Raw genomic sequence first — 141,365 nt, forward strand, 5'->3', positions numbered from 1 at the left:
CATAGTGATGGGCGATATGCAAAGGCGCGTGATCGGGTGGTGGCCGATCAACGAGAGAATGTGCAGGTTGAGGATCAAAGGCCGGTTCTTCAACTTCAGCATAATCAACGTCCATAGCCCACACTCCGGAAGCACTGATGATGATAAGGACGCATTCTACGCGCAGCTGGAACGTGAGTACGACAGCTGCCCAAGCCACGACGTCAAAATCATCATAGGAGATTTGAACGCTCAGGTTGGCCAAGAGGAGGAGTTTAGACCGACTATTGGAAAGTTCAGCGCTCACCGGCTGACGAACGAAAACGGCCTACGACTAATTGATTTTGCCGCCTCCAAGAATATGGCCATTCGCAGCACCTACTTCCAACACAGCCTCCCGTATCGGTACACCTGGAGATCGCCACTGCAGACAGAATCACAAATCGACCACGTTCTGATTGATGGACGGCACTTCTCCGACATTATCGACGTCAGGACATATCGTGGCGCTAACATCGACTCTGACCACTATCTGGTGATGGTTAAACTGCGCCCAAAACTATCCGTCATCAACAATGTTCGGTACCGACGACCGCCGCGGTACGACCTAGAGCGACTGAAGCAACCTGATGTCGCCACTGCATACGCGCAGCATCTCGAGGCAGCGTTGCCGGAAGAGGGTGAGCTCGATGGGGCCCCTCTTGAGGACTGCTGGAATACAGTCAAAGCAGCCATTAACGACGCAGCGGAGAACAACGTCGGGTATATGGGTCGAAGTCGACGGAACGATTGGTTCGACGAAGAGTGCAGACAGATTCTGGAGGAGAAGGACGCAGCGCGGGCGGTCGCGCTGCAGCAAGGTACCCGGCAGAACGTGGAACGTTATAGACGGAAGCGGAGACAGCAGACCCGCCTTTTTCAGGAGAAGAAACGCCGCCTGGAAGAAGCGGAGTGCGAGGAGATGGAACAGCTGTGCCGTTCTCAAGATACACGCAAGTTCTATCAAAAGCTCAACGCATCCCGCAAAGGCTTTGTGCCGCGAGCCGAAATGTGCCGGGATAAGGATGGGAGCATCTTGACGGACGAACGTGTGGTGATCGAAAGGTGGAAGCAGCACTACGAGGAACATCTGAATGGCGCTGAGAGTACAGGCAATGAAAGTCAAGGCAGCGGAGGAGATGACTACGTCAGTTCAGCGGACGATGGAAGCCAACCAGCCCCCACCTTGAGGGAAGTTAAGGATGCCATTCAACAGCTAAAGACCAATAAAGCAGCTGGTAAGGATGGTATCGGAGCTGAGCTCATCAAGATGGGCCCGGAAAAGCTGGCCACTTGCCTGCACAAACTGATAGTCAGAATCTGGGAAACCGAACAGCTACCGGAGGAGTGGAAGGAAGGGGTTATATGCCCCATCTACAAGAAAGGCGACAAACTGGAGTGTGAGAACTTTCGAGCGATCACCATCCTTAATGCCGCCTACAAAGTGATATCCCAGATCATCTTCCGTCGTCTGTCACCATTAGTGAACGAGTTCGTGGGAAGTTATCAAGCCGGCTTCGTTGACGGCCGCTCGACAACGGACCAGATCTTTACTGTACGGCAAATCCTTCAAAAATGCCGTGAATACCAGGTCCCAACGCACCATCTGTTCGTTGATTTCAAGGCGGCATACGACAGTATAGACCGCGTAGAGCTATGGAAAATTATGGACGAGAACAGCTTCCTTGGAAAGCTTACCAGACTGATCAAAGCAACGGTGGATGGTGTGCAAAACTGTGTGAAGATCTCGGGCGAACACTCCAGTTCGTTCGAATCGCGCCGGGGACTAAGACAAGGTGATGGACTTTCGTGCCTGTTGTTCAACATTGCGCTAGAAGGTGTCATGCGGAGAGCCGGGTGTAACAGCCGGGGAACGATTTTCAACAGATCCAGTCAATTTATTTGCTTCGTGGATGACATGGACATTGTCGGCCGAACATTTGCAAAGGTGGCAGAACTGTACACCCGCCTGAAACGTGAAGCAACAAAAGTTGGACTGGTGGTGAATGCGTCAAAGACAAAGTACATGCTTGTGGGTGGAACCGAGCGCGACAGGGTCCGCCTGGGAAGCAGTGTTACGATAGACGGGGATACCTTCGAGGTGGTCGAGGAATCTACCTCGGATCCTTGCTAACGGCTGACAACAACGTTAGTCGTGAAATACGAAGGCGCATCATCTGTGGAAGTCGGGCCTACTACGGGCTCCAGAAGAAACTGCGGTCGAAAAAGATTCGCCACCGCACCAAATGTGTCATGTACAAGACGTTAATAAGACCGGTAGTCCTCTACGGACATGAAACATGGACAATGCTCGAGGAGGACTTGCAAGCACTCGGAGTATTCGAGAGACGGGTGCTTAGGACCATCTTTGGCGGTGTACAAGAAGACGGTGTGTGGCGGCGAAGAATGAACCATGAGCTCGCCCAGCTCTACGGCGAACCCAGTATCCAGAAGGTAGCTAAAGCCGGAAGGGTACGATGGGCAGGGCATGTTGCAAGAATGCCGGACAGCAACCCTGCAAAGATGGTGTTCGCTTCCGATCCGGCAGGTACGAGACGACGTGGAGCGCAGCGAGCGAGATGGGCAGACCAGGTGCAGAACGACTTGGCGAGCGTGGGGCGTATTCGAGGATGGAGAGATGCGGCCTCGAACCGTGTATTGTGGCGTCAAATTGTTGATTCAGTGTTATCTGTATAGATGTAGACTAAATAAATGAAATGAATGACCATTTCCCAGGAGAGATCCGGGAACACTTGAAGGTGGCCAGTTCGATCATAAATGTTATAAACGTCATAAACGTCAAATATCATAAACGATTTTATGTTTCTATTGATTCGATTTTATGAAAGTAGTAAATTTCCAATGGAAAAGGTGTACAGTAATTTTAAACTAAGTGCTACCGTTTCTGAGATATAGCGTATATAAGATAAAATATACAGATTTTTAAAATTTTCATTCATTTTCGAATGTGTTCGATTCTGTTCAACCTAGAATCCCATTTTACAGAATTAGGTATTATTGAGTTATTTTCTCCTGCTCGGGTTGAAAAGCAGCATTCGATAGCACACCTTATATTTCAATGGAAAAATACACCATGAAACACGCTGTTTCGAGGCATATACTTGATTGGATAAATGCTACCGAGAAATAGGAAGCAGAACCATTTGGGCTGCAGCCCCTATTCCCGTACTCAACGTTCATAACTAGGCTCGGCCAACCAGATGGCCTGATTTTTTGTACATCACTTGTATCCTACAGATGCTAGCCATGTACTGAAAACCAAGTAATTCGGTTGTAATGGGCCCGAGTAGAAAACGTTGCGGACGGGAATAGGGATGCTGCCCAAATAATCCGATACCCTATCAGCAATTCATGGAAGCTCATCAATTAATGCAAGACTAAACAAAAAGTGTCCCCATGCAACAGCGAGTTCATCTTTATTTTTCATCGTTAATCGTTGCTGATTTTCTTCGTACAATTGGAGGCTCGAGGCTACCAAATAATTGGCTTCGCGGATGATCCGCCTGTTTCGCTATGAAGCAAGTTTAATTGTGTTTTGTCTAATCCACCCAATGCAAATTGGCGTCAGTTCATTGCTCGATGGAAAGAAAAATATTTTTTTATAAATAGATCTTTCTAACCACTGTTTGTAAGAAGAAGAATTAATTCATGTGGAAAATCCGGAACCAATTTACCCCTAACACATCAGTAGGTACTATATGAAGAATCCGTTACTATTTATACTGAAGGAATTTGGAGATATGAAAGGGAGTATGCGCTGCTTGAAGACGGATATGAAAATATCTCATTCCGTCAAATAACATAAATTTGAAGTAAAGTAAAGTCAAATCTAATAGTAAAAGTATCCACGAATTTGTGCTGCATATGAGATCTGGTGCCGGTTAAAGAGTTTCGCATTACCCATTTATGGTTATTTACATACTCTGTCAATATGGCAGAGTTCTCTGTGCAATGGAATCTGGCGATTAATTTTTAACATAAAGAATGTATTTAGGCTACCCCAGACCTAAGCGATTTCATCGCCGCGATGGCGACAACTAGTCGCCGCGAATCTATCGTTGGGTCTCAGCAGGCAATGTTCTATCTACGCTTCCATACCAACGGCGACTGTCGCGTCGCGTGTATTTGGGGGAGCCTTTACTCCTGCAGAAGTGACCAGAACTTTTTAGCAGATCAAACATCCTAAACATTATTACGTTTACGTTTTACACATTAATCTCTATGTAGTACAATCAGCGCCGTAGCGTGCGGTTGGCCAGGTTGGCCCCCGCCAAGGGCGCCAGCCGTTAGGGGCGCCGAAATCAAAAATGAACAATTTTATGTTACAAAGCCAAATAGTAATAAACCAACTACAAAATCAAAGGTTTTTTTAAGTAATCTTATCTTTCTTCTGTCTCGAATAATTGTATCGAATGGTCTGGTCTTAGTTTTGACCGCCATTTCGATTTCTCTAAGCCGGCCGGCTACAAGGGGCTAAGAAAAAGTCTAAAAATCTCATATTTTAAGAGTTATTTATAAATTGTCGATTGTTCCCATTTTTGGACACAATTGCTGTCACAGGTTCGTTGATCAAATTTTAAAGGACCTTTTGCTTCAATGACATAAACCGGGTTATGGGTAAGGGTAAGGATGGTATAGATTTTACATAAATTTGCTACTTTTCATCTAGAATGTTTATTTTATTTAATCCGATAAATGATAATCATTCACCAAACCAGAAACTCGTAGGTACGAGTTCAATGGGGAAAAGACTTCTTCTTCTTCTTCTTCTTCTTGGCATTACATCCCCACACCTCGCAGCTTAGTGTTCATTAAGCACTTCCACAGTTATTAACCGCGAGGTTTCTAAGCCAGGTTACCATTTTTGCATTCGTATGTCATGAGGCTAGCACGATGATACTTTTATGCCCAGGGAAGTCGAGACAATTTCCAATCCGAAAATTGCCTAGACCGGCACCGGGAATCGAACCCAGCCACCCTCAGCATGGTCTTGCTTTGTAGCCGCGCGTCTTACCGCACGAAAAGGAAAAGGGCAGCCCTTACTTTGCACCGTTCAATGTGGAAAAACGATCCATAAAAAATGAAAAACGATCCATAAATAACATCTGAATGTTCCATAAAATGCTACCATAAATCCATAAAATAGTTCGAGAGATTCCATAAAGAATATTTTTATGATCCATAAGACTTTGAAAAATGATCCATAAAAACTATATATTGATCCACAAATTTGCGCAATTTATATCCTGATGATGATCCATAATTTCAGCCATATGATCCATAATTTTGATAATGTGATCCATAATGCTTGGAAAGAAGGCCGATGAAACTATATTAATTGATCCACACATTTTATAAAATCTATGGATCATTTATCAAAATTTATGGATAATATCACCAAAACTATGGATCATTTGAACAAAGTTATGGATCAAATGGCCAGAATTATGGATCATATGACTAAAATTATGGATTATATTACTGAAATTATGGATCATCATCACGATAAAAAAAATGCGCAAATTTGAAGTTTTATGGATCAAAATATAGTTTTTTATGGATCATTTTCCAAAGATTTATGGATCATTTGTCATATTTTCATGGAAGATATGGAACATATTTCCCAATTAATTGCTAAATTTTAGCTTAGTTATGGATCGAAAAATTATTCTTTATGGAATCTCAATAACTATTTTATGGATTTATGGTAGCATTTAAAGGAACATTCAGATGTTATTTATGGATCGTTTTTCAGTTTTTTATGGATCCGTTTTTATCGTTTATATGCAAAAGTATGTTTTGCCAAGGAAAAGACGAAACTGCTGAATATCCTACGATAGGCAGTGTTAATATACCTTGTTAAAATGACTACATTGGTAATCATTTTTTAAGCCTCTCATAGATTAGCAAATTTTATCCGCAATGCAAACAGCATGTGCTATCAAAGCATTAATATCCTCACTTAACCACATGGCAGTGCTTCCGATGGTGATTCTGAGCACTTGGATCTGAGCAAGTTGGATCGACCCAACAAAGTAAAACATTACCTCTAAACCACTGACAGACCCATTCAAAAGTTTGATTTTTCTTCCTCCGAAATCCAAAAGCGAAAATCATCGTGCATGTGGGTGGACTTTCATATCAAACGAAAGGTTTTGCTTCCTGCTCCTTAGAACAGCTGTGAAAACCACAATAAAAATTTGTTATAATCCTCAAAATTGAATAATCCATAATAGGATGCACCAGTTGTGGCACTATTCTTAATTTTGGTACTTTATTTGGCAAATTCCATTGTATTCTTATGGGATTGGCCAAATTGGGATAAGTAAAAAATTAAGCAAAATCAATTTTTACAATTATGCTTTGCTTGTTTTGGAGGAGATCAAAGGTTTTATCGTATCATATGAATATGCTTTATCGATATGAACTTGGTTTGCTGTGATTTGATTGGCCATTTGGCATATAAAGCACTAGTGCGACAACTGGTGCTATAGCTACGACTGGTACATCTAGCCTATGATTTGTAACGATTTTCAAATCCATTTTCTCCGTGATGTGCTTGCAAGTACATCAGTTCTTCATTGAGAGTAAAAACAGTTTTTATGGACAGTATAACCTAAAAGGAATCATAATAACTTTCAGCTATTTTAATGATATTCCTGTTCTGCCTGTTCTGGATATTTCTACAGATTTAATATGAAGATCCAGAAACGCCTCCGTCTCTGCAAAATTCCTTACATATTTTTCATTATTTTGCAAGTAGTAAAAAAATATAACAAACTTTTCAGGGACATAGGTGAGCCACTTAGGGCAAATAATCTCGCTAATAAAGATGAAAAACTTCAAGGTGAGATTCATAATGTTATTGGAATGCAAAATATTGCACATTTTTCCTTAGTAAGAGAGGGGCGCCCAAAAAATATTTCGCCAAGGGCGCCGGGAATCCACGCTACGGCTCTGAGTACAATAGGTTCAAAACATATTCAAAACAGACATTTAGAACTTCAATTCACACTATTTTGAAAATAATGAATTGGATTGCTCGCTCTTCAAATAGCAAGGAAGGTAAATTATTCAACTTTTTAACAGTTCATAATGTGCATACGCCGTTATAACTGAAATGTTCATATCTGAAACCTGGACTCTCCTGTCGACATTGTCATTAATATACGAATCAAACATAAATTATTTTCTTCATTTGATACCGAATTCTATGACCTTGGGAGTTTTTGTTGCAACAAATTTTGGAAAGTTCTCGTTAATAGCTGCCTAGTTGCCTTTTTAATGAAATGGGCAGCAAAAGATTTTGCTGAGAGCCATGGGCGTAGCCAGGATTTCGAGAAGGGGGAAGGCAACTTTTTTGGTCTTCTAAATCGTAGTTTTATAGTAGTTTTATATAAACACATGAATATTAACACTTGAAACAAAATCCAAACCAAATCGAAACAATAACGATTAAAACAATAATGGATTTAAAAATGCGTGATTTATTGCTCATCAGATATTTTTAAATAAAGTGAGAAACATATTAACGAACTTAGTATTCAGAAAGAATATTAAATCGGCTAAAACAATTATGATACAAATCCTGCATTCTTCTATAAGTTTAAAAAAACTAGAACCATACATCTGAATTTCTAAACAAATCCTCTCTGAAATAATATTTATTATAAAATAGGCAGAAAAATCAATATGCAAGCTTTCTCCAGGAATTCCTTCGACAATTGCTCAATTCTTTAGGAATGCCTCCAGCAACTTCTTCGTCAGTGTCTTCAGGAATTTCACTATAAATTTTGCCGAGAATTGATCCGAAAATTACACCATTATTTACTCCAAGAAAATCTAACTATAAATCGAACTTCTTTATAAGTTCTGCAGAATTCCCTGCAATAATTCAAATAATTTCGTGCCGTTTCCCATTAATTTAGAAGAATAAGAATATTCGGTGGAAATTCCGCAGAATTGCCAGTAAACATTCCTTGAGAATTTCACGAAATTTCTTGTGTAAATTCCCTAAAATTTTCCGTGAATTGTTTCGAATAATTTTTTGTGAAAATTTCAAAGAATTTCTCCAGGCATTCCACCGGAAATTTATACAGAAATTATACCGAAAATGAAATCAACAATGGAATTTCCGGAGGAATTCCTAGATTAATTCGCAATGAAATCCTGAAAGAAATTTCCACAGGGTGATCCTCCAGGAGTTTCTCCGAAAATTCCTCCTGGAATTCTTCAAGGAGTTCCACCGGCATTTCCACCAAGAATTTCTCTAGAATTTCCTTCGAGAATTATTCCGGTAGTTCTATCGGCAGTTCCTCTGGAAATTCTTCCGGGAATTTCGGCAGAATTGTAATTTATTTAGGCTTCTTCAGGAATGTATATATAAATTTTCCACCAGAAGCTCCTCCGAGAATTTCTCTGCGAGCTCCTCAGGGAATTCTCCGGGAGGTCCTCTGATGATGATGATGGTCCAGCTCTAAACCTTAACAAAGTTTTCAGGTAGACGAAATTTGTCTATAAGATGAATTCTCTTGTTTCCGAGAATGCTTCTGGTAGTTTCCCCGGGCTTCCTTTGAAAATTCTCCCGGGAGTTTCTTCGGAAATTCTTCCAGAAAATTCCTTCGAGAGTTCCTCCGGGAATTCCACCAGCAATTCATCCGGGAGTTTCTCCGGAAATTCCTCCAGGAGTTCCACCAAAAGCTGTTTCAGGAAATCATTTAGGCTTTCTTCGGAAAGCCTGCTGGAAATTCCTCCCGATAGTTTCTCTGGGAGCTCATCCGGGAGGTCCTCTAGGAATTCTTCCAAGAGCTCCTCCTGAAATTCCTCCAGGAGTTCTTATGGGAGATCTTACGGGAGCTGCTCCCGCAGTTCCTTCGGGAATTCCTCCGGGAGATCCACCAGCAGTTTCTACGAGAATCCCTCCGGGAGTTTCACCAGCAGTTTCTCCGGGTGTTTCTCTGAAAAGGAACTCCCGGAGGAACTCCCAGAGTAATTTCGGAGGAATTTCCGGAGAAATTATCAGAGGAATTCTCGGAGGAACTGCCGGTGGAACTTCTGGAGGAATTTATTGAAGAACTACAGGAAGAATTTCCGGAGGAAATCTTGGAGGAACTCTCGTAAGAATTCTAGGATGAATTCCCAAAGGAACTTCCGTAAGAATTCCAGGAGGAACACTTGGAAGATTTCTTAAAAAAAACCTCCCGGAGGAATTCCCGTAAGAACTCCCAGAGAAATTCTCCGAGGAACTTCTGGAGGAATTTGTAGATAAATGCCTAAAGAAATGATAAATGAATTCCTGGAAGAAAGCCTGATTGAATTCCCGAAGGAACTACTGGTGGAACTTCAGAGGAACATCCGGTGGAATACCCTAGAGGAAGAGAAAAAATATTTCTGAAGGAACTTCCGAAATCCCATTTCCCGTGAAATTCCTACCAAATATCGTCCAGGAATTCCCTGTGAAGTTTCTGGAGGTATTACCGGAGAATTTCTTGGAAAAACTCCTGGAAGAACTCCCGGATGAACTCCCACAAGCACTTCCGGAGGAATTCCCACATGGAAGTCCTGAAATAATTTTTAGAGAAGTTCCTAAAGGAATTTCCGAAAAAAATATCTGAAGGAATTCCTAGAAAAATACCAGGAGTAATTAATGCAGAAATTCCCAGATGAAATCCTGAAAGTATTCCCGATGAATTGCTGAAGAAAATCCCTCCGGATTGTTCCGAAGAAATTTCTGAAATTTCAAGAGTTCTTGGCAGATATCCGAGTAAATTCCGAGTGATGTCCGGAAGGAATTCTAGTACACTTCCGCGGAAAATCTCCCGGAGAAATTCCTGAAGGAATTCCTGGAGAAGTACCTGAAGAAACTCCCGAAAAAATACCTGTAAGAATTTCTGGGGAAATACTTGGACGAATTCCAGGAGAAATTCATGAAGATATTTCTAGAGGATTTCTTGAAGGATGTTCTGAAGTAATTGCGAAAAGAATTCCAGATTGGAATGCTAGATGATTTCGCTATTGAATGTTTGGAGGTATTCCCGGAAAATTTCCTGGAAGTAATCCCGAAGGAATTAAAGGAAGAGTTCCGAGAGGAATGCCCAGAGAAGTTCCTAGAAGAATTTCCGAAGGAATTCAGAAGTTCCCAGAGGAGCTTCTAGAAGGATTTCAAGGAGAATTTTTGAGCCCGAAATGTTTCGAGTTGTTTTGAACTTTCATATATTATGGATCCTGGATGCCCTAATAAATTTTGGGAATCTTTTGAATTTCAACCACCAATTTTTGTATATGATTGGATCGTAAAGTGCACATGTTTGAGGGAATTCATTTCAGTACCCGTTCAATCTTTCCACAATTTAGGGGGGGCGACGGCCCCCCTGCTCCCCTCTGGCTACGCCCTTGCTGAGAGCTGATCTCCAAATTCTAACTCGCAACAAATCCAAATTTGTCGTAATTGGTGGCTTCAATGCTTCAATTCAATGCTCAAAGCAATTCCAACGGTAAAATTTTATTCGGTATTTTATTATTTTATTATATATTGTTCTGCGGTATATTATACGATTCAATATCCCAATGGACTAACTTGTTTTTCATCCACCTGAATACCTGCAACAATTGATTTGATTTTCAACTGATTCAAGTCAGCTGTGTGCCCAATTGATAATTCATGCTGACTTTGACTCAGATCACCTTCCTGTGACTTTTGAAATCTACCAAGAAGCCATACATAATCCAATCAACTCAACTTTCATTATCATAGAGCTGATTGGGATTTATCAAGAACATATATAGAGAGAAATTTTGATGTTAATATATGGGGCCCCCCTTAGCCGTGCGGTAATATGCACGGCTACAAAGCAAGACCATGCTGAGGGTGGCTGAGTTCGATTCCCAGTGCCGGTCTAGGCAATTTTCGATTTGGAATTTTTCTCGACTTCCCTGGGCATAAAAGTATCATCGTGTTAGCCTCATGATATATTAATTCAGAAATGGTAACTTGGCGTAGAAACCTCGCAGTTAATAAATGTGGAAGTGCTTAATGAACACTAAGCTGCGAGGCGGCAATGTCCTTGTGGGGGATGTAATGCCGATGAAGAAGAAGAAGAAGATTTCTCTGGACACCAAAAGTGTATTGACAATGCTCTTGTATCTTTGACAAATTTGATTGTCGAATGAAAAAATAATAAACTCTACTTATTCAAATTATGGCTTTCTCAGTCTGTTGATTTAGAAACAATTATTTGTATACGTTCCCTACGTTTTGGCCGATTGGTTTTGGCCTTTCTCAAGGGTCGTAAGGTCTATCGTCTATCGTTAGATTCGGTTCTCCATTTCAGTTTCTCGGAGAGTTTTGCAACCATGCCTGCAATTTCGTAGTAATTATGTTTTAATCTATAATGTTTTTACTGATACGACTGACAAAGAAGTTACGACCCTTGAGAAAGGCCAAAACCAATCGGCCGAAACGTCGGGAACATATACAAAAAAATCGTTCCTAAATCAACAGACTGAGAAAGCCAAAATTTGAATAAGTGAAGTAAATCCAGTCGGTAACGCCATTATAAATTCTACTCCATTATTTTTGACAACGTTCTTCAGCTACTGATCCGTCTTAAAAATCCATCTGTGAGACGAAGTTCCTACACCCAAAAATCAAAATTTTATTTAATCTCCTACTCTCTAGATAGGCGTGGTGACCCTACACAACAATACCGTTTGCGGGAAAGCCATCAGAATCCGAGTATCAACCTCCACCTCCATCGAACAATAAAACTGACACAAATTTGCATTGGGTTGATTAGACATAACACAATTAAATTTGCTTTATTGCGAAATAGGCGGATCATCCGCGAAGCCAATTATTTGGTAGCCTCGAGCCTCCAATTGTACGAAGAAAATCAGCAACGATTAACGATGAAAAATAAAGATGAACTCGCTGTTGCATGGGGACACTTTTTGTTTAGTCTTGCACTAATTGATGAGATTCCATGAATTTCTGATAGGGTATCGGACTACTTGGGCAGTATCCCTATTCCTGTCCGCAACGTTTGCTACTCGGGCGCATTACAACCGAATTACTTGATTTTAGGTACATGGATAACATCTGTAGGTTTCAAGTGATGTACAAAAAATCAAGCCATATGGTTGGCGGCCGAGTTATGAACGTTGCGGACGGGAATAGGGGCTGCAACCCAAACGGCCCTGCTTCCTATTTCTCGGTAGCATTTCTCCAATCAAGTACATACCTCGAACGCTGTTTTATCGTGTATTTTTCCATTGAAATATAATGAGTATTTCGAATGCTGCTTTCGGGTTGGAACGAGCAGGAGAAACTATCTCAAGAATATGTAAATCTGTTATAGATTCCCAAGCAAGATTGAAAGCAAATCTATGACTTGTTCGATGTTATGAAATGGGCACTTATAATTACTAATTTATTATTTAATTTATATATTCTTGTTCGATTTACGGTATACATAACAAAACGTATACCAGAAACATGTTTCTGTGACTTCCAATCGAGAACTATTCCTGCTGTCAATGAGAGCAAATCGATAACTAATTTTGATAGTTTTCGATAGCAAAGTTAATGATCTATTTAATGTCTTATCCAGGGATGGAATGCTCCTCAGAGCAAATCAGGAGAAGAAAAAAAAATGCTCACTGCTCTCGACACACGAATCTTTGCTCTTCTCTTTTGTACTTTTGCGTTTCTCTCTTTTTCGGGTTGCTCCGAAATATATTCATTTCTCAATGATAACTAAATGGTTTGACTCAATGAGGTGAGGAAAAAGTTGCTCATTGAGTATCTTTGAGCCTCTTTTCTCGAAGGACGGAATTGGTGGTTGCGAATAAATTTATGATAATTAGTTGGCTAATCTAAAGGGTAGCCAGTAGGTAATTGTATTTATCGTGTTTGTTTAGAAAACAATTCAATCACTGTCATAATGCGGATTAAGGACTGCTTTCGGATATCAACAAAAGAGGTGAAAACCTGTTCGACTATATTGCAAAAAATGATGTAGATATATGTAACAGGGAGAACAAACCCACTTTTTCAAATGTCATCAGGCAAGAAGTTTTTGATTTAACCTTGTGTAGTCATACACTTTCGGAAAAAATAAAAAATTGGCATGTATCAGAAGAAATATCTCTATCTGATCACATGTACATATTATTTGAATGTGAGGCTGGAAATCAACTCATAGAAACCAAAAGAGATCCCAGGAAAACTAACTGGAAATATTATATCTCAAACTTGGCTAGTGAGGCGGAAAACTTAAGCACCTCATTAAATACTAGTCATGGACTTGAAAAAGTTCTAAGCAACTTTCTTGCTTGATACTGAAAGCTTTTCAAGTCAGCTGCGCTGCCAAGAAACGTTCTTCAAATAGAGACGTATCTTGGTGGAATACCAATTTACAAAAGATGCGGAAAAAAACCCGGAAACTCTTTAACCGGGCTAAACGTACACAACAGTGGGAACAATACAAAGAATCCATAACTGCTTACAATAGAGAAATTCGAAGATCTAAAAGGATAAATTGGATACACACTTGTGAAAACATTGAAAGTACTCCAGTAGCTGCTAGATTGCAGAAAGTCCTTGCTAAAGATCACACAAATGGTCTTGGGACCATTAAAAAAGATGACGGGTCTTTTACCAAGACAACTTATGAAACATTAGAAGTAATGATGCAAACACACTTCCCGTGTTCTCAATTCACATGAGGACCAGAATGCATCTGTTATGCAAACTGGTGTTAATGAAGCCAGGCGAGATATTCAACAAACGAATAAAGTCACTGGGATGAATTGCACCAGGAGCAATGCTGGCATTCTGGCCAATGAAATATTCACTGAACAGAAAGTTGAATGGGCGATTGATTCACTTGAACCCTTCAAATCTCCAGGTAGGGATGGAATTTTTCCTGTACTACTACAGAAGGGAAAAGCAATCTTAACACCCGTTCTGACTAAGATGTTCCAATCGAGCTTAATATTAGGCTATATTCCGACTGCATGGCGGGGAGTGCGTGTCACATTTATCCCAAAAGCTAATAAGAAGGATAAATCATCCCCAAAATCCTTCAGACCAATTAGCTTATCGTCCATTATACTAAAAATAATGGAAAAACTAATAGATGAGCACATAAAATCATCTTATTTAACGAATACTCCTCTGAGCAAAAATCAGTTTGCATATCAGGAGGGTAAATCTTCAGTAACAGCGCTTCACAAGTTAGTTACAAAGTTGGAAAGATCTTTTGCAGCAAAAGAAATTTCACTTGCAGCGTTCCTCGACATTGAAGGAGCATTCGATAACACATCTCACAGTTCAATGAAGAATGCTATGTTGAAACGAGGTTTCGATGTATGCATTGTTGACTGGATTGGCGAGATGTTATCAAAACGAGAAATATCGGCAAACCTTGGAAGCTCATCAATTAGTGTGAGAGCAGTAAAAGGGTGCCCTCAAGGAGGCGTACTATCACCTCTATTGTGGTCTTTAATCGTTGACGATCTTCTCAAACAACTGGAGGCTCGAGGCTTCGAGATAATTGGCTTCGCAGATGACATAGTTATATTGGTGAGAGGAAAATATGACTGTGTTATTTCTAATATAATGCAGATTGCCCTAAATTTCATCACATTATGGTGTGAAAACGAAGGATTAAACATAAACCCTTCAAAGGCCACACTAGTGGCGTTTACAAGGAGAAGAAATTATTCTTTACCTACATTAAAACTGAAAGGAGCAGATTTGAAACTTTCAAACTCAGTCAAGCATCTTGGCGTTCGACTTGACAGTAAGCTGAATTGGAACTTACATCTTGAAGAAGCATTAAGCAAAGCTACAAATGCTTTATGGATAAGTAAGGCGACGTTCGGTAAAAAGTGGGGACTTAAGCCAAAAATGATTCAATGGATTTATACGGCGATTGTGAAACCCAGAATATCATATGCCGCATTAGTATGGTGGCCAAAAACAAAAGAAAGGGTGGTACAGAAGAAGTTGGGAAAACTTCAAAGATTAGCTACTCTTTCAATAACTGGTGCGATAAGAAGCACGCCGAACACAGCACTAGACGCTTTGCTCCACGTGCTACCATTGGATCAATTTATTCAATTAGAAGCAGAGAAGAGTGCTTTGAAGATCAAAAGAGATTCAAACCTCTTCGAAGGTGACCTAACAGGACATCTTAGTATTCTAAACAAAATAAGTATCAACTCACTGATCACAAACAACGATGATTGGATGAGAAGAAGATACAACTTTTATCGATGTTTTGATGTAATTAATCTTGAGCGAAGCACATGGACAAATGGTGGACCAAATCTTCGTTCAGGATCGATTGTGTTTTACACCGATGGTTCAAAACTGAACAATCAAGTTGGAGCAGGCGTGACTGGCCCAGGGACGAATATTTCGATTCCCATGGGAAAGTGGCCATCTGTTTTCCAAGCTGAAGTTCAGGCTATTCTTGAATGCTCTAATTTATGCATACGTCGAAATTACAGGCATTCAAATATTTGCATAATGTCTGATAGTCAAGCAGCATTGAATGCTCTGAAATCAGCAAGATGCACATCTAAACTCGTTTGGGAATGTGTTCAGTCACTCCAAACCTTGGGTAGTCGTAACAAAGTGAACCTATATTGGGTTCCTGGTCATTGTGGCATTGAAGGCAATGAACAAGCTGATATGCTGGCAAGACTTGGTTCATCTCGACAATTCATAGGTCCAGAACCTTTTGTGGTGTATCTGCGTGTTCTCTTAGAATGGAACTGAAATCTTGGGAACATTCAAAAATAGAGGACATTTGGAAGAACACCTTGATTGCGAGGCAGTCTAAACGTTTCATCACACCAAACGTATTTATCACTCGCAAAATCTTAGATCTTTCAAAAAAGATCTTAACACATATACAGGTCTTGTAACAGGCCATTGCCCGAGCCGTTATCACTTGAAGCTGCTAGGAAAACTTCAAGATGATGTATGTCGCTTCTGCGGTATACATGTGGAAGACTCGGAACATCTGTTATGCCATTGTCCGGCAATTTTTAGAAAAAGATTACAGTTCTTCAACAGGGGCTGATAGAACCCTCTGAAGTTTGGAGAACAAGTCCCAATTTGGTAGTGCGATTCATCAGAACCATAATACCGTATTGGGAAGACGCTGGTAGTCAAGGTGATGCAATTGCTCTACATAGCAATGATGCGTCAACTTGACAAAGCTATATGAAATGGGGCATATATCACAATAGATCTAACAAATGGTCGCAGTGATTAAAATACCCAACAGGGAAAAAAAAAAGGACTGCTTCATTTTATTTTTACACGTTGAAGACATTCTCTTGAAAGAGCTTAGTATATTTTAATCAAAATTGAAGTAGTCGAACAAATCTTGTATTTATCGGTCAAAATGGTATACACTGGGGTCATGCGGTTTAAGGTCACTCCTGACGGAATCCAAGATTAAAAGTGCTCGCGTTTTCGGGGGCACACCACTCGATTTAGAGGCGGCGCACAACTGTCATTTTTGGTGATTTAGCTTTGCTGCGTCGCAGCATGCGTGTAATAATAAAAATGACAGTTGTGTGTAGCTTCCGTATCGAGTGGTGTGCCCCCGAAAACGCGAGCACTTTCAATCTTGGATTCCGTCAGGAGTGACCTTAATAAGACCGATTTGCAAGATTTCCTCACCAATCGATTCGGCTTGGGCTCCGCTGTGTATTCAAAAAGTTTGCAAATCTGGTGGGGGGAGCTGGAAAACTGTCTAAATACAATATTAGGGCCAGTTGGGAGAAAACCTTAATGCGATCGCACATAAAACGATCTAGAGTGCGGCGCTGCAATGAACACAACAATTGACAGGAATGCAAAATAATACCTACAACCCCGAGCAAGCTCGGGTACGTTCAACTAGTCTCTATATACAAAAATGAGTTTGCATTTCCTTTGAGGCAATATAAATCACGAACGAGTGGACCAATTTACAAGATTCTCTCAGTAATCGATTTGTCTTAGGATCAACTGTATTTGTACATACTAATAGTTGATCAATTTGCTGGGGAAAGTTGGGAAGTTGTCTAAATGCAACGGATTAAGGTGGTTATACAACAAAGCCACAAATCGGCCATCTTGGAAACCACGTGCTTTTTCTAGTGATTTTTCAGGAGCACGAATTGAGAGAACCACAATGCATATGGGGATAAAAACATCCGTAGATCATTTGCTTACTCATGCTAAACAATCGACTTGAATTTCAGCATTGTACGAAAATTATTACGCTAGATTTGAACTTTTGATAGAAGGAGTAGAAAACCGTGTGGTGAATTTCAAACTCACCACATGGCTTGATTGTATAATCACCTTAATAAGTTCTGAAGAAAGCCATCAAACTCGGAACTGAAATCGATCTAGAGTGCGACGCCTCAATCAACTAAATGATTGACAGATCAAAAATAAAACCCGAGAGAGATCGGACAGTTCGTCTAGTATAAGATAATTTCGTCAATAATCTCTTTGCACTTCAAATTGTAATTGCTAACCAGATAAATGTTAAATTGTCTACATCAAGCTGCCTGTTGCTTAGAAGCAGTAAATAATTAATGTAAAGATAGAACGGTGTTCATTTCTACCCGTTCATGGATGCTATACACGGTCCCTATTCTTATGCTGGTCTCATAAAAGTACGAATGTGTAAGACTGTTGTGCGGGTAGCGATGGTATGACAGAAGTGTGCTTTCATTTAACTGTACGTTCAGTTGGAAAGAACAACAAAAATGATGCTCCTCAAAGAGGCTCATTGAGACAAACGGTTTCTCTCAAAGAGAGCCGCTCCTCATTTTTCCCACAACGAAGGGCATCTTTTTTGTATGTTTTGATCATATCCGTGATATGTTGTTGCTCACTTTTGATGAACTTTTTTTTGCTCATTGAGCTCATTGTGCGAGCAAATGCCAAGCCTGGTCTTATCAGAGAATTTAAAAATCCGCAGCAGAATGTTGTATATGTTGTGAGAGGGCAGCATGGGGTACTTCCTGCAGGATACCTGTAAGATTCTTCCTATCATTCAAGCGCCATAGGCAGGTGAGTGTTGGACAACATGTGTTTTTAGTAGGTCGGGAGTGGTGATCCCATTCTCACACTACTTGGCCTCCCCAGGTGTCTGGTTGCAGATTCCCATTACCTTCGTTGAGAAAAAGGTAAACTATCAGAATTCGAAATATGATAGATTACATGTGAGCTGGTATTCCCAAAAACAGCATACTGGGCCCATAATGTATAACTTTTTTATTTCTAATAACCACATAATAACTAATGTGGAAGACGTACAAATAAATAAATAAATAAAAACAAATCGGTGGCGTTAGGCTGAGTTGATTGGTATATAAAACAATCAGGGCCGGATTTTGCTCTGTGGTTGGTTTTGATACATAAGAATTCGTGGGGGATCGGGCCATTCCTCCCCTCTCTCGTTTCCGCCAAATCCAGCCCTGAAAACAATGAATATTCAGTGGTATTGTTCAAAAACTTTTGAAGTTAAATGATATGCTTTCTGCACACTTAGTATACGGGTAAGGAAAAATCCGTTTCTGGGATGTACCTTCTCAAAAGCTATGCTAAAATGGAGTGGGCAGCCTGTACATACGTAACAGTGCGTGTAAGTAACAAATACAGTACGTGGATAAAGAGTTAAATTCAAAGACCAAACATAAAATTGTCATAACCTGACCCGATCTATATTGATATCTTACGGCTTAGTAATCCTATACATCCTGGAATAAATTAGTTAAAATATAGGAACATTACAAATTACGCACTAATCTGTTCTGCACTCGATCCCTTCTCAGTTGAACGAAGTTGCACATCGTGCCTGTTCCGGGCGGTCACACTGAGATATATCAGCATTCCAAAGGTAATCCGATGGACAGCTCATCAGAATCGGGGAAGAGCCAATGCAAATGTAATATTTTCTGCAGTCTTCAATGCTTGGGTGGAAAATTTCTGAGCTTCTGCAATCTATTGGGAAAAAGGAATACATTAGATGCTACTGAATTTAGAATGGAATCGAAGACATACTCGGTAACTTGGAAGGCGTAGTCGTTCCAATTGAAGGCGTAGAAGTCTCTGGTTTGGCCGGATTGGGAAGATTTGAACAGTTGGTGCGTTCCGGGAAGTCGCACTGATTCGTTTCCGAGTTCCAATAGACTCCCTGTCCACAACTGTGTAGAATGAGCATGCCGTAGGCGCAAATGTAGTAACTTTCACATGCCGACGGATGCGGAATAAAGTAGAATCCATCGCTGGCACATTGTGGATATGGGCTGTTTTCTGGGAAACGGGCGGTCGTTGCAGTTGACCGAGTTGGGGCTGCCGTTGAAGTGGTTGTGGTCGTTGTCGTCGTGGTGGGCGGAGTTGTTGTGGTTCTGGTGGTAGTGGCAGGAACTGTGGTGGGAGGCGCGGTCGTGGTTTGCACTGGTTGAGGTACAGTGGGAGCAGGGGTAGGAGCTGACGGTATTTCAACAGTTGTAGCTATGACGGTTGGAGTTTCTCCACACTTCACCAAAGCGGCCCAGTTGCACACTTGATACAATGGGTCAAATACTAATCCAGCTGGACAGTATCTTATATTTTGCACATTATTAGCACATACAATATAAGCATTGCAATCATTTGTCACCGAAAGTTTTTGACCATTCGGCATAGCAAGACATATCTATAATAAATGAATTTCTGAATAATCTCAAAGCTGTACTAAATCAAATACTTACATTATCTGATACAAATCTAGCTGCCGTCATATGCATCAATAGTCCTAAATGGACTATTATTAGGGCTGTAGGGAAGCATTGAAGTTATTATATTTTGAATTATATTACTAATTATGTTACCAATTACCTTTCATCGCAGCCAACAGTTCGATGCTCCTTGCGTCAATTATCAAAAATGGAGTAAAAAACATGCGCCGTGTGTTTATATCTTCACCGCACAATTTGACCTCATGGTAAAGAAAAATTCGCGGTGTTATCGTTAAGTGTCCCAATATCTTAATTGAAATCTGTTGCATTAATGGACTTTCCCGAGTACCAATTTGCCAAACAGCCCGCACTAACCACTGTGGATGAGTCAACTTTTGTTTGCGTTGGTACGACCAAAACATATTTGTCTTTTACTCCTCTATATTCATTAGAGCGGGACGCAATTGCATGTGCGTAATGTATGTAAAGGAATCCACTCATTTTTGCATGGCACAACCGTAAGACAATAGACTCTCCTCCCCCTAAGACTTGGTTAAGTGCATTATAAAATGTAACTAGAAAAAGCACTTTATAAAAGTACAGAAACAACTTTCTGTAGATCCCATTAATTTTAAGTTTTTTGCGTATGTACATATATTCTGAAATTGAGGACCTTACATATTACGATCACCAAACAATTTATTTCGACCAACATATAAAAAATGAACTTCACAACACATACAGAAAGAACCAGAATTCACAATCTTCTAACCTAGATAGGGCACACCACATTCTCTTGTAAATCACACTCTTGTCTTTCTTCATCGAAATATTGACCAGCAGGGCAGAACACGCGATAGCCGATTTCATTGGCACACACGAAGAATGCACCACAATCGGTGGGATCTGCAACGTATCTGCCATTTTCCCCACCAATGCACACATCCGGTCTAGGCGTCGTAGGTATTCCGTGAGGGCAGTAAACGTCCATTGAATGGGCGCAATGCTGGCTTTCCTCGTCAAACCATTGCCCATCAAGGCAGTAGTTAAGAGTCGCAATCTCGTTCTGACAGGTGTAATACGCATTACAAAAGCTGGTTGGATGAAAAGAATGTATTAAGATAACTATAACCATTAAAACATGATTGGCTTGTAACAGTCATGTGAGTTGTCTCACCTGTCGTGAAGAATGCCTTGACCATCAGCCACATCACTGCAAACATCTGGAACAGGTGAGGGATCAGGCGATGGTGTCGCCGCACCACAATACGTTTCGGAGGGATTTACGCAAGTTTGCTGGTCGTAGTCGAACCATAAATCACCCCAACACGACATTGGGAATGGAAAACCGTTCATACATTTGAAGAACCTGTAGCAGAAGTCCGGATCGGAGATTAAACCGAAGTGTGGCTGACCAAGACATCGGTTAGCAGGCGCTGGAGTCGAAGTTGTTGGACCCTCCAGATCACACCCAAACTCATAACGATTTCCACAACGCTGATGTTCTTCCTGAAACATAATGTATGCGTTACAATTTGGGTTTATCATGCAATAGCACTCACATTGAACCAGTGGTATTGTGGGCATGACAGTTTATAAGCGAACTCATCAATGCACTGATAGTAGTACTGACAGTTTTCCGTAGATCTTATGTAACGATAGTTTTCCACACCATCACACATAGGAGAAGGAGTGGGCGGTGGGGCTGTCGGCAACTCAGGAGCCTGGTCAATGTCGCATTCCGATTCCTCCGGTGGAACACACTGTTGCCTTTCGGTAGAAAACCACTTTCCCTCTTCACAGCTGTATCCATAGGCAACACCATCGATGCAGGCGTAGTAATATTCACATGAAATTCTGCTCGCTACATACGATAGATTCGGTGCACCAATGCATACTTCATTATAGTTTCGTTCTTCAGCCAAAGAATATGATGCAAACGCCAGCAGAAGCAAGCCTAACGACTTTAAAACTAAAAATAAAGATCTTTAATATCCGCGCACATTGGCCAATGGTCACAGTTTTACCTTCCATCGTAACAGTTCACTGTATGAAATATTCCACGCGATCGACCCTAAATGGTCTTTTATATTACATCAGACGATTGGTCACTTTCAGTCCAAAAGGTGGTTTATCTAGTCCCATAGGGGCAATTATTTCGGTTTCTACTAATTAGTTCTGTTTGAGTTTACGACTGAAGAGGAACTCTTTACAGTTGATATCAATATTGGGAAGTAGTAAATTTTTATAATGGTCCAATAATAGACTATGCGAGATTATGAAATCTATCCCCGGTGTTGATGAGCATGATGCACGGCATGATGGTCGAACATTTTGTTGGTGTCACGTACAAATTATCGAAACGTTTAATAATCACGTTCTCTGTTTTTAGTCTATTATATAGACGATGAGCGGAACAACTGCGCTCTCACTACTTCGTATCCGTGATGCCGCCTTTATCACTTCAAAAAAGTCTAATATTTGGAAAAAAAAGTCCAACGCATCGACCGATAAGTCCATTTTTATTTCGAAAAAAATAACATATTTCTTAATCAATATATTTTTTGTTAGCATACTGTCGAGTAGAAGTGACTTGTTTGACATATTCTTCATTTTAAAATTTGAATTTTGGATGTTCACTCCCCACAGAATTATGCAACACGTTTTACAAAAAGCGATAAGGGCTCATTCACAAATTACATAACGCAACAAGGGGTGGGTGGGTATACAATATTGCGTTACACAATGTTATGGTTTGCCCAGGGGGTGGGTGGGTTCGTTCAGTTCTGTTACGGGTAACGTTTGATAATTAAATAATATTAAAAACGAAATTACTAATTAAATTCAAAGTTGAAAGCATTATTATGTACTATGCAGAAAATTAAGGTAGAGTTCACTAAAAATACCAATTTATCATTTTTATGAAATTTTGGTAGGACGTTATGCGTCACAGATGGGGGTGGGTGGGTATACAGGAAATGTTACAAACAAGTCACAGAGGGGTGGTGGGGGTTCAAATATGTCTTTTTTTGCGTTATGTAATTTGTGAATGAGCCCTAATTTCATCCGTCTAAGACGAATTAAGGTCACTCCTGACAGAATCCAACTTTCAAAGTACTCCCGTTTTCAAGGGCACACCATTCGATACGGAAGCAACGCACAACTGTCATTTTTATTTTTTCAGCTTTGCTGCGTCGCAGCATGCGTGAAAAAATAAAAATGATAGTTGTGCGTTGCTTCCGTATCAAATGGTGTGCCCTTGAAAACGCGAGTACTTTGAAAATTGGATTCTGTCAGGAGTGACCTTAAGTACTGTCCATTTAATTCCACCAGTTAATTTTCGTTATCTTTGCAGATACGTATTTCGACCACAACTGTGTGGTCGTCTTCAGTGTCTCGTAAGTCGAGTCAAGTACGAGACACTGAAGACGACCACACAGTTGTGGTCGAAAAACGTATCTGCAAAGATAACGAAAATTAACTGGTGGAATTAAATGGACAGTACTTAATTCGTCTTAGACGGTTGAATACATTTCACTAAAAGAGCTTTATATATTTTTCTGATAATTTCATAGCAAAATTATTATTTCCAAACGGATTACTGTCAGCACAATTGAATAACTAACTTGCAACCAGTCATAGTTTTGACACGATAAATGCATTAAGTAGTATTTGTAGTAGAAGTTTGATCGAATTTGGAGTTGGTATTTGCATTCAAATGTTGTTGTTTACTTGTGCCGCCATTTTGGAAACCTATTGTTCCATAATATGGTCATTTGCCATCCATCTGAATTTCAGGGATTCTGTCATAATCTAATACATTTTCACATAGCGGATCGAAAGTTTAGATTCAAGCAATGGTATCCAATTACAAATATTTACAATCGGTAAATTCATTCGCTGAAACGTCGTTACTCGTCCCATAATCTTGAGGTCAGTGTAACTTGTGAAAACATTAACCAACTTAATAAGAATTAGCAAATAAACAGAAAAAAATAAGATTTAGTGAGAAAAAATTTTTTGCACACGTAAAAACAAAATAAGCAATTGAATTATGAAAAATCACTCAGAAAATGGGTACAAAATCAGAAGTAGCAAAACAATAATAGAAGGACAACCAATGTATTGCATTTGCCAGACGAGGCAGCTTTTTATTTCAAACATCTCTTTTGGATTTGGAGATAAAGCGACTTATGTATATTCTTATCTTGAAAAATAAACACGTGAGTGCTCTATCTGTTTTAATCAATGAAAATATTTCATGGTTCTAGCAAACAGATTACATTCCATTCCGCAATTGTAGAGATAAATACTCCAGCTTATCTAATTTAACCTCCCTAAGCTGTATTCGTTAATTAACTTTCAAAAGGTATTACGTATATGAATTAGGTCATTTTCTAAGGAAACACCATTGCACAAAAAGTTTAAATCAAAGTTCATTTTTCGCTTTCACCGTTATCAATACATTTTTGTGCGCGTGTAGCTTCAATGTGTTTTTGACGCAATTTTCATGCAAGGTAATCACCTTGAATTTCCAACGGTATTAAAAATGTTGTAGAAAAATCTTAAACTTATGACAACTCTTTCTGGAGGATCATCATTCATCATACATTTCTGCAATATGTGTGACCATCTCATGCAGGAAATATTGTCCAGTCTTGTGCTAATATGAATACCGTCGTCGGGAGTGACAATTGGTCAAATGGGGGTGAGAATGGGTCACTGTTTCAACTACTAAGAATACTTGTAGAGCAGATTGAATGTATCTGAGGGCAAGAAGACTAAAATATAACAGTTTTTTTTGAACGATTTTGTTCTATAGCCTCCAGACTGCCGGTGAGAGCGATGACCCATTCTCACCCCCTGACCCATTGTCACCCCCGATGGCGGTACATTAAATTTTTTGGTTTGATTCTCCAAGCCTTTCAAACGTTATCATGTATTTATTTATTTATTCGTTTATCGAAATGAAGGAAGTGATTTCGAATAGAAAACAATATTCTAAAGTATCATCATTTCCTGAAAGGTAGAGAAGAACCGCTTTAAGTCAATATATTTGTATCACAGGAAATGTATTCCTATAAGTTGTTATGAATTAAACAATTCGGACCTGTCTTTAATACCACTATTACTGTAACAACGATCGTAGTATTCTGCACGTCACGCTACGATTTAGGAGAAAACACAGCGAATTGGTCAACGATTCTCGCTCATTTGCTCTGCTCTCGGCTGGATGTGACCACTCTTCGACTGTGGGAATCGCACCATAATTCCAAGGACGTGCCTAGATTTGACGAGCTAATCGAGTTCTTATGAGACCACTGCCTTGTGCTGCAATCTATAGCGCCAAATAAGTTGATTGATTCCACTCAGAGACGAGAAAGGACCACAGTTATACACACATCCTCGGAGTCTACAAGAAAGTGTTTGTTTTGTGCAGAGCCGTACCATCTTCCGTTCAAATGTAACAAATTCAAAAGCCTCTCGGTTGCTCAGCGTGTGGAAGAGACCAACCGGAAGCGCTTGTGTCGCAACTGCTTGGCCGCAGGACATTATGCCGAAGGATGTTCCAGAGGTTTCTGTACGAAGTGCAACAGAAAGCATCACACTATGCTGCATTTTGAGAACGCACCATCGAGTTTCCGAGTGACTAAAACATCCGTTCCACAAACGCAAGAGCAATCCCGCGCAGTAGGACAGCCACAGCCATACTCAAGCCAAGCTACATCAAAAAGTCAAACACAAACACACATTCAACCAGCCACACAAACCACAAGCTCCTATCCCGTGATCCAATCAAGCTCTCAGCACATTCCCCCACACCCCAACACAAATCCACACGCCACTGTCACACTAAATAAATGTTGTAAAGCAATCAGAAGCCATGCAAAGTTTCCCTCGACAAATGCTAATGTCAACCACAATTGTTCGAGTACAAGACCGATTCAGCAATATTTCCTATGCTCGTACGCTCCTGGACTCCTGTTCGGAATTCTGCTACATTACGTCAAATTTCTCGAAGAAGCTCAAGCTTCGGGAAACACCAGCGTACCTGAAGGTACAAGGAAGCAGCGTTACATTGTCAAGGATGGTGACTGCAAGAATCCAGCCAAGAATTGCAGCAATTTCAGCATTCGAGGAAGATATACAGTTCTACGTTTTGCCGAAGATCACCCGTGAGTTGCCGATAAGTCCAGTGAAAGTGAGCCGATTGAAGATCCCGACCGATATTGTGCTAGCAGACCCTAGTTTCGGTGAAGCTGGTCCCATCGATATGATTATCGGTGCCGAGTTCTATCTGGACCTTCTTGCTGCGGGAAGTATGAAGCTCTCAGACGATGGTCCAACCCTACAAGAAACAGTCTTTGGCTGGATCGTGTCCGGCCGTACACCTCCAATTCCGGAGAATGTCCCAGAAACATCAACATTCGTTAGTACAACGGTAGATCTACAAGAACTTCTAGCGAGATTCTGGGAACTAGAGACGTGTCACGCCAACAGCACATTGTCCATTGAGGAAAAAGCTTGTGAACAGTTCTTCAACAAAACCACGTCTAGAAACAAAGACGGTAGATTTGTGGTAGCATTGCCTAGGAAGGAACACGTCATGGAGAAGCTGGGAGACTTCAAAAATATTTTCATCAAGAGGTTCTTGAGTCTGGAGCGACGGCTGGATTGCAACTCAGCGCTTAAGGCAATGTACACTGAATTCGATGCATCATGCCGCACGTTGACAGGGCTATCTCTGAACGATGCATTGATGGTGGGGCCGGTTGTTCAGGACCCTCTTCTGGCTATTCTGGTCAGATTCCGCTTTCATCAAATTGCAGCAGTTGCTGACGTCGCAAAAATGTACCGAATGGTACTTACTCAGCCGGGTGACCACCCACTCCACAAAATCGTGTGGAGGGATTCGAAGGAGGAGCCCATCAAAATCTTCGAACCTACCACAGTCACATACGGGACCGCCAGCGCCCCATACTTGGCAACGAGATGCCTGAAGAAGCTTCTTGAAGATTGTGAACAACGCATCCCGTTGCATCTGACATCATCCTGCATGATTTTTATGTTGATGATCTGTTGTCGGGAGCAGACAACATCAAGGAAGCCAAGCTATTAGTGAAGCAAGTGGAAGAAGTGACTAATTCGGAAGGGCCCATTCTCCGAAATGGAACTCGAACTCTCCGGAGTTGCTCCGCAGTATGCCGAAGAAAATGCGAGACGATGGTTCAGTGCTGGACCAATCATCAAGTACGACGGTGAAGACTTTGGGATTGCAATGTAATGTGATCGATTGAGATTGCAATGTAACGTTGGCGCTAGCTTTGGCAAGGCACTATCATCATAAGTTCTATCATGCTGGACAACAGCTACTCATCTCCATACTGCGTGAAAGATTCTGGCCAATGCCAGCAATTTGGTAAGACAGGTCATCCATGGATGCATTCCATGCTTTAAGAGTAAGCCGAAAGTGTTAGAACAATTACTGGCAGATTTCCCAGCAGAGCGGGTCACGCCGTCAGCTCCGTTCCTTAAGGTCGGCGTGGACTATTGCGGTCCTTTTCATGTTAGCTACCCGAACCGGATAGCCAAGCCGGTGAAATGTTATGTCGCAGTATTTGTCTGCCTATCAGTGAAGGCAATACATCTGGAACTTGTGGCTGATCTAACAACACAAGCATTCATTGCGGCACTCAGGCGCTTCGTTTCGCGACGTGGCAGACCGCAACTCATCATGTGCGATAATGCCACAAGCAGACCAGAATTTCGACGATGTGTCGATCAATCAGCTGAAAATGTGGAATCAAGTACAAAGTCTCGTCCAGCAGTTTTGGAAAAAGTATCGGACGCAGTACCTGTCTGATCTACAGAATCGAGTGAAGTGGACGAAATTGAAGAACAATATCGCTCTAGGGACGATGGTCCTTCTCAAAGAAGAAAACGTACCTCCACTGAGGTGGCCACTGGGAAGAGTGGTGAAAGTTTTTTCCGGAACCGACAACATTCGAGTCGTTACGGTCCGCACCCAAAATGGATGCTTCGACAGAGGCATAACGAAGGTCTGTCCCCTACCTGTTGGGGACAATGAGAATTTGCCACTAGATTCCAATTAAAAAGCACTCTTCATGTGCACTCATTTTGATCCACGTATCGCCAACCTCGTGATTTTTGATGAACCCGTCAGTCTGCGATTGATAAAGGGTCAAGTCTCGTCAAGTATCGTCTGTGTGTGTCTGTCCAAGTCCCTTGTCTTGGTAACGGTAAGGCTGAAGCTCTCCAGTCCAGCTTAGGAGAACGCATCTACTACTAATCTCGGTGCATATGGAACCCACTTTAGCCACTTGGTCATTGTTCAGTTAAGCTCTTCATTAATCTCTCCTGTGTATTCGGTAGCACTACAACCGCTATCACCCCATCGTCTGGAGAAAACCTTGGTTCTCCAATCTCCTCGTTCCCCAGTCGGTTGGCAATGAGCCCGGCCAGCTCTTCCGCTAAGCGCTTCGATCGAGGACAAGTCACATTCTGAAGACATCCGACGAACTTCTACCCACCAGGCGCTAGTTGATGAAGAAATCTCAGGCACCCTAACTGCCTGTGTGAGGTAAGTTGTTCCAGTTTCGGAAAAACTACACACAGTATACTACATCCATATTTTCTCGAGGGAATCACCATTCTCAACATCCAAACAACAACACCACGGTGGCGACAAGCTCGGCAACGTCGCCAAAGAGGAAGACGATTCCATCGAAATACGCATATCACCCAACAATGAGACAAGACCATTAAACACAACATCGTTCAAGTCCTAGTGAGGCAGCAGCATCCATTTCATCAATGAACACTTTCCGACCGCATGACAACACGCAACGCATCACCACAAGCAAGCCAACACGTGAGTGCACCCGAAGAATCTCAAAGTCAAATGCAACAGTACCAGTGTTATCGAAAATTCAATAGTTGTTATTAAAAACCCAAAGTAGATAGTCTAGAAGTTAGGAATAGTATTTGCTGGAAACCGCCTAGTTTCAAGGGGGCGGCATGTTCTGTAATCAATCACCCAGTCTAATTGACCCCAATTATTCTCTCATATTCTCAGTTGGACGATCGTGCATGATTGACTCGACGTCCAGTACAGATAGCTCATCAGCGAAAAGCAAACGAAATATACCTTTAGTGTACATCAAAACTCGGTGGAATACAGACTTATTCTTTTCCTCACGCTCAAGTAGAAACAGTGAAGTTCATTACAGTGTCCGAAACAATCACTGACCGCAGTAGTTGAGGGCAAGTGACCAGGTCGATGACCTGTAGTTAAAAGTGGCTCTGGGCTCGTCAAAAGTGTTTTTTACAGTCCACTCGAAGCGAAGACAGCCCGGAACAGATGTTTTCAACAAAAATTCTTAGATCTCAAAATTCGCGTAAAAATAAAATAAAATATCAGTGTGTCACAATAGTGTGTGGAGTGCAACAATAAGTGGAGAACTGTGAAAAGTATCACGAAAAAAAACAAAAAATCATTCGTTTCTGGCAACATTCGATATTGGCAACATAAATGTACGGAACGTGTTACCAAAATCGAATGAGGTCTGTACCTTCGAAAATATTACTTTGTGGCTAAAGTATTTAAATATTCTTCACAGGAATTTGTTAAATAACTTCAGATGTGATTGATAAGTGTGTCCATTCTGAATACAAACTCTTCGCAAAAAAATATGCTTAACATATTTCATTCATTTCATAATCTACATATATTCAATATTTTTATATACTTTTTTGTAATTATTATACTTCATATATTTCACATAATTCCTTTCATGCCTTTTGTAAACATATTTCAAGACAAAATTTTCAAAACGACTTATCTGCTTTTGTAAACAAAGATTCAAACGACGATTTGACGAATCTGATAGCTCTCCCACGCAAACCAACACCACCAATAGGTTCTTCTTCTTCTTCTTCTTATTGGCATTACATCCCCACACTGGGACAGAGCCGCCTCGCAGCTTAGTGTTCGCTAAGCACTTCCACAGTTATTAACTGCGAGGTTTCTAAGCCAGGTTACCATTTTTGCATTCGTATATCATGAGTCTAGCACGATGATACTTTTATGCCCAGGGAAGTCGAGACAATTTCCAATCCGAAAATTGCCTAGACCGGCACCGGGAATCGAACCCAGCCACCCTCAGCATGGTCTTGCTTTGTAGCCGCGCATCTTACCGCATGACTAAGGAGGGCCCCCACCACCAATAGGTAGGTGAAGGTTTCCGCTACCTGTTGAAGGTGTTGGTTTGCGTGGGAGAGCTATCAGATTCGTCAAATCGTCGTTTGTATCTTTGTTTACAATAGCAGATAAGTCGTTTTGAAAATTTTGTCTTGATTTCTTATCGTCATATACTGCAGTACCCACTTGAGTTTATATCCAACGAATGGTAGAAGGGATATTTCAAAAACATTGGGGCCTGTCCCCTCTCAGACCTTGGCCTCAACCGCATGTACTCTGCTTGCGTGTGTTCCGTTTTGCTTTTCATCAACTTGTTGACGCTTACCCGATCAGGAATGCATAACAAAATTATAACTCAATTCTATCAATTGTTGTTATTTAAAACAACGCGTGTTATAATTAGATAATTCTACAAAAATGTGTCTTCGACCAGTTTGATTTCATATCAAAATTATAACAACATTAGTTATGTATATTTTCACAAAATAATTGCCTAAATTTTTTGTAGACATCGGAAAAAATATGAGGTAACCACCGTCAGTATAACTTGAACCCGCTCGATATTAATACAAAGCTGGAACAAAGTTAATTGCCTACATTATGGATAGAAATCCGTCGTAGTAGAATACCCGATTTCTATCCGTGATGTAGGCAATTACATTGAAAGTAGATTTTTGTACAGAAAAATTATATCAACGTTTGTTATAATGTTGATATCAACGTATCAACCTCTGTTCTAAATGCGTTACGGCTAGAGGTATTTTTGATATAATTTTGGTTATTTTAACAACTAACCAGCCTATTTTATAACACATTTTGTTACAATATTTTTCTGAAATAAATAACTCCCCTTGTTATAATTTTGGTATGCTTTATTGATCGGGTAGCGCATATACGCGGCTGATTAAATTTTGTATTCCGGCATTCTCTTGCCTCTCGTGCTTTCGCCTGTGGAGCTAAGAAAAAATAGTGTCCTTCGATTGTATTGCATTGCAAGATGTCCAGAAAAGGGCAAACCAGCTCCCAGAATAATCTGTAGAAGTATTTTCGGCCGAAAGGTAACATGGTTTGAAAATTCGCTTGTCGTAAGACGAGTTTGTACAATCCCATTTAATTCCACCACTTAATTGTACCTTGACAGATACGTATTTCGACCTCAACAGTAAGGTCGCCTTCAGTTTCTCGTACTTGACTCGACTTGTCAAGTACGAAACACTGAAGACGACCTTACTGTTGAGGTCGGAATACGTATCTGTCAAGGTACAATTAAGTGGTGGAATTAAATGGGATTGTACAAACTCGTCTTGTACGATGTTCCAAAGGATTTGGGCAGCCTTCAGTCCGGTCCTTCACAACCACAGATCGAATGCGATCGTTCTCAGCTAAATATTTTGATGCGCATAGCTGGATAGAGTACAGTATTTCCGCTGACAAGATTTTCTGCTATGTCTGTAGAATGTTTTGTACGGGAGTAACGCGCAATCAAAATGAAAAGTTTGTTACATCTGGATTTTCTAAATGGTAAAAGTTGGGAGAATCGATAAAAGAACAAGAGGAGTGCTCTGCTCACGTCCAGTGTTTTGAAAGATCCGTGACATACAATTTGTCGAAATCATCCGATAATTTACGGGAGTTGATAATGGCGAATCATCTCGAGATAGTGGAGCACAACCGAGAATAGATGTTGAAGATTATAAGCGTGATTTTCTGTCTTGCTGGACAAGGTTTGCCCCTGAGAGGTAATCGAGAAGAGATTACTTCTAAAAGCCGTGGAAACTTTCTTGAATTCTGTGAAGTCTTGGGATAATTTGACGAGAAATTTTCCTCCAAATTCGATCGTCATATTAACTACTGCAGTCCTACATTACAAAACGAGATTATTGAAATTGCTAGTGAAATTACTATTTCTGAAATCGTTGAGGAGGTTCAACAATGCGGCTTCTTTGCTCTCATGGTAGATGAGGCAAAAGCTTTGAAGAGGAGCAGTTGTCAGTAGTTATCCGTTACGTGGAAAGCTTAAAAGTGGATGAAAGATTCTTAGGATTCCTTAACTGTTCATCTTCTAGAGATGCAGAGTCACTCAAGGAGTTAAGTATAGGCTTCTTAGATCAGCTAGGAATCAAAGCCGTACCAATGATTGCACAGTGTTATGACGATGCAAATGCCATGTCAGGCTCCCGTGGGGATTTACAAGCCAAAGTGAGAAAAATATATCCCCACGCCGTATACATCCATTGTCTGGTCCATAAGCTAAATTTGGTTGTCGTGGATGCATGCTCGGATTTCAAATCATTCAGCAAGTTTTTTAGTGTGCTGAAGGCATTACATGTGTATTTTTCTAAGCCAGGGAATCACGCCCATTTGAAGGAGATACAAACAATTCTCGGAAGATTTGATAATTTTCCACAAGGTCCTCTCATTGACCAATGTGTGCTAACGAAATACTTGCAAGCGAAAAATGCAACCCTTGGACCGGCTACCGATACTGTTATTGGCACTGTTGCTGTTCTCAAAGCAGATCAAGATCAATTTACCCAATTATGGATTAAATAGAGAAATTTTCGTTGGATCATAATATTGAGCTAAAGCCAGGTAATTTTCTTGTTAAATTATTCATTTTACTAATATACTTACACAAACAAATATGTAATATAATTCTGCATTCCTGTTGATAGGTAACATCGCCAAACAACGTAAGCAGCCACGAAAATAGAATGACTTCGTGGTTGAATCTTCATTAGGTAAGCCTGACTACATTGAGACCGCGAAAGATCTTTTGCCGTGCGAGTTTTGGAAAAACAACGTTTACATCCCGGTAATGGACAGCGTAATTGTTCATTTCGAGGAACGCTTTGACACAGTACCGTTTGCTCGAGCTGTGAATGCTTTTCTGAACCTAGCTGAGTCTACTAAATTTGTCGAGCACTACAGTAATTTGTTTAATATGAGCAATACTATTTTGAACGCTGAAGCAGTTGTACTCAGTAGCATTTTCAAGGCAAAAGATTTTCCATGTGATGTGAAGAACCTCAAAATTCAAATCTCTGAAGAAATAACTCTTCGGATATTCAAGCTCCTACAAGTAGCAATTGGGCTAACTGTAAGTGCAGCAGAATGTGAGAAGAGCTTTTCTGCTATTAGACGGATTAATACTTGGCTGAGAACAACGATGATCGATTTGCTTCGTTAGCTATACTGAATATCGAAAACGAGTTTGTAAAAAGTATGGTGAAACCTGATGAAGTTTTAGACCGTTTTGCTAAAAATCAGAAACTACAATGGATCTAAAGGAAGAAAACCGACATAAGTTTTCTGTATTTCTTTTTGCTTGAATCTAATTTTCTGTGATAAAACATTTTGCAACATTAAGTATCGCATATTTGGTTGGAACAGGTTTTTCTGCTTATTAAATGTTGTTAAATGCATTTTAAGGCCCCTCCTTAGCCGTGCGGAAAGACGCGCGGCTACAAAGCAAGACCATGCTGAGGGTGGCTGGGTTCGATTCCCGGTGCCGGTCTAAACAATTTTCGGATTGGAAATTGTCTCGACTTCCCTGGGCATAAAAGTATCATCATGTTAGCCTCATGATATACGAATGCAAAAATGGTAACCTGGCTTAGAAACCTCGCAGTTAATAACTGTGGAAATGCTTAGCGAACACTAAGCTGCGAGGCGGTTCTGTCCCAGTCAGTGTGGGGATGTAATGCCAATAAGAAGAAGAAGAAGAGTGTACTACATATTTATACGCATGACAAGATTTCATGTTATTTTCCTTTTAATCAATCTATTATAATTTCAAAGATATTGTGACAACAGTAAACGTTTGAGGAATCCATTCTGACTGGTCGCTGGTTTGTTATTTTTTGCTATAACTCGATGTTCGCCCTGTAGTGTTGGCAAGTAAGTCTTAGAAATATAAATAAATAAAGTTAAACAGAATATTCCGAAGTGTGGTGATATGTATTAGAGAAATAATAAACATATAATTATTATTTTCAACTTGAAATTATAAATGGAAAATCGACTAATTATTTCATAGCGCCCATTGCTATTTGGTAAACATAATTGAATGACGAGACGTCATACGAACGAAAGGAATGATGCAAATTCGAATGATTGATTCGTCAGCCATGCATCACTAGTGCTACATGTTCATGATAGGCATAGTTGTGGGTGCATACACTGAGAAGGCTTCAGTTATGCAACGGATGGGTAGAAACGCATCGACCTGGGCATCCCGCAACCAGGACCTACAGGAGTAGGCCCGTGAGGAGTTCCCAATGACAGTAGTAGACAGTGAGTAAGCGGGTGGCACCGCCCTCTGCTGGTTGAAATGTCACTGGAGGAAGCAGATTACCAACGTCAATTCAAGTAGAGAGCAGTGCTCTTACTTGAATTATCGTTCGGTGGAGAAGCATCAGCTCCGATGGCGAGTAACGGGTACACCGCTCTCTGCTAATCGGAGCGAGGATGCTTCGATCGCAACACGCCCCATTTAACAGGATATTCTGGACCGGCCCAAAATTGAACTCAGCACCCCCGAAGTGGCGATACTGAACATCACGTTTTTATTTTTATCATATTTTCCTAATTACATTCAAAATATTCGTAATATGTATTTATTATAGATAGTAGATGATGATCTATAGATGAGCGAAAGCATGGTTGGGTTCGTTTTTTTGTCTTTATTCAGGTGGGGTTGGGTTCGTTTTTTTACCGTATACCAGGCACATCACATCCCTTAATATTTTCCTTGAAATCGTGACGTCATGCTCGTTTGGAGACACGTTTGACATCCTGTTCGTCGAGCGTAGTCGGTTAACGAGCCGCTAAGGCGTCAGATAGGAGAAAGCAACTGATTGAATTTCATATTGAATGTAGGAAATGAGCTTTTTCGTTCATTTCCAATTCTAGCAGTTTTTACTAGAATAGTCCAGTTGAAGGTATAGCATAGAAATGGGAACGGTATGTCCTTTTCTAGTTCTAGCGATTGCTAGAACATGAGAAATATAGAGAAAGATACAAAGTAGGAGAAGAGAACGTACCTGGGATTGAACCCACGACTTCCTGCGTATGAGGCAGAAGCAGTGGCCATATGACTAACAAGTCCGTTTTTATCCAAAATTTCATGGATGAAAAACTTAGTTTTAAGAATAGAATCAAGATATGCAGTAATCTCAATACAATACAATAATAATGTAAATAATGAAGGATGTATTTTACAACTTGGGTTGTTTGCATTTTATTAGATTCTCCCAATTGGCAAATTATTCTTGTTGCATATTTTTATTGTTTAAAAAAAAACAACTCAAAACATTGCATTGATAACACCCTCGGTGTCCATCAGCATTTGAGAGGTCAGGTCTTAGCTCAGTTATCGAACGGTTACTGTATTAAAAAAAATATGCTTCTCTTTCCCCTTGGAGGTTTTTGCCCAAAAACTAATATTTTGAGGGGGCAACAGAAATAAATTGGAATTTTTTGAAGATTTTCAGGACATTCTTCAACAACTCCGAGGAGTTGTTTGATTCCCCCCTGACATTTTGGAGATTAATAGGACATTAATTCAATTTAATATTTGTAACGGTCTTCGTGGATGTTTCCAAAGTGACTCACAATCGAGTAGACGAATCATGCCACAAACAAAAGATTTTCTTGATTACAGCGATGGCCCATTTTAAGAAATTTCACACATTTTGTACAGCGAAAATAAAAAAAAACGACTAATAAATTTTATGTTGTTATAACCACCCGCTATAGAAGAATCCATATAAATGTTATTAGTCAAATAAGGGGTATGTGTGTTTCCTCATATGTGTCATGCGAATTCACATATGTAGCCATTAGTAGGTAGATGCTATTGCTATAGTCAAAATTAATGTTGCCACACATAAATATAATGATTGGATGTTTTCAAGTCAATTATAAGAAAATGAAACCAATATGTTATGCAAGAAATTATCTGTTGGAAAAATAGTGGCGATAATAATGTGTAGGAGCACCTGGCAAACAATGAACTAGTTAATCGTCGGGCGTGCCCTCCACTAACAAAATTCCATCATTGCTTACGCGATGAAAATCACAAATCAAGATAAAGCTTGCATGTGTTTACACACAGCCATTAATATACAATGATATATTGAAAACATTTGAAAGATAGGTAAAATAGCATGTTGCGTTTTGCCGCCCCACATTACTTCAAAATACAAAGGATCAGATAAGTTAGAACGCTAGTCATTGGTGGGCTGCAGTTGAGGAAGTAGGTATTTATTTTCTAGTCTACCTACTGCGAAAAAAGTGAACCGCCAAGCTCCTCGCTGATGTTGTTTGCTGTTTGGTTATCTTCATAAATAAGTGACACGAGCATCGCAAATCATAAGAAGTCTGTTGTCGTTGCGTCGCGCCGTGGCGTCCTCTATGAAGCCACTCTTATCTTGAATTGTACTTACTTACAGACGAACTGAAGCTATCCGAAATTCTAGAAATCTCCATTTCCTATCATCTGACAATTGACGTAACAAGAGTATAGCTCTTCAATCTGCTATACGAACTACGAAAAGGTTTGAAGCCAAGCCTTTGATTGAAACAGCGGTTTTCTGTCTAATCACCTCAATGAACTGCGGATAAACCCCGATAAGCAAATTGCGCCAAAGGGGGACATAAATTATGGCGGTCAAATCTAATCGTTATCGTTAGTTACTGAATGACTGACCTCAAGGCTTGCAGGCGGATCACTTGCGAACAGCGTCTCATGTGAAAGTGTCCGGCACGAGTAAACAAAATGATCAATCGTACCAGCGATAACCCAATCCTTCCGCTCATGCTTCAGGTGGGAGACTTTATCGCCAGATTTAAATGCTTGGGTATTGTATAGGGGCGTTCCGATATTTCTGATTTATTAGGGCAGCCATTTTCACGGGAAATTAATCAGAATCCTTCTATGTTTCATTCCAAATTTATCTTTTGAATTTCCACGTGAAATTATATCAAATTTTGATAGGAGTTTCGTCAGAATCGGAGATGGCAAGATTTTTTCTCCGTTTCCATAGGTTTTTTTTACTTTCCACGGAGAATTCTTCTGAACATCGAAGATATTTTTTATTTTCTGCGGAACTTCTTCTGAATTGTGGCGAGAATTCCCCTAAATTTCACCAGAAAAGTTTACACGAATAATTATTACGGATATCCACGTCTCACCAAATTCTTCGGATTTTGGGTAATTCTTGAGTTTGGTAATTATTGAATTTGGATGTGAAATTTCGAAGGCTAATTCGCCTGTTACCATACAAGTTAATACTATTCCATTTAATTCCTCCACGTGGAAATCTTTACAGATACGTATTTTGACTTCAACAGAAACACTATCCTCTATGTCACGTACTTGACTCGACTTGAAGAGAACAACCACAGATTACACTATTTATACTATTTAGCCAGGTAGGGTAACGGGAGGGAATGTTAGCCTGGGATGAAACATTTTTCTCATCACGTAAATTGATAAAAAAAATCAGCGATATAGAGCATACGGTTTTCGTTTGATGCCGCACAATATATTTGCCTACCCTGCAATTATGCTACAAGCCACTCCTAATTATATGAATCAAAGTAAGTTTGTGACCTGGATGCGACCAGCCATTTTTTTTCAAGTTCAAATGTAGATTTTTCAGTTTTGTATGGGGCCCTTCTTAGCCGTGCGGTTAGACGCGCGGGTACAAAGCAAGAGCATGCTGAGGGTGGCTGGGTTCGATTCCCGGTGCCGGTCTTGACATTTTTCGGATTGAAAATTGTCCCGACTTCCCTGGGCATCAAAGTATCATCACGCTGATATACGAATGCAAAAATTGTAACCTGGCTTAGGAACCTCGCAGTTAATAACTGTGGAAGTGCTTAATGAACACTAAGCTGTGAGGCGTCCCAGTGTGGGAATGTAATGCCAATAAGAAAAAGAAGATAAAGATGACTCTTTTTTGTTTATCCACAGTGAATCTCTGGCAATTACATTCCAAAGCTTATTAAACAGCAGCAGACCAGAACAACAGCAGAACCAGCGAGCGTTCATCGGTTAGGTGTTTCTTAGCTAGGTTGAATAAAGTTAGTCTTTTGAGAGTGGTCAAATGGTGAACCTTTTTTTAAAAGCAACTCCCGGCAACTAAATCTTTAACTCGCCTAATGGAGGAGCATCATTCTCCAGCTGCATAAGCCATCATTTACACGGCCTATCACGAAGCCTACGGCATTTTCCGGCCTTCACTGTTATTGATGCTATTTTAACATACATATTTAATTAGTGTCCAGCCCATCGCAGTCTGCCGTGTATTATAAGAATACCCATATTTAATGTTTCGAAATTTATGACTCTTTTCTTCGAAAAACTGATCGAAATTGCAGAATTGCAGCCATAAGCAGCAGGATTTTGTATTAATGTCCTCTGGGAAGTCCAAAGAAAGACGTAGGTGTAGTCCCTAGGCGAAACTTTGAGAAACTTTTTTTGTATGAAACATTTTGCACGAAAAAAAAATTGTTTCTCGTCGGGCCTTATTAGCATATTTTACAAGTTTTCAGAAACTTTTTAGAGTAAGAGTTAGAAGAGTTAGAAAATATTGAAATATTGATTGTAGCCGAAGATATTGACAGTTAAACAATGTAATGGTTTTTCAAAAACTAAAATACGTCTGTTTCTAAGGCCTATATTTTGATAACCATATGGCTTATAGTGCTGATATTCTGGGGTTTAATGCTCTAAAGCAGCGGATCTCAACCTTTTTCTTGAGAACTTTTTCTCGAACTTGGAAATTCATTGAGGTACCCCCTATTTTTTAGCTGTAAATGAAAATAAGTTTATGATTTAAAGAAAAAATGGACATGATAACTAACGGAATATATGGTTCTCCAAAAATTTGTCTGAAATCTTCGTTATTCTGTATTCATAAAGAGTTTGAGGACTTTAATGGAGCCTTCAAAGCCTTTTGAAATAAGGCGTCAGCATACATTGAAAGTACAGCAACAGTTAGCTAACTGGGTGCTTTTTAACTGCACTGTTTTTTAACTGGGCGTTCACTAACTGGGCCAAAACCCAGTTAAACAGCAGTTATCCGTCAAAAAACAACAACAAAGACTCGGTGACGAGGGGATTCTGAATGGTATATTCTTTAAGCTTCATGTAAAACACGATCACAACAATGCATCGCGAATTCCCTCGTCAGCCCAGTGAAAAAGCGGAGTTCGTTAACTGGGCTGGTGTTTTAGCCCAGTTAACGAACGGTTGCTGTACGCTGCTGAGCCTCTTGAAAAAAGAACTCCGAGCTTCTGAAAAAGACGCATCCGATCCTCTTGAAATAAGGCTTTCGATCCTCTTGAAATGAGACTTCCGAGCCACTTGAAAAAGACTTCCAAGCCTCTTGAAAAAATGCTTCCAAGCCTCTTGAAAAAATGCTTCCGAGCCTCTTGAAAAAAAGCTTCTGAGACTCTTAAAAGCAGGCTTCCGAGCCTCTTGAAAGGAGGCTTCCGAGCCTCTTGAAAGGAAGCTTCCGAGCCTCTTGAAAGGAGGCTTCCGAGCCTCTTGAAAGGAGGCTTCCGAGCCTCTTGAAAGGAGTCTTCTGAGCCTCTTGAAAGGAGGCTTCCGAGCCTCTTGAAAGGAGGCTTCCGAGCCTCTTGAAAGGAGGCTTCCGAGCCTCTTGAAAGGAGGCTTCCGAGCCTCTTGAAAGGAGGCTTCCGAGCCTCTTGAAAGGAGGCTTCCGAGCCTCTTGAAAGGAGGCTTCCGAGCCTCTTGAAAGAAGGCTTACGGGCCTCTTGCAACGAAGCTACTGACCCTTCGGAAACAGCCTTCATGCTTCTCAAATGTAGGTTTCCGAGTCTTTCGATTCTAGATTTTAGTCACTCGACGTTTTGTCCTTTTGATCTTTTGTCCCATATCCCTACATACACTGTGCTGGTTGTTGTGGGCAGAATTTTTTGTTTGACTTACTTATCACTATGCATACGTAAAATACAAAGTTTTGGAATAGAGAATAACACGATTATCAAAATTGTATCAAACAATTTTTTATTAGAATTTTTGTACATCCGCCAGTACGCATTTATGTTCGCGGTACCACCTGGGGCCAGCGAAGAAATTTCCATGGGTACAAGTACCACTGGCTGAGAACCGCTGCTCTAAATCATTGGCTCTTCGTAGGTCAACTCGAATTACGAATTTACGAAAGTCGATTTTTTATTCTCGGCCACCTGATTCCCCATAATTCTGCAGTGAGTAGAGTACGCGATTGGGCGTGTTCGTATTTGGACGCGGAATAGTCGCGAAATCCGGTTTTGTACCGTGTGTGATGAGTAAATAAATCAATGCGTGATTGAACGTGTTTTATAGGACGTAGAATCGGGTTACTTTATTCTGCTTTGGACGGTTTGTAAGTAAATATTTATATGAATATATTTTAAAAACTTGTCATTATATTTTTATTGACAAATGCTCCCCGAACAGTACACATGTTGTACACTTATCACAGTAACTTATATGCGACCAGATTCAGTCACAATTAGGTTGCTGAAAACAGTTACACTTGACTTGTGCTAATTGGGTCTACTTTCCATTCAATGTTGTGCCGCAAACGAATTTGAAACCAAAGGCGATGAATGCATCAACATGGCCGGATGGAAGAAAATTGCGTGCATTTATGCATAGGTTTAATGATACATGAAAGCATCCCGCTTTAACTGGAATAATATTCTTCAGTGTTAGATACTCTATTTCAAGTATGTTGTGTCTGTTGTGCCTTGTTAATTCACATGTCGATAGATTAGTATAATGAAAAGAAAAATTGTTGAGCTTTTTTTTGTTTGCAATGTAAAAGCGCTGATAATTGTGAGCTCTTATAGATAATGTATAAAATACCACTGTAATTAGTATTTAGTAAGTTATTCAATCAGACCATAAAGGTCAGTCGGATGTAAACAGATAAATAAATTAATAAATAAATAAAGTATAGCAGGTACGTTCGAGTGCCCAAAAAACTTTTTTTTCCATTGGAGATTAAAAAAAAATGGATATGAATAACCCTGTAACTGAATCTTTAATATATGCACTGGTTCTCATGCATGGTCAACAAGGAATTGTGCAAATTTTCGCTTATTTTTACATAAACAGGAGGCAAGGCCCTGAGATGAGTTTTATGATGATTGTGTATCTCGGTTGGTATCTACTATCTGTGGGTAACACAATATTAAAACTTACACGGAAGTGACCGATAAGTTATCTTATGGAGCATAAGATGCCATCATGCCACGTTAGAATGGATAACTCTGAGTTTAATCTACAATAAAATCCAGAACGCCCGCAAGATAATAAAAGCTTTATCATTACGTGACTTCTGATTCTTTTATTTATTCTTTACATTATGAGTAAAAACCAATAGTGCTCGTGCATCCTGTTTTCATGTAAAATCCCATCACATTGCATTCGAAACAAGTTCCTCAAGCATACAAGATGAGTCTCAGATTAGTAGTTTTTTTGTCCCTAGCTATATTGATAGCATCTTGCAATGCAGGTAGTGAAGAAAGCGACACAAAGTATGGCAGCTCTAGCGAATCAGTGGAATCCAGAGAGATAAAAGAGACCTCTGGTGAAAGAAAATCCCAGTTTTCTAATGGGAGGAAGAATTTCAAGCAATCTCCCGAGGAGATACCGGAAGAAATTCCAGTGACTACTGACGCTCAACCATCGGAGGAACCCACGACGTCACAGGAACCTGATCCTGGAACAATATCCACAACCGAAGAAGCCGCGGAGGAAACTACAACAATTGATGAACTGACTACAACAGTGTCGAATCCACCTGATAACCTGAATACCCTCTGTAGAGGGCAAATGATGAGTCTTAAACACTACCCTGGTGATTGTTCTCGGTACGTCGTCTGTGCTCTAGGGCGTGTGGTTGGTGAATACAGCTGCGAATTGAGCAATATTAATAATCTACTAGGAATCTGCGCCTGCTGAACGAACAAATTGAACATGGAAACCAATACCGACCGTATAACTGAGAAGATGTGTTTATGAAAACTATAATATTATTCAAACGATGTATCATCAACTATAATTTTTCATTTTCTATCCATCTATATGAATAAAAATAAAGTGTCACGAATACACTCCAATACAATACATACAGTGGTTGTTAAGTTAAGTTAAGTGGTTGACCACTCGGCCCTTCATTTTTATTTTTATTTTTTCATAATTTGTTTGTTGGTAAGTAGTTTAAAGTGAATCCTACAGTTTTGTCTGATCGAGGCTTTAATTATTTCAAAGACTAAATTTGATAACCTACGTACCTATTTACACTACAATTTGATAACCTAGATTGAAACAAGCGCCCTAATCGCTTCCTGGACCGAGTGCAGGCAACGGACCTGCATATCTTCTCACTCACCAAAGCGCCCGTGCATTGTTTTCATCCCGGCTAGACGATGGACCTCAGACGTTCTTGTTCTGGGTGGGGTGTTCATGATCATTCGCAGGACTTTATTTTCCACCCGTTGCAGTTTGAGATGGTGGGTTTTGACGCAACTCACCCAGACCGGCCGTAATCGATCACAAGGAGGATGATTTGCTTGTAGGCAGCAAGCTTATCCTTCTCAGGGACAATGACGATCGACGGTTGATCAAAGGGTACAGTAGTTTCAACAAAACGTTGCACTTTGGCATCGTCTTGTCAACCTGTTACCGAAAAATGAGCGAAAAATAAGAGTGAAGCCAAAGTAGTCGACCTTATTGCTCCATTCCACAGTCATGCCATTGAGGGTGATTTGGCAGTCCCCAGTCGAAACAAGTTTGGGGGATTTAGAGTGGGGGAATATCATAACCTGGGTATTCGCCGCGTTGATACAAATCTTCCAGCTGGTGAGGTCCAGGCCTCGTTGGAGTTTTGCCGCTAGCGCTCTGATCACTCTACTGGTATACGATGGAGGTTATTATTATCGTCTTTATTAAACAGGTTTTCAGCCCTTGGCTGGCTCACTTCTATAGGGTGGAGGCGTCATTTGCGAACAGAGACAGAATGCCGCTTTCTGGAGGTTCTGGCATGCCGGACCTAATCAGGTAAAATAACATGGGCTCGAGGACACTGCCCTGGGGGACGCCTGCGATGATGTCGTGCGCAACGGAATTCGCTCCGCTGATTGAGACCCGGAATGCCCTCGCCGACAGGTAGTTTTTGATGATTTTAATCAGGTAGCTGGGACGATTGTAGCGTTGTAATTTGTACACCAGACCATAATGCCATACATTGCACTATGGTCCAGGATACAGATTTACGCGGAAAGATGCATTTTACGCCAAAACTATATTTTTTAGAAAAAACTGAAGTTCTACAAAATTGTTCGAAATAGTAAGGCCATTATTATGGTTCTACAAAAAAATAGAGTGGCCCATCATATAAAAAAAATAGAAAATATTTTTTTTATTTCTCGGAATACAGTCGCGATTCGCTGGTTGGGCCACGACCTCGGCCCAACTAACGAATTCGGTTTTTTAGTTGGGCCAACTGACAGCCATTTGAACACGTGTATTTCGACTTGAACATCACAAATGATGTCCAGTGACGCCCAATCTCGTTTTCCGTGTTTACATTGAATTTTGACGTACGGTTGCTTTTTAGTTGGGCCATGGCCCAACCAGCGGAGGCCCAACTAAAAAGTGACCCAAGCATTAAGATCCCAACCAGCGAATCCCGACTGTATTGACATGTTATGTTCTACAAAAATGTAGCGTAGCTTATTCCAATAAATTTTGTTGAAAAAACTTTTTCTGTAGCTCTTAAGTTGGCTGATTTAGAGCAATTTTACCTAATTGGATTAGGGTGTACCTCAAAAAACAGTATTTTTGATCTACTTTTTTTCTTTTAGATTTCTCAAAAAAGTCATCTTTAGGTGACTTTTAAAGCTTAAAAAAATGGGTTTAGGGTCATTTGGCCGAATGCCGTTTGGCCGAATGTCGTTTGGCCGAATGCCATTTGGCCGAAAGGGTCATTTGGCCGAATGCCATCTGGCCGAATGCCGTTTGGCCGAATAGTTGAAATTCTCCGAATGAAGGATAAATTAAGAAGAAGGAAAGAGAAAGAAGAAAGAACCATAGAAGAAGAAAGAATGAAGAAGGAAAAAAGAAAAACAAAAGAAGTAGGAAGAATAAAGAAGAAAGAAGGAAGATAGAAGATGGAAGAAAGAAGAAGGAAAAAGGAAGAAGGGAGAAGTAAGAAGGAAGAAGGAAGAAGGAAGAAGGAAGAAGGAAGAAGGAAGAAGGAAGAAGGAAGAAGGAAGAAGGAAGAAGGAAGAAGGAAGAAGGAAGAAGGAAGAAGGAAGATGGAAGAAGGAAGAAGGATAAAAGAAGGATAAAAGAAGAAGGAAGAAAGAAGAAGGAAGAAGAAAGAAAAAAGAAGGAAGAAGGAAGAAGGAAGAAGGAAGAAGGAAGAAGGAAGAAGGAAGAAGGAAGAAGGAAGAAGGAAGAAGGAAGAAGGAAGAAGGAAGATGAAAGAAGGAAGAAGGAAGAAGGAAGAAGGAAGAAGGAAGAAGGAAGAAGGAAGAAGGAAGAAGGAAGAAGGAAGAAGGAAGAAGGAAGAAAGAAGAAGGAAGAAGGAAGAAGGAAGAAGGAAGAAGGAAGAAGGAAGAAGGAAGAAGGCAGAAGGAAGAAGGAAGAAGGAAGAAGGAAGAAGAAAGAAGGAAGAAGGAAGAAGGAAGAAGGAAGAAGGAAGAAGGAAGAAGGAAGAAGGAAGAAGGAAGAAAGAAGGAAGGAAAAAAGAAGAAGGAAGAAGGAAGAAAGAAGAAGGAAGAAGGAAGAAGGAAGAAAGAAGAAGGTAGAAGGAAGGAGGAAGATGGGAGAAGGAAGATGGAAGATGGAAGAAGGAAGAAAGAAGAAGAGAGAAGGAATTGGCTTAATGAAGAAGGAAGAAGAAAAAAGGGAGAAGGGGGAAGGAAGAAGGAAGTAGAAAGAAGAAAGAAAGGGGAATGAAGAAGGAAGAAAGAAAAAGGAGGGAGGAAGAAAAAATAAAGAAGGAAAAAGAAAGACGGAAGAAAGAAGAAGGAAGAAGGAGAAGAGAGAAGGGAAAAGGAGGAAGAAGGAGAAAGAAGAAGAAAGAAGAAGGAAGAAGGAGAAGAAGGAAGAAGTTCTCTGTTCACTTTTCTCTTCCCACTTTTCACATTTCACTTCTCACTTCTTACTCCTCATTACTCACGTTTCATTTCTCAATCATCGCTACTCGTAATTCGAGGTAAATTTTCTAACTATTCGGCCAAACGGCATTCGGCCAAATGACCCGTTCGGCCAAACAGCATTCGGCCAAATGGCCTGACACCAAAAAATGCAACTTTCGATGGGTAAATATGCTCAATATCTTTTTCCGATCTTAAGTTATAATCGTTTTTCTGTCAAAATTTCATTTTTTTCATAAGTTGATATCTCCGGTTAGGGCAGACCTAAAAAATATATTCACACGGCATTTGAAAGAGTAACTAATATTCTTTATTATGTCAAAAAATTGGGGATATGATATTTTTTTATTTCAAGTTTTATCAAGTTTACTAAAATCATGTTTTTTCAAATAAATTGATATAACTCGACAACGGAAGAAGATACAGACGGTATTCTTATAGCAAAATACGCGTTTTGAAAAGCCCCAAAAGTCTTCAGATGATGACTTTCGTGAGAAATGAAAAATAAAAATTCTGTTTTTTTATAGGTACACCATAATCCAATTAGGTAAAATTGCTCTAAATCAGCCAACTTAAGAGCTACAGAAAAAGTTTTTTCAGCTAAATTGATTGGAATAAGCTACGCTACAACTTTGTAGAACACAACTTGTCAATATTCCGAGAAATAAAAAAAAATATATATTTTTTTTATATGATGGGCCACCCTATTTTTTGGTAGAAACATAATGATAGCCTTACTATTTCGAACAATTTTGTAGAACAACAGTTTTTTTTCTGAAAAATATAGTTTTGGTGTTAAATTCATCTTTCCGCGTAAATCTGTATCCTGGACCATAGTGCATTGTCAAACTCCTTCTCTACATCGAGTAAGGCCATGACGGAGGTTTTTGAGGCAAACTTGTCCGTCTGAGGACATTGGTAACTCGGGTCAGTTGGTGAACAGTTGACCGCGTCGGTAACCAAACTTTTCCTCGAGCAAAATGTTGAGATTTCCGACAGAATCAAGAAACCGGTAATGAATAGATTTTTCAAATAGCTCGGATAATCCTGAGAGAAGGCTGATGTGACGATTACTTTTGGGGGAGGAAAGATCCTTCCCAGGCGTACGGATAGGGATGTCTTTCGCTGACTTCCAGAACGATGGAAAGTAACTGAGCCGGATACATTGATTAACGATCAGCGAAAAGTGCTCAAAGAACGGAGCACTCATGTGTTTGAGCTCGAAATTCAGAATGTTATCGGAACCTGGGGCCTTCATGTTCTGCGATGATGTGTTTTGTTCAATTCAACTCGTGGATCACGTTGCTCGAATCTAGAAAAAATCGCTATTTAATTCAAAAGTGTGATGGCGATGTGTTTGTCTAACTGTGTGCCTTCAATCAACTTCTTCAGAAGGTTTTCCTGCAGCTTTTATGCACATGTACGTCAATTTTGTGTAAACATGCAGATAAGTTCACGCACCAAAATTCTAATTTGTTCACAATTGATTGATCGCTGTGAGCAGGGTTGTAAATATTCGGCAGCACTGGATGAAGGTGATGTTTTTTTATATCATTTTTTTATTTTCCTCCTGCTTTGAAATCAACCTCACATTCCCGGAGAGGCAGAAAAGTAAACAACAGAACTCACATCACCCACAGCGCCGCGAAGATGAAATTTACCACAGCAAAATGTACACATTCACCCAGCAAATTGAAAAAATTCACCACGCGTTTAAATGGGCCACTCACAGTCATACGGTAAGGCGCGAACTGAGCAGCATGTCAGAGCGACTTGGGAGTGGCTGAATGCGAAATTGAATAGTCGGCATCGGAAATGATATTTCGGCTGCACCCAGTCGCACTCACCAGGGCGGCAATGAAGGCGACAGCAGATTTTACTGAGATCCATGTTTTTCTCTGCATTGACTGTGAAATATTTCTACCCTGGCTGTGAGTTGATGTTTGGGACTCCCGTCGATCATTTTTCAGTGAGTAAAGGCAAACAATAATATGCCAGAGTGCCAGACCGTCTGGACGTTTGGGTCGATTTACTAGCCTTCGACGTTCTGCTGCGGACAAATCTTCCAGTTACTTATTACAAGAAGACAGCCATTTCTGATACTTCTATTAGCAGTAATGGATTCGTGTCCATATAGTACTCCCACATCAAATTCACACCACTGTGAGCACAAAAAAGTTTATTTTATAACTAGCAGGCCCGACGAACTGCGTTTCGCATAAAATGGATTTATTTTATGATTTTTTTTTTATATTCGCAATTTATTTAGAACACGGTTAATAAAGGGGGGTTTGCTCCTCTCCGGAGGTGCAAATCTTACTAAGCGTCTGTTCTCCATGTTAGGGGCGGCTGATCATCGTCCGAGTGCCAGCGAGGGACTCTAAGTGAAACTGCCCTAGCAGCACACATGTTCCACATAGGTTACTGTAACTAATATGTGACCGGATTCAGTCACAATCAAGTTGCTGCTGCCGGTTTTGTCTGACTTGTGCTGCTCGGGTGTGCACCATGATCCGCCGGGAATAAGGATGAATGGTCCTCCAGCCTTTAAAAAACATACGCAACGAACAATCCACAAGAGAGTACGGTCCGGAACCTTCGGCAAAGCCTCTGCGACGAAAAAAGACTAGCGATTGTAAACTCGGTTCGTGGAACTGCAAATCTCTCAACTTCATCGGGAGCACACGCATACTCGCCGATGTGCTCAAGGACCGTGGATTCGGCATCGTAGCGCTGCAGGAGGTTTGTTGGAAGGCATCAATGGTGCGAACGATTAGAGGTAATCATACCATCTATCAGAGCTGCGGCAACACACACGAGATGGGAACAGCTTTCATAGTGATGGGCAATATGGAAAGACGCGTGATCGATCAATGAAAGAATGTGCAGGTTGAGGATCAAAGGCCGGTTCTTCAACTTCAGCATAATCAACGTCCATAGCCCACACTCCGGAAGCACTGATGATGATAAGGGAGCATTCTACGCGCAGCTGGAACGTGACTACGACATCTGCCCAAGCCACGACGTCAGAATCATCATAGGAGATTTGAACGCTCAGGTTGGCCAAGAGGAGAAGTCTAGACCGACTATTGGGAAGTTCAGCTGACGAACGAAAATGGCCTACGACTAATTGATTTCACCGCCTCCAAGAATATGGCCATTGGCAGCACCTAATTCCAATACAGACTCCCGTATCGATACACCTGGAGATCACCACTGCAGACAGAATCATAAATCCACCACGTTCTGATTGATGGACGGCACTTTGCCGACATTATCGACGTCAGGACATATCGTGACGCTAACATCGGCTCTGACCACCATCTGGTCATCAACAATGTTCGGTACCGACGACCGCCGCGGTACGACCTAGAGCGACTGAAGCAACCTGATGTCGCCACTGCATACGCGCAGCAACTCGAGGCAGCGTTGTCGGAAGAGGGTGAGCTCAATGGGGCCCCTCTTGAGGACTGCTGGAATACAGTCAAAGCAGTCATTAACGACGCAGCGGAGAACAACGTCGGGTATATGAGACGAAGTCGATTGAACGATTGGTTCGACGAAGAGTGCAGACAGATTCTGGAGGAGAAGGACACAGCGCGGTCGCTCGCGCTGCAGCAAGGTACCCGGGAAAACGTGGAACGTTATAGACGGAAGCGGAGACAGCATACCCGCCTTTTTCAGGAGAAGAATGCCACCAAGAAGAAGCGGAGTGCGAGGAGATGGAACAGCTGTGAACAGCTGTGGAGGAGATGACTACGTCAATTCAGCGGACGATGGAAGCCAACCAGCCCCCACCTTGAGGGAAGTTAAGGATGCCATCCAGCAGCTAAAGACCAATAAAGCAGCTGGTAAGGATGGTATCGGAGCTGAGCTCATCAAGATGGGCCAGGAAAAGCTAGCCACTTGCCTGCACAAATTGATAGTCAGAATCTGGGAAACTGAGCAGCTACCGGAGGAGTGGAAGGAAGGGGTTATATGCACCATCTATAAGAAAGGCGACAAGCTAGAGTGTGAGAACTTTCGAGCGATCGCCATCCTGAATGCTTCCTACAAAGTGATTTCCCAGATCATCTTCCGACGTCTGTGACCCGACAACGGACCAGATCTTTTCTGTACGACAAATCCTTCAAAAATGCCGTGAATACCAAGTCCCAACGCACCATCTGTTAATTGATTTCAAGGCGGCATACGACAGTATACGGGTGTACAGTGTACACCCGCCTGAAACGCGTAGCAAGAAAAGTTGGACTTGTGGTGAATGCGTCAAAGACAAAGTACATGCTTGTGGGCGGAACCGAGCGCGACAGGGCCCGCCTGGGAAGCAGTGTTACGATAGACGGAGATACCTTCGAGGTGGTCGAGGAATCTTGGATACTTGCTATCGGCTGATAACTATGTTAGTTGTGAAATACGAAGGCGCATCATCTGTGGAAGTCGGCCCTACTACGGGCTCCAGGCGAAAATGCGGTCAAAAAGATTCGCCACCGCACCAAATGTGTCATGTACAAGATGCTAACGAGACCGGTTGTCCTCTACGGATATGAAACATGGACAATGCTCGAGAAGGACTTGCTAGCACTCGGAGTATTCGAGAGACACGTGTTTAAGGCCATCTTTGGCGGTGTGCAAAAAGACGGTGTGTGGCGGCGAAGAATAAAACATGAGCTTGCCAAACTCTACGTCGAACCCAGTATCCAGAAGGTTGCTAAAGCCGGAAGGGTACGATGGGCAGGGCATCTTGCAAGAATTCCGGACAGCAACCCTGCAAAGATGGTGTTCGCTTCCGATCCGGCAGGCACGAGACGGCGTGGAGCGCAGCGAGCAAGGTGGGCAGACTAGGTGCAAAACGACTTGTCGGGCGTTGGGCGCATTCGAGGATGGAGAGATGCAGCCTCGAACCGTGTATTGTGGCGTCAAACTGTTGATTCAGTGTTATCTGTTTAGATGTAGACTAAATAAATGAAATAAAACTGCATAAGACGGGGAATCCTGCCCCACTATTCCCTGTTGAAAATCAACCCGATCGCACTACGGGATTAAAAGTTTTGGACAAAATATTGATTTTATTCAACGCGAAATGTATAAAATAAAGAAATAAATAAACGCTGAATGCTTCCCTATTGTTATCTATTGAAAATTGGCCAGATCGGACTATAGGCTCAGAAAATATAGTCAAAACATAAATAATTTATGCAAAAAGGATTATGCAAGTATTACTCATTTTTAGCCCTTTTTCTTAATTGTTTGCTCGCATTCAACGCGGAATCCTGTCCCACGTAAGTGTCAACCCTAGCCGTAAGGCATGCAAAGATAACCATGGGATCATTAGGAGCGACCTCTTCAGTAGGATTTGACGGCAGCCATAAGGGGGACCCAATTACAATGAGTGAAGCTACAAATAATTCTTTTGACTATGCGTTAGGCATGGAGGTGGTAAATCCCATTGTAAAGGGGGGTTTGGTGAGGTCTCCTCCCAGGGAGGCGGTGAGCGGAGCGACGGAGGCTGCATCTAGCAGCACCGGAGTCTCCCCAGCAGTGACGGGGTATAGCCCTATCAGCACGCTCGATTGGGCAATGGCAATGAAGAAAAGACTTCGGCTAACCCGAAACGGATCAAGCAGCAATCCGGCGAAGGCGCTCAGAGCAAAGCCAAAGGACGTGCGACCATAAAGGTCAAACGTCATATGACCGGAGCAGATCGGGGTGACTTCTTGGCCCAAAAAGGCGAAAGGCTCCAACAAGGGGCAAGTCGGACCGCAAGATGGTACCAGCTGGCCTGTGATATTGACATAACAGACCGAAAATTTCTGTCAGCTGGCCAGTAGGGCAAAGCAGAAGTCGAACGCATCTCGGCCCGCAAAGAAAGCTAAGGACAGAGGCGAGGCCTTGTTGGTGAAAACTGATAAGGAAAAGTACGCTGAAGTACTTAAATCGATGCGGGCGGCCGAAAAGCTTTCGGCGCTGGGTCAGGACGTGCGAAGCGTCAGACGCAACAAGACCGGTGAAATGATCTTGGTTCTGAAACGTGGCTAGTGGGACTGACTACATGAAGCTGGCCCAAAAGGTCTTGGGTGATGACGCTGAGGTGAGGTCGTTGGGGACGGAAATGACCCTCCAGTGCAAGCAACTGGACGAGGTCACGAACGCGGCCGACGTCGTCTCTGCTGACACAGATCAGTGCAGTACAGACGTCGAGAAGACCTGTGTACGCCTAAGAGGCGGTCGCTTTGGCACGCAGGTAGCCTACCTTAGGTTACCGGTTGCGGAAGCCAAAATGGTAATGGAGAGAGGGAAGTTGAAGATCGACTGGTCAGTATGCCCAGTGAGCAAAATCTAGCCGCGCTCAGTGGACAGGTGCTATCGGTGCTTAGAATTGGGGTACAAGTCCCTTAACTTGTGGCCCCGCCAAGGTAGCCATTAGAACAGTTCAACCAGATGATCGATAGGCCTTCGTCTGACCTAGTGAGCCGGTCGTCATGGAGTGGAGTGGGGCAGCCGCTGCGCTGCACCAATCGAAGGTGGCAAACGTTACTCAAGGCGCTAGCGAAGCTCGACGCAGTGCTAGTTAATGATGGTTGCACGTTAAAAAGGAACGCGGTTGAGTCATGGATTGACGTAACGTTTGTCAGTCCTGGTCTGTCACCAGACTTAAACTGGAGGGTGGATGAGGGGTACACCCGTAGTCATCATCTACACCCAACCGGCGGTTGTTAGATTTTCCAACAATTCTGTATAAGAATCTACAAAAACCTGTATAAGAACTGGGCATATGCGAAATTGCTAGATTCTTATACAAAAATTGTATAAGAATCTAACAATTTTGTAAGCTTTTCGAACATTTTTTGTATAAAAATCTAACAATTTCGCATATGCCCAGTTCTTATACAGGTTTTGGTAGATTCTTATGCAAAATTGTTTGAAAATCTAACAACAGCCGGTTGGGTGTAGCAAATCGCATTAAGATCAACAATGGTGTGCAACATCCGAGGTCCGGGGTGGAGAACCAATCACTTCGACAGCGAAGTTTTCACCGCGGCCCTGGGACTGAAAGCCAACACTGAGGTTTAGGCGGGAATACGTTGGTAGCTGTCCTATCATACGCGTTCGACGCCACCATGCCGAGGATAGCCCTGCCAAGAAATAACAGACGTCCGGTATACTGGTGGAGTCCCGAGATTGCGACTCTTCGATCAACCTGCCTCAACGTTAAACGAAGGATGCAACGTGCCTGCACCGAGGATGAAAGAGCGGACCGCCGTGAAGTGTTTAGAGCTGCGAAACTGGCCTTTAACAAGGCCATCAAGAGCAGTAAGAGAGCATTTTTCGACAACCTATGCAAAGGAGCCAATGCGAATCCGTAGGGTGACGCCTACAGGATAGTGATGGCCAAGACCATACGAAGCCCTTCACCCCAAACGGTCCTCGTATAGGTTGACGAGGATTATCGAGGTACTTTTCTCTGGCCTCCTGCACCGCAAGGCAAAATGAGTGCGGCCGAAATGGTGGCTCCGGTGACGAACGGAGAGTTACTCGCGGTGGCTAAATCCCTGGTAACGAACAAAGCTCCAGGGTCTGATGGAGTTCCGAACAGCGCTCTCAAGGCAGCAATCATAGCGAACCCGAACATGTTTAGGCTAGTTATGCAGAGATGCATTGATAATTGTAGATTCCTCGAAAGATGGAAAAGACAAAAACTGGTGTTGTTGCCGAAGGCCGGGAAGCCGCCGGGCGATTATGAAACCTTATGTATGACGAGGTTCTGAGGCTAAAATTTCCTTCCTGGTGTTAAGATCGTCGGCTTCGCCGATGACGTAACCTTTAGAGGTCTACGGGGAGTCAATTCCCGAGGTAGAACTGACCGCAGCACACGCGATCAGCACGATGGCGGATTGGATAAGCACTAGAGGCCTGGAGCTCGCTCAACATAAGACAGTTGTGGTTATCGTCTGGTTATCTGGTTATCTGTGGTTATCTGGTTACCTAATCCGTAAAAGGCCCTATTCGCAGCAGCAATACGTCTTTTCACTTCACAATAAACGTCATTGTCACATGTCACAAGCGTTCCAAGGTAAACAAATTCTTCAACAACTTCAAACACATCCCCATCAACCACTACTTCTGCACCAACACCAGGTCTTCCCCTATCTCTACCTGCCGCAAATACTTTGTCTTGGTAGAGTTAATGGTTAAGCCTATCCTCGTCGTCTCCATCTTCAGTGGGACAAACGCCTCCCCTTCTGCTCTGCGATCGATTCCAATGAGGTCGATGTCGCCCGCAAAGCCCAGGGACATACGTGACCGTGTGATATGATAGTGCCGTTCCTCTGCCCGCCAGATCTCCTAATAGCGCCTTCGAGTGCAATGTTGAATAATAAATTCAAAAGTGCCTCACCTTGCTTCAATCCGTCTAAGGTCACAAACGAAATTGACACTTCATCTGCAATCTTGAATTCGAGCCATCCAGCGTTGCACGTATCAGTCTAATCAGTTTCGCCGGAAAACCATGTTCAGACATTATCTGCCACAGCTCATTTATCTTCACTGAATCGTACGCTGCTTTGAAATCAATGAACAGATGGTGAGTCTGCAAGTAGTACTCCCGGAATTTATCAAGCATCATTCGCAGGCTAAACATCTGATTCGTCGTTGATCGGCCCTCACGAAAACCTGCCTGGTATTCGCCGACGAAGGACTCCTCAAGCGGTCTCAGTCTGTTAAACAGGATACGAGACAGTATTTTGTACGCCGACTTCAGAACGGTGATCCCTCTGTAATTGGCACACTCTAGTCTGTACCCTTTCTTATAGATTGGGCATATAAGGCCATCCAACCAGCCGGCATGTAGTTCTTCATCCTCCCATATTTCCTGGATAATGTGGTGGATTGATTGATGCAGCTGCTCACTTCCGTGTTTGAGAAGCTCGGTCGGGATCTCGTCCTTCCCAGCAGCTTTACTGTTTTTCAGCTCGTTTAGAGACTTCTTAACCTCGTCCAGCGTTGGTGGTTCCACAGCTTGACCGTCGCCGACTATGTCCATCCTGCTTCTTAATACACCTTCGTTTTCACCATTCAACAAATCTTCGAAGTGCTCCTTCCACCTGGCTGCCACCATAGTCTTGTCTGTCAGCAAGGATGTGAAAAACAAAAGACAAATAAATCAAACAAGATAAATAACCTATTCAACACAATATCGTGTTTGATTTCACATAAGATGCTAAAGTGGAGGCAATATAGGTACTTCTTATACAGTATACAGAGATACTTCCACTTTTGCATCTTATGTATCATCACATACGATTTTGTGTTGATTGCGTAAAACAAATAAGACAAATGAGACAAATAAGACACATAATAGAAATAAGACAAATATTACAAATAAGACGAATAAGACAAATTCATCGAATAAGGGAAATAAGACATAAGACAAAAAAGACAAATAAGGCATATAAGACATAAGACAAATTTGACAATAATATAATATATATAAGGGAAAGTTACAAAATGGATCATCAGTAGTCGTTGATCTCCATTTCTCAAAACCGTGTTGCACCTTCGTATTTCACGACTAACATTAGCTAAGATCCAAGGAAGACGTTTGCAAGGACCAAAGGTAGACGATTTTATGCATCATCTCGAAGGTGTCCCCGTTTATCGTAGCACAGCTTCGCAATCGGCCCCTCTAACTAGCATGCACATTATCTTAGACACATTGATTAGTTCAAACCGCCTTTTTCAAATGTTCGACCAAAACAGTCCATCGCAAAGCAAAAAATTGGCTGAATCGATCCTTACTTGCAACCTTCAATACAAGATAAATACACTGGTGGTGTATTTATATTACTTCAAGCCAATATTGAACTGCAGGGTCGATATTCACACAATTTTGCACACCACTCATTAATGATTCTATCAGTTCCAGGAAAGCTGTTATCGTCCATGATTATCCGTAGTCGCGGTCTATACCGTCGCATGCTGCCTTGAAATGCATGAACAGATCTCCTCCCTATATAGGAGCAACATATGCTTAATAACTTATTCGAACTATGGCAACGGCGATAGAAATCGTTTTTAAGGGTAACGCAAAATTGATTTGAACTGTTCTTGGAAAAAGGAGCTTAAACTGAAAATGTTTATTTCGGTACCCTTCTAACGCAAAAAGCATTGTTCAGTTTATTTGATACACTACCCCACTCTAAGTTACAGACATGGTAGATCAATCATTTTTTTCTATTATTAGGCAATTTTCTAAGAACTATGAAGATTTTTAATATGATCAAATGGAATGTACTACTTCCACGTTAAAAATATTTTTGTTTTACACAGATAACCCGAATTCGGGGTTTCCATTAGGCATTGCGAGCAAAGACGTGGGATTGCCAAACCCGAGGTAGTGAGCTTTGTTTTTAAACTAGCCCAAAATCATTCATGTGGAAATAATTCTCGGCTTTCAGTTCTTAGGTAATCAACGTGCTAGTTATACAGTATCTTGTATAAATAATAAATTTGTAGAAAGTAGAAAGCCTTCAATTTATATCTGTGAAAGTGCTGGTAAGAACACCAAGTGAAACCTGGCCAAGTTTCAGTAGGATTGTGGAGGCATGAAAGAAAAAGATAAGGAACCTTCATTTGCCAATGTTATTGTTGCGGAATGCAATTTTTGGCAATAACACATCTATTCAATTAGCTTTGGTGCACATAGCAGGCTTGCTTAGTGCCGTTCCATTTGATGAGTAAGAGCGCTATTTTAAGTGCAACAAGTCGGCGATAAATGAGGTTGACTACTTTGTTCCATTAATTTTGAACCGATACACAGCACTATCGGTGTACACTTTATCGTTTTGCGTAGGTTACTTGCCGCATGCTTCAAGGATATAAACAAATGTTTCCGTTTGGAATGAATCAGTGATATTTCGTAACTGTCCACTGGCAATCAGTTGCTGACATTTGGCTTGAATAATAATGAAACTTCTCGTGGTATACACGATCGCCCTGGTGGCAGTGATCCACGGCATAGAAGTTGATAAAGAGTGTGCTGGAATCCGTAACGGAAGCACTTTCCGAGTAAGGGACGATTGTTCAAGATACTACGCTTGCACGAATGGAAAATTTGAAGGGTTTCAATGTCCATCGGGACTTTACTGGGACCAATTCTCCCGAGTTTGTAAAATTCCAGAGCAGGTTTCCTGTTCTGTGGGACCTTTTGTACCAGAATCAGTGGCACCAGAAGCCCCTGTAGCTCCTGTTGCTCCTGTCGCTCCTGTCGCTCCAGTTGCTCCCGTAGCTCCAGTAGCCCCAGAAGTACCAGTTTGGACCACTGCACCAGTTATCATCACTACTGCAATCGTACCGATAAACATCGATGACTCCGAAGTCGAACATGCGTACAAATGTCCCAAGAATGGCGTATCAAGCGTTGCTCATAAGGACAGCTGCTCAAAATACGTCATGTGCTTTGACGGTGTGCCGGTTGTTCAGGACTGCGCCCCAGGACTTCATTTCGATGCTACCTCTGGTCAATGCACTTACCCGATCTACGCGAGATGTGGTCTACAAGACAGAATCTGCCCGATGTGGAATGACCCCTACAAAATGATTTTTATTGCTGACAGATTCGACTGCGCGAAGTAAATGAATTAGCTTAGAATAATTATCCCACTTGATACTAAAATACTATTATCCCTAGGTATTACTACTGCTACAATGGTGAGCCTCACGAAAACAGCTGTGCACAAGGGCTGCATTGGGATCCCATCAACAATTGGTGTACGCCAATTGAGAAGTCGCATTGCACCAATTTTACTCCATACAAAGAGGTGTACGAACCGTTTCTGACCCCTAAAACGGTTTCCTGTCCGGACACTTCAGCAAACTGGGTAGACCATCCAAAGAGCTGCCGTCACTACTATCTATGCTATAAGGGTAAAGCGATGCTGAAACGCTGTGACGAAGGTCTCAACTGGGACAATACATCTGGATCGTGCAACTACGAATCTATCACACACTGCAGTAAATAGATTGGGATGAAAACATATCGTTGGGTTATGGCTGCTAATTAAATGCAATACAAAAGTGTATACAAGCATATAACTGTGATACATATCGCGTATTTGAAATTTCTTATTGTTAGCATGACATAAGGTACACCGAAGAAAGTAGGATCTGCCAAGGAAAATGAAAATACAGATAAGAACAGTTTTGCACACTTCTTATGTGGTTTTGCTCAATAATTAATAAATTTAAAAAATGGGTCGAGTTTTCACTTTCCTTCATAATAGACCTCGGATGCTCCGGTGTACCTTACTTCCACTGAAACTTAGCATTTTGTATTTTCCAATTACCAAGATTTTATTAAAATTTAACAAAAGCGTCAGATAAAGAATAAGATTAGAGAAATCCCATAAGTTATGACACTTGTTTAGAAAAGAAATGAGGGTTTCGAGAAATAAGGTGGTCCTTAAGCAAAATGGATCTCAAACTGAATGTGACGAAAAGCTTGAGGACATGGATTGGCATGCCCAATATTTGCATATAGTAATCAATTGATCTAATCTCGAGAATTGAGCAATGTTAGCTTAACTTACTATTATCATCCTTCACATGATTTTATTCTTTGAAATCTTGTAGAAATCGATTGTTTTCAAAATCTGGTGATTTTTTTCTTTATTTAAAAACTCTGATAAGAATTTTGAGCATTTTCGGACAAATTCGAACGGATTGCATGATTCCCAGGTTTTGCCATACATTCAGGGATGGGGAACAACAAATTTCTAAATAATCATAAACGAGTGTGAATAGTTCGAAGATTATTTCTTGATTTGAAGCATTTACCGTTACTTTTTAAACTTATTTTTCTTTACGTCACCAAAACAGAATGCCAATAAGAAGATAAGGCTTCACTGTTGATATTAACCCTTAAATGCGCAATGTTGTTTTAAAACAACAAACCGAAAATACGTTTAATGTTAATTATTTCAATGGTTATTTATGTTAAAAATATTTCCGACGATTTCTAAAAAAATCGCTTTGCGCCTTTAAGGGTTAAACTGATTTTTATAAGGTTTATATGTATTATAATGTTGTGTTTATTATCAATTTTCTTTCAGGTTTACCGTTTTTGAGAAGGCAATAACAAAACACGTGTCACCACGCACTGTTCATACCCGAATGATTCGCCGAAACGTGGTGCGTTGTTCCCTGAGACGCGTTTCGCCTCATGAGTTTTTCGGCATCGAAATATCACCACTTTTTTATATGTAGGGGAGAATGTTCCCAAACCGACCCCCTAAATGGCAAAGGCCATGAAATTGCGAAAAATGAGTTTTGGTCAAGTTCCGTAGTCTATATTGTAGCGGGGACATTATTCTATATATCTGAGGCTTCATTATGGGTGCAGCTGTGGAAAGTTAGGAGATATAGAGGGTAAAGTGAAAGTATACGTTTTCGGCATTCTCAAAAATGGTGGTCCGAAACCGACCCTTTTCCTGTAGTCCAGAACTGATCTATATTTCGCACAAAATAGTTTGAGTAACGACAAACGAAAGCGCAGATAGATTAGCCAACAGCGCCATCTGCAAGAAACAATTGATCAGTTTTCCATGATTGTGGCTACGACAAAATTTTCCCACAGTTATGGAACAGTTTAGTATTTCCTGTATAAATCACTTCCTGGTCGTTTTTTGTGTCGACATCCACGCTCAAAAGCAATAATAATTGGTTGGTGTTATATTGCAGCAATCACATTGGCGGTATGTACGAATTTATGGCTAATATTTGCATTAAAACGGCTTTGTTTACATTCGCCGCCATCTTGGACACGAAGTGTTCCATAATATGATTGTTTGCAATCGATTAGAAGCTCAGTAAATTTGTTCTAAGCAAATCTATTTCATGGATATCACATAGCGATCCGAAAACTTGGATCTTAACGTTGGTTTTCATGTATTAATATCTACAATTAATTGATTTTGTGGAGTGTTGAAAGTAATTGAATGTTGAGAAAGTTGTTGAGCGTTCCATAATTGTGGGGGTAGTGTATGGGACCAACATTATCCCCTACTCAAGAGTGAATTGCACGAATGACAATTACGTTTGCGGAGGTGATGTAGGGTAAGACGGTAAAAATGGCCTCCTGGCCATAACGCCATAACTGTGAAATTTCTAGAAAACTAGAATTTACTAAGGTCTATAATCAGTTGGTACGTTTAAATATTTGTAAGACCGCCATACAACGTGAAAGTGGAAATATTTTTGTGTTACGTGGGGCGTTATGTGGCATATTATACAGTCTTACCCTAGCTAGATGAAAATTCTCTTTCCACTTTTTGTCCTATCTCACTAAATAAGAGAAGATCCATTAGTTACGAAACGCCCCCCATCCGCTCTATGTCACACTTTTTGTATGAAACATCTGAAAATTTTGTATGGGATGTCACACATCAGGGAACCCCTCCCCCTCTAAACGTTACGTAATTTGTGGGTGTTCCCTAATCTATCACGAAATCATTTAGAAATTTGTCCACTCTCTTTTCCCCTTTCAAATCATGCAGTAAAAAAGTCAAGGGCCCCATACGCCTGTCACTGGCGAACAAAGCTCGTGTGCTCTGCATCGAAGCTTAAAACCTGTGTTTGGGCACAATCGTTAATGCGAACATATTTTATATTCGGTTAGTTACTGCAAATAAATTATTTTTCGAGTCCCCATAATCAAGCAGGTATCTCAAGCATACCACATCGTTTTATTGCTGCATGATTGAGTGTTTGATTTTGATAAAATATCGAAAACAAAAGTGTGCATAAAAATTGCCGCGCCATAAAAAAAGAGGGTAGAGAATTAATACTGTTGTTTACATTTTAGAACCAACTGCTCCGCCTTCTCCCCCTTAAAAAAAGTAGAGTGCAATATGATGGGGGGGTCGGTTTCGGACCACTGCTTGCCGGTCGGTTTCGGACCACCCCGACTTTTTTCGCAAAATGACGCGCCGTTAAATAATGCCATCTCATACGACCTAAACTAAGTACGTGCAACATAGCTAAGACCATCAGATCACTCCTGACAGAGTCCAAGTTTCAAAGTGCTCGCGTTTTCGGGGGCACACCACTCGATACGGAAGCAACGAACAACTGTCATTTTTATTTTTTCACGCATGCTGCGACGCAGCAAAGCTGAATCAACAAAAATGACAGTTGTCCGCCGCTGGGACAAACTCAACTCGTGTGTTTGTGTGTTTGTCCTTGTGTTGCAGTTAAAATGGAACGCAAGATTGTCTTTATCCTCTGCAGATGAGGCGTTTCGCCCGGGGCCCATTTTTAAAACACATTTTAAATGCGTTAGAAAGTCTCAAAAGCCTTGTTGATTTGATAAGGAGATCACTGTGAAATGTTGCTGGTTTTGTAAACTTTGCGTCTGCACATTGAAATGGTTAGGTATTCTTGTTTCTATTGATGAAAACATCGAAAAGGCTTAAGGGTGGCTCTTAGTGAGCCTACGCATACTTGGGTATCATTTATATGCTGCAGATGCTATCATGTACATGATCTACAACGAAGCCAACGGCTTCTTCCAGGTTTTTCCCTATATTATCTTCACTTGACGCATGCATCAAAATCCAAATATTAAAGTTCATTTCATTTATTTAGTTAACATCTAAACAGATAACACTGAATCAACAATTTGACGCCACAATGCACGGTTCGAGGCCGCATCTCTCCATCCTCGGATACGCCCCACGCTCGCCAAGTCGTTCTGCACCTGGTCTGCCCATCTCGCTCGCTGCGCTCCACGCCGTCTCGTACCTGCCGGATCGGAAGCGAACACCATCTTTGCAGGGTTGCTGTCCGGCATTCTTGCAACATGTCCTGCCCATCGTACCCTTCCGGCTTTAGCTACCTTCTGGATACTGGGTTCGCCGTAGAGTTGGGCGAGCTCATGGTTCATTCTTCGCCGCCACACACCGTCTTCTTGCACACCGCCAAATATGGTCCTAAGCACCCGTCTCTCGAATACTCCGAGTGCTTGCAAGTCCTTCTCGAGCATTGTCCATGTTTCATGTCCGTAGAGGACTACCGGTCTTATTAACGTCTTGTACATGACACATTTGGTGCGGTGGCGAATCTTTTTCGACCGCAGTTTCTTCTGGAGCCCGTAGTAGGCCCGACTTCCACAGATGATGCGCCTTCGTATTTCACGACTAACGTTGTTGTCAGCCGTTAGCAAGGATCCGAGGTAGACGAATTCCTCGACCACCTCGAAGGTATCCCCGTCTATCGTAACACTGCTTCCCAGGCGGGCCCTGTCGCGCTCGGTTCCGCCCACAAGCATGTACTTTGTCTTTGACGCATTCACCACCAGTCCAACTTTTGTTGCTTCACATTTCAGGCGGGTGTACAGTTCTGCCACCTTTGCAAATGTTCGGCCGACAATGTCCATGTCATCCGCGAAACGAATAAATTGACTGGATCTGTTGAAAATCGTACCTCGGCTGTTACACCCGGCTCTCCGCATGACACCTTCTAGCGCAATGTTGAACAACAGGCACGAAAGTCCATCACCTTGTCTTAGTCCCCGGCGCGATTCGAACGAACTGGAGTGTTCGCCCGAAATCTTCACACAGTTTTGCACACCATCCACCGTTGCTTTGATCAGTCTGGTAAGCTGTTCTCGTCCATAATTTTCCATAGCTCTACGCGGTCTATACTGTCGTATGGCGCCTTGAAATCAACGAGCTGATGGTGCATTGGACCTGGAATTGACGGCATTTTGAAGGATTTGCCGTACAGTAAAGATCTGGTCCGTTGTCGAGCGGCCGTCAACGAAGCCGGCTTGATAACTTCCCACGAACTCGTTCACTAATGGTGACAGACGACGGAAGATGATCTGGGATATCACTTTGTAGGCGGCATTAAGGATGGTGATCGCTCGAAAGTTCTCACACTCCAGTTTGTCGCCTTTCTTGTAGATGGGGCATATAACCCCTTCCTTCCACTCCTCCGGTAGCTGTTCGGTTTCCCAGATTCTGACTATCAGTTTGTGCAGGCAAGTGGCCAGCTTTTCCGGGCCCATCTTGATGAGCTCAGCTCCAATACCATCCTTACCAGCTGCTTTGTTGGTCTTTAGCTGTTGAATGGCATCCTTAACTTCCCTCAAGGTGGGGGCTGGTTGACTTCCATCGTCCGCTGAACTGACGTAGTCATCTCCTCCGCTGCCTTGACTTTCACTGCCTGTACTCTCAGCGCCATTCAGATGTTCCTCGTAGTGCTGCTTCCACCTTTCGATCACCACACGTTCGTCCGTCAAGATCCTCCCATCCTTATCCCGGCACATTTCGGCTCGCGGCACGAAGCCTTTGCGGGATGCGTTGAGCTTCTGATAGAACTTGCGTGTATCTTGAGAACGGCACAGCTGTTCCATCTCCTCGCACTCCGCTTCTTCCAGGCGGCGTTTCTTCTCCTGAAAAAGGCGGGTCTGCTGTCTCCGCTTCCGTCTATAACGTTCCACGTTCTGCCGGGTACCTTGCTGCAGCGCGACCGCCCGCGCTGCGTCCTTCTCCTCCAGAATCTGTCTGCACTCTTCGTCGAACCAATCGTTCCGTCGACTTCGACCCATATACCCGACGTTGTTCTCCGCTGTGTCGTTAATGGCTGCTTTAACTGTACTCCAGCAGTCCTCAAGAGGGGCCCCATCGAGCTCATCCTCTTCCGGCAACGCTGCCTCGAGATGCTGCGCGTATGCAGTGGCGACATCAGGTTGCTTCAGTCGCTCTAGGTCGTACCGCGGCGGTCGTCGGTACCGAACATTGTTGATGACGGATAGTTTTGGGCGCAGTTTAACCATCACCAGATAGTGGTCAGAGTCGATGTTAGCGCCACGATATGTCCTGACGTCGATAATGTCGGAGAAGTGCCGTCCATCAATCAGAACGTGGTCGATTTGTGATTCTGTCTGCAGTTTTTTTTTTTTTTTTGTCGAAAAAACAATCCAAAATTTTGCTACTTTAACTTTAATATAAATATTAAAGTTAAAGTAGCAAAATTTTGGATTTTTTTTTTCGACAAAAAATTATAATCGAGATTTACATTCATAGGCAGCTGGAATCGAGTCTAATGCCTTCTGGAAAGTCCAGAGAAAGGGTTAGTGGTAGTCCCAAAGCAAAACTTTGGAAAGTTTGTTCGGTGTGGAACTCACGATATGAAAAAAAAATTTCTTCATCAGGCGTTATTAGGCTGTTCTGCTAAAAAAAGGTTATGAAACAAGCTTAAAGAAAATCTTTTAAAAGTCGATTATTTTGGCAGACCAAATGCATTGGTTCATCAACAACTAAAAATTGTCTGTTTCTGATGCCTGTATTTCGGTTACAATATGGATTAGCGTTTTGATATTCTAGGGTCTAAAATATGTGAGTTATTAATTGAAAATTTTTCTTTGTCCGCCTTTGCATGAGCATGTATCTTGTGTGGCAAATACAATGGGTACACTATGCCCAGTGTGTTGAGAAAGTTTCCAACCCGAAAACACCGGACCGAGAATCGAACTCGTCATCTCCGGATTGGCAATCATTCGCCTTCGCTCGCAAGGCTAATGGAGACCCCAGTAACTAAGCATTCATATCGAAGTAAATTTGTGAAAAAATGATCTCATAATATGCAAAAGAATCTTCTTGTCAATTAGACATATGTTTGAGACGAGTAATGCCTTTGTTAAAGTTCTTTCTATGAGAATTATGGAATTATTTACATATTGCAACAGCTTGTAGTGAAAACGACAAAATATCCAATTCATAATATTTTTAAATTAGTATACGTTAAAAAAAACTGTTGATGACACTCATTTGACTACGCAACCGAAGCAAAATATCAGTTAGCAAATATGCTCCATGCACTTCATGACCTAGAGTTTTTATCTACACATTGCGAATGATAACCAAACGAAACCCATGGTGTCATCAATACCAATTTGACCTCGCGGTAAAAGTGTATTTCATGTGAGTTTTCTTGCTTATATTGCAGCAAGCATCCTACGCAATCGAATAGAAATAGTAGAACTGCTGCATTGAAACGATTGATCAGTGATGTCGATCAGAAAATTTGCTTTTTTGACTCAAACTATATTGTGTTTCTTAACAGCTTCAGCTATACCGCCGGAAAGCTATGTATGTAAAGACGAGCCAGATGGTCAATTCGTTGGAGATCCCACGGATTGCAGCCATTTCTACATGTGTCAAGGTGGAACTGGAATAGGTGCAACTTGTCCAACGGGGATGCTATTTGATTCATCACAAAATCGATGCGATTTTGATGCTGAATGTATGACAACCGTCGACCAAACGACCAGTTCGTCCACAGAAGCATCAACGAGTTTTACTTCTACTTTTGACCCAATCGAGGAGGGGATAACTACCCCTAGCGTTGGGACTGATGTAGAACACTTCTGTAGAAATGCAGATCCAAGTGTTCCGAATTTCTTTCCGAGTGCCACCAATTGTGAACAATACTACATATGTTTGAATCGGAAGCCTTTCATGTTGGCATGCGGTGAAGGAAGATATTGGAATCAGCAGAAGCGATGCTGTGATGCTCCGAAGGCAGCACACTGCTCGGTAAAATATTTGTGAAGCATTTTAGTATCTACTATTTATTTACATTTGTTTTCAGGTATCCGTTCCAACCGAGTTTCCGAATTGTCCACCAAAAGGGTATGCATTTTTCCCCCATCCGAAGATCTGCGAGTTTTTCCTGTACTGTGATTTAGGAATTATTTCCGTTCAGAAGTGTCCCTTCTTTTATCACTGGGACCCGAATCTTGAGAAATGTGTATGGAAAACAGCATCCAATTGCACGAAGAGCAGCGTCAGTGATTTTAGGTGGAATTAAATCGTGATATGATAAAGTTAAGTAGCTAGCAAAAAGGGGAAACTGTGGCATGTTCATAACACATGACATCATACCCTTCAATAATTTCTCATACTTTCGATTGATGCACAACGAACGCTCAAAGTCGTTCGTTGACATGAATGATGTCTCAGCAATTCTAGTCTGAGACCTCAAATTGCAATGCACACATTTAGTGTACCGATTACTAAGTTGCGATGTCATCAATGGCCTTCTCTAATTACACTGGCTTCGACTGTCTCCCGTAGGTAACCCTGTATTCAAAAATCGTTAATAAAGGCATATTAGTTTCAACCGTTCATGAGGTAACGCGTAATTATTGTTGATGACCGCACGGGGTCCTTTGGACCACCACAAAACCTATTGCCACAAGATCTGACCGACATGGGCTGTCAAGTGTTGGTTTATCGTGAAAATGCAATTTAATGCTGTCTGAATAATAAAATAACTGGGCTTTTGGATTTATAATTTTTAGATTCAGCGCAATCCTTGGGTAGGATTTCCTTGTGTTTAGGGGGGTTGCCACTTGGTTTACAAACTTCTTCTGATATAGGGGAACTCTTCCGTTTTCCATCTCACTGAACATATATTCATCTCATCGCAAAACAAAAACAAAACAGCACCAATCTTATCGCTTCTTTTTGCTAACACGCGTGCTCACTGGTGAAAAAATCGCAAAAATAAGAAACAAACTGAATTTCCTTTCATTGCTTTGTTTTTGATGGAGTGGATATAGGAGCTATGGGATGAAGTGCCGAACCGTTCCCCTACTCGTTCAAATTGAAAACCGGAATGTGGAACTTGCAAAGTTGTAAGGGAAGAGGCCCAAAAACGCCTCCCCAATGCAAAACGCCTTTTGGGTATTGTTCGTAACAATACTAGACCAAAAAATAAGTAGGCTAGGTAAAAAAAGTGTCAGAATAATCAAAATAAAGGTAGGAAACCGAAATTTCACACATTTTGATGAAACATCTAACATTTTGGCGAAGCAAAACACCATAGTGGGACTAACCTACAATGGACTACGCGTCTCCACACACTTTCTCTACCAGAGTTCTGATTCGCCGACGCTTGATTCGTCGTTCCCTAGGAGCTGTTAGCTGAAAGGCGTTTTTCCTCATGAGTTTTCCGGCAATAAAATATCACCAGTTTTTTTTAATGTGAATATTATCGATATGATTGAGATTTTCTACCATTTTTAAACGGCATCAGCAAGCTGTATTGCTTAACAATACTAAGCATATGCGGTATTTCGTAAAATTTTGTTTCAGGTGGTTCGAAACGAAATTCCGCGGAATTTGAGCATGGCGAAATCTGAATTATTGATTTCGTTTCGTTTCGTAAAATAAAAAAAAAATTAGCTAGAAAAAACTAGCTTATAACGAAATTTTACGGAATTCCGCGGAATTTCGAAACAAATTTAGACTTAAACCATACTGTCTCGTAAGGTCGTGTGTTATCAAAAATTTTGGCTGCGCCGCTGAACAAATTCAATGTTATACAAATTTTTCTATTAACGCCTGCTAATTAATCCCATTCTGAATCGACAAATACGTATTTAGTTTTCTTCTTCGGTGTTTGATTAGAAATGTCTGTGTTTATGTTTATTAGAAATATCTTTAACTATTCTATCCCATTTTTTTCCTAAAGTGGTCCGACCTAATATTTAAGATGTCAGGCTCAGAGTGTAATTATAATCAGATATGAATCAGATCAGTACAACTTTGCCAAAGAGGCAAAGTCGTGGCGCGGATTCCTGAGGCCCTTGTAAAGTTTTTTTTAATTAAAGGACAACTTCTTCACCTCTTTTGTCTCAAACCAGCATTCCTCTTATAATCTTATAATAATGAGTATCAAACTAATTTTCCGGGACAGTCCCGTTTTTTAGACTTTTCGTAATCTACAAAAACCTCAATTTGTCCCGTTTTTTCATTGATTTTTCCAAAGAGCTCCAAAACATTATTCAAACAAATTCAATATTTTAGACAAGAATCTAAAACCAAATAGGTAAGTTAATGACAACAGGTGGCAAAAAGATATTTTTTCAAAAAGTTTCATTTCAATGTTTTTGCCTTTCTCGTACAACAAAGTTGTACCGAAAGGCTATCATTTCCCTACGAAAACGAACTTTTTATAAAAGCCTAGGAGACCCATAGTGTTATATACCAATCGACTCAGCTTGACGAGCTGAGCAAATGTCTGTCTGTCCGTGCGTATGTATGTGTGTATGTGTGTGTATGTGTGTGCACAAAAGCTAAGAAAAACATTAGACAACTTTTTATATAGTAATCATCAACCGATTTTCTCGCAACAAGTTTCATTCGACAGGGGGCAAAGCCTAGTTGATCACTATTGAATTTGATAACGATCGGCCGTTGCGTTTAAAAGTTATAAAGAAAATGGTACATCGAACCATATTAGCACCATATAAGGTTGGTTTTGGGCTAAATGCGAGAAAGGCAGTATCACTACTCGGTGATTTAAGTTGGGTTTTTGGCTAATTCCGAAGGCATTAAAATTTACCGCTGGGACAGACATTCTAATTTCCAGATTATGTTCATTTTCGATTTTTCTTGCGAAGTAGGTAATTCTTCTTTTTCAAATCTGCTTTACCATATATTTTTCAGTCGTTTGATTCTTTTCGAAACATGAATCATTCAAAACCTTTCCGAATAATTCTGAATATTTCGAAATCATCCACTGTGAAAAAACGACGATTATTATCGTATAATTAAAAATAATTATAAATTATTGATATATTTTGGCTTTTTCAGTCTGTTAAACTGTGTCCCATTTAATGTTAAAAATGTTAATGACAATCAAATTATGTGTTCAAATACCAGAAGCTCTAATCCTAGCATATATTTTTATAGTTGTTAAGTGTATGAAGAACGGCAGACAGCTTTTCCCTTGAGAAAGACCCAATAAACGGACCAAAACGTCGGGCAATGCGAATATAAACTCGTTTGAATATATCAGACTGAAAAAGTCAAAATAAATCAATAAACACCCCAGTCGGACTGTAATCAATTATAAATTATAAATCAACTGAACAAAATCGAATCTAAGGTAGTTTCAACGAGGGATAATTTGTTGGATTTCGGTCCTCACGTACTTTACAGATCAGGCTAGTTTACAAATCAGGAGCTTGTCTGCAAATTTCGCCAGGATTTGTTTTACTTTCCACGACGAAATTGCGCCTTTTTGGAAGCACATGAGAACAAAATCAATGGACAAGATTTCCGAGGTGTAAGGCTACGTGTAGTCAATTTCGATCCAAAAGAACTGTGAATTGATTGGATTTGGCATTGGATTTGGATTATGACAATATGGCCAATCATATTGATGGAAATAATTAAAATTACATTTTATTCATGTTCTTTGCTTGTTGAGATTCTTGTTATTCTTATCCGCAGATTTTTCCTCACTTATATTCATGAAAAAGGGTTTTAGCACGAGAAATTAATAATTCCACTCTTTTCGCAAAATACTACCACACTTACAGTGCAGTGGGAGTGCGTTCTAGATTCCCCAATGGCACGCTTAGCGGGGATTATGCTAAGCAAAATCCTATTAAATGATCCGATTATTTTCTCTTTTTATAAGTATATTTTCACGCCGTTCCCCCCTCAGCGATTTCCTCGGAACAAATTGCATTCGACAGGGAATCCTGTCTCATTGTTTCCTATTGAAAATTAGCTGAATCGGACCATGAAATCGTAAGTTCTGACCAAACTACATTTATTAAGCAAACATTTCATAAAAAAGACTCGCGCACTTTTCCAGTGTTTACCCTTAACCGATTTGCTCACATTCGACGGGGAATCTTATCTCATCGTTTTCTTTCGAAAATTCGGTCGAATCGGACTATAGGATCAGAAGTTATGGCTAAAATAGTAATTGAAAAACGGGTATAGAAAAACAATGCTTGGCACTTATGCTCATCCGATTTGTTGTGTTTGACAAGGGTTCTTGAAATGAGTATAAATAAATATGAATAATGAGTGTATTCATCTAACATTGTTTTTTTGGACTTCTCTCAAATACAATTCATGTGCCTTCAAAATCGCCCGAGAAAGGCACTAACATCGCTAGGTGGATTAATCAGTGGTTTTAATGGAAAATTATGATATTTCGATGATTTTTTTCTTATAATTGTAATTTTTACATTTTTATTTTAGCCAATAATCTGGTAAGACTTGATAACGACAACTGCAGGAATTTCAATTACCCCCAGGATGCAGCGCGTTGGTTCGGAGAAATCGTCCCACGAGCTGAAATGGGAAGGAAGAAACTGTTGTTGATTCCCGGAGCTAAAATTCGGTCCGCCCGACCTGTTTACATAGAAGTAATTGGTCTGATCATTAGCATTGTTTTGACTAGACGACAGATTCTGTTTCACGGAAACATTGTAGTTGACGACTGTCCACTCCTCTTGTTGGTTGTAGGGGTGGGTGGAATAGGGGGAGTTGGTAAGGGAAGGCTCCTCCGTTGTGGGTTTGAAATAGACAAATTAGTCACCGTCTGCTGAATTCGTTGGCATGAAAAAGGTCTGTTTCTGCACTGAGTTACACTGAGGCAAATGGACGTAAGAATTTTATTAAAACGCCTTATGAAAATTTGTCATTGGTATTAATTTCAAAAGATTAACCCTTATGTGAGTGACGTTTTTTCCCACCGCAGATGGGTGACGGGGTACCCGGGTACCCAACCATCTTACAATGGGCATTTATGTGTCTGTGGGTGTTTGTATGTGTGTTTGTTGGTGTGTATCGCTGTGTCTATGTATGCGCATGTGTGTAGGTGTGGTTTCAGAGAAGTGTGTGTATACAGAAGCCACTGGGTGGTCCCCTCGAAGATCCGGAACATCCGTAAAAGAGGCATTCCACGGGGGCATGTCAGTCGATCCTGAGCGACCATTTCGAAAATATTTGAAACTCTGCACAGTTTTTCAATTTCATCTAAATCGTCATTTTTCGATATCAAATCTTCATATTGAGTCACGACTAACTTTTCAAAAGGGTGTATGTGAAAATGGTTCAAAAATATTTAAAAAGCTGCACAGCAAAAACGGAATGTTCGATTGTTATGATTTTTTCAGCAAAGTTAGACAACTAAATGGTGATTCTTAAGAAAATGTGCACAGTAAAAAACATTTTTTGCCTTTAAAAATATAATTTTGTCACAAAACTCAAATATCTCAAAACCCTATCTTTTTTCGAACGTAATTTTTTAGGAAAACGGTCCATTATATTAGCTATCTACCATAAAATTTGGTGATGGTAAACTAATAAACAAAAAGTTATGACATTTCAAACATTTCACAATTTTCACATTTAGTAAAAAAAATTTTTTCTGTGTAAGTTATTTCGAGAATTGCAGTTTGATGCAGATTTTATTGTTAAGGGACGTGATTTAAACAAGTTGTTTTCATGATATTTTGATTTAATTATTCATAGCATCTATAAGAAACTTAGACACGATCCAGTGTTGTGATCAAAAGTATTGATAGTGTCATAATTTTCATTGCACGTGACTGGCGAAAAATTCTTTTAATAGTGTTGAAACCTGTTGATAATAACGTTGATAGAAACATATCAGAAATGTTATTTTTAAGACAAAAGCTGCAAAATCAAAGATTTATATACACGTGTACGTCTATAGTTTACCTGCAAAAAATATACCTCTTAGAGAATAGACTTTATGATCGGGAGGAAACGGGTATCTTCAACAACAACAAATGCATGATAGGTACATACCATGACAATGCTCACGAAAAAGCAAAAAAATTACTACTACTAAGGTTGTAAAAGATCTTATAGTAATTTTTTTCTTCAGTCAAGCAAATGACACCAAACTAGTCAGTAAAAACTTAAAAGTGATTTTGTTTATTGAAATATTACGAACAACATGAGTAGCCGCTTTCTCAACTGTTGTAGGCCGTTTGATGGAAAAAAGTGTTCAAAAGAGTTACGAAATCTCGCCGGAGACGAACCAGCCTCGGGCTGAAAGTCTCCTTAATAAAGTCAATAAAAAAAAAAAAAAAAGTTACGAAATCTCACCGTAAGCACCATAGATAAACTGAGAGCGACTGGTTATGCTCCAATGTCCACATTGAATACAAATTTACGCATTTGCACGTCCTGCCGTCTAAACGTTGACAAAAGAGCAATCTGTATATCATCGGTTGAGCAGAGCGCAGGAAGTTCGAAAACGACAGCAACTGAGGAATTGCCAGATGTATCGACAACAACTGAGGAATTACCAGAAGTATTAAGTGCTGAGAGCCTTGCCACCGTATCAGCGAAATCTGTTTCAACAAATCAATCGGAAGATGAGTGTATCCAAAAGGTCAACATCGAACGCTTTAACGAGGGCATAGCTGGGATAAAAGTGACTCCGATTAAATGGAGTAAGATGGACTACGTTTATTACCCGGAGAAAAATACCGTGAAATAAACGAAGCTGTACGAAGAAACCTCTTCAAATTAGGACCTGATGATGTGGAAAATACAGACTACGATGAGGTAATTATAAATATGAAGGAAAGGTTCTCGAATGCAGCCACGACAAGGAAAGAAAAATTATTGATTTTGTCGATGCTGCCAAGTTCGTGGTCTATTCAGGATGCCATTGATGAGTTCAAAACCAATAGAAATACAGTAAAAGAGACAAAACAATTGAAGAATAACTGTCTTTCAACCAAAAATACTAGGTCTAGTACTGCATTAACAGATGAGACAAAAGAAATAGTAGTTCAATATTTTGAAGATGATGAAGTAAGTCGAGCTATGCCTGGTCAAAAAGATTATGTATCAGTAAAAAAAGATGGAAAGCGTCAAGCATTCCAAAAACGATTAATGATGACGACTTCTAAAGAAGCGTACACACGCTTCAAGGAAATTCACGATAATATTAAAATAGGTTTTTCCTCATTTGCAAGCCTTCGGCCAAGGCAATGTAAGCTTCTTTCCAATTCAGGAACACATAATGTGTGTGTGTGTGTGCACAACCCATGAGAATATTAATCTTATTTTACATAGTTTGAAAATAATCAATTTAACAAATGATATTAAAATGCTAACTGGTAGTCTTTTGTGTGAAAATACAACATCAAATTGCTATCTACGATCTTGTTCGGATTGTCCAGATTCTTCATCATTGGAAAATACTTTATTCGCTCAGTTTGAAGAAAAATATATTGATCAGTTATCATTTGAGCAATGGGTGACCACGGATAGGTGTGACATAGAAACTATTGTAAAACCTGTAGATGAGTTTGTGTCATATTTTTGCTTGAAATTAGAAAGTTTAATCCCTCACGATTTCATTAAAACAGAACAATCCAGCTTTTTAAAAATACGAAAATACATTACAAAATGGTGAATTTTAGTCATTTGTGATTTTCTGAAAATTACAGCTTTGTATTGCAAGATGAAGTGCAGTCCCATCACTGGAACGTACAACAAGCTACAATTCATCCATTCGTTATTTATTTTAATGGAAGTACGCAAATTGAACACTTAAGTTTTATTATAATTTCCGAAGATTTAAGACACGATTCAGTATCCGTAAACTTGTTCATTGAAAAAATGATTAACTTTTTACGCGTTCATGTCTGATGGAGCAGCGTCGCAGTACAAAAATCGTAAGAATTTTTCGAGCCTATGTCAATTTAAATCAATGTACGGAATTGATGCAGAATGGCATTTTTTTGCTACATCACATGGCAAAGGTCCTTGTGATGCTATTGGAGGAACAATAAAGCGCATGGCCACAAGAACAAGTTTAGCCAAAGAACGTGAGCATCCAATTAAAACTGCGAAAGAACTTTTTGATTGGGCAAATCGTAGAAAAGAAAAAGATTTAACCAAATTATCATTTTGTTTTACTACTACTGAAGAGTACGAAATAAAGGCTTCAGAGCTCAGCGAGCAATTTAATAACGCGAAAACGATCCAAGGAACCCAAAAATTTCACTGTTTCATTCCATTGTCGGAAAATAAAATTAAAGCAAAACTATACTCAAACTGTGCTGATAATAATTCAAAAGTGTTCGATATTTTAAAAAATTGAATAAAAATAAATAAAAATAAGTATTAATAAACTGTTTTCATGATATCATAACCCATACCAAAATTCAAACTCAAAACTCTTAGAGTTTCTATAACAACATTGTGTAACTGCCACATTTAATTTAATACTTAGGATAATATTAATTCATTTTATTTATTTATACATATAATATTTATACATATAATATACATAATATCGATGAATACATAAATATGGAATATCATACAAACAACTTGTTTAACTCACGCAAGGCCCTTAACAATAAAATCAGCATCAAATCTGCGATTCTTGAAAAAAAATACACGGAAATTTTTTTGTTTACTATATGTGAAAATTGTGAAATGTTTGAAATGTCATAACTTTTTGCTTATTAGTTTACCATCACCAAATTTTTATGGTAGATAGCTATATAATGGACCGTTTTCCCTAAAAAATACGTTCGAAAAAGATAGGGTTTTGAGATATTTGAGTTTTTGTGACAAAATGATATTTTTAAAGGCAAAAAAATTTTTTTACTGTGCACATTTTCTTAAGAATCACCATTTAGTTGTCTAACTTTGCTGAAAAAATCATAACAATCGAACATTCCGTTTTTGCTGTGCAGCTTTTTAAATATTTTTGAACCATTTTCACATACACCCTTTTGAAAAGTTAGTCGTGACTCAATATGAAGATTTGATATCGAAAAATGACGATTTAGATGAAATTGAAAAACTGTGCAAAGTTTCAACTCAATAGAAAATCATGAATTAAAAATTTTCTTAAATTTTGATGCTGTTGCTTGGAATCGCTCAAAAACGGTCAATTCGTAAATTCCATCGTATGCGACGGGATTTTTTAAGAATAATTTTCTGCCGAATCCTGAGCATGGAATCGATACTTTGATCTACATACGGACCATTGTGTCCACTAGGTGGTACCCTGGAAGATCCTAAACATCGGTAAAATGGTCAATTCGTAAATTACATCGTGAAGCGACGGGATTTTTTTCAGAATAATTTTCTGCCGAACCCTGAGCATTGAATCGATGCTTTGACCCACATACGGACGGTTGTGTCCACTGAGTGGTCCCCTGGGAAATCCGGATCATCCGTGAAAATGGTCAATTCGTAAATTCCATCGTAAAGCGACGGGATTTTTTAGAACCATTTTCTGCCGAACCCTGAGTATGGAATTGATGCTTTGAGCCACATGCGGACCATTCTGTCCACCGGGTGGTCCCTTGTAGAGATGTCGCAAATTAATCGATTTCTTCGATTAATCGTTGTGATAATCGATTAATTTTGAATCGATTACTTCCCAACGATTAATCGATTCAATAATCGACAAGAATGGAGAGTAATCGATTAGTAACTAATCGATTAATAGGGTTTTTACGACAACGCTTAGATGTCGATTACTTCGATTAATCGATTCATCGTTGAGGTAATCGATTAATTTTGAATCGATTACTACTCAACGATGAATCGATTCAATAATCGTCAAGAATCGAGAGTAATCGATTAGTTATTAATCGATTAATCTAGATTTAACGACATCTCTAGTCCCTTGGAAGATCCGCAACATTCGTAGAATTGGTCAATTAGTAAATGATTTTAAACCATTTATTGCCAAACCCTGAGCATGAAATTAATGCTTTGACCCACAAACGGACCATTGTGCCCTTTGGGAGGTCCCCTAGAAAATCCGGAATTCCCGTAAAGATGGTCAATTTGCAAACTGAAGCGACGTCATTTTTATACAACCAATTTTTGCCGAACCACGTGGGTCAAAACATCGATTCCATACTCAGGGTTCAGCAGAAAATGGTTCTAAAAAAATCCCGTCACTTTACGATGGAATATTCGAATTGACCATTTTTACGGATGTTCCAGATCTTCCACGGGAACACCCAGTGGACAGAATGGTCCACATGTGGGTCAAAGCATCGATTCCATGCTCATCAATTCCCTACTCAGGGTTCAGCAGAAAATGGTTCTAAAAAAATCCCGTCGCTTTACGATGGAATCCACGAATTAACCATTTTTACGGATGTTCCGGATCTTCCAGGTGGCCACCCGGTGGCCTCTAAAACACACAAACCTCCAAAAATACATACATGCACTAGAGCACCCTTTGTCCCAGTGACATTACGCAAAGATTCATATAATCAAACACTCATATAAATATACAGGCCCACTGTTATATTGTTGGGTACCCGGGTACACGCACTTAGTTTTCAGTGAGTCATGTAGCCATTACGACGCAAGCTTCTGTATATCATATCAATGTCGACGATTGGTAATCTCTTCCTATATGTTACCCAGTGGAAAAAAAATATTGAAATTATTGTAATTCATTTTAGTAGAACCCTTATTGCAAGACATGTGAAAAACGCACTCTTACCCCACCAGTGGGGTAAGTCTAGACCGGCGCCGGGAATCGAACCCAGCCACCTTCAGCATGGTCTTGCTTTGTAGCCACGCGTCTTACCGCACGGCTAAGGAGCCCCCCCAGAGTATATATTAAAAAATAAGAGTATGTAAATAACATTTAATTGATGTTTATTGAAAGTATATTATAGAATGTTTGAAGATTACGTAGCTCTGAAAGGGGGAGGGGGTCCTAGAAATATACACTTTCCCACGCAAAAACTTTGTTTTTTTTATTGTCTTGTAACCAGGCTAATATCTCCTAAGATGTCCAGGTGGGTGGTTCCTTAACACTCATTCGGAAACAGGGGTGCTTCGCGGTACAACTATTTTTCCCATGGGCACAATTCTTCCTTTCCAGATCGATTTACACACTTCACACTCGCGATTACAAAATAACAACACTACTTTATTTAACTTAAACGAAATATTCCGGAGCTATACATTTTGTTTATCTTAACGCTAACATCATATTTCTTATAGACTACACATCATAAACATATTAACAAATTTAGCCGAACGGTGGCTAGTACCGGCGTGCCTGTGTTCGCGTTGCTGTATAGTAATTAACTGGCTAGAGTAACGATATAGAAATTATCAGACCGATTATTGCAACTGTCGAAATGAACACGAGGAGGGAATAGTGAGAATGTGAGCACGCTCTTATCAGCATCTCGTTATCTCGCCATCATATCCACCACTGCAAATTTAAATGTACATCTCTCCATAGTTCTCACAGGTAACAGATGGTCTCTCGCCAAATCAATCAGCTACCAGAATTCAGGATAGACGAGAGTTGTTTATATCTAGTCGGGTGCCTTGCTGGACGGATGGACAGCTTATTGTTCGATTGGATGGCTCGCAGTTAATAAAATATGCCATGGTTGTAGCTCTAAGGTGATGCTGCTCCTCGACATTTATTATATACAAAAAAAACTACAGAGGCAAAAATATACCAGGTTTCGCGTGGCTTGAACAAAGGAATTTTTTAAAGAATGATTTGAATTGAAATTTGAATTTAAAAATTTGAATGAACGGAAAGTTTGAACATTTCATCACCCCTCCCCCTATCTTATACTTTTTGTATGAATCCTCTAAAAAATCTATGAATCGTCATACATTTCGCAACCCCACCTAGCTCATCGTTGCGTAATTTATGGATGTTTCTTTCTATTAAAGGATTACCATTTAGATGAAGTGAATTTCCGTCATTTATCCCTCCCGATACGACCATTCCAAAAGTTACTCTTCGGAACTGCCACACTGGTTGAGGATCATCTCATGAGTGAGTGCGTAACACCCCCCCCCCCCTTCTAAGGCAAAACCTATAAACCGCAATGTATGCAAACTTTGTGTTATTTGGTAGTCCAAAAAGTCATATAAAAATATTACTGAGAACACGTAATAAATATTTATTGAAAAGTCGTGAAAAATTTAGCCGAAATGGTGTGGTCGTACTCATGGCCAGGAATAAGCAAATTTAAGGAAACAGTTCTTGAATTCTATTTACACATTTACAATTTATTTACACATCTGACGATATTTATAAATGTACACAATTCTGCACCTTTACCCATACCGATCCATGGGTTAAAGGTACTAGAGACGAGCGAGCGCGCGCGGCGCGAGGTTCGCCTATGCGAAAGGACCGTACTGGCCGGCGGTCAACTATAGTACTGCTGTTGTTTCTACTGCTATCAGGACTGTTGCTTGCGAGGAAAGGTTGATGGGGAGAGGGACACAATGTCTCTGCAGACGATTGGCTAGAAGTAGGCATCTAACTATTCTGCCTCATATATTTATATATGATTGGTGTGAATAATGAATACAGTGGAGAAGTAATAAACTCACAAAACTATTGTCTCGTTGTGGCCGGTGTCCTATAGATTCGATGCCTCATCCTGAGAGGTAATAATGATGGATTACACATTGCACTATGGGCTATGTCGGGATTCCAGTGTGATCAAAAATGGTTTACGTTTGGCGTGAACAGGGCGTAACAGCCAAAATTTATTCCTTCTGATGCTTTGTCTACATATATAGCTTTCCAATGACTAACAGAAACAAAACCAAAGAGTCTTGCCAGAAAATTTCACTTTCTGCCGACAACAGCTAAACCAATGAATACGCCACTTAAGGTCACTCCTGACGGAATCCAAGTTTCAAAGTGCTCGCGTTTTCGTGAGCACACCACTCGATACGAAGGCGTCGCACAATTTGTCATTTTTGTTGATTTAGCTTTGCTGTGTCGTAACATGCGTGAAATATTAAAAATGACAGTTGTGCGTTGCTTCCGTATCGAGTGGTGTGCCCTCGAAAACGCGAGCACTTTGAAACTTGGATTCCGACAGGAGTGACCTTAAGTGGAAAATCTCTACAGCAACTATCACCGGCGACCGTCGCTCAGATCGACAGACGCTACGCGATTAAGTTTTGTACTATGAAGAAATTTCGTCTTGGGTCAAATTTCTTTTGCTACTCTTATCAACAATACGCATTTTGAATCACTAACAGCTCATAACCAAAATCAAAATCTTGCGAGAAAACTTCACTGAATGCCTAGAATTTGTCAGTCTCTTCTACGTTTTGAAAGAGCGGTCCGCTCTCTGGGGAATCCCGATCAAAATGGCTCGTGCGCGCTTTAAAGCAGCTTTTTTGTAACCATTGAAGTAATCCCATAAGCACCGCCCCCGTCGTGCACTTCATATTTACACACATAACAGATCACAAAGAGGCGGGGCTAATGGGCTTGCTTTATTGAATACAAGAATGCTACTTTCCGGCGCGCGCGTGCCATTTTGATTCCACAGAAAACGATCGAACAAGATTTCACGCAGCGGAGCGTATATAGCAGCATGAAGGCGCTGGGAGCAGTTTCAACGAAAAACCATTGCATCGATGGTGGTCATTGGTGTGGTTCATTCAACCTAAACGATCTACCATTTTATGTGAAGAAAGGGTTGATTACAAAAATGGCGTCTGAACCGATATATTTCCAAAAATGCAACTTTTGAATCCCTAACAGCAAGAAAACACAATCAAAATCTTGGGAGAAAACTCCATTGGACTGCTGCTGACGCCATTTTCTCGAACAAACTTATTGCGTCAATTCCCTCCAACGCGCGCTAGTAATTGTACTTTTTACTTTTTTTCTTCCTTAGCAATGGAGGGGGAATCTGCTCAACAGACATCCTGGATTGACCAGGAAGTGCGGGGTTAGGGATCACCGAGGAAGGCATGACTACATCCCCGACCGGCTAAACCGTTTCCATTGCAGCCAAGCCCATAGTCCCTTCGGTACAACCAGAAAGTAATGCTTCAAAGGAGGGCCAGTGCGCAAGGCACCCTCGAGGTTAGCTGCGTGTCCTTGCAGCACCGAACATCGTAACTCGCTTTTTTAAAAGAACACCATGGTATCGTGCCAGCGCGTTGCCGGCTTTCCAGGTGGCCTTACCACGCCCTATGTCCTCGGAAGGTGGGAAGGGTCGACTTCGCGCCTTCTTCCCTCTGCACGACTGGTATCAAGAATGATGATGCCGCGTGTTGGGGTGACCTTTCTGCGATAGGGCCTATTCGCCAGCACACAGAGGGACTTGCCGACGCGGTGCTTACGCCTGCCCCAGCCTTGACGAGAACCCCTTTTCGTCATCGGGCTCGGAACCCGCCCGGTTGACCGACGCCGCGAAAGCGACGATACCATGTTGTTCTTCGCGCGGCCACTTGTTCGATAAAAGGATCGAGTTCGACCACAAAGCATGACCACCGGTCACCCATGAAGCCGACTTCGATCCCTTGGACCACCTCTTATTTGCGCCTGAACTAGCCATCCTTGAGTCCACGTGCCACTTTCTGTGTAGCTCCGAGACGATTTGGGCGATAGCCGATAAAACGGCGTTCCAGCCAACTTCATCTTTACACATCCTCCGAACTAGGTTGTCCGGGGTAGTGTCCAGACCACGATCGACACGTGTTCCGCCGTTTCCTCTAAACCTGCGCACACCAAACACTCGGGCGAAGCCGAGCAAGCCAGCTGCGTTACCTGCGCTGTGATTTTGCAGCACGCTTAAACGCCGGGCACATCCAACCCCCCATGGGGTGCTTGCTGTTCACAGCTTTGCTGGAACAAATCAAACAATTGGGAGGGTTCATGCAGCATTGTGCCTTATGTCCCTCCAATCCGCAGCGTCCGCTGCAGATAGCCGAACCAATGCTACCTGCGTCCTTGCCGGACCTTTCCGTAGCCGAACGGCTGCGGTGGGCGTCTCCACTTCACACTGTCGCCGCAGTGCCGTGACGAGCTCTTCGACTTCGGTGATCTCGTCCAGGTCTTTAACCCTTAGATTCACCTCCGTAGTGAGTGACCTCACCTTGACCGTCTCGCCTAGAACTTCCTCCGCCAACTTCTTGTAGGCGGCGTCCTTTTGCGAGACGCCCGCTTCAGCTCGAGGATCATCTCGCCCATCCGGGTACGTCTTATTCGACGTACGTCGGCGCCGAGTTCACCGAGCTTGACGTCACTCCTCATCGCCTTCAAAACGTCCGAGTACTTAGCCTCATCCGCCGTGATGACTAGGGCATCGCCACTGGAGCGATTGGCGCCTACCCTAGACTTCTTGCTACCCTCATTCACCTGGGCCTTCTTTTCGGCCCTTGACGTCTTCGGTTTCCTATTGTTCTTGACCAGGGTCCAGGAGGCGTCATCCCCCTCTATTTCCCTGGTCTGGTGCGGCTGAGAACTTTCAGCCTGCCGTAACCCCTTACCACCGTCTTTCCTGAGTGGACGGACCTTTCCAGGTCCTTCCTCCCCCGGTTTTGGAGGTACCTGGGGTTCAGCCGGGGTTCAGCTTCCCAGCCCCACTACCCTTGTTCGGGGTAGTAACCCTCCGCGTTTTGGAGCGGCCCCCAGGGAGCTCATCCCCTGGAGACTGTCTCCCTCGTTTTTGTGTCTGCTCCGTTGGAGCAGTCACCCCCGACATATCCGCAAATACTTGAGCCTCAGTCTGGGTAGACTTTGGTACCACCGTCTTCGCTGGCACGCCCTCGGTCGATGCGACCTTGCCCGAGTCCGCGAATCCTTGGGCCTCAGTCTGGGTAGACCTCGACTCCACCGATTTCACGGGTTTACACTTGGCCGTCCCGACCGCCCTCTCCAGCTTGGCTTTCGGAGTTTCTGCAAGCTCCTCTTGAGGTCCTTGCTGATATTATGCTTCGATGACGCAAAGTCGATTATGGCGTCCAGCTGTTCCGTCGTCATCTCGAAGGCCGAAAGCCCATCGCGTTTGCGGTTCATCGCCTCCACAAGCCATAGGCCGTCAATAACCCCTACCGGCGTTTTTTTAGCCGAGAGGAAGGTTGAGTGACCCACGCTGGCGCTGCGCACTGAGCTGCCAACTATTGCCTCTGGGCTCCTAGGCGGAGACCTAAACAACCCACCTCTTGCGAAGGGGTTGTCGCCTACACTAATACCACTAATTGAAGAATTGTCTTTGTTTTCCATTTTGGTCCCACGAGTTGCTCGGGAAAAGAGGTCCACCACGCCAGAGCCCAGCATGACGCGGTAAGGGACAATTACTGTGGAGGGTGCCCAGGTACCCCACAGGCTCTGTTAAAGGCCTAGCTTATTATTTCACCCCTCTGGCCATGCATCCCCTCGGCACGTGTCGCTTGACGCCTTGGGATTAGGGGTTAGGGACGATGGTCCCGGTCTAACTCGCAGTGGCCATGGGGAGGGGTCGTCAAGCCCTTGGACAAAGTCCCTGCTACCCTAGCTAGTAATTGTACTGCCAAAAGGGAAGTGTTGCACTTAATCACGGATCAACCTTCTTCTTCTTTTTCTTCTTCTTCTTCTATGGCACTACGTTCCAACTGGAACTTGGCCTGCTTTTCAACTTCAACTCAACTGACGTGACCGAGAATCGAACTCGCCATCTCCGGATTGGCAATCCTACGCCTTTGCACGCAAGGCTAACTGGAGATCCGATCAACCTTCTTTTGTATAAAATGGTGGAACGAAAAAAAGATTTCATTTCCAATGACTATTTTATTCTTTAAAAGAGGCCTGCAGCACTAGACTGGCTCACCTCTACAATTTCCAATGAGTAACACAAACAAAACCAAAGAATATTGCCAAAAAATTACTTTTTCTGCCGACAACAGCCAAACCGATGAAGACGCCACCTTAGCGGAAAATTTCTTGAAGCTGCTTTAGTGTTTCCGATTCTGCTTATTTTTCCTTTATTTTGTGGTGTCTTCTGGAATTCTGATGTCTTCTACTGAAAGCCAGAAGAGTGGCTTTAATAACGACGAGTTGTGTTGATCTCTTTTCCACGGCTGGAGACTCAAAGACCATCCAGTTGGGAGCTGCTATTAGGCCTTTTGATTCAGTTGTCCTCCGAGCAGTATGCTCAATGGTAATAAAGCTACACAAACTATGATGACAAATGCTATCTATTTCGTATACCTACGAAGTCTCACGTCATCTTTGCGTACAACCCGATTGGGCAGTACCTTTGAGTTTAATTCCATTTATTTGCAAAGATGGAAAAAGGGTGCTTGGTGGCTTTGTGTCACTGCTTCTGCCTCATAATCAGGAGATTAAGGGTTTGATCCCTGGCCCTTTCCAATTTCCTATTAGATAATTTCGTTAATCATATAACTCAATCTCTTTGCAAATCAAATTCTCATTGCTAGCAAGTATGATTCTAAATATAGAATTGTTATAAAAAGCTGCCTGTTACTTAGTAGCAGTAAATAAAATGTCAAAATAGATTGGTATTCATTTATACCAGCATACAAATGCTATATACGGTCGCTATGCTCGAGCAGGCCTCATACAAGTAAGAATGTGTGAGGTTGATATGCGGGTAGCGATGGTGTGGTAGACGTGTGCGTGGTATTAGAATCCAATAGCATTCAAATTCTAATTGTAAAAAATGAATCCCATTAGAATTCACTTTAATACTTTCTCATTTACTCTAGTACTTCTAATTCTCATTCATATATTCCTATCCCATAGATCGCATCACTTACCAAAGTGAATCCAGATAATATATCCCTTCATACTAACACAATATCCTATCCTAAGACTATCGTGGAGATGCAGAGGTATACTCGGTCTCTAGTAGCAACGAGAGTTGAACTAATAATCCTTCCTTCCCTTGATGACAGTAAGGACGTGGCCGGCGCCGTAATTGACTTAGTAAAAAATGCATTGAATTTCCGAAATTTGCACATTGAGAATGATAGCTAAACCCAAGCTCCATTCAATTGGTTCCCTGTGCAATTTCGCAAGTTCTAATCAATCACGGAGTAGCAACTACGAATTGTACGGTTATCCTGCTCATGCTCATGCTCATTTATTTGCAAAGATGGAAAATTTCGCCGAATTCTTCTAAAATTCAGTTTATAAATTTCCCTCATAAGCCTCGAGCTTCTTATTTGAAGCCTTCTAGCAGCCATTTTGTCACTATGAATGAAGTTCCAATTAATTGGTCTAGCGAAGCTACGTACTTAGGACTTCTGCTAGATCAAAAATTAATTCCAAAAAATCACAAATGTAAAAAAATCTACTCATTAACAAAAATTCATAAATTTGTCTAAAGGACCAATTTTCACAAGTATGTACATCCTTAATACATCCTTAGTACATCCTTAATCGTTGGTTCAACAAACAAATTTTTAGACCAGCCATGTTGTATGCTGTGCCAATATGGACAGATAATATTTTGAAAATGATTCTGATGTTGCCTCCCTGGTATAGTACCAATGAATTTCTAATATTCAGTCATTGCAATAAATGTCCAATAGAAAATTTCAATTTTAGACACAAATCGTTGCAATCTTCTTTTGCAACGATAAGCTCCTTGTACCCTTAGAGGGTGGCTGGGTTCGATTCCCGGTGCCGGTCTAAGCAATTTTCGGATTGAAAATTGTCTCAACTTCCCTGAGCATAAAAGTATTATCGTGTTAGCCTTATGATATACGAATGCAAAAATGGTAATTTGGTTTAGAAGCCTCTCAGTTAATAACTGTGGAAGTGCTGAATGAACACTGCGAGGCGACAATGTCCCAGGGGGGTGTAATGCCAATAAGAAGAAGTAGAAGAAGTTTTAAAACATTGTAATTCTCACCAGAGGAAAAATTTCACTGCCAGCAGCAAGATGCATTAAAAATAATTTAAAAAAAAGTATCGTAGCAAACAAGACAGTTTTTATTTAATAAGCTTTATGTACCCGGCCTTGCTCGGAATTGCCAGTTTGATTCGCAGTTTTTTTTTCACAATCGGAAAATGAATAAACCAATTGGTCAACAGGATAATTGCGTTTTCTTATCGATACTTCATCATTTGATCAGAAGAAGGCAGATTTCATTTGAAAACATTGACTGGTTTTGAAGAAGGGAGCAAACCCATAATCGCCATATTCCGGGCAAACGTTTATTTCTAAAGAAGGAAAAACATCCACCGATGCCTTATTCCGGGCAAACGTCTATTTTTAAAGAAGGGATCACATTCACCATCCAGAAGGAAACACATTAATCATTGCTTGTCACTGGGCAACCATAATTTCGATAAATGGTTAAATTGATCGATAACTAAACAATACAATAATGGGTTCAGAAGTTAGGCTGGAGCATACACACAAACATACAAACATTGAGTTTTATATATCTCGGTACTTATTCAAAGGACGTATGTGATTTTGTAAACAAAGATGCATACGTCGATTTGTCAAATATGATGGCACTCCTACGCAAACCAACACAACGAACATGTAGCCGAAACCTCCCCTACCTGTATGTGGCGATGGTTTGCGTGGGAGTGCTATCAGATTGCAGAAATCAACGTTTAAATTTTGTTTACAAAATCACATACGTCACATACGTTGAATAAGTATCCGAGATATATAGATAGCTAATAGCTATATGTATTCGGCTTTGCTAGGGACTGAAAAGTAAATTATTCAATTAAAATGTCCAATGCTGTAGCACAAAACCCACAGAGGTAGATCTACCGCTCATAGAATTGTTCCTTTGTATCAATCTATTTTTATATATTTGTTTGGCCCTTCTACCTTTTCAATAAACATCTTCCAAAAATAGAGAATAAGTGTACCAAATCTGGTTGTAATTTATCCTGGGAGTTACACTGAATTGCTCATTTTTTTAAAGACAACCCCTTCCCCATAACTTCCCTTTTTCCCCAATGACCCTCCCACCTCCTTTGTTATCTTCTCCTTGGGATAGAAAATGTGTACACCAATTTTGGTTGAAATCGGTCCTGGGAGTTAGGTGTTACACTGAATTGCTCTTTTTCTAAATACAACCCTTCCCCCTTACCCTCCCTTTTTCCCAATGATCATACCACCCTTTGTTATTTTCTCCTTAGGATAGAGAATGTGTGTACCAAATTTGGATGAAATCGGTCCAGGGGTTCAAAAGATACACTGAATTGCTTGTTTTCTGAACAATACCCTCCCCCAGCCCCTCCCTCTTTCCCAAATTACACTTCCATATGATCGACTACTCTTAGTGAATATGTGTACAAAATTTGGTTGATATGGGTACTGGGGTTGGGAGTTACACTGAATTGCTCGTTTTATAAAGACAACCCCTCCCCATACCCTCCCTTTTTTACAATGACCGCCCCACCCGCTTTGTTATCTTTTGTTTAGGGTAGAGAATGTTTGTATCAAATTTGGTTGAAATCGGTGCAGGGGTTCAGAATTTACTCTGAATTACCCGTTTTCTGAACCATACCCTCCCTCCAGACCCCTCCCCTTTCAAAGATTACACTCTCATATGGTTGTCTCCTTATATTGAATATGTGTACAAAATTTGATTGAAATCGGTCCTAGGAGATGCAAGTTACACATAATTGTTCGTTTTCTAAACAAAACCCCTCCCCCTTTTCTAAATGACCCTCCCACCCCCTTTGTCAACTTCCCCTGAGGATAGAGAACGTGTGTACCAAATTTGGTTGAATTCGGCCAAGTGGTTCAGAAGTAGTTAGCGAACATACATACATAGATTGATTTTTATATATATAGAAAATTATTTCTTAATCGAACTAGGGTAACGGTATGTAATGTTAGGCCTGGATGCAACGTTGGTTCATCATGCAAATTAATCAATAATTCAGCAATAGTACATCGTTTTGTGAAGAGATATTTATCAATGCTTCTTTGAAAAAGTGTACCAAGCCGACATTGTTTATATTACGCAAGATTCATGCACTTCTTTAACTGATAAACGCAATAAACCTGCGTGAAAAATTGCTTTGACTAGGTTTGTTAGCAACCATTGAAGTAGGCAGGCAGTGCAAGAGATTTTTCTTTATCCCAATAAAGTAGTTTTTGGAATGGACTTACCTATTTTTGCACATTAGATGAACGGATAACAATCACACTATTTTAGATTTTATGTTAAATTCACTATTTTCATTAATATAGTGACACAATTAACCAGAACTTTTTTGAACAATATCAGTACACTCGTTGCCAAAATTTGGCTGACGATTTTCACTTGAAGCATTACTTTATAATTGCTTACATTGCGGCAACAAACGATTTAGGGTGAATAATGCACCAACATTTCATGAGCCGAAAATGCATCCAACACCAGAACCGAGATTAGGAAAATTGGCCGAACATAAAGTCCATTTCGCACAAAACTATTGATATGTGCGAGGTGAACCGACCCAGGGCCGAAAACCTCATTAATAAAGATAATAATAATAATAATAATAATGTAGGTGGGAGCTCAGGTGAAATACCCTGGGCGTCCATGAAAAACCACCATTTCGAGTAGGTGGGAGCTGAAGGCCCAATTCCTAAGCACCAATGAAAAACCACCCTCGGGCGAGCACTGGCGCTTGAACCTAGCTATTTAGCACTGTAAAGAATTAAATAACTTTACAGAACCCGTAGCTTCCGGGAATGAAAGCACACCCAAATATGGAGTTACGCTCAAGAACAATACCACCCATGCGATTGCCCGAGGAGGGAGCCCCTACTGGAGCTGGTCCTGGAACGGGGACAGAGCGAGCGGCCAGCGGCTAGAGGAAGGAGAGGTGCAACAGCGACCCTCTAGTCATCGGGCTCAGCCCGTGCCGACAAGGCAAAACAGAAACGGCAGCAGAAGAAATCACCAAGGCAATGCTGCACCTGCTGATGTTGCTGTGGTTGATCGACGTCAATCACTCACGTTAGCGGGCCGCCGACGGCAACGGATCATGTGGACAAGGGAGATGAATCAGTACGTGATCCGTTGCTACTACGTTTGCACCAGGATGGAGACGGATATGTCCGGCAGACCGGCGATGCTGGAGATGTTCAATGAGAGGTTCCCTCGGTTTGCACCCCAGCTTGACCAGAACAAGTTGTACACACGCCAGAGAGCTATTATGTCACATAATATGCTGACTCCAGAAGACGTAGAGTACATCAAGCGGGAAGTGCAGAGGGAATTAGGAGAGGAGGAGGCAAGATCGAGCGATACGTCGAGAAGGAGTTCTGTTGGGTTGGATGCATCAATCGCAAGTAACCGTCGCGATTCGATTGCACCCGCCGCTCCAGGACCAACAGTGGAATTGCAACGACAGCAATTGAAGGACGAACTAGCTAATCATATGGGCACAGCAGTTACACAGTTCCGTGGGACAGACCCCATGTCCCGACACCGGATACCCAAGTTGCAGTACTCCTATCGGTTGACGAGTACAGTAAGCATCCTTAACCAGGATATTTTGCCACAGTACTTGGAAACCGTGGAGAACCTTGAGGAGCTGCAATTTATCGTGTATTCGGCTGCAGTGGCTGTTGTAAGAACGTTGGGATTGCGAACGCGCCCACAAGGTGAGAGTGATGGATGCGCACGCCCCAAAGCACGAAAACCCGCGTGGATGCGACGTCTGGAGACCCGCATCGCCACACTGCGGTCAAAGGTTGGTCGATTAACACAGTACAAGCAGGGAAATCGATCAACCAGGCTAGTTCGGAATGTTGCTGAAATTGTGAAACCCACAGAACTCCGTGATCTCACCGAGGCGAACATAACTGAGATCCTCGACACCCATGTACAGCGGTTGAGTGCTCTTGCTAAACGACTGCGACGTTATGGAGAATGTTCGAAGAGGAAGGAGCAAAATCGAATGTTCAACATCAACGAAAGGGAGTTCTACAACCACATCCGAAACGACAAAGCTGACTTTGGCGAGGGCCTTCCGGGAGCCTTCCCGAGATTGGAGAAGTCACGCAGTTTTGGTCCAATCTATGGGAGAACCCCGTCATACACAACGGCGATGGGGTGTGGATGGCAGAAGAAGAGCAATATTGTGGTGGAATTGGAGACATGACCGCTATCAACGTGACCGCCCAAGACATACGTGAGGCTTCTCGGTATACCAGGAATTGGGCTGCACCAGGACCCGATTTTGTGCATAATTTCTGGTATAAAAAACTCACAACGGTCCACGGGCGGATGGCGGAATGCTTCAACACGGTACTAGATAACCCCGAGCAGCTACCGGAATTCATCACTAGTGGTGTCACTTATCTTCTGCCGAAGGATCGGAACTATTTGAACCCAGCCAAGTACAGACCAATAACGTGCCTTTCGAGTCTGTACAAAGTGCTGTCATCGGTAATAGCGAGGAGGGTGCAGAACCATTGCGACGTCAACAACCTGATGACCGAGGAACAAAAAGGTTGTCGATGTAACACACGAGGCTGCAAGGATCAGGTCATCATTGATGCAGTCGTTGTTGGGCAGGCCACCCACAAGCAAAGAAACCTGAGCATGGCGTATATCGACTATAAAAAGGCATACGACTCAGTACCTCACTCGTACCTTCTTAAGGTACTGCAGTTGTATAAGATAGACGGTAACGTCATCAGGCTAATGCAGCACGCTATGGGGATGTGGAGCACATCCCTACACATTACCGACAGAGAAAAGGTGTTACGGTCCAGGACTCTCAGCATCAGGAGGGGCATATTCCAAGGCGATACCTTTAGTCCTCTATGGTTTTGCCTTGCCATGAACCCTCTTAGCAGAGCACTCAACCAACACAACTATGGCTATCATTTGAAGGGTGGGGAAAGGAGTACAGGATGGAGATCTTTCAAGTCGGCCCTTTGCACCCCCGGAGGTGTACAGGATCCATAAGTAAGTAAAAAAGGAAAGGAGTACAAACATTACCCACACCTTCTTTATGGACGACTTGAAGCTGTTTGCGGAATCTGTGGAGAAGCTGCACCAATTTCTGCGGCTTGTAACGGTATTCAGCAACGACATCCGGATGGAGTTTGGTATCGATAAATGTCGATCCATACATCTACACCGGGGTCACCTGGTGGATGCCGACAGTTTCCGCGTCAACGAACAGGAGGAGATTCGAAACATGGTTGAAGGCGAAACGTACAAGTTCCTAGGTTTCCTGCAACTGAAAGGAATTCGCCATACGACGATCAAGAAAGAGCTGCAGGAAAAGTTCTTGCATCGTGTCAACGGTATTTTGAAGAGCCTCTTGTCGGCCGGCATGTGGTGAAGGCGATAAACACGTTTGCTGTGCCCTTGTTGACATACAGTTTCGGGGTGGTGAAGTGGACCAAGACTGACTTGGAGGCGTTAGAACGAGCAGTACGAGTGGCGTTCACTAAGCATCGCATGCGCCATCCAAAACCGTCCATTGAGAGAGTCACCCTGCCACGTACAGTAGGAGGAAGAGGCGTCACCGATATACAAACACTATGTGTTTCCCAGATCCAGCAGTTGCGAAGATACTTCGTGGAAAGCCAGAACCGCCACGAAATCTATCGCGCTGTGTGTGAAGCTGACCACGGATTCAGTGCCCTGCATCTGGCGCAGGAGGACTATCAGCTGAATTGCGCCATCAAATCTGTCGACGAGATGATCGCATCGTGGAAGCAGAAGGAGTTACATGGGACGCACCCCCATCAACTGGAGCTAGAATATATCGACAAAGCGGCGTCGAATACGTGGCTGGTGCGGGGTGAACTCTTCTCGGAAACAGAAGGATTCATGGTAGCCATCCAGGACCGGGTAATTGCGACGAAGAACTATCGGCACTATATATTGCACGAAAACGTGGAGGACCGCTGCAGGAAGTCCAATTCAGTAGGAGAGACGATCGAACATATCGTGTCCGGGTGTTCAGCCTTAGCTGATTCAGCCTATCTCGGTCGTCATAACGAAGTAGCCAAGATTGTGCACCAACAGCTTGCTTTAAAGCACAACTTGGTTAACCAGTTTGTCGCCTACTACAAATATGTGCCTGTCCCGGTCCTGGAAAATAGTTTCGTGAAGCTGTACTGGGATCGCGAGATCATAACGGATGTCCTCATTCGTGCCAATCGGCCCGATATTGTGGTCTACGACAAAAGGATGAAGCGGGTAACCCTCATCGACATTGCTGTACCGCTAGACCATAATGTCCAAACAACATTCTCCAACAAGATAACGAAGTACCACGACTTGGCGGAGGAGTTGAAGCAGATGTGTCACCTGGAGGACGTGCGTATAATTCCGGTTGTTATCTCAGCAACCGGAATCGTCCCGAAATCTCTTCTGAGATCCTTAGGAGAGCTGGAACTATCTCAAAACCTCCATAGCATCCAAACGACAGTGGTTCTTGGAACTTGCAGCATCGTAAGAAGATTCCTGAACCACCATAACTAATACATCCGGTGCAAACGTTTATTATAGGATTTTAAGTCAACCGGCGAATGAGATCCACAGAGCCTAATCCCCTTTGGCATTCAGATTGCTAATATTAAAGACATATACGCCATTTTCAGGTTTTCAATCAGAATGGGACATGAAAGAATGAAGGAATGTGCGTCGTTATTCCAAGATACCAATTCGTCTATATCGGTGACCACGACAACAAAGGAATGTAAGGAATCCCAAGAATGTGACATCTGCCACTCGCATTTTTTTTTACGATAAGCAAACTCAAACTTATAAATAGTATCGTAGAAAGTACGATACGAACAGAGTGTCAGAAACATCATCTATAAGAACTAGCAATTTCAATTTCACCATGGCTAAACTTGCGACCTTGATAGTACTATTTCGGTTAGACACAGTGGCGCTCGACCCGATCAGTCAACATTTCAGCTCATTGTCATGCATGGAGCTGGAAGACGGAATACTGATATCTAGTCCACATCAGTGCGATAAGTTTTCCTACTGTGGGGGCGGGTCACTTAGTGAGGAAGTTAGCTGCCCACGAGGATTGCTCTTCAATCCCGACACCCAAGCATGTGATCTTCCGGTAAATGTGAACTGTCGTGATATACCGCTGCCGCCGTGGATGGATTCTCCTGAAATAGATAAAGCTGGAAGATGCCCTAAGGAAGATCCAGAGGATCCATTGTTCCTGCCTGTGGTAGATGACTGCAGTCCTTTTTATATATTGTGTTTTCATGGAAGAGAAATATCTATGTCATGTTATGCTGGACAGTACTGGAATGCTGAAACCACGACATGTGATAAACCCGAAAATGTGAAATGCAAGGTAACATACTTGATTTTATTATCATGAAAGTAATCAAGCAAATAACGTTCTAGATCAATGGAGACACACACGACTGTCCGGCGGTTGGTATTGAATTTCTTCCTCACCCAGAAAGCTGTGGAAAATTTATTTATTGCCGAGATGGTTTTGCACGTTTGCAGAGGTGTTCTTTTCTTAAAGTATTTGATAAAGATAAGAAGGCTTGTGTTTATGGTACACAGTGTTAGAATGAAGCATGCATGTATCGAAACATTACACTTTTTGGACTACAGCTGTACCAAATACCAGAGCATGGACCCATTACCACCACCTGAAATCAATGAGGCTGTCATTACAGCCCAGAATGTTTATTCAAGAGAAGCTCATTATACTGAAATTTGGCCATGGGAACCCATGTAACGCAAAGCTTCCGTTGTCCGAAAAGTTCCCTAGTCCATATGCCTTGAGATTTGGAACCCCAAAAGAGGTCTTAAGTACCCTCTTTGAAGCCGGCCGTTGACTGTAGACCAGCAGTGCAAGTTTATTATGTGCTGTTTTATTGAAATGTACCAAAAATCATTATCAATAGAGAGCGCATTCTGACGAAAGTCAACTACAAGGCAGTTCACTGTTCAACATTTTATCAAAATAGTAAAATTATCAGATGTGCCCCGAAAGGTGCAGTCGTCAGTTTATCAATGATACTTTCTGATAACAAACTACATTCGATGCAATCCCAATTTAAACGACCACTTTCCACAAAAACAAGCAGTTCCTAGCGCACATTCGGACTGTTGACCAGTCGATATAGCGAACATCATGCGTTGCTTGACAATACAAGCGCTGATTGTGGCATGTGCGATTGCTTATTGCTCGTGTCAGAGTTTTGATCCCACTGTCTGCCTGCAACTTCCGGACGACAGTAAAATTGCTAGCCCGAACGTTTGCAATGAGTTTTTCGTTTGCGAGGGTGGAATGCTTAGCGAGGGAGGCTACTGCCCCGCAAACATGCTCTTCAACCCCGTTACTCAAGACTGCGATTTTGCGAATAATGTGGATTGTCAAGGAGTTCCCCTGCCGCCCGGATTCGAAACAGATGAACCAATTGAAACAACGGAAGCAACGGAATCAACCGGATCGACCGGATCAACAGAACTAACGCAACAGCCAGAAACAACAGAACCGACTACCGAACCTAGAAAGTGCCCATCGGAGGATAACGAAGATCCATTATATCTACCGGTGCATAATGATTGCAGCTCGTACATTCTTTGCTATCATGGAAAGGAAATACCGCTTTCATGCCCGGCCAATTTGTATTGGAATGAAAAAACTACTGAATGTGATAGTTCTTCGATCGCTAATTGCAAGGTATGTGAGAAAAAATAACGCATCGTGGTAATTAATCAACTTTGCTTTCTTTCGATTTAAAGCAAAGCGACAAATTCGGATGCCCAAGTGTGGGAATTGATTTCCTACCACATCCCGAGTCCTGCAGAAAGTTCATCTATTGTAGGGATGGATATTCCCGGGAACAGAGCTGCGGTTTTTTCAAAGTGTTCAACAAGGATCTGAAGACGTGCGAGTTAGGTGATTCCTGTTAGTACTGTTAATAGGCTTTCAATTTAGTTTGTAGTTAATAAATGCTTGTTGATTTTTTATACTCATAAGCTGCACCTTTTATTATGGGCCAGGCCCAGGATATTGGCTTTCACAGCTCAATACCTCTGCTCATAGACAACACTGGTGGCAGTTAATGTTTGATCCCATTGCATACGTGACATTTCAATATCTGGCGTACGGCGAATACGGTGTCTTTGTCCGAAGATGCTTATTTTCAAAAAAAAAATCAGTATCTCTAAAACACCCACATGTGCATTTTTAAAATGTTCTATCGGGGGTCATTTTTCCATACATTTGTGGGGAGGTTAAATCGGCTATCATTTAAGAACTCTATGGAGTTTGTACCAAAAATAGTGAAAAAAAAATAAAAATTGTTCTCGATCCCCCGATAGAACATTTTAGTTCACCCACTATATGAAAGAGGAGAGCCTATACTTTCGCGTGGTGGGTGATTTTTGAAAAATATTATTTCCTCATAGAGCCACTGCCACCTGATCAGTGGCCAAGAGCATCTTATAAGGGCCTGTCCACAAACCACATAGACCAAAATTTCACATTTTCCAATCCCCTTCTCCCCTTTTTTTCAAAATATCATAAGTGATTGGATAAAATAAAAATCAACCACGTTTTAAGTAATTCTGCTATTCAAATCCATTTCAGTATGTACACTGGAGTGATTCAAATTTTGATTTTCTCGCTCCTCTATGCTTAAACGATGACATTTGCTGTTTTATTAATCCTCCTAAATGTTTAGCTTATTTGGATGTAACTAGACTGAGCACGCGCAGTTTGAAGTTTGTATGAAAATTACTAAAGAAATCGCCACTTGATTAAAAGACTGTTCCGCGTTGCGACCGAGCTAAAAATTTTGGAGGATTAACAAAACAGTAAATGTTATCGTTTAAGCATAGAGGAGCGAAAAAGTCAAAATTTGAATCACTCTAATGTACACATTACAATAAAATTTAAATTTCAAACATAACAAAATCAAACTGAACAAAATCCAACAAAACAAAAAACAATTTAAAATGAAATCAAATTTAATCCTCTGTCTACAGCTCCTGAAACCAAATCTCGAAGCCAATTAATTTAACTTCTGTTGAATTCGATTCCTCCTGAATTTTGCATCGGCGCACCACTGTTTAATATCTGTCATGCATCTGACCTATAATTCTCCACTCCGGTTCAAAATTGGTAGAAAATCGAAGAATCTTGAGAATTTCGAGTTAAAACTCCGAGAATGTCAGGTCTACATTCTAATAAGTTTTTCGTTGAAATTTCGTAGAATTTCCCGATTGATAACCATTAAAATTTCCCTTTAATACTGCTAAAAACTCTCACCCGACTTTTTAACGTTTTTTTAGCGTGAATAATAAATTTTGGCCATAATTACAGATCCCATTGTGCGATCTGGCCAATTTTCAATAGGAAACAATGGGACAGGATTTCCTGCCGAATATAACCTGTTGCAAGCCAATTGCTTGAGGGTAGCTGCATAAAACATGGGCGAGAGATGGTAAAAAAAATCTCACTGTTAGAAAAGAAGGGATCAAAATGACAGGTAAATCCTTCTTACGCAATAAGCACTTTTTTTTACTCCAAATGTTTCAATAATCATTACCAATGCGTCATTTTTAATGGTCTGATATATTTTTGGATCTTTGAATTCCTCCAGTGTTAATAGTAGAGGATTCTTCATAATGTTCCTTCCGATGTATTGATTTGGGTACATTGATTCCGTTTTTTCTACATGAGCTATTTTTTCTTCTTGCAGACAGTGGTATTGGAAGGAACTATATTTTTTTCGCTCTTTTATGCGATAGAATTGGCGGCAATTTACATTCGACTAGACATAACACAATTAAACTTTTCCGCCAATCAAGTCCAGTACACGCGTCGACAAAGCGTGTTTCCTCGTAATATTTTCCATAGACATGTGGGATGTGCTATCGAATGCTGCCTTCCAAGAAACGATGCCTGGGATTTTTTTTTGCTTCGACGAAGCAGATTTTTCAAAATTTGATTTATTTTGTCTTCCTAAATGCCTATTCCTCAATTTTAAGTATAAAGGATAATAAGTTAATTGATTTGGAATAGAGCTGGTGGTACCCCAGTCAACATTTTGATACGTAAAGCTTTTGATATAAGTTGTCATATACAAGAAAGATAACTTGTATATAATGCACTGAAACGCTATATACCTACTAATGTGGAGGCCATATACGTACTAAGCAACGACTTTCTTGAGTTTTTGTAAGCATTATTACGATCTAGTAAACATTGAAAAAAAAGTAGACAACCACGTCTCGAACATCTCACCTTTGGATCTAAAGGCTAATGCTCTACTGATGTGCTATACAGCAACGCTTGAAAAGTAGCAACTTTTTGACAATCATAATCTAGATGAAGCTCTAGTATACGGTATTGCAGTATACGATGGTTATTACTTTTATACGATTCGAGTATCATGTTGTTGAGTCTTATATGGAAACTGTTTGTAATTGTTCCGATAATGTTCATACATAAAACGATTACGCAGCATTCAAAGCGATTCTGCCCACATATAAACGATGATGAAATGTCAACATCAGTGCTATTTTGTTTCGTCATGTTTACCACTTTGTTATTTTCATTTGGTTGAAGTTTAGTTATTTTGGTCAATGTTTGGCAGTGGTACAGAGTACAAATCGGTAGTATTCATGGAGTTGAATAAAATAACAGCATTTATGGAATGAAATTGAATCCCATCGGATGGAGTCAAGTAAGTGGAAATGAAATTTATTTTATCGTTGAGATACAACAGTGGGAACAAGTGAAAACTATTTACGAACAACGCACATCCGTATACGATTTTCATGGCAATACGTATGTGGATATACGATTTTTGCGATTCAATCAGATTAACTGGATATTGTTTATATTGTTTTAGGACTTTTTTTGAACACAATCGTAAATATTCCGTATGCAGATATTACATACGATAGTAATCAAATTCGGGCTATCTTTTTAAGTAATCATATACGAGTGTGATAGAAAACTGCAATACATGCGATCAAATATATACTTTCATATACGATCCATGGTTGACTGGGACCCGCACACCCCCAAGTGGTGCAGATGTGGTGCAATCGAAAGGGAGTTGGGGGTATTACTCCGGAATTGTCAACCGGAATAGTCGAACCGACATCGGCACTCGAAGAACCAACCTGCTGAACAAAGAAGAAGGAAGAGCTTCGGGTATGTAGGGCACCGCCAGTGCGGACGTCATCCACCACCGGATCACCTCTGTGAAAGCGCCCCCTGCGATAGCCGCCGCACATAGGGGTATTTTGCCAATCTAGCCGGAATAAATTATTTTATTTGTTGAACCAGTGTTGTAAAATGTCATTTGCATTCGTTTGTATAATTTTCCTAGAACTTTTTCAGAAGTTAGCTATCAATTCCTGAGGTATGGCGAACTTATAGCGCTTAAATGTGCCTACAACTTTGACCAACAAGACATTGCTGTAAATATGTTATCTGGAGCGTGGGAGGCAAAATGTCATTGAATTGAAACCAATTACTATTACAATCAAATTACTTTGTGATAAAAACAGTTTTGAGGATAACATGACCTTCATACACACCGAGATCACTTTTCACGCGATTGATTTTCATCAATTTTTTGGTCAACTGAAATTCCACGACTTTTTCAATTTCACCTAATTTTTCCATGATATTTTGTAGATTTTTTCGAGTGATAACCGTAAAGCTTTATTTGTTCCATGTGCCAAAAACAAATTGCGTAAAAAGCAACCCCAGTGCACCATATAATAAACATATGACTGTATGTAGAATCCGATCAAAATACTAGTTTACTAGTCAAAATACCAGATTTTCCACTTGCATGGGTGAGTGAGTAAGTGAGTAATTGAGTGGGTAAGTGTGTGATTGGGCAAGTGAGTGAACCAATGAATAAGTGAGTGAGCAAGTAAGTGAGTAAGTGAGTGAGCGAGCAAGTGAATGGAAGATTATCGTTTATTAGAGTATGAATCAATGAGTAAACGAACGCGATAAACCAAAAAATGAAGATATAATCGTATGAGTGAATGAGTGACTGCTTAAGTGAGTGAGTGAGGAAGTGAGCGTGTGAGAAAATGAGAGAGTGAGTAAGTGAGTAAATGGGAAAGTAATTAAGAGTAAATGAGTGAATAAGTAAGTGAGTAAATGAGTGAGTCAGTAAGTGAGCGAGTAAGTTAATGATTCAGTGAGTAAGTGAGTGAATAAGTAAGTAAGTTAGTAAGAGAGTAAGTGAGTGAATGAGTGAGTGAGTTAGTAATTAAGTCAGTGAATAAGTGAGTGAGTGAAGAGTTAATCAGATGATGAGGAGAGCTTGAGAGTGAGACAAATTTAATGAACTAGGGGAACGAGGAATTTTGTGAGTTAGTAAAAGGACTAGTTAATCAATTAGTGAGGAAGTAAGCGTGTGAAGCCGTGAGTGACTGATTGGGTGAGCGAGCAAATGAATAAGTGAATAAGTAAGTTTCATTCACCACCAGTCCAACTTTTGTTGCTTCACGTTTCAGGCGGGTGTACAGTTCTGCCACCTTTGCAAATGTTCGGCCGACAATGCCCATGTCATCCGCGAAGCAAATAAATTGACTGGATCTGTTGAAAATCGTACCCCGGCTGTTACACCCGGCTCTCCGCATGACACCTTCTAGCGCAATGTTGAACAGCAGGCACGAAAGTCCATCACCTTGTCTTAGTCCCCGGCGTGATTCGAACGAACTGGAGTGTTCGCCCGAAATCTTCACACAGTTTTGCACACCATCCACCGTTGCTTTGATCAGTCTGGTAAGCTTCCCAGGGAAGCTGTTCTCGTCCATAATTTTCCATAGCTCTACGCGGTCTATACTGTCGTATGCCGCCTTGAAATCAACGAACAGATGGTGCGTTGGAACCTGGTATTCACGGCAGTTTTGAAGGATTTGCCGTACAGTAAAGATCTGGTCCGTTGTCGAGCGACCGTCAACGAAGCCGACTTGATAACTTCCCACGAACTCGTTCACTAATGGTGACAGACGACGGAAGATGATCTGGGATATCACTTTGTAGGCGGCATTAAGGATGGTGATCGCTCGAATGTTCTCACACTCCAGTTTGTCGCCATTCTTGTAGATGGGGCATATAACCCCTTCCTTCCACTCCTCCGGTAGCTGTTCGGTTTCCGAGATTCTGACTATCAGTTTGTGCAGGCAAGTGGCCAGCTTTTCCAGGGCCATCTTGATGAGCTCAGCTCCGATACCATCCTTACCAGCTGCTTTATTGGTCTTTAGCTGTTGAATGGCATCCTTAACTTCCCTCAAGATGGGGCTGGTTGGCTTCCATCGTCCGCTGAACTGACGTGGTCATCCCAAGTAACATTTCAAGTTTTATTCCGCTCTAAGAATGGTTTTCAAGATCAATTTATAAGATCTAACAATAAAACCGAATAATACACGGCAACCTTATGATGACCACTATAAGAGCAAGATATTGCCAAGTGGCCCTCTCCAGATAACCACTATAAACCTATTATAAGAGCATTTAAAAACCCTTTTTAAACCACCCGCAAAAAAGGGAATTTGGCTGCGGCAGCTGTCAAAATGTTGCTTTGAAAAAAGAGAAACAAAACTTTGCAGAAAAAATAATAACAAAATGGATTGCTGATGAAAATTATGATGAAGACAGGCCGTTTTTACGATTCAGTACAATTGAAAAGGAGTGGGCGTTCGGTTTTATGGGCAAAGCTGGTGAAAAAATAAGGTTGAACACCACGCGCCGGCAATATAACGTGGTTCAATGAAATAAAACGAAAATATTTATTACCCCAACGTCTAGGATGCCCACTAAATCGATTAGTACTTTTGCCCAAATTATTATTAAGCAGAATTATTTATAAGAAAAAGTATGATACGCGTTGAAAATGTCGTTAAATCATGAATTTCAGTGATATATTTCACTGACTGCGAAATGCTTAACCATTTTCAATATGGCCATCATGGAATTTGATCAGAAAAATTTTACTTTTATTGAACACCGTCATAAACTCTTCGCAATGCAAATATTCTTATGGGGGTAATTCATTTGACCACATTATGACCAAAATTTGAAGCTTTATTCGAGCGTTGAAAATTTGATTTATTACGCTCTTCAACACAACCATAGATCTATTCATATGGTCAATTGGCATTTGACGTTTGAAGCTTTTTTCAACAGGCTTATGAGAGTTTTATTGATAGCAATAAGAGCGCCAATAAAACTGAGCTATTAGCTTGGTGATTGCTGTCATAAACCCGCAATAAGAATTAGATAAATCTAAGAAGCATGGAAATTGTTACTTGGGATCTCCTCCGCTGCCTTGACTTTCACTGCACTTCACTGTACTCTCAGCGCCATTCAGATGTTCCTCGTAGTGCTGCTTCCACTTTTCAATCACCACACGTTCGTCCGTCAAGATGCTCCCATCCTTATCCCGGCACATTTCGGCTCGCGGCACGAAGCCTTTGCGGGATGCGTTGAGCTTCTGATAGAACTTGCGTGTATCTTGAGAACGGCACAGCTGTTCCATCTCCTCGCACTCCGCTTCTTCCAGGCGGCGTTTCTTCTCCTGAAAAAGGCGGGTCTGCTATCTCCGCTTCCGTCTATAACGTTCCACGTTCTGCCGGGTACCTTGCTGCAGCGCGACCGCCCGCGCTGCGTCCTTCTCCTCCAGAATCTGTCTGCACTCTTCGTCGAACCAATCGTTCCGTCGACTTCGACCCATATACCCCACGTTGTTCTCCGCTGCGTCGTTAATGGCTGCTTTGACTGATTTCCAGCAATCCTCAAGAGGGGCCCCATCGAGCTCACCCTCTTCCGGCAACGCTGCCTCGAGATGCTGCGCGTATGCAGTGGCGACATCAGGTTGCTTCAGTCGCTCTAGGTCGTACCGCGGCGGTCGTCGATACCGAACATTGTTGATGACGGATAGTTTTGGGCGCAGTTTAACCATCATCAGATAGTGGTCAGAGTCGATGTTAGCGCCACGATATGCCCTGACGTCGATAATATCGGAGAAGTGCCGTCCATCAATCAGAACGTGGTCGATTTGTGATTCTGTCTGCAGTGGTGATCTCCAGGTGTACCGATACGGGAGGCTGTGTTGGAAGTAGGTGCTGCGAATGGCCATATTCTTGGAGGCGGCGAAATCAATAAGTCGTAGGCCATTTTCGTTCGTCAGCTGGTGAGCGCTGAACTTTCCAATAGTCGGTCTAAACTCCTCCTCTTGGCCAACCTGAGCGTTCAAATCTCCTATGATGATTCTGACGTCGTGGCTTGGGCAGCTGTCGTACTCACGTTCCAGCTGCGCGTAGAATGCGTCCTTATCATCATCAGTGCTTCCGGAGTGTGGGCTATGGACGTTGATTATGCTGAAGTTGAAGAACCGGCCTTTGATCCTCAACCTGCACATTATTTCATTGATCGGCCACCACCCGATCACGCGCCTTTGCATAACGCCCATCACTATGAAAGCTGTTCCCAGCTCGTGTGTGTTGCCGCAGCTCTGGTAGATGGTATGATTACCTCTAAATGTTCGCACCATTGATCCCTTCCAAAAAAAAACCTCCTGCAGCGCTACGATGCCAAATCCACGGTCCTTGAGCACATCGGCGAGTATGCGTGTGCTCCCGATGAAGTTGAGAGATTTGCAGTTCCACGTACCGAGTTTCCAATCGCTAGTCCCTTTTCGTCGCAGTGGTCTTCGCCGATGGTTCCGGTCCGTACTCTCTTGTTGATTGTTCGTTGCGTGAGTTTTTATCTGGCTGGCTTGCAGGGCCTGACACCAAACCCTCTAAATTTCCGGAGGACCATTCCTCTTTATTTCCGGTGGACCATGGTGCACAGTTTCACTTAGAGTCCCTCGCTGGCACTCGGACGATGATCAGCCGCCCCTAACATGGAGAACAGACGCTGTTGTGAGCCGATCCTGACATGGAGAACAGACGCTCAATAAGATTTGCACCTCCGGAGAGGAGCAAACCCCCCCTTCCCTGTCAGCATGCGACCATAGTTCCCACCGGGGTTGGTTACCCGATTTTCTTTAAGGTTGCTCGTATCCCGGCCAACACCGCGGGGAGGTAGGGATAGGAGTTGCTGGGTAAGAGGCTAAGGACCGCGAGATGGGGTCTATTTTATTCCTTCAGGTACGCGAAGTACCAATGGTACGCTTTACCCAGCATTTGCCGTGCCACACATGAGTTATATAGATTTCAAATGTCCCACTTTTTTCTCTACGTGTACACTAAGTTTATGTAAATGCTATTGGATGGATAAATGGATTTAAATAAAAATTGACCTTTGATATGTGGCCAATAGGCCAACAGTATATTGCAACACGATGAACTGAGCTGATGTCTGTATGTGTGTATATTCGTGTGTATGTGACTATGTATAAACATTTTATAGACCCATTTTTTTGGAATTTAGCAATTAAAAATTTTTCACAGAAAACTGCTTGGGTAGTTTGAGTCTATTATGACAGTGTGAGTCTATTGTAACAGTGTGTCTATAAAATGACTACACACACACATTTACACACGAATATACACACATACAGACATCAGACGTCAAGGTGGGATGGTCGGTATGCCCTGTGCGCATATACGAGCAACCCGAAGTTTGCTTCAAGTGCCTGAAACCGGGGCACAAGCAATGGGACTGCAAAGGCCCTGACAGAAGCAATCTCTGCCGACGCTGCGGATTGGAGGGACATAAGGCACAATGCTGCACGAACCCTCCCAATTGTTTGATTTGTTCCAGCAAAGCTGTGAACAGCAAGCACCCCATGGGGGGTTCGATGTGCCCGGCGTTTAAGCGTGCTGCAAAATCAAAGTGCAGGTAACGCAGCTGGCTTGCTCGGCCTCGCCCGAGTGTTTGGTGTGCGCAGGTTTAGAGGAAACGGCGGAACGCGTGTTGTTCGTGTGCTCACGTTTTCGCGCAATGCGTGACCACATGCTTGCCACATGTGGTCTGGACCATTACTGGAAAAGGTCGTGATCGTCATAAGACAGAGAGCAAAGCGCCTTTTTCTATTTCAGGCGACCAAATGAAAGAATCGTGGGTACTTTGATCAATTTCGCATGAAAGGCAGTCATGAAAGGATGTTGTGCTTTATTTTAAAATTTAAATTCCTAAGTTAGTTCAATAGATACATGCGAAAAATAGTGACTAGTCGATAAATTAATCATACTTCTTTAATTCACCTAGTTGAAAGTGAAAATAAACACAAAAATAAAGCAGATATTGCACACTTTCATGACCTGTCACGGAACAAATATTTTTTGAGATTTTTGTAGCATGCCATTCATCCTTCGCGTTTCAATAGATTTTGAAAGGGCCAGATATGTAAACATCGCGTGACATCTCTTACTGAAAATGAGAAATTCCAGTACTGGTCTGGACACTACCCCGGACAACCTAGTTCAGAGGATGTGTAAAGATGAAGTTGGCTGGAACGCCGTTTTATCGGCTATCGCCCAAATCGTCTCGGAGCTACACAGAAGGTGGCGCGTGGACTCAAGGATGGCTAGTTCAGGCGCAAATAAGAGGTGTTCCAAGGGATCGGAGTCGGCTTCATGGGTCATACCGGTGGTCTTGCTCTGTGGTCGAACTCGATCCTTTTATCGAACAAGTGGCCGCGCGAAGAACAACATGGTATCGTCGCTTTCGCGGCGTCGGTCAACCGGGCGGGTTCTGAGCCCGAGGACGGAAAGGGGTCCTCGTCAAGGCTGGGGCAGGCGTAGGCCTCGCGTCGGCAAGTCCCTCTGTGTGCTGGCGAATAGGCCCTATCGCAGAAAGGTCAATTTGGGGTGCACGCGGCATCATCATTCTTGATACCAGTCGTGCAGAGGGAAGCAGGCGCGAAGTCGACCCTTCCCACCTTCCGAGGACATAGGGCGTGGTAAGGCCACCTGGAAAGCCGGCAACGCGCTGGCACGATACCATGGTGTTCTTCTAGAAAAGCGAGTTACGATGTTCGGTGCTGCAAGGACACGCAGCTAACCTCGAGGGTGCGTTGTGCACTGGCCCCCTTTGAAGCATTACTTTCTGGTTGTACCGAAGGGACTATGGGCTTGGCGGCAATGGAAACGGTTTAGCGGGTCGGGAATGTAGTCCTGCCTCCCTCGGTGATCCCTAACCCCGCACTTCCTGGTCAACCCAGGATGTCTGTTGAGCAGATTCCCCCTCCATTGTTTAGGAAGAAAAAAAAACATTCAGACATCAGCTCAATTCATAGTGTTGCAATATACTATGGGCCAATTGGCCACCTATCGATACCCAAGTAACAATTTCCATGCTTCTTAGATTTATCTAATTCTTATTGCGGATTTATGACAGCAATCATCAAGCTAATAGCTCAGTTTTATTGGCGCTCTTATTGCTATCAATAAAACTCTCATAAGTCTGTTGAAAAAAGCTTCAAACGTCAAATGCCAATTGACCATATGAATAGATCTATGGTTGTGTTGAAGAGCGTAATAAATCAAATTTTCAACGCTCGAATAAAGCTTCAAATTTTGGTCATAATGTGGTCAAATGAATTACCCCCATGAGAATATTTGCATTGCAAGAGTTTATGACGGTGCACAATAAAAATAAAAATTTTCTGGTCAAATTACATGATGGCCATATTGAAAATGGATAAGCATTGTGCAGTCAGTGAAATATATCACTGAAATTCAAAATTTAACGACATTTTCAACGCGTATCATACTTTTTCTTATAAATAATTCTGCTTAATAATAATTTGGGCAAAAGTACTAATCGATTTAGTGGGCATCCTAGACGTTGGGGTAATAAATATTTTTGTTTTATTTCATTGAACCACGTTATATTGCCGGCGCGTGGTGTTTAACCTTATTTTTTCACCAGCTTTGCCCATAAAACCGAACGCGCACTCCTTTTCAATGGTACTGAATCGTAAAAACAGCCTGAAGAAAAATTTATTTTGTTGTCATCATCATAATTTTCATCAGCAATCCATTTTGTTATTATTTTTTTCTGCAAAGTTTTGTTTCTCTTTTTTCAAAGCAACATTTTGACAGCTGCCGCAGCCAAATTCCCTTTTTTGCGGGTGGTTTAAAAAGGGTTTTTTAATGCTCTTATAATAGGTTTATAGTGGTTATCTGGAGAGGGCCACTTGGCAATATCTTGCTCTTATAGTGGTCATCATAAGGTTGCCGTGTATTATTCGGTTTTATTGTTAGATCTTATAAATTGATCTTGAAAACCATTCTTAGAGCGGAATAAAACTTGAAATGTTACTTGGGTAGGTTCAACCAGTGGCCACAAGTTCAACCAGTGGGTAAGAGTAGACATACAGCAGTTTCAGTGTACTAAAAAGTTGGGTGCGCCATTTTGCGCCGGAACAATTTACACGATTCTAAAACACCCCTAGAAAAAACATATTTTCTCAAATAGCTTTTCAATTTCAAGAGATAGAGCTTCGCAATCTTTTACAAAAACGTGTATTTTTATTAGCCAAACAACTTTGTAGAAGGTGGTAAAAATGCCTGAAACATAGAAAAAAGTTATGCTCAAAAAACTGATTTCAGGGACCTTCCACAGAAAATGTCACATATCTCGTACTATATAAGTCATAGGTATGGGGTCTCTTTGGCAAAGTGGCTTGAAATACCATCTGCTACAACTTTCCTGAAGACACTAGGCTCATATCTGGTTTCGATGGTTAAGCAAAATTTTTATCTCACTTTTAGGTGGATTAATCATTTTACAGATTTTCTCAAAAAAGGCCCTTTTCATATCTAACGTCTTCTCCAAACAAACTACAGCGAAAAAATCAACAGAAACGATGTTATTAAAAAAGCGCACGAAATCGGCAAAAAGCAACACTGTGCACTTGCCCCGTTTGAAGGGGTAAGTGGGTCCCACAGGTAAATTTATTTATGTCGCTACCAATATTTTTGTAACTGAATAAATGGCTTACAACACGTCTACACTTAAACAACGGAAGCATATAATGATGTATCCGAGGTAAATGTCCTGAAATACCATGTTTTCTAAGTATGCGTTAATGATTTTGCTGAACTAGCGTTTTTTTAGGTCCCACTTGCCCCGGGGTACCTTACGTAGGGGGAGATTACCAAGCGCCGAAACTTTTACAAGTTTTTCCAACGTTTCTTGTAGCACAAAAGATAGCTATTTTGAAACTTTTTACCTGTATGGAACTTCAGAGCCCAATTTTTCAAGCTTTTTTTCAAAATCAAAGATTAAAAAAAAACTATTTTCTAAATTACACCGGTTTTCCTTACTTTAGAAGGTTTTAATCAACAACAATAACATTAATTTCCTGGATCCTTTCTGAATATGTAGACATGATCAATTTTAATCATATTTAGGACACCAATCATGATTTGTTGGATGTTTTATGTAGATATAGTCTGAAATCGATTTCAGTGTCATAAATCCATAAATCCGAACAGTGACATTTTTCATATGAACAATATTTTTCACAGCAGTACCGTGGCGGACCGAAATTCGTACAGCAGCGCCGAAATCCGTCCACTTCAAGAGACATCAATAAATTATAGGGGATATAAAGTAATTAATTTTCACATAATTTTTCTTATCCTGTTCATATACTTGAGAGTAAGCTTTTAGACCATTGAGATGGAAAGTAGGCTTTGAAATTAAAACAATATAGGGGAACGGGTCGGAACTTCATCCCATAGCTCCTATTTACATCTCATCAAAAACAAAGTAAGGAAAAGGAATTTGGTTTGTTTCTTATTTTTGTGATTTTTTTCACCAGTGAGCACGCGTGTTAGCAAAAAGAAGCGACGAGATTAGTTCTGTATTTCTTTGTTTTGCGATGAGATGAATATCTTTTCAGTGAGATGGAAAACGGAGCAGTTCCCCTAATTTGAAAACAAATCCTTCAAAAATGCTGTGAATCTGTTAATTGATTTCAAGGCGGCATACGACAGTATAGACCGCGTAGAGCTATGGAAAATTATGGACAAGAACAGCAACGGTGGATGGTGTGCAAAACTGTGTGAAGAATTTTGCGTTAAATGGTTTAGGTGTCCGTCACTGGTATACGAGAAAGGCAAAACATCTAAAAATATTATGCTTTAATGTCAGATTGCTATTAGAAGGGATGTAAATGCGTCCATAGTCAAAATATAGATAATGATTCAAAAGTCCTCCAAAGCTTGTATATCACCACTTGACACTTAACATTTTTTGGATATTTTCTCATTCAAGCTCAAAATCCAATGCAACGTAAATGTTGTATTCGATATCTTCTGATTGGAAACCACACTGACGTCAATGTTACATCGAGAACTATTCCGGTTGACCTCACTCACCGCGAAGCATCGTCATTTCTTTTAAAAACCTTAGTGGAATGCACGCAAACAAGTCACAATTTAGGGTATTCGGTCTTGGAATAACACCGAATGATATCATTGCAAAATCATCAATCACGTCACGTGTGGTTTTGCCTTTCTCGTTCACCAAGGTTTAATGAAAAGGCTATATGTTCGCTCTAAAAACGTTTTTTTTACTTCCTGTTCCCGTGCTTTGTTTCTTCATTTCATGACTTTACGTTCCAAGTGAAACATTGACTGCTTTTCATTTGTTGTTCCAATCGCCTGTCTATGCAATTGCTTGAGTATGTTTTTCGTTCGTCAAGTAGAATTATGTTGCCTACATTGTTGTATGAGCCAAGACTATTTACCACCTGAAAAAAATCAAGTTTGCTCGCAAAGCTAATTGGAGTTCCCGTACTAGTGAGACACCAGCAATACTAAGAGCACGATTTGTATTTTCGATATCGGCGATTTTGCTCCATACAGCTAAAAGTACACAAAAATGAAGAAATGCTTCTATAAGGTTAACAGTGTACGATTCTTCACCATATCTTTTTTAGATATAATTGAATTACATGCATTAACTTTGGGTGTTCCCGTTGATACTGGCAGTTTAACGGATCGCAATTAGCACGGTATTATAAATAACGCTTTCCGAAGTATTTTAATCAATACACAAAACAGTGTTGAAAGCAAAAGAGGTGATACATTCGTTGAAGGAAAACCATGGTACTTTTCCGAGAAGGTTTGTTAAAATAGCACACTTTTCCGGTATAGTTACATTAACGAGTGCCATTTCAGTGCATCTGACATGCCTCATAGTCTCAATTTTGCATCGCATCAATGGAGCACCTCTTGCTGATGGCACTCTCCAAAAGAATCCGAGGAGTATATGCCCGTCAGACGACTTTGCCATATTACCTGCAGAGGAATGTCACACTTTCTACGTTTGTTCAAATGGCTTCGAAACCTTGCTAGAATGTGCTGCTGGAGAGAATTTCAATCCGGAAACAACTCAATGTGATCCAAATTATGAATGCATCAACGTGCCAACATCCGAGGGAACAATAACTACAACGACAACAACAATTACTACATCAACATCAACGATATCATCCGTTTCATCAACCACTTCGGCAAGTAATCTGCCCGAAGGATTCTTACAGGTTTTGTCCCCTACGCAGGAATGTCCGCCGGAAGGAGCCGCTTATCGAATTCATGGCGAGAACTGCCGGCTTTTCTACTACTGCCGAGATGGCTACGAACGATTACAAACATGTTCCGCTTTTCGTAGATTCGACATGTCGACGGGACAGTGTCTGCTTACGACAGATGCAGTGTGTTTCCCAGGAACGGAGGTTTTTGATGACAGAAATGAAGGAGATGTTAATTTATATTTATTATCTTAAAATACTGCCGTTGAATTTAAACTACTCGAATACATTGTCAGCTCCATTTGCAAGCTGTCCCTATTAGTGAATGTTTTTATTTATTTCATTCCTATAAGAGCCACCCTTTCCAGCAGAAGGAGGGGTTTCGAACCGATACATACCTTCCAAATCATTCATATGCCAGATTTGGTTCCATTAATTCTCGAGTTATGACGACATTGGTGTTTCATTTGTATGCGAGCCCCCCTGTCTTTATTCTTAATCCTTATTTGGAGCAGGGAAAAGCCCACTTGAGAAGAGCTAAATCCCTTCCTCAAGCGGGCGCAAAACCTCCTCTTCTTTTATATAATATACAATAATTCTTAAGACTATTACAGTTTTACAATTAAAGAATACTTAATGTCTATCCTGACTAACTATCTATCAAAAAGTGTTTGTGTTAGAAGCGGCAAATATTCGGCAAAACTTTTTCCGAAGATTGGGACGAGAGAGGTGAAAGTCAAATTCAGTAGCACATCGATTGAAGATACGGCTCATACTAGTGAATGGCTCGTTATGTCCATAATTTGTTCGAGCACCCTGGAGGAACAAAAAAGAACTGAACCTAAGCTGACGACGGGGCACATTTAGGTTCAAAAGAGAGAGCAAATAGGAGGAATCAATTCTTGATTGTAGAAGGTCGGAAATAAATAAAGCCCTGGATATATCCCGACGCTCGCTCAACAACTCCAATCCAATGAGCTTGCAGCGGTCACGGTAACTTTGTAGGTTGTTTGGATTATGCCAGTGGAGATGCCGTAACGCGAAACGAACAAATTTGCGTTGGATTGCCTCGATACGCAATATACTGTTTCGGTAAAACGGTGCGCAAACAACAGAATAGAATAATTCAGCCCACACTCCGGAAGCACTGATGATGATAGGGATGCATTCTACGCACAGCTGGAACGTGAGAACGACAGCTGCCCAACCCACGACGTCAAAATCACCGACAACTATTTTGCGGTTGAACATTTCGCGCAATAACATTTTGCGGTTTGTAACTTTTGGCGGAATGTACCATTTCGCAGAATGCACCATTTCACGGAATTTTAATAATAATAGCTTAGTGTTGCATAGTCTTGCTTGACAGCATCGCAATTTCCCGCACGGCTAAGGAAAGCCTCCCAGAATATGTAGAAGTGGATTCTAACACAAATGCCCGAATGACATAAACCCGAATTCCATTCGCCCGAGTGACAAACGCCCGAATGTTACACATGCCCGAATTTCATACGCCCGAATTGGAAATACAACCGAACAGATTTTTTTTAGAAGAATAATTTCCACTGAAGTTAACCAAGAAATATATGATCGTTTATTTTCCTCATATTTTGCATTTGCTCAAATTAAGGAAGATATATGGATCTGGGACATAAGGTCGATCCTATATCTTATGATCACCTTGATGAAAATGTTGATTAAACTAAAATACTCTAAAGAACAGCCTACGTTGGAAAGAAGGCTAAATTCCAGAACGCAATTGTAACACTGAACGTGCTGTGAGGTGCATACAATCATTATACCGTCAGATTCATTCCCCTTGCGTATTGTTGTTGATGACAATGATGACAGATCGTTCGTGTTGATTCAAACGCATGCATCTGTGAATACATCAGTACGAGCAGTCGTTAGAGGCAGCGTCGGTATCCTGTAAGGAAGTGCAGCGCGTCGTCTGAGGCAAAAGAAAGTGCAGAGCATTCTGACAATTGAGATTCTCATGTCGGGTGATTCCTTGTAATAGGTTGATATTTACATTGGCGACCGCAACAGGACCGGCAAAAAAAATCAAAATTATTAGGCCGGAAAAGGAATCACTCGTCATGAGATGAAGTTTGAAGTGATTAATATTAAAAAGTGAACCGCCGTGATGGTTTTTTGATAAGTGATGATGGTCGCATTGCGAAGAGCGGAAAGTATGTTAGGCCAATAAATTGGCGATGGCCTGTAAAGAAAACAGCCGGTACAAAAATGTGTCGAAACTGCTAGAGGAAAACGGCGTGTATTGAAAACCGCCGGAAGAATGTGGAGTAAAGAAAACTCCCGTTTAAAAAACAATGGCGAGTAAAGAAAACCGCCAGTGAAAATAATGGCGTGTAATGTAAACCGTCACAGACAACCGGTTGGTATTGAAAATCACCGGAGAAAAAGGGACAAAATATGGCAAGTATAGTAAACTGCCTGTGCAAAAAAGAACAAAATGGCGAGTAACGAAAACCGCCAGAAAAGAAATTGTTAAAATAAACCGTCCAAGAGAACAGTGGGTATTGGAAACCGCTGGTAGAGAAAATGGAAAAATATGGCGAGTAAAGTAAACCGCCTGTGCAAAAGAATGGCGTGTATTGGAAACCGCCGGTAGAAAAAAGGCAAGCAATTGAAATATCAGGTGCAAATCGAAATGGTAACTGTTGGTAACCATCGTAAAACGGGATGTATTGCATATCGTCGAATAGGAAAAATACGACGAGTAAAAAAACGCCTGTGGAACGTATGAAATGTGAACAAAACGATGGCTAGATGCCATCTTAAGTCCGTCTAGGAGAAACAATATGGCGGGAGCTCTGGGGGAGCCTTAAAATGAAATAAAAATAAAATGGCGTGTCGAAAGGACTGACAAAGAAAAAAAATAATGATGAGTAATTGCAAGTAGCGTTTCAAACAAGCGTCAAAGGTCAATCAAGAGGATAATCGTTAGCGTCAAAAACTTGTTTGAAGAAAGCGGAAAAATGGTTAGAGAGAAAATAAAAACCAGTTTTACTAAAATTATGAGTAAATAATAAAATGTATTAAAAACAATACGAAACAAAATATTACGGTTACCGGATTCTGCCAAATACATGAAGTTGCGGCAAACTTGCATAAGACCATGCACGCAGTGCTGCTGGTATTGTTTTCTCAAAATAATGTTGGTGTGATAGAACTTGCAAAAATATTTTTTGCTATTTTAGCAAAATACAGTGAGCCAGATATTGAAGATATCATGATAGGGAGGTAATGTTTGAGAAAATTAATGATGGAACTATACGAGGAAATAGGCTAATTTAGTGCCTTATGTTAAGCATCGCTGATCCGGTGTACACTTCACACCAAAGCTAACGTGAATCCGACGAATAACACGTTTGAAATAACTATGTCATCATGAATTTTTACAGATCGCTCCTGTGCAAATAAATAAGATAAATGATATTCATGAGGGAGGAAAATCTGCATAACTAGATGTTTTATATAAATATCAGCTCGCGGTATTGTGAGCCTTTGACTGCTGTTATAGAACTTGTTTGTAATGCGGATGAATTTTCCCCATATAAATGATCACAAAAGAGTTCGCAAATCGGATGGACCGATTTGCAAGACTTCTTCACTAATCGATTAGTCTTGAGACATTTCGTGGGACAGATGAATAAATGTATAAATACTACCTTTTCATTCTCAGGTTTTCATGAATTCTGAAGAGAACCATCAAGCTCGAATTGAAATCGATCTAGATGCGACGCTGCAATCGACAAAAAGATTGACAGACTCATAAAAAACAACCAGATCAAGATCGGGCAGCTTCGTCTAGTAGGTACCTACATACATATTGTATTACATTTACTACACATATTATAATTCAAAATGGGTTAATCTAGAAAAAATCCGGAATAATGTGACAAAACAAAATTTGAACAAGTTGCACGTGTAAAGGCGCTCGTTAGCTTAGTTTGGCTGGGCTTGGTTGACGCTAGTAAATACTACTGCATTATGACCAGAACAGCTGCTCCTGCACAGATGCTTGCTAAGGAACTAACTCTCCTCTTCAATGCACAAGGGTCGGTGATCTCGATTGTTTGGTCACACTGGTGCCTACTACGTCAAAATGTAGTTAATGTGGAGGATGGGGAGGAAATGATGATGTAAGCCAAGAATCCTTCTGCGAGAATCCGTCTGGAAATTGAGGGTTAGGTTATGGCAGAAGTTCGTATTGGTATCGGTTATCAACGAAGAAACAAGCTTTCGTTCGTTCTAGCATTTGCTGATAGAATAATAAAGTTGAAGGTTTAGGATTAATATAGAAACGGTACGAACAATTTGCTAAACAATGAGAAATATAGAGAAAGATACAAAGTAAGAAAATTAAAGGGGTCTGTGATTGAACCTACGCTCTCCTGTGTATGAAGCAGAAATGGTAGCCATAAGCTGTTTGTTGTGTATGAGTGCTCATTTCTCTAAACAAATGAACGTCAAATCAAGTCGGGAATCAAATTATTGTATACGCTTTCGTATTGCTACTCACTTACCCTTACCGATTTGGTTGTATGTGAGTTACAGAAACTCATCTACGATAAGTGCGCTGCTCAGGATAATAAGTTAATAAATCTGAATAATTGGAAATGCACGTTATTGACAAGAAAAAAACATGTGGCTAAACTTTTTAACAAGTGAGCTCTATGATTAAAGAGTATTATGCACCCCAAGATAAACACTCGGATCGTGATCATCTCAATCAGCCTTCGTTACACACGGCGGCTATTCAGCGATGGCAACACTATTCGGCGTCTTATTAAATTTAACAGCGCAGACTCGCATCCTGTGGGAAAACTTATGAGCGCGGCTGCTGCGCAATCTTTGCTTGCTTGTTATCACCGCGAAGAGATGAGCGTTTGAGAAGAGGCGATAACTTATAATAATATATCGGAGGTTAGGAGATTTGAAAAGTCATAATCTCCTACGAGATTATTCGTGATGTGAAAATTAAGATGTTTCACCGATGTTACATTTTGTACAAAAGAATCAATCTGGTTCTTCAAACAACATTCGAGTTAAGTTTAAGTTGAAGGATATTGTTATGCATGAAGTCAGAACATGTTACCTCCCCTGCATTATTACTAGACTTTACTCGATTAACAACAAAATAACACAGTGTCAAAATTGGAACAGCGCATTATCTTTCAAAAAGGTTGGGAGTTACGCCACCTCAATGTTTCCCGAACATTTTTGCTGTTTTAAAAATCCTAAATTGCTGTGCTGGTACACAAAATATTCACATTGTTCCAAGCTACTTATTAAGTACGTGGAGTAGCTTGATGAATTAGTTCTTTCAATGTGTATGGTATGATATATGTATAAATTATAGTCAGAGCCGCGGGCTGCTACGCATATCTACATACTTTATGGAAAATTTTTCGATGCGTTTATTTATTTTTTGTGTAGAAGGGGGATGTGAGGTGCATACAATCATTATACCGTCAGATTCATTCCCCTTGCGTATTGTTGTTGATGACGATGATGACAGATCGTTCGTGTTGATTCAAACGCATGCATCTGTGAATACATCAGTACGAGCAGTCGTTAGAGGCAGCGTCGGTATCCTGTAAGGAAGTGCAGCGCGTCGTCTGAGGCAAAAGAAAGTGCAGAGCATTCTGACAATTGAGATTCTCATGTCGGGTGATTCCTTGTAATAGGTTGATATTTACACGTGCCAATAATGATAAAAATGTACAACTCGCAAAGAACATCCTATGTTTGAAATAAGGGAAAATTTTAGAATTAATTTTTATCAGGTGAAACACAAACCTACACATCAATATGCAGAACTCGAAAGAACAGCCCATAATTAAAAGAATGAAAATCTAAAACAAAACATTCAACTTAAAAGAATTTGAACTTTTGTCTCAATTATCTTTTTTGTAACTTCTACCTATTAAGCACACACAACATCTTCCAAAAAGCACCTTGTTTCTATTCAGTTTCATTAAAGGCATTGGAAAAACATCAAAGCACGAAAAAGTTGCATCAAGATGTCAAAAACGTTCGAATTGTGATCAATGTTTCATTAACATTGCAATACAGTACGCGTTTGACATTTGGAAACAAACAACCAAAGAATACTGCACTGCATGTTGCATAAACGAAACAAAATCTTTAAGTTGCATATTTTCCACCATGTAACTTCGATGCGTCTTTCAAAATTGAATTGTTTGTTCAAATTAAGTTACAGATAAGTTGATTGTAACTTCGTATCTGATTTAGCATCGTTCAACGTTTTGACAACTCACAATTTATTCCGGTGATGGTGCAATATAGTAACAGGAAAGTCGACTACAAAACTTCATAATCGTATGGTTTTATGGTGAGTCAACATGCAGTCTCTCGAAGTATTGAATGGTGCTGTGGTAGAGTGAAGGACTATATCAATCACAAGATCCATGAATCGAATCGAGTTTTGTATTTTTATTTTTTTTTTCGCTTTAGTATTTTGCAACATTTTTGCAATTTTACTGCAATCGAAGGATGTTTCCGCAGGCTCCACCCCTTGCGCTTTTTAAATTGCAAGAGAGTTATATTTGTTGGCACATACACAAAGATTATTTCTTTCTGAATAGTTGCAAAACAGTAAAATTTTCAGTAGTGAAACAAGTTGTGCTGCTTGAGTACAAAGCTTATGATGAACATCCAAAGTAAAAGCTACTATTGGGCCAAGACGTTTTGATCAAGGTAGATTTTTGTCTGCAGAATGACAATTGGCATAATTCTGCCTTCTTTATGGCTCAGGCTGTTCTTTAGTCACGTCTATTATGCCTAACAACGTATACCATTCTCTTTCCAAAAAACGAATTAGTCCAGTAAATGCCTCCTTCTGTGGAAAACTACCACGATAGAAATAGTTGAAAAAGGCATTACACCAGGAACCAAATTCCCATGTGGTGGACCTCTTTTCCCGAGCAACTCGTGGGACCAAAATGGAAAACCAAGGCAATTCTTCAACTAGTGGTAGTAGTGTAGGCGACAACCCCTTCGCAAGAGGTGGGAGGCCAGAGGCAATAGTCGGCAGCTCAGTGCGCAGCGCCAGCGTGGGTCACGTAACCTTCATCTCGGCTAAAAAAAACGCCGGTAGAGGTTATTGACGGCCCATGGCTTGTGGAGGCGATGAACCGCAAACGCGATGGGCTTTCGGCCTTTGAGGTGGCGACGGAACAGCTGGACGCCATCATCGACTTTGCGTCATCGAAGCATAATATCAGTAAGGACCTCAAGAGGAGCTTGCTGAAACTTCGAAAGTCGATGTTGGACGTCAAGCTGGAGAGGGCGGTCGGGACGGCCAAGTGTAAACCCGTGAAATCCGTGGAGTCGAGGTCTACCCAGACTGAGGCCCAAGGATTCGCGGACTCGGGCAAGGTCGAATTGACCGATGGCGTGCCAGCGAAGACGGTGGTACCAAAGTCTACCCAGACTGAGGCTCAAGTATTCGCGGGCACGTCGGGGGTGACTGCTCCAACGGAGCAGACACAAAAACGGGGAAGACAGTCTCCAGGGGATGCACACTGGTTCAGAAGCCCCCAAAACGTGTGTTTTTTAGTTTTCGACCTGAAAACTACATTTTAGAGTCATGATGTCTTCAGAAGAGTTGAAGGATGTTTCTTGGGCTTTCTTTTGATAGGAAAATATCAATGATCTATCCGCCTTGAAGGGCGGTATGGAATAAAAAATTTACGCAGATGTACAAAAGCAGTGGTTGTTCTCTGCAATATTATAAAGAATGTGAATTGGAACATATTTTCTGAAGACACAATATTGAACAAACGGTTTTGTAAGGAATTAGAGCACGTTTTGTATGAATGACCCCCAAAAATCATGTTTTGCGCATAACTTTTTTGATAATGATTTTAGCACTATGGTTTATTCTAGAAAGTTGTGCATAATGACAAAAACATGTTTGTCTAGAAGACTACTTTGATCTATCTTGAAACCTGTCAAAGTTATTAAGGAATCTTTAGAAAAAATAGTCAATTTTCACATCAACACACCATGAAAAGCGGCAAGAGGCGGCAAGCCAAACAGCCACCATCTGAAAGATTCGGTTTTAAGCTACCGAATGCACAATGTTTTGTTTTGTTCCGTCGTGTTCCACTATTGTTTTGAATCAACTTAAAATAGTCCTTAATGTACGTTTTTCAGTACAACTGTTACGTAAACAATTAAAAAGTGGCTAACATGATTAGTTATTTATTGCATGGTTACAATCTCGACAAATGACAGCCATTCGTCTTAAATGTGGCTGTTTCGTCTTGATGGAGATTGTTACTATATGTAAATAACAATCATGTTAGCCACTGTTTACAACATAATTTGATTCAAACATTTTATGAACAAACATAGTGCTAAAACATTCAAAATACTCAAAGATTTTTTCAGAACGTGCTCACGTAGAAACTCCCTGGGACCGCTCCAAAACGCGGAGGGTTACTACCCCGAACAAGGGTAGTGGGGCTGAGAAGCTGAACCCCGGCCAGGTACCTCCCAAACCGGGGAGCAAGGACCTGGAAAGGTCCGTCCACCCAGGAAAGATGGTGGTAAGGGGTTACGGCAGGCTGAGAACTCTAAGCCGCCCAGACCAGGGAAATAGATGGGGATGACGCCTCCTGGACCCTGGTCAAGAACAAGAGGAAACCGAAGACGTCAAGGGCCGAAAAGAAGGCCCAGGCGAATGAGAGTAGCAAGAAGTCTAGGGTAGGCGCCAATCGCTCCAGGGGCGATGCCCTAGTCATCACGGTGGACGAGGCTAAGTACTCGGACGTTTTGAAGGCGATGAGGAGTGACGTCAAGCTCGGTGAACTCGGCGCCGACGTACGTCGAATAAGACGTACCCGGATGGGCGAGATGATCCTCGAGCTGAAGCGGGGCGTCTCGCAAAAGGGATCTGTCCGTGGATCTAGACATCCGCCATCTTGATTCGGCTCCCGCCCGCGTGGCGCGTTTTCTGCGGCGACAGCTCGTTCCGGCCCGCCAGTTTCTGGCAGACAAACGGGGTAGAGAAGACATCCTCCGGCCTACCTGCGTGCGGTTTACGTACGATCGAGCAGCGTACTGGAGTTGCCGACGTCCTCCCCCGCAACTATAGATCAGCCGTTGGTTTTTTTCGAGCACGCCCTAACGACGCTGGTGCCCAACATCTTGGTGCCCCCGGAGATAGGCCTAGTCCCGCCTCTGCGACGACAGATCATCGCATGAATCTCCGAACCTCCGTTGAACCAGCAGTCGTCGTTTGCTAAAACCCTGCGCAGGTATGTATGTCACTCATAGCCATGAACACACAACACACAACACACACTGACACAAAACTATGTTTAACGAAAAAAGAAACATAATATAATTAAAATGAATTTAAGCTAAACTTATCTTTCTACGTTAATTTATGATACCTGAGCCCTGTGGTATATTAGTTCGCCCGGGTTACGTTTTCTTTCCGTTCCACTTCTTTTTTCTGAACACGTGCGAATTGATTCACTCTTCCGTTTTCGTCCGCTTCAGTTGGATTTCATTCAAAATCATAGCCATCGTTACAATTACTCTCCAACCGTTCAGAACTCCCCGAGAATTAAACTCATGCTAAACTAGCTTAGTCGGGCAACGTAACATCACACGACCAGTGGTCCCCTAATGCAATCGTTGGGGGTGGCGCATAAGCGCGTGTGTTTCATAAAAATTCAAAGAAGTCCTTTTGAAACGGTTATAAAGTGGAGACGCCCACCGCAGCCATTCGGCTACGGAAAGGTCCGGCAGGGACACAGGTAGCATCGGTTCGGCTATCTGCAGCGGATGCCTCCAAGGTAGTCAACTTAGGAAGCGTCAAGGTGGGATGGTCGGTGTGCCCTGTGGGCATATACGAGCAACCCGAAGTTTGCTTCAAGTGCCTGGAACCGGGGCACAAGCAATGGGGCTGCAAAGGCCCTGACAGAAGCAATCTATGCCGACACTGCGGATTGGAGGGACATAAGGTACAATGCTGCACGAACCCTCCCAATTGTTTGATTTGTTCCAGCAAAGCTGTGAACAGCAAGCACCCCATGGCGGGTTCGATGTGCCCGGCGTTTAAGTGTGCTGCAAAATCACAGTGCAGGTAACGCAGCTGGCTTGCTCGGCCTCGCCCGAGTGTTTGGTGTGCGCAGGTTTAGAGGAAACGGCGGAACACGTGTTGTTCGTGTGCTCACGTTTTCGCGCAATGCTTGCCACATGTGGTCTGGACACTACCCCGGACAACCTAGTTCGGAGGATGTACAAAGATAAAGTTGGCTGGAACGCCGTTTTATCGACTATCGCCCAAACCGTCTCGATGCTACACATAAGGTGGCGCGTGGACTCAAGGATGGCTAGTTCAGGCGCAAATAAGAGGTGGTCCAAGAGATCGGAGTCGGCTTCATGGGTCATGGTCGATCCTTTTATCGAACAAGTGGCCGCGTGAAGAACAGCATGGTATCGTCGCTTTCGCGGCGTCGGTCAACCGGGCGGGTTCCGAGCCCGAGGACGGAAAGGGGTCCTCGTCAATGCTGGGGTAGGCGTAGGCACCGCGTCGGCAAGTCCCTCTGTGTGTTGGCGTATAGGCCCTGTCGCAGAGAGGTCAATTTGGGGTGCACGCGGCATCATCATTCTTGATACCAGTCGTGCAGAGGGAAGCAGGCGCGAAGTCGACCCTTCCCACCTTCCGAAGACATAGGGCGTGGTAAGGCCACCTGGAAAGCCGGCAATGCGCTGGCACGATACCATGGTGTTCTTCTAAAAAAGCAAGTCACGATGTTCGATGCTGCAAGGACACGCAGCTAAACTCGAGGGTGCGATGTGCACTGGCCCCCTTTGAAGCATTACTTTCTGGTTGTACCGAAGGGACTATGGGCTTGGCGGCAATGGAAACGGTTTAGCGGGTCGGGGATGTAGTCCTGCCTCCCTCGTTTGCTGTTGGAGGTGGTCCCTAACCCCGCACTTCCTGGACAACCCAGGATGTCTGTTGAGCAGATTCCCCCTCCATTGCTTAGGAAGAAAAAAAAAGACAAACATTTACTTAGTTCGTCGAGCTGAGTCGATTGGTATATAACACTATGGTTCTCTGAGCCTTCTATGTAAAAATCGATATTGGAGTGAAATGATACAGTTTGGTACAACTTTGTTGCACGAGAAAGGCAAAAAAAGAAGATCAAGTTTCCGTGTCCCATATATGAAGGCGATGATGTGTTTTTGGCATTGGTTCTCACGTAACATTTTCTATCAGTGTAATTGAGCAACAATTATATTTGGCTCCAGTACATCAACTTCTTTATTTCAAATTTAAAACAACATAACAAAACAAAAAACTACTGACGGGGTGTATAAACTAGGACTAGTGGTAAAGGTGTCATTCGCCATTCAACAATTACCATGACGTGGCAAGGCAAGGCAGCTGAGCAATGGATTGGCAATAGGACCTCGCTCGAATGATTGCCTCACTACGAAGGGCAGCGTACATTGAATATATGATCGCAGTATTCTTGAGCTTGATTCCAGTACTGGTTGGCGGGGCAGTCCAGTACAAACAGCGCACCGAAGACACAGCGATAGAACTTGGAGCAATCGGCATGTGGGTGGTAAAATACGAGGCCCGGGGTGCAGTATGGTGCTGATGGATTGCTCGGTGCAGCAGTTGTAGTAGTTGTTGTCGTAGTAACTGGTGCTGCTGTGGTTACAGGCGCTGCTGTGGTTACAGGCGCTGCTGTAGTTACAGGGGCTGCTGTGGTTACAGGAGCTGCAGTTGTTGGAGCTGGCGTTGGTGCAGTAGGCACAGTTGGAGCAGGTGTAGGGGCTACAGGAACATTTGTCGGTGACACGTTTGGAACCGTTGGAGCAGTTGGGATATTCGGCTGTGCGGTAGTAACTGTAGAAGTAACCGCTACAACAGTTGTAGTTTGATCTGCTACTGGCGGAGTTACCACGTTCTTTATGCATACAGAATTATCCGGGTGATTACAATCGTTTGTCAAAACATCGAAAATGAGTGAGTTTGCACAAGTTTGTCTGAATGCTTGCTCGTTTACGCAAATATAGTAAGCCGAACAATCTGTTGGGTCGGGAATTGTCGTAGTTTGAACATGGCCGGCACATACATTTTCCGGCGGTAGTTCCGACACAAATGCTTCACATTTGCGAGTTTCCACATCAAATATCTGATCATTAGAACAAGACAACTCGTATGCTGTTTCTCCCATGCACATGTAATACATGGAGGCATCTTGCTCGTGAGGCACATATGCTAAGCCAACATTACCTGCGCACGGATTGGTAGAGTGTTCTTTGATACAAACTGATGTGTCCGCGCTTCCACATTTGCTACTTTTATGGTCAAATATCAGCCCAGTGCTACACGGTACAGAGAACGAGTTACCATTCATACACATGTAGTAACGTGAACAGTCTTCCGGATCAGGTATATTGTGTATTCCCTCGTTTCCGTTGCATCTTTGGTCGGCTTTTGATAAGCTTTTGGATACCAGGGAGAGGAAAGCTTCCTTGGAACGCTTTTATGGGAATTAAAAGGATAGGGTTACAATGGGAAAACTTGGCTAAACTGGGGTGCTGATGAGGTATGTACAATAATGAGGTATATTTCGCTTAATAGTATGGCTGTCTAAATAAGGTTACCAATGTTGCTGGACACGTAACTTGGGACTCTAGATCGCAAAGGTTTGTGTCAGGATTGAATGCCGTCGAAGGAGGGCATTCCTGGGCCACTGGCTGTCCACTGACGCAAATGTAATAGTTCCTGCAAATAGTCGGATGCCGGATGAACGTCGGATTGGCTGGATCATCATTAGCAGGACATGTAACTGTTGAACAGGGAGGAGCATTGGCAGCTATATTGCATTCCAAAAGCTCCGTATCGAAGATCAATCCGTTGAGACATTCATGTGTACTTTGAATTCCGTTCACACACAACACGAATTTAGTGCATGATCCGGACACCGGGAATCTTGCAAGTCCAGTTGCTGGACACACAACACATTCATCTGGGTTTCCTTCGTCGCACATTTGAGTTTCCGGTCTGAAGACCGGGAAGACTGCCGGGCATTGTAACTCATGGGCAACGCCATTCACACACGAATAGTACCGGGTGCAGTCTGTATGAGCCACAAAACCACTGGTCACTCCTTCGCAAGGATTGCCGTACACATCAGTTAACATCCATCCAAGGATGAAAAGGGAGAGAAAATATTCTACAAAATAAACAGAATTACTCTTCAGTGTTTTGCTCAAATTAAAGCACCATATTGTAAAGATACTAACTTTTCATGTTGAAATTGGCTGGTATAATAATGTTGATGTCCTTAAAGATTCAATGAAATATAATTTAGATAGAGGCCTTTATTGCCAATGCACTGTTCGAGTTGATGTTCTGAAATAACTACTGTGGGACCGCAAGGCTAAAATTTATACTTGACTTTGGTACTTGCAATTCATACTGATTAAGCTTGTCTTTCGGTTGTCCAAAGATGGATAAAAACATGCAGATAGTAGGGAAAAATGTCAAGATACCAGGAACCAAATCATACCTCCTCGTTTAATCATTGGTCCGTTATCAGTATTGAATTTTATCAAAAGATTCAACGGATACTTTACATCCTGCCTCGCTTGTCCAGATAGATAAGTGGTTTAAATCGAAAGGAGAAAATTGATGTTTGTGATATGCACCACGTCGCAATGGATTAAGTTTTTATCTTGAAGCTTGTACCTGTTAGTACTTGTCAAAATAATTAATGAATTTGATAAAATAATGCGTAGGTATATCTCACCACCAATTTCCGCTTTTCAATTAACCGAAAGTATGTTATACGCAGTCTGATATGATTGATCGTGTCGTTCGATAGATAGTCAGAATCGCTTCCAATGTAATAACGTCATACTACATGATGGACTTTAAACTATTCGTCACGGCCACGGTTTCAGAATCTAAGAAGACTGGTAATGAAAATGACAGTTCAAAAGTGACGTGATTGTTATCGCTGTTTGTCCAAAACAATGCCGTTGACTTGCTTTGTTCCATGCAGAGATAGCAGAGACGTCACTTAGTTACTAGTTCAGGTTTGTTTTTATTCACCATGATCACGGCTCTCATGGGCCCTATATCTTAGGGCTGAACGGCTACCTACTACGAGTTGTGGGGCTTTCCCTTGGGCTTTCCTATGATGTGCTGCGGTTTGACAGTGGGCTCTGTAGAACTTCTATATAGAAAGCTGTAGCATGTATTCACAAGCCGCCTTACCAAAGTGCAGCAGGGACTATGTCCAAGGGCTTGACGATCCCTCCGCAGGCCATCTGCGAGTTGTGGTGCCTGCCTAGGATGTGTTTGGGTTTGACAGTGGGCCCTGTTAAACTTCTATAAAAAGCTGCATGTTTCCGCAAGTAGGCTCCGCCAAAGCGAACGTGTGCCGCTCAAAGCGCACAAGCCTGGTGTTAGGTGGGACGTTAAACAGCTCTGACACGACGGCCCTCCGACGAGACAGGCGGTTTGTGCAGGCCCAATAAGCCGCCTTTAAAAACAACCATTACGAACGACATAGAAGATAATATGACTCGATACAATCGGCAACGACCTAGGCAACGAATAAAGGATCACGATTGGAAGCTTGGAAAATGGAACTACAAGTCGGACAGGACAGAAAGTGTAGAAAAGTGGGCATCGAGCGGCTACCTTCTATTTTTTAAGCTCTATTTATGTGATTTTTTAACGTTACATTTAGTTCAACACGGTAGAGTGGCTACCTTCTACCAAAGCTGTGGCACCACAAACGAGCTGGGAACCGGCTGCATAGTGCTGGGAAAGATGCGCCAACGCGTGATTGGGTGGCAGGATGTGCAAGCTGAGGATAAAAGGCCGATTCTTCAACTATAGCATCATCAACGTGCATAGCCCACACGAAGGGAGACCCGACGACGAGAAAGAAGCGTTCTATGCACAGCTGGAGCAGACATACGATGGATGCCCACTGCGGGACGTCAAAATCGTCATCGGTGACATGAACGCTTAGGTAGGAAGGGAGGAAATGTATAGGATTTGTCTCAGAGTAAACATTTGATCCGTCGTTGATCGGCCTTCACGAAAACCTGCTTGGTATTCGCCGACGAAGGACTCTTCAAGCGGTCTCAATCTGTTGAACAGAATACGGGACATAATTTTGTACGCCGAATTAAGGAGGGTTATTCCTCGGTAAGGGGCCGTCCACAAAGTACGTCACGCCTGGGGGGGGGGGGGGGGGTTCTGAGCAGCGTGACGATCCATACAAAAATTTTGGGGGTTTCTTACAAAAAACGTGACGAAGGGGGGAGGGGGGGTTGAAAATCGGCATTTTTTGCGTGACGTACTTTATGGATCTTCCCTAATTGGCGCACTCCAGTCTGTGCCTTCTTTTAAAGAGAGGGCAAATGAGGCCGTCCAACCAGCTAGCAGGCATTTCCTCGTCTTCCTATATTTTCGACATAATATGGTACAGAACTTCTTAAAGCTCCTCACTGCCATGTTTGAGAAGTTCAGCCGGGAGCTAGGCAGCCCCGCAGCCTTATTGTTTTTCAGCTCTTTAACAGCTTTTTTAAGCTCATCTAGTGTAGGCGACTCCACAGCTTGTCCATCGTCGCTAATATTTATTCTGTTCACCGATGCACCATCACTTCCACTATTCAACATAGTCTCTTGCTTCCCTCTGGCAACCACTTCAGTTTCATCTGTCAGCAAGTTCCCTTGTTGGTCGTTGCACATGACGGGAGATGGCACTGTCTTTCTCCGCACGCCATTGACAGACTCATAGAACCTCCGCATATCGTTCTGTTCCATTTTTTCCTGCGCCTTGCTAATCACTTGCTCTTCATATTCTTTCTTCTTCCTGCTGTGGGATCGTTTTTTGGCTGCTCTTGCTTCCTTGTACCGATCTCTGGAAACGTTCTTCTCTTCTGTCACTCTCTGACACTCCACATCGAACCAACCCGTCCTGGGTCGCTCCATGGATCGGCTCCCATAGATGTCGTCGCTAACGTTGATTGCACTTACCCATTCGACAAGCTTCTGGCGGTACTCAGCCGATACTCCTTCCGCCGACAATCGCTGGATATTGTAACGCATCGTTCGCTGTAATCTTTCGTTCGATACAGTTGACAACCGTGATCGAAGTTTACTGACAACGAGGTAGTGATCAGAGTAAATGTTCGGACCTCTGAATGTCCACACATCGATAACATCCGAGAAATGGCGCCCATCCACCAGAACATGGTCTATCTGGTTGCAAGTTTCACCATTTGGGTGTCTCCAGGTGTGCTTTCGGTTGTTCGTTCGTGCAAAGTAGGTGCTACTGATGGCCATCCCTCTGGCAGCAGCAAAATTTTTTAGCCGTGGTCCGTTGTCATTGGTAGCGGAGTGAAGGCTCTCCCTACCGATTATGGGACGGAAAAAGTCCTCTCTACCGACCTGAGCGTTAGCGTCTCCGATAACAATTTTCACGTCATGCTTTGGGCACTCTCCATAGGCTTTATCAAGATATTCATAAAACGTGTCCTTCACGTCGTCGAATTTATTGAATTTATTTGTCGGTGCGTAAACCTTGATTAGGCTGTAGTTGAAGAATTTTCCCCGTATCCGCAACACACATATTCGTTCGCTAATGGGGTTCCACCGCATCATTCGCTTCATCTGCTTGCCCATCACTACGAAACCAACTCCATGCTCTGCTTTTCCCCCGCCGCGCCGCTGTGATAGATATTATACTTGAATGCAGTGTTGGTCGTGGTGTCCACGGCTCGGAATTCGGATCCAGAAGTTCACGAGCCAGAAGGCTCATTCGTCCAAATTCATTTAGGGTCCTGACATTCCAGGTACAGAGTTTCCAATCATAGTCCTTATTTCGTTGCCGGGTCGGTTGCCAAAAATTACGTTCTCTTTTTCTTCTATCTCCATTTTTCGTGGTATTTGGGAGGCTTCTGTAAGCTACCTTATCGAGGTCGCTTTACCTACATCGCGCTGGTGGGGCTGCCACCTTAGGTATAGCTGACGCAATACAGCATTTCGTTGATCAGCCGCTGCGTACTAGGGTGGTTCAAAAAATCGATTTTGCCCCACAGTGCTCATCTGATTCTTTACCTTGTTCTGAGTGTCCTCTGAAAATTTGAGCTCATTTGGATTAAAACTGATTTAGCACAAGCCGTTTCAAGTTTGCAGGCAAATTAGTATGGGGAAATTTATTTTTCATTATACTGTTAATGACGTTTCCCCATTAAGCGCAGGATAAAAGAAAACCTACATAGCTAAAAGGGATACTCAACAGATTTCACCCAACGAAAACCGCATGTTGATTAATCGTCCCAATAATTAGTAATCGATTTTAAGACAGGTTGCGAATCTTTAGTCATGATCGTTAAACTTCTTTGAGGGCATCACTGAAATGTGCAGTGCAACATAGTAGCCTGAATTTGTGTGCTATCTTTCGCTCCACGAGCAGCAATGTTGCCTGTTGATGAGTTATGCAATTAGCTCCAGAAAACCACGGTATAGATTAAATTCGATTACTAATTATTGGAACAATTAATTGAGATGCGGTTTTCACTGAGTGAAAGCTGTTGTGTATTCCTTTTAGCTATGTAGGTTTTCTTTTAACATGCGCTTGATGGGGAAGCGTCATTAACAGTATAATGAAAAAATAAATTTCCCCATACTAATTTGCCTGCAAACTTGAAACGGCTTGTGCTAAATCAGTTTTAATCCAAATGAGCTCAAATTTTCAGAGGACATTCAGAACATGGTAAAGAATCAGATGAGCACTGTGGAGCAAAATCGATTTTTTGAACCACCCTACTGCGTACCTTCTCACTCTAGCTGATGTCAGAAGGACAACAGTGCCCAGACTGCACTACCAGCTAAGTACACAACCCTTAGCTGGCGGTCTTTTGTCATCGGAGGACCCGTGGAAGCGCTCCTTCCTTGATGTCAACCCAACATTTTGCAGCCCACGTTCCAATCGACGGTAAATTCTTCTCCGACATCACGAACGTACGCACTTACTGCGAATGTGCGAATATTGAATCCACTACCTCGTTCCAGAATGTCTGCGCTCTAAACTCTCGACGGTTTACAACACGCGTCGGAGTCGTCCGCCGCGGCTAAACATTGGGCAGCTACAAGACGGTAAACTAGCTCAAGGATACGCGCAGCAGCTGGAAGTGGCACTTCCAACGGAAGAGTAGCTAGGCGCAGCGTCTCTTGAAGATGGCTGGAGAGATATTCGATCCGCCATTGGAAGCACCGCAACCGCTGTACTAGGCACGGTGGCCCCGGATCAGAGAAACGACTGATATGACGGTAAATATGAGCAGTTAGTTGAGGAGAAGTATGCAGCATAGGCGAGATTGCTGCAACACCGCACGAGTGCGAACGAGGCACGATACAAACGGGCGCGGAACAGACAAAACTCGATTTTCCGGAGGAGAAAGCGCCAGCAGGAAGATCGATACCGTAAAAAGACGGAGCAACTGTACCGCGCTAATAACGCACGAAAGTTCTATGAGAAGTTGAACCGTTCACGTAAGGGCCTCGTGCCACAGCCCGATATGTGTAAGGACATAAACGGGAACCTTCTTACAAACGAGCGTGGGGTGATCCAAAGGTAGTAGCAGCACTACGAAGAGCACCTGAATGGCGATGTGGTAGACAACGGGGGCGGTGTGGTAATAACCTAGGAGCACGCGCGCAGAACATGCGACTTCCGGCTTCGAATCTCCAGGAAATCCAGGAGAAGATCGGCCGACAAAGTCCCTGTACGTACGTCAGGTACGTCAGGTATCAGGTATTGGTCATCACGTCAGTACGTCAAGTATTGCAGAAATGCCGCGAATACAACGTGCCCACACATCATCTTTTTGTCGACTTCAAAGCCGCATATGATACAATTGATCGGGACCAGATATGGCAGCTAATGCACGAAAACGGATGTCCGGATAAACTGATAAGGTTGAACAAGGCGACGATGGATCGGGTGATGTGCGTAGTTCGAATTTCAGGGACATTCTCGAGTCCCTTCGAAACGCGCAGAGGGTAACGGCAAGGTGATGGTCTTTCGTGTCTGCATCGCTTTGAAGGGAGTAATACGAAGGGCAGGGATTGACACGAGTGGTACGATTTTCACGAAGTTCGTCTAGTTATTTGGTTTCGCCGACGACATTGATATCATGGCACGTAACTTTGAGAGGATGGAGGAAGCCTACATTACACTTTAAAGCGAAGCTAAACGGATTGGACTAGTCATCAACACGTCGAAGACGAAGTACATGATAGGAAGAGGCTCAAGAGAGGTCAATGTAAGCCACCCACCACGAGTTTCTATCGGTGGTGACGAAATCGAGGTGGTTGAAGAATTCGTGTACTTGGGCTCACTGGTGACCGCCGATAACGATACCAGCAGAGAAATTCGGAGACGCATCATGACAGGAAATTGTACGTACTTTGGACTCCGCAAAACGCTCCGATCAAATAGAGTTAGCCGCCATACCAAACTGACTATCTACAAAACACTTATTAGACCGGTAGTTCTCTACGGACACGAGACCTGGACGATGCTCGTGGAGAACCAACGCGCACTGGGAGTTTTCGAAAGGAAAGTGATGCCGGACATCAATCCGGTGAAAATGGTTCTCGACAACGATCCGACGGGAACAAGAAGGCGAGGCGCACAGCGGGCAAGGTGAATCGATCAGGTGGTTGACGATTTGCGGACCCTACGCAGACTGCGTGGTTGGCGAAGTGCAGCCATGGACCGAGCCGAATGGAGAAGACCTTTATGTATTGCACAGGCCACTCCGACCTTAGTCTGAAATTGATTGACCCTTCCAAAGTGACTGTGTTTCGCTCAAAGCGCACTAGTCCAACTCCTGGTGCTTGGTGGAAGGGTTACGTCGGCCCAATAAGCCGCCTGGAAAACCAATCATTACGATGGTAGTTCAAACCACATTTTCTCGGCAAAAATATCCTCAAGGCCACATAGAGATCAATCAACCAGGAAACGGAAACCAAATAGACCACAATCTAATCGATGGTGACTTCTTCTCCGATATCACGAACATTTCCACATTGCGAATAAAAAAATCCACTACCTCGTTACTGAATGCTTGCGCTCAATGCTCTCAACGGTGAACAACTAGCATTGGGCGGCTACGAGACCGTATACTAGCCCAAAACTGCACGCAACAGCTGGAAGTGGCACTTCCAACGGAAGAGCAACTAGGCGCAGCTTTTCTTGAAGATGGCAGGATGGCTGATGGCTGCAATAGACCTGGTGCTCCCGGATCATAGAGACGAATGGTATGAAATTACCGAAACGCCGCGCGAGGACGAACGAGGCACGATACATATAGAACAGGACGTTGAACAGACTAAACTCGATCCATTCCATTCCAGCGTCCATTCCACCTTTGATCCCATTAGACAACAATGACTCTAAGAATCGCTTAATAACTCCAGCATAGAAAGTCACTGGAATAGGTCACACGAAGCAGCCGTCAACGAGCATGCTAATAATATCTATTTAATTCCCAACGACTTTTCGAAGGAGTTGAAGATCTCAGTGATGGCTAAGTGATGACCCATATTACATCATTGAAAAACATGAATGCATGATAACATACTGAGTCTCCTTAATCTCCTTAATCAGTGTCTTCGTCTTAGCTTGATTTGACCCGGACGTCCCGGAATATGCCTACTTGTCCCTCATTTTCGGGCGTCTAGGAAAACGTTCCACATTCCATGATGAATCTATAAAGTCTAAAGAATCTATGAAACCCGTAGGAAATCAGAAGAAAAAGGGGGACTTTGGCAGTCTACAGTCTTGGAACTATGACAATGAAGGTGTTCGCGCCAATACTTTCTTTTTTCTTTTGATACTTTTCTTCCCAGTCCACTAACCTCAAAGAACCGCGAGAGTATCGGATTAAAAATCCGAATTTGCGCCAATCCTTTCTTCATACACCACGTAGTCTGTTCTTGTTTGCATAACCACGTCTCAAACCGGTCTAAAAATATATTTTAAGTTGAAAAAGCAACTCGCCTTCAGCCTTCATGAAGACTTGAGTTCATTAAACCTGTCGTGTCGTGCCGTGTCCAGACGTTCTTTCAGATTCTGGCCATCTTCATCAGGAAGGAATACGTTAGTATTAAAAATCCAGGCATTATGAAGGTTCAACAACAAAAACTGAGTTTGATTTGAATAATGCAAACATCTTAAGAATCTGAAGCATTCGAATACCCTGGGGTTGAAAGTTTGGGAATATTGAAGAATCGTATCAGAATCAGAATGGCACGGCAAATGCTGGGTAAAGCGTACCATTGGTACTTCGCGTACCTGAAGGAATAAAATAGACCCCATCTCGCGGTCCTTAGCCTCTTACCCAGCAACCCCTATCCCTACTTCCTCGTGGAGCTGGCCGGGATACGAGCAACCTTAGGGAAGTTCGGGTAACCAACCCCGGTGGGAACTATGGTCATATGCTGACAGGGAAGGGGGGGTTTGCTCCTCTTCGGAGGTGCAAATCTTACTGAGCATCTGTTCTCCATGTCAGGATCGGCTCACAACAGCGTCTGTTCTCCATGTTAGGGGCGGCTGATCATCGTCCGAGTGCCAGCGAGGGACTCTAAGTGAAACTGTTCACCATGGTCCACCGGGGGGGTTTGGTGTCAGGCCCTGCAAGCCAGCCTTTAAAAAACCATAAGCAACGAACAATCAACAAGAGAGTACGGACCGGAACCATCGGCGAAGACCACTGCAACGAAAAGGGACTAGCGATTGGAAACTCGGTTCGTGGAACTGCAAATCTCTCAACTTCATCGGGAGCACACGCATACTCGCCGATATGCTAAAGGACCGTGGATTCGGCATCGTAGCGCTGCAGGAGGTTTGTTGGAAGGGATCTATGGTGCGAATGCTTAGAGGTAATCATACCATCTACCAGAGCTGTGGCAACACACACGAGCTGGGAACAGCTTTCATAGTGATGGGCGATATGCAAAGGCGCGTAATCGGGTGGTGGCCGATCAATGACAGAATGTGCAGGTTGAGGATCAAAATGTCAAATGCATCATGAAAGATTCATGATTACCCTTGAAAAATTGAAAAATGCTCCTTAAAAAAGTTATCATTTTTCCTTAAATTATCTAACAAATTACCTTGAAATATATGAAATGCTCCGTAAACATTCGAAAAGCGTACCGTAAAAACAAAAAAAATGTACCGTAAACAATTAAAAATGCTCCTTAAAAAAGCAAAGATTTGCTACGTAAATTAATGATAATTGCGCAGTATATTGACAAAAGAATTATTATAAAATAGTTCAAAAAGTACCTTAAAATTGGCTATCATAAATTAGAATCTTATGCACAATTGTATAGCCCCTAGAGTTTATTGCTGATTGTTTTGCTTGGTAACCCTATTCAACCGAAAACTAAGGAAAATGCTCCTTAGGATGAATAAAATGCTCCATAAACAAATAAAAAATGCTCCTTAAACTAAGAAATATGCTCCCCAAAATAAACAAATGCTCCTTAAACCAACAAAAAATGCTCCTTAATTTGAGGAAATGCTCCTTAAACGAAAAAAAAGGGCTCCGTAAAAAAATGAAATGCTCAATAAACTTATAAAATGTAAATGAGTAAAATTGATTCACAATACAAACTGCACGTGCTGTCAAAGCTTCCACCGCCACGTTCCTTCAGGTTTATTTTTGTAAGGCGACTATTTAGCTCTTATTTTTAAAAGTAGTCTCACTAGCAGTTTTTTGTGTGCTTTACAATTTCGAGTTCGGTCTCCAGTAGCCTTGCGAGTAGAGGCGTAGGATTGCCAATCCGGAAATGGCGGCTCGATTCTCCACTCCCTGTGCATAGTGTATCCATTGTATTTGCCACACGAAATACATACTCATGCAATGACGGGCATAGAAATGCTTTAATAATAACTGAGGAGATGCTAATCATAGAATACTAAGCTGAAAAACAGGCTCAGATCCAGTAGGAATGTAGAGCCATTAAAGAAGAAGAAGACAATTCCGAGTTCCTTAAGTCGTGTGTAGTTATGCGGGGAAGTTAATGAATAAACCGATTAGCATATTAAATGCAATGTGATTTTAATGAAATTCGTATCGCCAAACATTTTTTATTCGATGTGCAATTGTCTGGGACGTCTGTTTGTCTGTGAGCCAGGTGCACAATTTCGTAAACAATGCTTTGAATAGCATGTTGGCTAAGATTACATTTTATAAGTTTATGGAGCATTTCATTTTTTTACGGAGCACTGTTTTTCGTTTAAGGAACATTTCCTCAAATTAAGGAACATTTTTCGTTGGTTTAAGGAGCATTTCTTTATTTCAGGGAGCATTTTTCATAGTTTAAGCATTTTTTATTTGTTTATGGAGCATTTTATTCATCCTAAGGAGCATTTTTCTTAGTTTTCGGTTGAATAGGGTTACCAAGCAAAACAATCAGCAATAAACTCTAGGGGCTATACAATTGTGCATAAGATTCTAATTTATGGTAGCCAATTTCAAGGTACCTTTTGAACTGTTTTGAAATTCTTTCGTCAATATACTGCGCAATTATCATTAATTACGCAGCAAATCTTTGCCTTTTTAAGGAGCATTTTTAATTGTTTACGGTACATTTTTTTTTGTTTCTACGGTACGCTTTTCGAATGTTTACGAAACGTACTTCCTTCACTGAATGTTCCACTGGATCGAGTTTCGAGCAGATATCAGCCTTTGTAGATACTGCGGGCTGTTCCTTTTTTGGCTCTATTTTCTTTATTATAGAACCGTTTGCTCTATTTTCGTGACTGTGTTAGACTTGCGATGCGGTGGGACAGCAGCCGGAGGTTCAGCAGGCGGCCGAAGGACCACTGGAATCCTGTCTGTGTTGGATTTTTTCAATTAACCTTAACGGAGCAGACCACCTAGATCGGAAATTACTGTATCTCGTAAGGTTGGAATATTACCAGAATTATTTTACGCTTTGCGTTTGCTTCGAGTCTGCGAACCCTTAGCTAAACGAACCATACTTGCAAATTTTGGGGTATTCACAGAGGTTGATTCACAGGATTTACTATTATTACTGCGAGCTAATTCGGTAGACACTACTTCCTGCAGTATTTTTCAAAGATGTTCGCCATTCCTGCAATACCCGTGAGGCTTTCTAATTTATTGGCAATTTCGTCCAACCGTCATATTTATGGAGGTTTTTGAAACGCATGTTCAAAAGCTTAAGGTTTTATTTTGGTTTTATACAGTTGTAATTTAATTAGATCCGCAAAAGTACTAGAAAACAATGAAGAATTAAGTGTTGAGATACTTTATAGTTACTTGTGGATATTTCGAAGCATTCACCATAATATCAATATTTCGTTTTTCAAGCTCATATCCCTCCGATACACTAACTGTACGACAAGTAAAAAAATATGATATGACTGAGTTTTCTACATTTTAATATGGTATCGAAGCGTGCGTAAGTATACAAGCTCGTAGTTATAATGACATTGCTGCAGTGATTCGCGACATGTCTGCAATGATTCGAGACATGATATATAGACGTACGATATGATATGATATCTTCACCTGAGGACAGCTGTTAGGCGACATGATAAAGCATATGTGGAGGTCACCATGATATTGAATCAGCTTGAATTTCGACTGATGATGGTGGTGGTTAAACATTAGAACAGTTATAAGACTTTACAATTCTCCCATTTACTTCCACGATAATCACAAGAGCGTAGCCAGAAGGGGGGGCATCGACCCCCCCCCCTAAATGATGGAAAGATTGAACGGGTAGGGGGAGATCCCCCAGTGCCGGACCCATAAGCCATTTAACGAAAAACTCTCCAATTATGCGGATTATGCTTACTTGTATACCATACACACAAAATATGATCATTAATGATTCATACATACTATATTTGATCATTCGAACGCGTTTTTCGACGATGTATTTCGATGATGAATTTTGGTGAAAATTTTCACGGTGCAGAAAAGTGTCCCGAGTACTGGACACTATTGCATCATGTTCAAATATGACCCAGTTCCTATTTTATGAGTAAAGACATCATTTAGAATAGTAATATTTTTCACTTGCTTCAAGTTGTAGATATTAACAACTGTTAGTAGGGCTTATTTAATTTTTCAGCTCAATTTCTTACATCATACTCAAAATTCCCTCCATTTCCAATGACATCTTCAATTTTTGTTTCTGCTTTTTTCTGTGGCTTTCTGATACTTCAGCAAGCAAAACAATTGAATTGAAGTACATAAGTTTAACAAAACAGGTCCAAAGAATGGCTATTTGATCATATGAAAAATATTGTTTTTGGAAATTGTTTTTGCACCATAAATTCATTATATATCTAACAAATCATGATCGCTATTTGATACATGACTAATATTGACCATCTCGACATAATCAGAATGCATTCGATTGATTTTAATATTGTTGATTCAAACCATCTCAAATAAGGCGTAACATGAAAATTATTGACATTTTTGTTCAATTAAATTTTTTTTACAAAGTGTACAACATGAGGATCTGATATTCCATGCAGGTAAAGGACTTTTTAATAGCTTTCTTTTATACTACATGAGATGATGGAGGGATCTCTGCGAGTGTTGTTTTAAGAAGTGTCCGGTATTAGGAGATGTCCGGCGCTGGGGGATCTCCCCCTACTGAAATGAATTTCCTTAAGCATGTGCACTTTACAATCCAATCATATTCAGAAAAAGGCGGTTGAAATCCAAAAGATTCCGAAAAACTTATTAGGGTATCCAGGACCCATGATATAGGAAAGTCCAAACAACTCGAAACATTTAGGGCTCAAGAATTCTCCTTAAAAACTTTCTAGAAGCTCCCTTGGAAACTTCTTCTTCGGAAAGTTATCCACAAATTCCTCTGAAAATTGTTCGAAAATCCTTCTCATGTAATTGTAATTCCTCCTTATCTTTTTATCCTTATTTTTTTTGCATCTTTATTAAGGAGACTTTTAGCCCTAGGTTGGCTCGTCTCCGAAACCTCTAGACATTTCTTCGACTATTCTTCCAGAAAAATCTCCTTCAGGAATGTATTCGAGAGTTCCTTCAAGAATACATACGGAATTTTCTCCCGAAATTCCACCAGAAGTTTCTTCAGAAATTTATGACAGAAATTCTCCGATTTCGCTCCATAATTTCCCTTATAAATCTATAAGAAATTCTTTCGGAAATTCTTCTAGGAGCTTCTCCGGGCATTCCTCCAGGAACTCTTCATTTAATTCCTCCGGGATCACTTCCAGGATGTTTTCCGGGAATACCGCCATAAATTCAATAGCGAAATCATCTAGGAATTCATTCTGGAACTCTTTTTGCAATCACTCCAGAATATCCTTCACGAATTCCTCTAGAAATTTCTTTAAGCATTTCACCAGCAATTCGTCCAAGTATTTCCCCGGAAATTCTTGCAGGTATTTTTTCCGGGAATACCTTCAGGTACTTCTCCAGGAATTCCGTCAGGAATTACTCCGGAATTCTTTCCGCAGAATTGTGCCTTGAATTCTTTCCGGACTTCACTCGGAATTACTCTACAATTTCATTCGGAAAATAATTTGAGAGTTTCTCCAGGATATCTTCCAAGAGTTCTTCCAGGAATTTCTTCAGAACAAACCCCCGGGAATTCATCCGGTAATTTCTTCAGCAATTCATCTGGGAATACTTTCAGGATTTCATCTGGGAATTTCTGCATTAATTCCTTCTGGTATTTTTTACGGAAAACTACTTCAGATATTTCTCCGAAAATTCCTTCAGGAACTTCTCCAAAAAATATTCCAGGACTTCCTTGTGGGAATTCCTCCGGAAGTGCTTGTGGGAGTACCTCCGGGAGCTCCTACAGCAGTTTTACCAAGAGCTCCTCCGGGAATCCCTCCAGGAACTTCACAGGGAATTCCTGGATTCGAGGTGAGCCAGCCTAGGGCTGAAAACCTCCCAAATAAAGATAATAATAATAATAATAATAATTCCTGGAGGATATTTGGTAGGAATTTCCCGGGAAATGGGATTTCGGAAGTTCCTCTAGAAATTCAACTCCGGATATTCCACCGGCTGTTCCTCTGAAAATTCCTCAGGGAGTTCCACCATTCATTTAGGCTTTCTTTAGGAATTTATCTACAATTTCCTCCAGAAGTTCCTCGGAGAATTCCTCTGGGAGTTCCTCCGGGAATTACTCCGGGAGTTCCTTTAGGAAATCTTCCAGGAGTTCCTCCTGGAATTCTTATGGAAGTTCATTTAGGATTTCATCCAGGAGTTTTTACGAGTCCTCCAGGAATTCTTCCAGGATTTCCTCCGGAAATTCTTGCTGTAGTTCTTCAAGAAATTCCCCCAGAAGTTTCACCGGCAGCTCCTTCTAGAATTCCTCTGATAATTTCTCCAGGAATTTCTCCCGAAATTCCTCCGGGAGTTCCTCCTCTGAGCTGGATATCCCGGAGGAGTTCCCGAAGGAACTGCCGGAGGAGCTCCCGTAAGAACTCTCGAAGGAATTTCAGGAGGAACTCCTAGAAGAATTCCTAGAGGACCTCCCGAAGGAACTCCCAGAGAAACTATCGGAAGAACTTCAGGAGGAATTTCCATTTAAATTTCTGAAGAAAGCCTAAATGATTTTCTGAAATAAGCCTAAATGATTTGCTGGTAGAGCTACTTGTTACCGGCGGAATTTATGGTGGAATTCCTGAAGACATTACCGGAGAAGTTGCTGGAGGCATTCCTAAAGAATTCCTGATGGAATTCCGGATGGAATGACTGAAGCAATTGTCAAAGGAATTCCTGAAAGAAGCTTGCATATTGTTTTTTCTGCCTATTTTATAATAAATATTATTTCAGAACGGATTTGTTTAGAAATTCAGATATATAGGGTGGGTGTACCAATTGTCGCCATACCTAAGAACAATTAAAAAAAAAAAAATAAGTAAAAGGCATGTGGGTAGACTTTATATATCAAGCGAAAGATTTTACTTTCTGCTCCTTAGTACAGCTGTGAAAACCACAATAAAATGTGTTATTATCCTCAAAATTGATTAATCCATATTAGGAACGCATGCACCAGTTGTGGCACTATTCTTAATTTTGGTTCCTTATTTGGCAAATCCCATTGTTTTCTTATGGGACTGGCCAAATAGGGACCACTAGGGCCACAACTGGTGCAAAGGGCGTCAAAAATTAAGCAAAATCAATTTTTACAATTATGCTTTGCTTGTTTGGGAGGAAATCAAAGGTGTTATCGTATCATATGAATATGCTTTATCGATTTGAACTTGGTTTGCGGTGATTTGATTGGCCATTTCGCATATAAAGCACTAGTGCGACAACTGGTGCTATAGCCACAACTGGTACACCTAGCCTAGTTCTAGTTTTCTAAAACTTATGGAAAAATGCAAGATTTGTATAATAATTGTTATAGCCGATTTTATATTCTTTCTAGTTGGTTAATAATTTTCTCACTTTATTTTAAAATACCTGATGAGCAATAAATCATGTATTTCTAAATCCAATATTGTTTTAATCATTATTGTTGTTGAACAAACGCAAGTGGGCAGCAGGGACTATGTTCACGGGCTTGACGATCCCTCTCCAGGCCATCTGCGAGTTGTGTGGCTTGCCTAGGATTTGGGGTTTGACAGTGAGCCCTGTTAAACCTTTATAAAAAGCTGCATGTATCCGCAAGTAGGGCCCACCAAAGCGTCCGTGTGCCGCTCAAAGCGCACAAGCCCAAGTCCTGGTGTTAGGTGGGACGCTAAACAGCCCTGACACGACGGCCCTCCGACGAGACAGGAGGTTTGCGCAGGCCCAATAAGCCGCCTGGAAAACCAATCATTACGAACAATATAAGAGATAATGCTGCGCAAGCCCGAGCGGTTAGTTTTCTGGGCGCTGCAGGAGATTTGCTGGACTGGACAGAAAGTGTGGAAAAGCGGGCATCGAGCGGCTACCTTCTACCAAAGCTGTGGCACCACCAACGAGCTGAGAACCGGCTTCATAGTACTGGGTAAGATGCGCCAACGCGTGATTGGGTGGCAGCCAATCAACGCAAGGATGTGCAAGCTGAGGAAAAAAGGCCGTTTCTTCAACTATAGCATCATCAACGTGCACTGCCCACACGAAGGGAGACCCAACGACGAGAAAGAAGCGTTCTACGCACAGTTGGAGCAGACATACGATGGATGCCCACTGCGGGACGTCAAAATCGTCATCGGTGACATGAACGCACAGGTAGGAAGGAAGGAAATGTATAGACCGGTCATCGGACAAGATAGTCTGCACACCGTATCGAATGACAACGGCCAACGATGCATAAACTTAGCAGCCTCCCGCGGAATGGTAGTCCAAAACACCTTCTTTCCTCGCAAAAATATCCACATGGCCACATGGAGATCACCTAACCAAGAAACGGAAAACCAAATCGACCACGTTCTAATCGACGGTAAATTCTTCTCCGACATCACGAACGTCCGCACTTACCGCAGTGCGAATATTGAATCCGACCACTACCTCGTTGCAGTATGCCTGCGCTCAAAACTGTACAACACGCGTCGAAGTCGGACGTCGCGGCTTAACATTGGACGGCTACAAGACGGTAGACTAGCCCAAGAATACGCGCAGCAGCTGGAAGTGGTACTTCCAACGGAAGAGCAGCTAGGCGCAGTGTCTCTTGAAGATGGCTGGAGAGATATTCGATCCGCCATTGGTAGCACCGCAACCGCTGCACTTGGCACCCCTAGCAGCACAATCCAGCACGATTTGGTTACAGCAACTCAAATGTGACTGAATTCGGTTGCATATGGGTCACAGAAACTTTTGTGCAACATGTGTGCTGCTCGGGACGGTGCCCCCGGATCAGAGAAACGACTGGTATGACGGCGAATGTGAGCAGTTAGTGGAAGAGAAGAATGCAGCAAGGGCGAGATTGCTGCAACACCGCACGAGAGCGAACGAGGCACGATATAAACAGGCGCGGAACAGACAAAACTCGATTTTCCTGAGGAAAAAGCGCCAGCAGGAAGATCGAGACCGTGAAGAGACGGAGCAACTGTACCGCGCTAATAACACACGGAAGTTCTATGAGAAGTTAAACCGTTCACGTAAGGGTCACGTGCCACAGCCTGATAAGGACGTAAACGGGAACCTTCTTACGAACCAGCGTGAGAGGATCCAAAGGTGGCGGCAGCACTACGAAGAACACCTGAATGGCGATGTGGCAGACGAAGATGGCGGTATGGTGATGGACCTGGGAGAACGCGCGCAGGACATAATTTTACTGGCACCTGATCTCCAGGAAATCCAGGAGGAGATTGGCCGGCTGAAGAACAACAAAGCCCCTGGGGTTGACCAACTACCAGGAGAGCTATTTAAACACGGTGGTGAGGCACTGGCTAGAGCGCTGCACTGGGTCATTACCAAGATTTGGGAGGATGAAGTTTTGCCGCAGGAGTGGATGGAAGGCGTCGTTTGTCCCATCTACAAAAAGTGCGATAAGCTGGATTGTAGCAACTACCGCGCAATCACATTGGTGAACGCCGCCTACAAGGTACTCTCCCACATCTTATGCCGTCGACTAGCACCAATTGCAAGGGAGTTCGTGGGGCAGTACCAGGCGGGTTTTATGGGCGAACGCTCCACCACGGACCAGGTGTTCGCCATTCGCCAAGTACTGCAGAAATGCCGCGAATACAACGTGCCCACACATCATCTATTCATCGACTTCAAAGCCGCATATGATACAATCGATCGGGACCAGCTATGGCAGCTAATGCACGAACACGGTTTTCCGGATAAACTGACACGGTTGTGGGTTGTGCGTAGTTCGAATTTCAGGGGCATTCTCGAGTCCCTTCGAAACCCGCAGAGGGTTACGGCAAGGTGATGGTCTTTCGTGTCCGCTAATCAACATCGCTTTGAAAGGGCTTATACGAAGAGCAGGGATTAACACGAGTGGTACAATTTTTAATAAGTCCGTCCAGCTATTTAGCTTCGATGATGACATAGATATTATGGCACGTAACTTTGAGAAGATGGAGTAAGCCTACATCAGACTAAAGAGGGAAGCTAAGCGGATCGGACTAGTCATCAACACGTCGAAGACGAAGTACATGTTAGGAAGAGGTTCAAGAGAAGTCAATGTGAACCACCCACCGCGAGTTTGCATCGGTGGTGACGAAATCGAGGTGGTAGAAGAATTTGTGTACTTGGGCTCACTGGTGACTGCCGAAAATTACACCAGCAGAGAAATTCAGAGACGCATAGTGGCTGGAAATCGTATGTATTTTGGACACCACAAGACGCTCCGATCGAATAGAGTTCGCCGCCGTACCAAACTGACAATCTACAAAACGCTCATTAGACCGGTAGTCCTCTACGGACACGAGACCTGGACGATGCTCGTGGAGGACCAACTCGCACTTGAAGTTTTTGAAAGGAAAGTGCTGCGTACCATCTATGGTGGGGTGCAGATGGCGGACGGTACGTGGGCGGTGGGCCGGGCACGTAGCCCGAATGTCGGACAGTAACCCGGTGAAAATGGTTCTCGACAACCATCCGACGGGCACAAGAATGCAAGGTGCGCAGCGGGCAAGGTAAATCGATCAGGTGGAAGATGACTTGCGGACCCTTCGTAGACTGCGTGGTTGGCGACGTGTAGCCATGGACCGAGCCGAATGGAGAAGACTCTTATATACCGCACAGGCCACTTCGGCCTTAGTCTGAATAAATAAATAATAATAATGTTAAACAAACGCACAACGCAAACCTTGCATTGTGGGCGTGAATGCGTCACGTTCATTGGCGTTGCGTTTTAGTTCAAAACGCTGACTTCAACGCCCAGCGCAAAGCGCTATTGTGATCCAGCCTTTACTGTTGGTTGTGGATTTGGTTTCAAAGTTTTTGGAACTTAGAAGGAAATAGTGCTAAGCACTAATATTCATGTGTTTTTATTACTACTATTACTACTATAAAACTACGATTCAGAAGACCCAACAAAGTTGACCCCCAACTACTCGAAATCCTGGCTACGCCCATGTATAATCAACTTTGTTTGTATCAACAGATACGTATTTCGTTTTCTTCTTGAAAACTTCTTCAGTGTTTCGTTATCGAGTCGATAACAAAACACTGAAGGAGTTTTCAAGAAGAAAACGAAATACGTATCTCCGGTGTTGAACTTAATCTAGAATTTAAAACAACACCTAAATAAAAAATTAAAAAAAAAACCTATCTGTTGATTTAAACAATGCGGATTAAAGTGGAAGTAATTGGAAGAATTGTAAAGACTTATAACTGTGTAACATTTCCCCTAAGACGCTTTAAAATAATTAATTATCATAAGATCGAACTCTGAACGTTCTTGCTTGACGTACAATAGAGATAGTGAGTACCGTCATCTCGTCAAAAATGAGACTTAGTTGACAATAAAAAGTCTGTTGCAACATATTTAACTCCCTTCAAAGAAATATTATTTTTTAATGCAGTTCTGTATAAAAACTTTATGAATAATAATATATAATAAAACTTTAGCATACACAAGTTCGGAAGATTTTAATTTAATTATTGCTCTACAATCTGAAAATTTAGTATTATTTTTATATAGGGTTTGTATGAAAAGTCTACATTTCCTGTATAAAACCTTGCAGAATTGCATATGATGACGTTAAGAATAAGTTCTATGAGAGAGAGAGAGCCTTGATAAGGCCTACGGAGAGTGCCCAACACACGCAAATGCGCAGATCAGAAGAGAAAGTTTCTTTCGCTCTGTCATTGGTACTGAAAGTCTTCATTCCGCTACCAACGAAAATGGTCTGCGACTTGTGACCGTTGCTGCTGCCAGATAGACTATTGCCTGATTTTCTCAAAACCGCCCCTTCGGTGGGGTTTGATCCCACGACCCCAGTTCGCATGACAGGTGCTTTCCCTACTAAGCTACGAAGGACCTCCGTCTCCCCACCGAAGGGGCGGTTACCCTCCAATACCTTTTCCGAACTAAATCTATCACATGTTGTACATATGCATAATCAAGTTTCAGACATAGTAATTAATTTCCACTCCGGGTGGCTTAATACCCGGCATATAGGCAATTAACTTTGAATGTACTGATTCAACGCTTGTCAGTTGACGAAGTTGCTGAACAGTACCATCAGAAGCTGGACGAGCCGATAGGAGATGCCACCGGATCTGGCGACGTCAACAGATTGCGGCAAAATATCCACGAAGCTGTGACTACAACACTGCACTGCACAGCGACGCTAACGAAATGTTTGGTTTGATGAGGGGTGCCAGCGAGTGACGGACGAGAAGAATGTTGCTAGGAGTCGAATGCTAGTGGCTCGTACCCGTTCCAACAGAGAGCGGTACAGTGTAGCAAGGGCAGAAGAGAAACGAATCCACCGCAGAAAAAAAGGCAACACGAAGAGAGTGTGATAGCTGAAACGCAGGAGAACATGGATAGAAACGATATGGGGAGATTTTACGCAACTGTCAATGACCGCCATGTGCAATGACCGAGAGGGGAACTTGCTAACAGACAAGCCTATGGAGGCATCCAGGTGGAAGGAGCACTTCGAAGATTTGTTGAACGATGAAAATAAAGGTTTATTAAGGAGCAGTATGGACGTAGTCAGCGACGGTCAAGCTGTGGAAGCGCCAACGTTGGACGAGGTAAAGAAGGCTCCAAACGTGCTGAAAACAGTAAAGCTGCTGGGAAGGACGTGATCCCGGTCAAACTTCTCAAACACGGAAGTGAGCAGCTACATCAATCGATCCACAACATTATCCAGAAAATATTGAAAGATGAAGAATTGCTTGTCGGCTGGTTGGATGGCCTCATATGCCCAATCTATGAAAAGAGCACAGATTAGAGTGTGTCAATTACAGAGGGATCACACTTCTGAACTCGGCGAACAAAATCCTGTCGCGTATCCTGTTTAACAGACTGAGACCGCTTGAGGAGTCCTTCGACGGCGAATAACAGACAGATTTTCGTGA

General features: G+C 41.9%; 5 protein-coding genes across 5 annotated transcripts; 4 read left to right on the top strand and 1 right to left on the bottom strand.

The window, feature by feature from the left end:
• Window positions 1-18,756: 18,756 nt before the first annotated feature.
• On the bottom strand, window positions 18,757-120,703 carry LOC134222325 (uncharacterized). The gene is made up of 10 exons (XM_062701475.1): window positions 120,603-120,703; window positions 119,961-120,532; window positions 118,776-119,836; window positions 21,345-21,768; window positions 20,960-21,291; window positions 20,570-20,876; window positions 19,943-20,210; window positions 19,816-19,880; window positions 19,124-19,760; window positions 18,757-19,063 (listed from the first exon to the last, which is right to left on the bottom strand). Exons 1-10 carry the CDS (start codon window positions 120,607-120,609, stop codon window positions 18,891-18,893), a joined length of 3,846 nt encoding a protein of 1,281 aa, XP_062557459.1. The 5' UTR covers window positions 120,610-120,703; the 3' UTR covers window positions 18,757-18,890.
• On the top strand, window positions 56,118-57,558 carry LOC134220480 (protein obstructor-E-like). The gene is made up of 2 exons (XM_062699541.1): window positions 56,118-56,823; window positions 56,883-57,558. The coding sequence occupies exons 1-2, from the start codon at window positions 56,159-56,161 to the stop codon at window positions 57,211-57,213; spliced, it is 996 nt and encodes a 331-aa protein (XP_062555525.1). The 5' UTR covers window positions 56,118-56,158; the 3' UTR covers window positions 57,214-57,558.
• Window positions 90,502-91,436, top strand: LOC134220483 (peritrophin-1-like). Its single transcript, XM_062699544.1, has 2 exons — window positions 90,502-91,108; window positions 91,162-91,436. Exons 1-2 carry the CDS (start codon window positions 90,632-90,634, stop codon window positions 91,333-91,335), a joined length of 651 nt encoding a protein of 216 aa, XP_062555528.1. The 5' UTR covers window positions 90,502-90,631; the 3' UTR covers window positions 91,336-91,436.
• Window positions 91,873-92,757, top strand: LOC134220482 (protein obstructor-E-like). The gene is made up of 2 exons (XM_062699543.1): window positions 91,873-92,458; window positions 92,521-92,757. The coding sequence occupies exons 1-2, from the start codon at window positions 91,907-91,909 to the stop codon at window positions 92,689-92,691; spliced, it is 723 nt and encodes a 240-aa protein (XP_062555527.1). The 5' UTR covers window positions 91,873-91,906; the 3' UTR covers window positions 92,692-92,757.
• On the top strand, window positions 106,741-107,520 carry LOC134220484 (uncharacterized). Its single transcript, XM_062699545.1, has 2 exons — window positions 106,741-106,852; window positions 106,909-107,520. Exons 1-2 carry the CDS (start codon window positions 106,834-106,836, stop codon window positions 107,514-107,516), a joined length of 627 nt encoding a protein of 208 aa, XP_062555529.1. The 5' UTR covers window positions 106,741-106,833; the 3' UTR covers window positions 107,517-107,520.
• Window positions 120,704-141,365: the final 20,662 nt, after the last annotated feature.

This window comes from Armigeres subalbatus, chromosome 3 (assembly GCF_024139115.2).
Source record: "Armigeres subalbatus isolate Guangzhou_Male chromosome 3, GZ_Asu_2, whole genome shotgun sequence".
Taxonomy (NCBI): domain Eukaryota; kingdom Metazoa; phylum Arthropoda; class Insecta; order Diptera; family Culicidae; genus Armigeres; species Armigeres subalbatus.

What these genes read in the sequence shown, in the direction of transcription:
- LOC134220480 (XM_062699541.1), top strand. Translation starts at nt 56,159, where the DNA reads ATGAAACTTCTCGTGGTATACACGATCGCCCTGGTGGCAGTGATCCAC. An exon ending in GACAGATTCGACTGCGCGAA is followed by an intron (nt 56,824 to 56,882) that starts GTAAATGAATTA and finishes TATTATCCCTAG; the next exon opens with GTATTACTACTGCTACAATG.
- LOC134220483 (XM_062699544.1), top strand. Translation starts at nt 90,632, where the DNA reads ATGGCTAAACTTGCGACCTTGATAGTACTATTTCGGTTAGACACAGTG. An exon ending in CCGAAAATGTGAAATGCAAG is followed by an intron (nt 91,109 to 91,161) that starts GTAACATACTTG and finishes ATAACGTTCTAG; the next exon opens with ATCAATGGAGACACACACGA.
- LOC134220482 (XM_062699543.1), top strand. Translation starts at nt 91,907, where the DNA reads ATGCGTTGCTTGACAATACAAGCGCTGATTGTGGCATGTGCGATTGCT. An exon ending in CTTCGATCGCTAATTGCAAG is followed by an intron (nt 92,459 to 92,520) that starts GTATGTGAGAAA and finishes TTCGATTTAAAG; the next exon opens with CAAAGCGACAAATTCGGATG.
- LOC134222325 (XM_062701475.1), bottom strand. An exon ending in CACAATACCACTGGTTCAAT is followed by an intron (nt 21,292 to 21,344) that starts GTGAGTGCTATT and finishes ATTATGTTTCAG; the next exon opens with GAAGAACATCAGCGTTGTGG. An exon ending in ACTGTTGGCTGCGATGAAAG is followed by an intron (nt 19,881 to 19,942) that starts GTAATTGGTAAC and finishes GCTTCCCTACAG; the next exon opens with CCCTAATAATAGTCCATTTA.